Source organism: Sarcophilus harrisii, chromosome 4 (assembly GCF_902635505.1).
Source record: "Sarcophilus harrisii chromosome 4, mSarHar1.11, whole genome shotgun sequence".
Classification (NCBI taxonomy): Eukaryota; Metazoa; Chordata; class Mammalia; order Dasyuromorphia; family Dasyuridae; genus Sarcophilus; species Sarcophilus harrisii.
Genome location: NC_045429.1, coordinates 55396333 through 55518228, shown reverse-complemented (window position 1 = coordinate 55518228; position 121896 = coordinate 55396333). Strand labels below are relative to the sequence as shown.

Below are 121896 nucleotides of genomic sequence, written 5' to 3'. Positions count from 1 at the left end.
CCCCCTCCCCATCACTTAATATTTATTTTGTAATTATATCATTAAACAGTTCTATATGTACATATTTCCTTTCTATATAGAATGTAAGCTACTTGAAGGATAGACTTAACTAAGTGCTGGTTGAATGCCTGATTTGTTTATTTATCGCAGGATAAATTTGTTTGGGGAAGAGAGGACTGATATTGGATAACAACAACATTGTAAAAAACAAAACAAAACAAAACAAAACAAAAAAAGTTTTAATAAAGTTTTTTTTTTTTTTTTTTTGAAAGAAATAAATGCTATCCTGCAGATTTAGATTTCAATAAGGGATAAAGTTTCAGACTGGCAAAGGACAGAACAGAACATCCAAATGAGTCATAACCAAAAGACTGTAAGTGGACATAAAACGTTATTAAGAGGCCATAGCTCTCCCTCTTTTTCATGGAGGAGAAAATAACTTTCATTTGAATACTGCTGTTTTTATAGCTTATAAAAGAGAAGGAAGGGTTTTCATCGGCAGTTAACAGTGATTCTGAGCGACAGAACTGGAACACGACCACCACCAGAGGGCTCCAAAGGTAGAATACAAATCACCAGACTTCTTTATAATGGTAAGAATCACTTGGGTGTGCTGGCTCGTTGGTCTAGGGGTATGATTCTCGCTTAGGGTGCGAGAGGTCCCGGGTTCAAATCCCGGACGAGCCCTCTTTTCTTTACTCTCTGTAATCTACAAGATTAGAGCAATTTGGAGTATTCTTCCTAAGGAAAATAATTTTTAAAGGCAGATTTCACACTCACTGAGATTTGTAGCATGGACAGGATATATTTTGCAGGACCTACTCCAACCTAATGTGATTTCCCTTCCTTCTAGGCTTCCCTTTCTTCCCCCAGCAAACCCTAATCCACTCTTTGTTCTAGGAGGAAAGGCCTTTTATTTCTGTAGGTCTCTCTGAGGAGGGGACGGCGCATCCATCTCACGTCCTCCCTTAGTCCCGGACCCTTCTCCCCACATCCAGTCCCGTATCCTGAGGGGTTACCATTAAAGACAATGAAAGCAAACTAGCCTTGAGCACCCGAACTTGCAGAGATCGGCGAGTGTGTAAGGGTGCACACGAGCAGTGTGGCCGAGCAGTCACACCTGTCTCGAGAGAAACATTTGTAGAATGCACAATCGATGTCCCCGATCCCCACGGGTTACCTCCTCACAACTCGTTGCCCCAAGCCCTGCTCCGGCGCACATGTCCAAGAGTCCTCTTTGGCGAGAGAAAAGGGACGATTTTCCGAGTTACCCGAGGGCGTTCGGAGCGTTCGGATCTTTAAACCTTGCAGTTTGTGGGATAATATGAAAAATGGAAGAGGGGGCCGAAAAAACATGGGCTCGTCCGGGATTTGAACCCGGGACCTCTCGCACCCGAAGCGAGAATCATACCCCTAGACCAACGAGCCACTCCTAACTAAAACTGCCCCAGCTGCTCCCTTCAGCTCCGCCCCACCCCGCTGCTCACTTCCGCCCGAGAGCCGGGCTGCGAAGAACCCCTCCCCCTCACAGGTCCTCCGCCGAAGGAGCCGGCCAGGCCACTGCAGGCACGCGGGGAGGCCGGCGTGACTTCCGAAGGCGGCGCCGGCCCCCCCCCCCCTCCGCAGGATCGGCGCCCGCAAGGCGGGAAGGGAGCCCCATTGAACCAACTCCGGCGAGTGTGCGGGTCCGAAAGCGGACCAATCACGGATCTCGCGGCGGCCGCCCCGAGCCTAGCTCCCGGCCCTGCCAGCCCAGTGGACGTATCCGCCCGGTGCCAACTGTAGCCTCGGAGGGCCCTGACAGAGAGCCCTGCTCTAGGGCTCCCTTCCTTTCTCCTCCTCCTCCTCCTCCTGTGTCCTTTCCCCCCCCCCCCCCTCGTTTCTACTCTTCTCTCCCCCTTCCTCCCCTCCCTCCTGATTTCTTCCCCTCCCCTCTCCTCCTCCTTTTCCTCTTCTCTTCCTCCTCTCCTCCCCTCCCTTCTCCTCCGCCTTTTCCTCGATTCATCCTCTTTCCTACTTCTTTTTCTCTATTCCTTCTCTTTCCCCTCCTTTTCTTTCCTTTCTCTCCTACTCGCCCTCCACTCTTTCTCTATTCCTCCTCTCTCCTCCCTCTCCTCCCGACTTCCTCCTCTCTCCCCCCTCCTCCTCTCTTTCTCCTCCTCTTCTTTCTCTCTTCCCTTTCTTTCTTCTGGCATCTCTACTTCCCTTGTGCAGCCCCCCTTTGTCCTTCTCCCTCCTCCTCTTTCTCTCTTCCTCTGCTCTTCTCTCTCCCCTCCCCCTCTCTTTTCTTTATTACTCTTCCCCTTCTCCTTTTTTCCTCCGTCCTTCCCCTCCTTTTTTTTCCTATTCCTCCTCCTTCTTTTCTTTCTCTCCCTTTCCTTTCTTCTAGCTTCTATACCTCCCTTGTTCAGCCCCTCTTTCCTGTCTCCCTCCTCCTTTCCTTTCTGCCCTTCTCTCTCCTTTCCTCTGCTTTCCTCTCTTCCCCGATTTTTTCCCTTCCCCTCTCCTCCTCTTCCTTTTCTTCTCCTTCCCTTGCTTCTTCTCCCCTTCTCTCCTCCCCCATCTTTTGTCTATTCCTCCTCCCCATCCCTCCAGTCTCTTCCTCCTCCCTCTCTTCTTTCTCTCTCTCCTTCCTTTTAGTTTTGACACCTCTCTTGCACAGCCCCCCTTTTCCCGCCTCCCTCCTCCAACTCTGGGAATGGGAAGAGAGGAGTGGGGAAGTGACTGGGACTGAGAAAAAGGAGGATTGAAGAGGAGGGAGAATGAGGATCAGACCCAGGGGAGGGTGAAAACTATACCCAATGGAATTAAGAGAGGTCACAGATCTCAGAGCTGAAATTGGAGGTTGTGTGGCCTTGACCGACTCAATCCAAAATTTATTTAGCGTCTTCTACAAGTCATCTTGCTAGGTTCTGAAGCTACGGACAGGGAACGCAGCTCCTGACTTCTGGGAAGCTGATTCTCTTGAGGGGCACATCATGTAAACAAATGAGCATATGCTGGGTGGTAAAACCAAGGAGAGTAGGAACAACTAAGAGATTGTAGATGAGATAGCAGATTATAACAGAGCCTTAAAAGAAGCCAGAGGGGGGAAAAAAGCAGAGGTGACAAAGGAGATTGCCTTCTGGACTGGAGGACAGCCTGTGGAAAGTCCCTAAGACCGAAAGCACCAGGGAGGACATTTTTGGCTACTTGGAAAAGAAACTGAAGCCAAATAGCTTTAAACACTGAGCTAAATTTATATTTTGTCCTGGAGACAACAGGGAGCCACTGAAGCCTCTTGAAGAGGCAAGTGACATGGCCAAAACTTAAATGCTTTTAGAAGATTTGCAGCTTTGTGGAGGATGGATTGGAGGAGAGAACAGACTGGAAGCTGTAAATCTAGTTAGGAGAATGTTGCAATAGTCTATTTGAGTGGAGGGAAGGGGAAGATCAAAGATACTTTATGGAAGAATCTATTGGATATGTACCATGAGAGAAAGGAAAAGGGCAGGAATGACTGAGCTTGCATCCCTAGGTGACCTGAAGAATGACAGTACCCTCAACACAAAATAGAAAGAGCAACAGGCTTAGGGAGAAAATGATTCCATTTTGCCCGTGGTTAGTTGGAGATGCCAATGGGACATTCCAGTTAGAGATGTTTGGTAAGCAGTTAGTGATGTGGGACTAGGGCTCAGGATTAGAAACTAGAATTGGTTGTATATACATGGAAGAGTTATCTAAAAAGAGGTAACTGAACTAGAAGTATCTCAAGACCACAGACAGGAAGGGGGGAGAGAGAGAGGAAGAGAGGAGAAGAGGAAGGGGAAGGGAAAGGGGAAGGGAAAGGCCCAGGACAGAGGGAAACTCATAGATGATGATCTAGCAAAGGAGAATTAGGAGAGAACATTGTTACAAAAATTCAAAGAGGACACAGTATCCAAGAGACCAAGAGAGGATGGTCACCATTGTCAAACATTTCACAGAAGGGGAGAAGGAGGAGGACTAAGATGAAGTCATTGATTTAATAGATCACTGGTAACTTTGAGGTTTTTCTCCCCAGAAGGCATAGATAGCTCCAATGCTATGATTTAGAAGAGTGATGGGATTGAAAAAGGAAGGTGGGAAACTTTTTTGGTTTTATTGATAGTGCATTTCTTGCATAACTAATCCTATGGGAAGAAGAAACTTGCACTGTCCACAACCTTTTTTTCCTCTCCTTTGTTGTGGAAAAAGTGAAGGATATAAGCAATGAGTTCAACACTAGAGGGATAAAGATTTACTTGGATTGAAAAGTATAGTGCCTCCTCAAAACTCCAATTCATGTAAATCCATGTTTTCAATAGCAGGCCAGAATATGAGAAATTATAAATTAAGGTTTTTGTATTTTTCTTCTCTTTTTCTTTCCTCCTGGTTTTTCCTCCATGGCCTTTTGAAAACAAAAGCCTCTGGATGCTGTAATGGACAGAGCATATACACTGAAGTCAGTAAATTTAAGACTGAATTCTTGTCAACCTCTTTGAATCTTAGGTTTCTCATCCATAAAATGAGGATGATAATGTTTACACAATGTGTTGGGAGGAAAGCTCTTTAACACAAATATGAGTTATTATTCTGGTGCAACACTACTAAGTTATCAAACTTCAGCCAGGTTTCACCATCTCTGAAAGCCTGTGTGTTTTCTCTGTCTGTGTCTGTTTGTCTGTCTGTTTTTCTCTCTGGAGAAAATCAAGGTGAAGTGACTTGATCAGAATCACAAAACAAGTAAGTATCTTCTTAAACTCAGTTCCTTCTGGCTCTAGGGTTGGTGTTTTATCCACCATAAACCTAACTTCTCTTGAGAGTTTAATGTATTACCCTAGACAATCACTTTACAATGTAATCATAGATTGTTAGGATATTAAGGCCCTTAGAAATCATCTACCCTTTCATCTTACAATTGTTAGAAAGTGGAGGCACAGGGAGGTTGAGAAGTTAGTAAGAAAACATTAAACACTGTGATAATTGGACTAACACAAAACTAAAAAAATCAGACCTATACCCTTAAGAATTTTACAGGGTGACAGAAGAAAGAAAGAACACAAATAATAAATACAGAAATTTTACTTGTACAGAGAAACCCAGTTATTCTCAAGAGTTGCTAGAGTCAAGTGGAGCTAGTCATAAAAGGAATATGGAGGGACTTTCAAAAAGAGAGTAATGGTATGATGAAAAAAGACTTTCCATGAAGAAGCAATTGCTTGTAAGAATGTTTCAGAGCAGAATCAGACTCTGTGTATATGTGTCTAACTGCAGTCCAGTAAGAGTAACAAGTGCAGTGCTCATTCCTAATATGAGATTGAGAGCTGTTAGGCAGAGAGGAGGGGGGGACCTTACACAACATTTAGTCCAACCCCCATTTTATAGCTAAGTAAAAGATTTTTTTCTGTCTGGAGCAAAAGGGAAAGTTATTGGTTGGGATTTTGGAAAATCTATGATCAAGAACTTTAATTTGAAAAGGCAATTCTGAGAATAACAACAATAACCATTTATCTAGCACTTGAAATTTTGCAAAGCCCTTTTCATACTTAGTATCATTTGATTCTCACCATAGCCCTGGGAAGTCGGTACTGCAGAATATTATCATTTTACTGGTGAGATAACTGAGGCACAGGGATTTACTTGCCTAAGGTCATATAACTATTAAGTGTCAGACGCAAGATTTGAACCAGAACTTTTTCATTCATGTCACATCCTGCACCTTAGAATAATCAAAATCACACTTTAATTTGATTTCATTACCCCCTAGCCAATCCTTTACCTCTTGATTGAAGGTATTTGTCTTTCCCTTTTAGAAAATGCAAGCTCCTTTGAGGGGCAGGGATTGTCTTTTCTTGTTCATATTCCCATCACTTGAGCCAGGCACATAGTAAGCGCTTACTAAAAGCTTCTGGACTTGAAATGCGGATTCCCAAAGCCTCTTTCTCCCACCCCCCACTCCCAGGTTAATTTTCTTCCCATTCATCCTTTAGCACACCGCTAGGTAAAACTTTATAACGACCTGACTCTAGTCATTCTACTGCTCAGAACTCTTAGGATAAAATCCTACCTCGATAGGTTAGCATCCAAGGCGCTCTTCTATCCGGACACTGCTCTGTCTTAATCTAGAACCACACCTTTCTGACCTCTAGGTCTTTGCTTCTGGCTCGGCTCTGTTGCTCTCCGATCTCCGGCAATTAGAATCCTACTCATCTTTTACGATCCAGTCCAGATCCCATCTCCTCCATTCCAGTCAAAATCTCTGCCTACAAAGTATGGGCTGACAAGGGTCCTGCCATTCCTGAAGGGCTCCGAAAACGACCCCAGACTCAGTCTAAGGGGGACGTCCCTAGCCGCTCTATGGTGCAAGAACCCAGAAAACAATCAGTGCAACGACTACAACTTAATTTGAAAGAGGGGGCGCACTCAAAGTTGCCAAATGACAAAAGCGAGGCCCCAAAGAGGTACGAGAGGGCACCCTGCCCCCCCCCCCCCGACGACCCCGGCGGGAGGACACCGTTGTGGACACCGGAAAATACGCGGACCATAAGCCATTCTGGCGTCCGATTGTAGTCGGACTTTAAGGACACCCTATATTTTCGGGCTTGAATGGGGGGGGGGATCTTTCCCTCCCCCCTCTTAAGAAAACCATTCCTCCTATGAAATGTTCTTTGTTGTAGGGGGCTGCTCTCGGGCAGGGGAAGAGGAGGGATACTGGGGAAAGTTTTGATCAGGTCCGATATCGGACGTCACCGATTCCTTGAAAACCGATTCTCTGGGAGGGCTGTGAGGTCCTCTCCCCAGTCAGGAGAAACCCAGTTATTCTAAAGAGTTGCTAGAGTCAGGTGGGGCTAGTCATAAAGGAATATGGAGGGACTTCCAAAAAGAGAGTAATGGAAGGATGGAAAAGACCCCGGACTCCTCCTACGGAGTTTGAGCGGTGTGAGCTGTGTGGGGAGGGTGGCGGGAGAAGGCTCTTGGGCAGGTGGGGAGGAGGGACACTGGAGGAAGTCTTGGTCAGGCCAAACACCAAAGCCTTCAAACCGATTCTAGGGGGCAGTGTCGAGAAGGGTAGTGGCGGGGGGTCGGGCACAAACACCCGGGGAAGGGGATGTCCTTCACAAAGGCCCCTCGGGGCTGGGGAGGGGGGTCGGACACAAAGGCCCCTCGGGGCTGGGGAGAGGGTCGGACACAAAGGCCCCCCGGCACCCGGAGGAGGGGCAGTCAGGCACATAGGTCCCTCGGGGCCTGGGGACGGGGGTCGGACACAAATGCCCCCGGCACCCGGAGGAGGGGCAGTCAGGCAGAGCCCCAGGTGCTGCGGTGCATCATGGGCCCCCGCTCCTCGGCGCACCCCTGCGGGCGCGCCGGGGAGGACAGAGCGCAGCGGTCAGCCGTCTGCCGCAGGTGGGGGGCGCTCGACGAGGCCCCCGGGCCCGCCTGACGGGAAAGCGGGTGTGGGGAGCCAGGGGGCGCCGCCGCGAGGGAGAAGGGCCGGAGTCGGGACCCCCGGGGTAAGAGGCGCGGTGGGGCAGGAGGGGAAACTGAGGGAGGGGGCGGCCGACCGAAGATAGGCTGACAGGAGACGGCGTCAAACCTGACAGGCGCCGCCCAACCTGCTCTCCCCTTCGAGGCCGGTCCGCGGAAGGCAAGGGAGGCCCCTCTCTGCCCGCCGCTGATTGGCTAGAGGTCGGCGGGTCCGCCCTCCGGCGCCGCCTGCAGCCTGAAGAGGGTAGCTGCAGCCCTCGCCCGGGCCGCCCTCGACTGCCCTCTTTTGGCTGGAGTGGGACGAGCAGGGAGAAGGGAGAGGCCCGGAGCTAGAGCACGCGGCCTCGGGACCCCTGCGCGCCCGCCAGAGTGGCGTCCGAGGAGCCGCTGGTCTCCCCACGTGCCGAGCTTTTTCTGCGTTAGAACATTTTTCAAATGCACTGAATCCTAAATCGCCATATAATCGGAACTGTAATCAGTCCTAAGGTGCTATGTAAACGCCGGCCCCCCAAATTCGTTATTCTATGCCATGGGTAACAGAATTCACTAGAGCAGCTGGAGACAGGGGCCAGAGAACCGCGGGCTTGGGGTCTGGCGGGCCCGCTTTCAGATTCCGTCTCAGGCATTACCAGAACCACGGGCCGCCTCCCCAGGGTTCTCGTGAGAATAAAACAGGGCTTTTGTAACGCACTTTGCAAGCCGCACAAGTCTGCGGAAGGGCTACCCCTAATGACAGAGTGACGCGCGCTAACGCCTCCAGCCCAAGAATAGCAAAAGACGGCAGTCTGTCCGTGGGGAGAGCCGTGAGGCCCCACCCGCCCAGCGGGTGACCTCCGGGAATCTCCTGACTTCCCGGGAGGCTCCTATACGTGTCTGCTAGCCGCGGAAGCATCCTTCCGGGGGGGGGCGGGGGGGTGTGTGTGCGGTTAGACGGCTCAGTTGGTAGCGCTACATCCCGAGTCAGGGAGACACGAGTCCTAGTTTTGCCTTCATACTTAGTAACTATGACTGGGCAAATCCGTTTGCCTTAATCCATTGAAGGAAATTGCAAACTCCTCCAGGATCCACAGACAATATGGTCCACAGGGATACAAAGGGTTGGATATAACTGAACGGCCGTTTTGATTGTTTCCTGCCTTTGCCTTCTTCGAGTACTATGCTTGTTCTTACTTTTTGCCTTCTTGTGTGTAAACGGTATGATTATTTCTGTTCTTGCTTTCTGTTGAGTAAACGTCACTGTTCCTGGTTTTGTTTTCTAATGAGTAAATATCATTTATTCCTGTGAGAAACCAGCAGGACAAACAGGAAAAAGGCGGCGCTTGGAAAAGAACCTCCAGCTGGAGATGTAGGAGTCCTCTGCATAAAGATAGTTGTTGAAGTCATAGGAATGAATGACCTTGTAAAAGGGAGAGCCTATGTAGAGAAAGAACTGGAACTTGTAAAAGCTGAGTGATTGGTGGTTTTTGGAAAATTGTCGAGAATAGGACATTGACTAAGGGACCGCTGAAGGAGAAATGCCCACATTAAAAAGAAAAAAGTAGGATCGGATCACTGAGAACCAACATGGTTTTGTCAATAAAATATCAGACTGATCTAATTTTCCTTTTCTGACAATGTCGCTAGATCCTCAAAGGAATTCCTCAAAGATAAAGCTAAGAATTTGACAGAATACTTAGATATGGGATATACTTACATGCAAAGATAGGGAATAGATGTTAGTACAGTTAGGAGAATTTGGAATTTCTGGAACAATCAGACTGAAAGACAAACAATTACTGTACTGATGTGACTTGAATGAAGATGGAAAGCTCACCAAATGTGCAAAAGGTAGGAGAGATAGCTAGTATGTTAGGTTGACAGAATCAGGATCTAAAAAATTCTCAGTTGACTAAAGTGATAGATGAAATTTCATAGAGAATAAAATCCTACATTTGGGTTAAATCAATTTCACAAGTAAAGATTGGATGATTGAGGTGTAATTTGACAACACTTTTATCTAAAAAAAAAGAAATGTAGGCTTATAATGGGATTCAAACGCAATATGATTCAAAAGGGTAACAAACCAAATTAAAACAAAACAAAACTAATGACATCTTAGATTGACTTAAGAGAGGCAGGATTACTATCCCAAAATGGAAGAGTGATAGCCTGATAATACTCTGCTTTGCTCAGATCTGTCTAGAACCACTGTTCATTTAGTCTTGTGTACCTGTCTTTGAAAAGATGATGACTAGCAGGGAGCCCTAGAGCAGAGTGATAAGGATACATTATACTTGTCTTTGTGGAAACCCACTAACGACATTACTACCTCCTCCCCTCTTTTAGAAGTATAAAGAAATATTTCTTCAATCTGAAGTGCTTTCCAGATTTCTTTCAAAGAAGATAACCTTATTAACCAAAACTCTAGAAAAACAATCCTCTGCACTAAATTCTCCCTTCTCCCCCACTCAAATTACTCCAAGTCCTAAACCAGTTTTTAAAAAGAAACTAAAGATAAAAGGTATCGAGGTAGCTCAGTGTATAGAGCACTGACAGGAAGACCTGATTTCAAATCTGGCCTCTGAAACTAGCTGTGTGAGCTTGGTATTTGCCTTAGTTTCTGCATCTGTAAAAGGAGCCAAAGAAGGAACTGGCAAGCCACTCCAGTAGCTTTGCCAAGTAAATTCCATGGAAAATATTGGTGTATTATAGCCCACAGGGTCAAGAGGAGTCAAACAATAATTATAGATCTAGAAGGGTTTAGGTTTCCCTCTGAAGATAGAATTAAGACCAACAAAAATGAAGGAAGTATCTTGATTTATCCACTTTTCATTCTCCAATTATTAGGGTAATGATCAGAGTAGGAAGAAAGAAGTCTTTAATTCAGTTACCAAAAGTGTGTCTTGCCTTCACCATTAACTCAGTGAATGGAGAATCCATATAGGAAGTAGTTCCTACATCAAATGATGTAGGAAAATAATTCTCTGGGGTGGGTCAACTTTATAATTGTGATCTGTGTCTGATGAATCAAACTGTTGATTAAACAATACCTGTTGATAATTGGTTTCATATGTAATTAGGGAGAATAAAATGTTATAAAAATAAATTGAAAACTCACTATAACTTGTGATATTTTATCTTATTGTCAAATTTTGTCAATTTGAGGGGGAATACCAAAAAGGATAGTATTCAAAACCGCTTGGTCAAAGTTATCAATAAACATGTGGGAAAAAATTCTTCAGATGCCTAATAGTTGGAGAAATATAAATTAAAGTAAAGGTTCTACCTCACACCCATCAGATTGGTAAAGAGGGAAAATGACAATATTGGAAGGAGCACAGTAATGCACTATTGTTTGAACTGTAAATTGATCCAAGCCATTCTGGAAAGCAATGGAACTATGTCCAAAAAAGCCATTAAACTATGAAGACCTTTTGACCTAGCAAATACCTCTCAGACTGATATCCCAAAAAGATCAAATAAGGAGGAAAAGGACCCATATAGATAAAAATATTTGTAGCAGCTCCTATTTTTAATGACAAAAAACTGGAAATTAAGGGGACATCTATCAGTTGGAGGATTGTTAAGCAAATAATGATACATGAATATAATGAAATACTATTATGCTGTAACAAATGGCGAAAAGAATTTTCAGAGAAATTTGGGAAGACTGATGCAGAATGAAATGAACAGAATCAGGAGAATAAATGATATGACAGCCATTGTAAAGGTGAACAACCTTGATAGACCTAAGGATGTTGAGCAATTCAATAGACCAGCCATGATTTCTGAAGACTGATACTACTCTATATAAACTATACTACCCTACCTTTTAACATAAAGATAATGGATTTAAGATATAGAATGAGACAGATTTTTGAACATAGATAATATGAGATTATGCATGTTTATTACAAGTGTTTTTGTTTTTTTTTAAATTATGGGTGGAGTTAGAGGGAGAGAAAAATAAAATGAATTATTTTAAAAGTATCTTAGAATGACTTTCAAAAGTAAAGGGAGACTGATTTTTTTCAATCTTTTTCAAAGCAGAGATGTAATAAATTACCTCTGACAACTCAAATACCATTTTCAGAATACAGGTTTTTTTTTTTCTTCAATACTATCCCAAAGAATTTAAGTTCTCTAAGCTCAGAACTCCATAGTATAATGTCTTGCAAGTAATGGAAATTTAACCAATAGTGAATTGAATTAATACCCATGACTTCATTCAGTACAGGTTTTTCTTCCTCTGACTTGAAAGGACACTCCCTGAAAGTAGGAAGAGAATTTAATCACTTTGAATTAGTTAATTATAAGTCCCTCTCTGCAAATTTGACTAACAAGAAAGACTTGTCCAATAACAAGACAGATTTATCCACTGCCTTCTGTACTGTGCACCATTGCACTGATAGGTGACAATTGTCCTTTGGGAGTAGAATTACTTTACTCACTACCAGCCTCATCCAGCTATAAAAAGGAAATTTTTTCAATGAATGTTGTTGTTGTCATTCCCCCCACCCCCACCCCTTACACTCTAGCCCCATTCCCTACAATGGTTTCAACTATTTCTGCTTAAAAACAATGTCTGTATTATATTAAATATTAAAAATATTTGACAAGTTTTCCTTCATCAAGGGTGGTTTTTTATCATGTATACCCTGCAATTTTACAATTGCTTTGCTAGATCACTAGCAAGTTCTTTTAATGCTCGAATTTGTTTCTTTCCTTTAGTATTCAGTCTCCTTCCTTTCTTATAAACTTAGAGTATAACTCTAAGTATGTAGGGGAAGAAATTCCTAACTGGGAGTGAATCATTTCCCTGAAAATCTGTTTCATATAGAGGCTTAAGCTTTGTTCATTATATGTGTTAATAGAAGAAGAAAAAATATTTTAAGATAAATTTTTTTAAAGCTCAAAATTGTACTCTAAGTTTAAGAAAATCTAAATTCTCATCTTTAAGTCTTGATTGGATGGAAAGAGAGGCAGAATGAAAATAAACCAGGCCCTTTTGATTTTTTTATGTAATATCTATAACAATATTTTTACTGTCAAAGTGTAAACATGTAAAGATTGTAAACATATGAACTACAAACATTTAAAAAGGACATTTTTTGGCATGAAACCTTGTATTGATTGGCTCTGTGAAAGTCTTTTAGCTATTTGGATTATAGTTGAAATTCCTATGTTTGGAGGGAGTCATCTTTCTTAAAGGAATCTTTATTGATAGACTGATTGATATTGATAGCTTTCCCCTGTGTAACACAGATGTGTTAGGTATTAAACACACAATCCAGATTCATAATGTTATTTATCTAGCACTTTAAAGTTTGCAAATCATTTTAAATACAAATTTTTGCATAAATTTCACCATAAGTCCATAAGATAGGTGGTGGTATAAGTGTCCAGTCATTCAATCCTGTCCTGCTCTTTGTGCCTTCATGGACCAGATGATTCTGTAAAAATACTGGAGTGGTTTGCCTGTTCTTTCTCTGGTGAATTAAGACAAGGTAGTTACTAATCAATTAATCAACAATCTATTTAGTAATCACCTACTATTGCCACTGAAGTTGGATGATTCTAAAAGATCGAGGCTGACAATCTGGTACAACTCTGCCTCAATTCCAATTTACACACAAGTCAAATTTTGCTTTTTCCAACAGATGAAATAAGGTTTATTCCATTCATCATTTCTCCCTCTTCCCCTTTTTTTCACTTTGAGACTTTAAAAGGAAACATTCCCACAGCTTCCCAGATTCTCCCTTTCCCATTAAAGGTCTCAAAGGTTGCCCTTTGTAACTTTTCACTCTGGAAATCAGGAAGTTCTGAAGAACTTCCACTGGTCATGCTGACTTAGAGTAATGGGAAAGGAAGACATTAGCAAAAGTGTCATCCCCACACTCTCTTTTTTGCACCCTTTTCCCCCTTTCAACAATGTGTCAGCTTCACTTCACCTAGAGAAGTGGAAGATAATGGGCACATTCTATTACACACAATGCTAACATATGATGCTATCACAACTACTATATTGGTTGGGTTTGTTTAATTATTTCTTTGTTACAAGGACAAGCTCACTAAGAGAATGAGGGGAGGCTATAACTGAAAAGTTTAGTGTAAGAACAAAAGGGTAAGAATCAATTTTTTTTTTAAAAAAACCCTTTCTTCTGCAACTACTGTTTTTCATACAAATGAAATATCATTTGCATTTTTACATGATGGTAAGACTCACAACAGAGGAAAGAATTCTTAAATGTGGAATTTCAGGCATCCTTGGAACAGGAGGAGGAAAAGATTTGGCAAATTAGATTTTGGCTAAAGTTATACTCCTCAATCATGGCAGTATACAGAATTGTATTATAATTTGTCATAGAAGATAGAAAATTATTTTTTGTGAGAAGTCTTACAGAAATTCTTGTTAATTTTACAGTCACTTGTAGTTAGTACATGGCCAGGGTCATTAACTGGATCTGGCTGCAGTGGGAAACTTTGGCCTTTTAAGCTAAGGTCTTTAACAAGTCTCAGTTTGTCTGAGGCAACCATCCATTCTTTGATTAGGGCTAGGTAAGAAAAAAATGAGGCAAAGAATGGCCTTTTTTTTACCTAACCACAATTAACTAACTAAATAAAGACAGTCTGCTAGAATGCCTGAGATGGAAGATGGAATGGTTGGCTGAAAATTAGAACATATGAAGGGGGTAGAGGGATGGCCCAAGGTGAGTTGGGAAGAGCATGGAGTATGGTGTTATTGTATATAGAGTTTGAGTCATGTCATTATCCCCTGTGCAATCTTAGGCAAGTTAACACTCTTAAGAAAGTGAGAGGATTAGACTAAAACAGCTTTGTTCTAACTCAAAATCCATCATCTCGAGAAAGATGGGTTAAAACCAAGGTGTATAAGGCTTCAAATACTAGCCAAAGATGTTTGGTTTTTTAACTTAGAGACAATGGGGAATTCCTGAAGTCTTTTGAACATGGGACTTAATAGGTCATATCTGTGCTCAATTTTAGATTCCTTTGACAGTTGTGTGAAGAACAGACTGAAGAAGATTATTTCAATATTTCAGTGATCAGTTTCTGAACTAGGTAAAAGCCACAGGGATATATAAAGAAGGGGACAAAGGCAGGAGTTGTTCATATTCTGTCTTTAACATTTTCTCTGTGACTATAAGCAAGTCACTTAACCAGATTAAAATGCAAATGGTAAATATTTAGCAAACTAAATAAAAATACAGTAAAATGTAAGTGGTTTTCTGAGTCAATATGTAGTCTGCAGGAATCCTTATATACAGTTTCAGTTCAGTAATTCATGGCCCCAGGTGGATACTAGATTGGATATTAGTAAAGATACTAAAGTTCTTCTTCAGCACATTTCACAGATGAGAAAATTGAGGCAAACAGATTTAAGTGGCTTGTCTAGGGGCACACAGCTAATATCTGAAGTCAAATTTGAATTCATGAAGAGGAATTTTCCTGACTTCAGACCAGGTAATCTATGTACTATGGTACCACATAGCAGCCCCAAGCTTTTGCAACATGCTGACCTAAATGGTTTCAACTAATCTTCATAACAACCCTGTGAAATAAGTACTAAAGTTACTATGATGCCTATTTTACAGATGGGGAAACTGAAGCTCAGAGAGGTCAAGTGACTTGCTTGTATTCACAGAAAGTGTTGGAGACAGGATATGAACTCAAATGAAAGTTCAGCACTTTTCTCAACATATCATACCACTCCTCCATATGATTACAAAGATCATAGATTTAGAGCTGCAAGGGACCTCATCAGCTACTTTAGTTCAACCACACAAATACCAATTGAGAAAACTTATCCAGGGTCTGAAAGATAGTAAATATCTGAAGTAGGATTTTAATTCATATCTTTGGATTCTAGTGCTGGGATTCTTTCCACTGAAGGATACTGTCTTTATAATTTAGTAGGATCATGAAGCTGAAATATCCTGCACATAAGTCTCCATCAATAAATACTTATTGACTAAAGGAATAAAATGTATCCGTCTCATTTGTTAGCATGAATCAATGGAAGAACAGTTGGGAAGGATACAATTGGGGAAATCCAATCTTTGTATCTTTGACATTAAGTAGCTTTTTTGGCTTCAGGATCCTGTTACTTTATTATCTCCATTCCCATTCCCCATCAGAAGGAAAGCACAATTTTCTTTTTATCTTTTTATTTTTCTTCTCTTTTCCTTCCATTTCATTCTAGGGAAAAGAATAAAATAAATCCTTCCCTTTCATCACACACGCTCATACATATGCATTTGTGTCTGAACTTTTAAACACGTGTGCATTTGTAGTAATACAGTTATGCACACCCCAGAACATGTCCTAGATGATCCACTGCTTTTTGAATAAGGTTATTTTAAAAAATAATGTTAGCCCCCATTCCTCTTTCCAGGAATCAGAGAGAAGTGTGATGAAGAAAAGAAAATGTGAAAAGCAACCCCAGACCCTTCAGGCTGGAAGGTCTTTTTCCAATATCCAAAGATTTCCAGTGTGACTCCCACAGAGCCAAGATCCCACTGAATTAGCACTTTGGGAGGCCCCAAAACTCAAGTCAGATCCAGGCGCTGTCCTGCAAACTGCATCTTTCTTCTGGCCAATGTCCTTTAGCCCTGGTAGATAAGGAAGAGCATTTGAGGTAAAGAGTCAGTCTCTCCTGTTAATGTAAAGATATACCTTGTCGAAGGAGATCCCTAAATTGCTGCTCAAGAAGAAGCTCAATTTGAAATTGTGTCTTCCAATAGCTAATAGGAATGATTACTTTGACTAGTAAATGTATATTGAAGACCACAAAGCATCTACTTGGCAATATTTAATGGAAACTAACAGATCTTTTCATTAAGAATTATTCTCTGGAGCAGCAACATTTATTCTCACCTTAAGATGTCATATAGATTTTGTTTTAACTTTGTGGATGAGGAAATAAAGCAACAAAGTGTTTGACACGGCCATAGAGTAAACTGGGGGAAGGGAAGGCAGGGAAAAGGAAGAGGAGTCAAAAATGAAGTTCACACTTTCCAATTTCCCATCTGGACTGAAAACATCCTGCTTTTCCATTGGAGAGCCTTCGACCTCAGAACATGGCAGAAAGGGGGCGTACCTAGATTGCCATGGCAGTCATAAGTTAGAAAGACCATTTCCAAAAGAGAAAGCAAGCTCAGGTGCATGGACTAAGTATGGTAAAGATTGAAACAAATATTTCAACACTTAGCTCATTTAGTTTAATTCTTGAAAAACTGGTAGGCCATCTCAAAACTGGATGAGCTGAAAGTGTCTCAAAAGCTCTGATTTTTTTTAAAAGAAAGATTATATCTTATATGATTTAGAAGGATTCACATTATTCACACCAAAACATCCTTTTTTCCTGTATTCTAAACCCATCTGTCCCCAAATTTGTTTTTACTTTCATATGAAAACCATGAGAATTTCAGAGAATTACAAAGATTACAACTGAGACATGGCTGTGTCAGATGGACTACATCAAGAAATGGTTTAAGAAAAAGTGTCTGTTTAGGGCTCAGTTGCTTGGGGAGGGGGGTTGTCCCCTGAAAGTCAGACCCTGAGTTGACTCCAGGTTTGGTGATGAGAAGTTTTGAATAGGTTTCTTCTATAAAATGTGTCAATGAACTTCCTGCACCAAATTTCTATTGGTGAAAAGCCATTTGCACTGCAATCCTCTCTTCCCACTTCCTTAAACAACTTTATAGGCTAGAAGCCATGAGGCTACAGTGATCCCCTTTGATATCAGACTGATTCTAAGTCTTTGGCATGCCTGATATCCCATGAGGTCCTAATGGAGTTTCTTCATTCTCTGCAAGTACTTTTGCTGCTACTTCCAGAGAACTTCATCAAGAGTGGACAACAGAATTCTTTTTTACATTTTTATATCCTGAGGAGAGATGAGAAAAGAAATGAATTAGGAAAAAGAAACTGGGGAAGTTTTGTAAATACTTATACAGTTCTTCTAGAATATAAATTTCAAGTTCCCTTGCTTTCTATTTTGGGCTTTCTCCACAACCTGGTACCACTTTGCTTTTTACATTATTTCAATTTTTGCCCTAGGCAGACAGCTACACTCAACATTACTGGTCTTATCATTGTAAGTATTGTCTCCTGTCTTTAACCCGTGCTATCACCAAAAAAAAAAAAAAAAAGCATTACCCTGCTTACTGGAGAAGGATTTCTGCAAATTTAGTCAGACTTATCCACAAATAACTAACATAAAAGTCTGTCGTAAGGTCTAACAAGTCCTTCAATATTTCTGTGATTCTTTAAAAATTTGTGATTCTCTCATATGTCTAGACTGTTAACTATTTCTCATACATAATTTTATCTCTCCCAAATCTAGGTCTTTATACAGGCTAGGATGGATCTATGCCTAGAATGTACTTTTCCCTCACTTCTGCCTCTTAGAATCCTTGGTTTCCTTCAAGACATACCTGACTCCTTTTCAATTGTTAGTACTCTCTTGAAATTGATTTATAATAAATACTTATCACAACAATATAATGTAAGACAGGGAGTCCTTATCTTTATCTTTGAATATTTAGTGCCTAGCATTATGTATCACACATGGTACAAAGTGCTTCTGAGGAGGAAGAAAAGAATTTCTTTTAGAAACCTATTATGAAGCTGAAATGGCAACTTTGTTCTGAGGGCAGGGGAATACTTTCTGAATGACCACCTGCAAGAAGCAGGTTATAAGCATTATCCAAGAAATAAAACAAATTACTGAGCTTTACATTATAGGAACTTAAGGATTTATGTTTTCTTCTATGGCAGCATAAAAGGTTTAGTTAAATGCCAAAGAATGCTACGGATTGCCTGTTACTCTAAGAAGACCTAAAAGATCATATAAACCAAGGCTGAGACCCTGGAGTCTGAAGTTGTCCCTAGAGTCATCTTCTTTTTCATGATAATGTACTTCTTTTCCTTTCTGGCTGGCTACTCACTTTAACTGTCAACCAGTCTTTGAACCCACTGCTCAGGAAAATTCTCCCTCAACTTTCTAAGAACCCAGGAAAAGGAATTCCTCCAACATTTAATAAATGTTTGTTGGATTAGATTGAGTTGGAGCTCATGTTACTCCCCTGTATGATCATACTCTGATTATATTGGACTATTCTTTGCATCCTGATCATGTATGGCACTCTCCTAGCCCCATATCTTTAGTCATTGAAATGCCCTCTCTTCCTCTCTTTTCCTGTATATATTTTATCCAACCAAATTCAAATGGAGATAGGTACTATTATCGTTCCCATTCTGCAATGAGAAAACTGAGACAAATAGCTTTAGGTATTTGCACAGGGTCATACATCTAGTAAGTGTCTGAGGCTAGATTTGATTTCAGCCTATTGATACTCTATTCATTGTGCTCCGTGGATGCCACCATATTGTTGAGCTGTCTTGGGGGCAGGGGAGAGATCTCAGGGCAGCTAGGAGTAACTTGAGGGTTAACTGAAATGAGCAAAGACAACCTCAACCAATGTCATTATTTTGATTAAGTTTGTGCTATTTTCATTAGTGCTTCTGGATCAGAGATTTTGAGTTGGAAGGAACTGCTGAGTTTTTCCCTGAGGAATCTAGGATCTCTAATGATTTTCAAAAAGTCACACAGTTAATAAGCAGCATAACTGCAATCTGAACCCAAATTTCCTGATTCCAAATTGCTTTCTCTTTGCTTCATTCAGATGTGTAGCTATCCAGAGAATCTTGGAGGAGTCCAACAAGAATCTCAGGATTCCCTGGCTCTGCCTCTGTCCTAGACATTCAACTATGTTAGGAGACATGCAACCACAATGCAGACTGGATGTCTCTCATTTACCTCAAAGCCCATACAGTTGTTTTCATTCAACCATGGGGGTATTCACTGAAGTGTTTAGCCAATCACTGTCTGTTTCCAGAGCCTCTAGGCTGGATCTGCTTGGACACTTGAGGAAGAAGTGATAGAGGAGAAATAATAGCTCTAACCTCTGTGTGAAGAGCTCCAATAACAGGAATTTAATATCTTACCTTCTTATCCAAACTCCCCAACGCAGAGTGTTTGGAAAGCTTTAATGGTTAGGAAGTTTTCCATAATTTTTGAGCCAAAAACTGATCTATAACTTCTACCTGTAGATACCAGTTCTGCCCACTGGGATCAAGCAAAAAAAAAAAAAAAAAAAAAAAAAGTTGATATTTTTTTCTACATGTTGTTGTTCAGTTGTGCTTGATTCTTCATGACCCAAGGTGGGCATTTTTAGCAAAGATACTGAAATAGTTTGTCACTACCTTCTCCAGCTAATTTTACATATAAAGAAACTGAGGCAAACAGGGTTAAGGACTTGCATTACATAGTTCTGAAGCTGGATTTGAACTCAGGGAGATTTGAATTCCTGTGCTCTATCCACTGTGTCACGTAGCTAATGTTTTTTTTTTTTTTCTACAAGACAGATATTCAAATACCTGAAGCCAGAGGGGTGTGTTTTCTCTATGTTTTCTCATTTTCAGGCTGTTTTCTTCAACCAATATTGGGATGATATGGATTGTAGCCACTTTGTATTGGCTGCTGTCTTCTGGATACTCTCCTGCTTATTATTTGCCCATTTAAATTCATAGTGCCCAGAACTAGGCAGAGTGCTCTAAGTTATGGCCTGACAGGACCATTACATTCCCACTAAAATCTCATATAACCACCTTTACTTTGTAGCCATGTAAAGAGCAAAGGAATTGTATCAAATGACTTTTCTTCTCATTTTCTCCATGTATTGTGGCTGGACTTCAGGGAAGGTGGGATTTGAGAAGCCCTAGAAAGTTTCCCTTGCTGCCCACCCCACTTCAGCACCTTTCACCATCTCCCTAGGAAGTTTCCCTCTCTCTCCACCCCACCTTAGCTTCATCCAACATTCCCCTTGTTTGTGTCTGAAATCTCACAGAACTCCTTCTCCTGCCTATCAGCCCTAGGTTTTAGAGTTAATTATTTCTTACTTTTTCCTAATACTTCCCAAACTGCAAATTCATATGTATTTGGTGGCAGAATCTGACTAGCTGGAAGGAGGAACATGAGTCTAATGCAAATGATTTTGTGATGGCTCTGCTCCATCCTTACAATATAGACCGTGAGCAAGTATTGGGAGCCGGGAATTACTAAGGACCAGTTACTTTTCAGGCACCCAGGTGCAATCACTTTTGTGTGGGTAAAAATTCAGCACCATGGACAAGGAAACAGCCCTATGGACTACAATCTTATCTTGTCTACGTGCTCTCTGAAGAATGAAACATCTCCCACTTTAGCTAGGAACAAAGTTAGAGAGACTCGCACTTTTGTAATTACACAGTGAGGCTACTTTACAAATTTGCAAAGAAATATCAAGCCATAAAGGAAGCATGTGATAAGTAGCACTCCCAATTTACCTCCACATTGCAACTTGATTGCATAGTTGGGGCTTCATTGGTAGTGGTCTCAGAATCTGTTGCTGGCTGAGAATGATCTGTTCCAGCATGGCATTCTTGGTTGTGTATTATTTCTTGGTTATCTGTGTTCTTAGAAACACCTTCTTTTTGTTCATTCTCTTCTTTGTCTTTTTCTGCCTCAATGGTATTATCTCCTTCCTTCTCTTCTGGGCTGTTTGAGGGCTTTTCCTCATTTGTCCCTGTGGCAATACTCTGTTGCAGTTCCTCATCTTTAGCCCCTGTGTTCTTCTGTCCAGGTTTCTCCTCTTCATCTTCTGCAGTTTTCTTAGAATTTTCCTCTTTTTCTAAAGTAGGATCTTCAGTTGTCTTTTCCTTCCTATCCCCTCCAGAATCACGTGAAGCTATCTCCTTTTCATCCACCTTTGGGCTCTCATTTGTTTCCTCTTTATTATTCGTGGCTCTCTGGTATGGTTCTTCTTCATCAAGTTCTACTGCACTCTGTTGTTTCTCTTCTTTATTTTTCACAGCATTCCTACATGATGTGACTTCATCCAAGGCTCTGCTCCTTTCCTCTGGGTTCTCTATCATACTGCATGACCTCCTCAGCAGAGGTTTTTCATCAGACTCAAGCTTTCTCCTCAATTCTTTTCCCATTGCCTTGTTACCAGAGAGGGGAGATACCAAAGCTTTGTTCTTGGATGTGAAGACTTCATCATTGTTCTCTTCCTTGGCACCATTCTCCTGAGATGACTCAGCTGCCCCCAAATCTCCCAGATCTACCCCACAGTCTGACTGAGACCGTCTGAATCTCCTGGAGGGAGGTCTCCTCTTTATTGACCCCCGTGTCCGCACCTGCAAAATAAAACCAATAAGAGAAAAAGTGATTTGGCATCTGATGGTGTCCTGGCCTTGGCATTGATACTTAGTCAGAAGAGCTTAGATATGGATAACCATCCATTATTTGCCTTGACACACCTTCTCCCAGTTCACCTTTTGATGGAGCTAAAAGGGAGCCATTTCCTTCCATAAAATGAAGGACAGACCAGTATTATCAAAGTCTGAAAAACTCATAGCTCATGGGAATTCATAGCAGAGTGGACCAAAGCTACCCAACCTACTATTCCCTCTAGAAATGATGAAACTAGCTGAATAAAGGTTTCATGTGTATCTGTTAGACCTCATCAAGGCTATGTGAATATCAGTCTGTTAGACAGATATTAGATATTAGAGGTAGGTTATCATGGTGAATGCAGTGCTAGGAATGGAGCCAGAATTGGGTTCAAATCTTATTAGCTATATGGACATACCTGAGAGACTTCTCAGGACCAAAGGCAAGTCTCTAAGACTAAATTGGCAATATATGTGTTCTGGCAGAAGGATGAAATCATTACTATCACCACTACCACCTCCAGAAAAAAATCACCACTTTAAACACTTGATATGTTTCTAAGAAAATTAAATATGAACAGAATATGTCTAACTTTAACCATGTTTTCCCACCCCTGTGTGCTCAACTATCAGAAATATTAGTTGTTTTTTTTAAATTGTGAATTCATTTTTAAGACTACCTGAACTGATGCCAAGTGAAGTGAGCAAAACCAGGAGACTGTTGCATATAGTAATAGCAATATTGTACAGTGATCAACTTGAATGACCTCCAAAGAAAGAACTGATTAGTGTTTGAATCCAGAGGTGGATAGTTTGCTTTATAATTAGTCCTTTGAGATTGTCTTGAATCATTGTATTGCTGAGAATAGGTCATTCAAGTTGATCACTGTACAATATTGCTATTACTATTTTTATTTTTATATTTATTATATTATTATATTTTATAATATTTATTATTATTATTTATTTATATTTATTATTATATTATATTTATCATTATAAAATTGTAATAATAAATTGTATTAATAAATTGTTATATTTATTATTAACAAACAATATTATTTTGAATCTTGTACAAAATTGCTAACATGGAAATGTTTTACATGATTGCATATATATAATCTATATCTAATTTCTTACTGTCTCAGGGAAGGAAGAAGGAGAGGGGTAGAATTTGGAACTCAAAACATTTTTTAAGTTTTAAAGTTGTTTTAACATGTAATTGGAGGAAATAAAATATTTTGTATTAAAAATAAATGTGATTTGAAAAATTAAAGTGGATTAAAATTAAAAATCACAATAAAATGAAATAACGTTTGATATGATTTTTCTTGTGCAGCATGATATTTGTGAAAATATATATAGAAGAATCCCACATGTTTAATATATATTGGATCACTTGCCATCTAAGCAATGTGATGAGGGGAAGGAAGGGAAAAAATTAGAACACAAGGTTTTGTAAGGGTGAATGTTGAAAATTATTCATGTAAGCTATGCTCAAAAAATTATCAAACTGTGCATATTGTTTGATTCAGCAGTGTTTCTACTGGGCTTATATCGTAAAGAGATCTTAAAGGAGGGAAAGGGACCCATATGTGCAAAAATGTTTGTGGCAGCCCTTTTTGTAGTGGCAAGAAACTAGAAATTGAGTAGATGCCCATCAATTGGAGATTGGCTGAATAAATTATGGTATATGAAAGTTATGGAATAGTATTGTTCTGTAATAAACAACCAACAGGATGACTTCAGAGAGGCCTGGAGAAACTTACATTAACTGATGCTGAGTAAAATAAGATCATTATATATGACATCAACAAGATTATACAATGATCAATTCTGATGGACATGGCTCTCTTCAACAATGAGATGATTCAAACCAGTTCCAAACTGTTCAGTGATGAAGAGAGCCATCTCTACCCAAAGAGAAGACTGTGGAAACTGAGTGTCGTTCACAACATAGCATTTTCACTCTTAAAAAAATTATCATGTGTATATTTTGAAAATAAAAAGTTTTAATAAAAAACAAGAAAAAAACAAACTAAAAAAGAAGAGAAAAAATAAAAGAAATTATAATTTCATAAAATTGTGAACTAATCTAATTGGCTCCTACCCTTTAACAGTCCAATTTCTTTGCTGCCCATCATTCTTAGTACTTTATGAAACTACAATAAGTAACATTTATATTGGGCTTTGAGGTTTAAAAAGTATTTACTTTATAAGATCTCTAAGATTGTGTAGAATCTGATTTGCTTCCGGGATCCTTCTTTTAGAATCATAGATTTAGAACTGGAAGAGTATTCAGAGGAAATGGAGGCCCAGAAACCCAAGTATGATGTTAATAATATCAGAATGAAGAAATCAAACCCAGGTTTCATGAGTGAGCCCAGGATTCTCCCTACTACACCATTTATAAACAGCTCACACTTCACACTTTATACACTTTATACAGGGTTCTGTATAAAGAATAATGAACGTAGAATAAAAGAGCTGAGATTCAAATCTTATTCTATCATGTTCAATCTGTGTGATCTTATACAACCTCTCTGGTGTCAGTTTTTTCAAATGTAAAATTCAGGGGATGGACTAGATAACCTTTAAGATACTTTGTATCTTTAAAGCTATAATTCTATTTCAAGAAATTCTGCAGTAAAGTCTTTTGCAAAGAAAATGATCACTTCCCAATTTTTATCTATTTTATGTGGTAAGATATCACCAAATTGAATTTTCTTTTTTTTTATTTAATAGGTCATCTTTTAATGGATTGTTTTTTTTTTTTATTATAGTAACTTTTTATTGACAGAATCCATGCCTGGGTAATTTTTTTTACATTATCCCTTGCACTCACTTCTGTTCCGATTTTTCCCTCCCACCCTCCACCCCCTCCCCTAGATGGCAAGCAGTCCTATATATGTTGAATATGTCCTAGTATATCCTAGATACAATGTATGTGTGCAGTTCCAAACAGTTTTCTTGTTGCACAGGGAGAATTGGATTCAGAAGGTAGAAGTAACCCGGGAAGAAAAACAAAAATACAAACAGTTTACATTCATTTCCCAGTGTTTTTTTTTTTTTTCCTTTGGGTGTAGCTGCTTCTGTCCATCATTGATCAATTGAAACTGAATTAGGTCTCTTTGTCAGAGAAATCTGCTTCCATCAGATTACATCTTCATACAGTATCATTGTTGACGTATATAATGATCTCTTGGTTCTGCTCATTTCACTTAGCATCAGTTCATGTAATTCTCTCCAAGCTTCTCTGTATTCATCTTGCTGGTCATTTCAGAACAATAATATTCCATAACATTCATATACCACAATTTACCCAACCATTCTCCAATTGATGGGCAGCCACTCAGTTTCCAGCTTCTAGCCACTACAAACAGGACTGCCACAAATATTTTGGCACATACAGGTCCCTTTCCCTTCTTTAGTATCTCCTTGAGGTATAAGCCCAGTAGAAACACTGCTGGATCAAAGGGTATGCACAGTTTGATAACTTTTTGGGCATAATTCCAGATTGCTCTCCAGAATGGTTGGACAAATTGAATTTTCTTAAGGCAGAATGTAAAGCACTACTGTGGTCAAGGTCAGTAAATAGTATATGGAATTTATTTCTTTAATGAAGACCACAAAGATACATCAAACAATTCTCTCTGTATAAATGACCCTGCGGAACTGCAGTCTGGGGAGCTACCCTGCGTGCACAAATTCATCAGAACATTAGCTGTCATCTCTGGCTTTGGATGTCACTTTACCTGTATAGCTGGAAGCAGTTTTAACTCACCTTCCCTCCGTTTTTTTTTTTTTTTTTGGTGGGGGGGAGGTATAGGGGAGAGGATTCTGAAACTCTCTAGAAGTCAAAAGAATACACACACACACACACACACACACACACACACACACACAAGAGGATCTTTGAAGTAAGGTAGGAAAATGAATGAGGTAAGCAGGTAGGGATTGAATATATTTTTACTACAGTTCAAGGGTAGTCATGACACTGGTATCTCATGTACCTCCAAATGGTGTTTACTTTTTTTTTCAAGTTCAAATTCATTCAGGAAAATCTGAAATGAAAACATGAAAATTTTCTGCCCAAATCAAACCACTCATTTCTCCTTTATTAAAAAAAACCCTGTTTTTCATTAATATATTTTGTTTTTATATCACCTTCTTTTCCAAATAAATCCTTCCCCTCCTCTTTCCTACTCACTAAGGTATCCCTTGTAACAAAAAAGAAAAAAAAAAGAATTCAGCAAAACCAGCCAACACATCAGTTGTGCCTCACTATAGACAATATTCCATATGCATTGTTGTCCACATCTACAAAGAAAGCAGGGAACTTTATTTTTCTTAACTCTTCTTCAGCACCAAATTTGGTTATTATAATTACAAAGTTCCAATTTCATTTGTGCACCTTTCCATTTGAATAGTTGTAATCATCTGTAGTTATTATCTATATTGTTTTCTTGAAATGTGCTTGCTTCATTTTGCATCAGTTCATATAAATCTGTTAATCCTTTTCTAAAGTCTTCCTAATCATCATTTCTTTTAAGCACAATAATTTTCCATCATATTCATATGCCATAATTTGTTTAGTCATCCCCCAACTGATGGCCAAATGGTTACTTTTCCCCAGATTACAAATTTCTCTTTTGGATTTGAGACTTACCTTATTGTAACAAGGTAGATGGCTGCCTTCAGGGGGTTGATCAAAACTGACTGGCAACTCCTCTGATTCAGAGGACCGAGATCTAACACCTGGACTGTTGGGGGTGGAAGGTGGGCTATTAAATGGAGACACAATGGCCTTTAATCCAGGACTTTTAGGTGAAGCTCCTGGCAACAAGGCAGCAGGATCAAAGGCTAAATTGGCCTGAGGAAAGAAAATGAGATATTTCATTTTAGATTGAGGAGAGAATTTCTTTTAGTCTGCAAATCATCTGACAGAATGAGCACACACAAGTACTATGACAATTTCTCATATTACCAACAAGGAATTAAATATTCATTGATTCTCACATGCCCTATTTTATTGTGATTTATGACCCTGAAAATTGATCGTGGTTTACAAGGGTCCTGCCTTATCAGGGTATCAGAAGGTAGTATTTATTTTCCCAATAAATACTAAATTATACTATCAGTGGCTCAAATCAGGAATTTGCATCCATCTACTAGTAGGGTATAACAGCTTGAAATCACCTTTTTTTTTTCTCTCCCTATATTTAATTTAATTAATTAAGATAATTGCTTTATCTTTCCCCAATATAGAGGTAGGCAAAGAAGTAGCAGCATAGATTGGAGCATAATTTACTGAATGAGGAAGACTTGAATTCAAATCCTGCTTAGATCCTTACTAGCTGCATGAAATAGGGCAAGGTCCTTAATTTTCCTTAGCCTTAGTTTCCTCTTCTATACAATGGGGGAGAATAACCTTAAGACATTTTTCAAATGCTAGCTTATTATTATTATTATTATTATTATTATTATTGGAGTTATAAGCATGGCAGCTCTCAGAACCATTCCTGGACAGACAAACCACAAACCATCACCTTCATTGAAACCTTTTTGCAGCTGAGAACTGATTAAAATCAAGATCAAAGACAACCTTGAAGATGAAAAGAAATAATTAAAAGGAAGAAAAATATAACAAAAGAGCACCTGGAAGCCTGAAGGCTTTGTGAGAGAAGTTGAGGGGGTTCATTACTGTTCTGAAGTAAGTCCTAATGTGCCTATAGTCTTGGGGGGGATTATTTTGAATATTTCAGATCTTTTTTTTTTTTTTTAAATGGGCTCCTCTACTAATGTGGCAGAGAAGTCCCTTAGACTAACCACATTCTTCCATGTATTATAATTTTCTGAACACCCTTTAACTTTTTTTTTTTTGATCAGGATGATGATTTTACTAAAACAGAGAACTCTTCAAATTCTCTCTACTAGAGGATACAAACTCACAACTGCTCTGCAGTTAGTTTATCTTTTCAGAGATTTGTTTAGAATACTGAATACTGTTTAGAATACTGAAAGGTTAAGGGTCACATAACCCATATGGCACACAGGGAGGGCTCCAACCTAATCCTTCTGACTTTCCAATCTATTGCACCATTGTGTCCCCTTTAATATCATACCAATTAAACTGTCACAGTGTTTGTACACTTGATTTATTTTATTTAAAATACTTACAATGTTATAAAAGCCAATATCATATAGCACTTTAAGATATCCAGAAAAATTTCCTTCACTTCTCTGAGGAAACAATACAAATATTATTATCCCTATTTCAAAAGTTAGCAAGTGAGAATTAAGTTTCAGAGAAGTAGCAGGATTTGCTCATGTACACATAGGCTAATAGCATAGGATTGAGATTATAAGCAAGTCTACTCAATATTTCTTCCATCAATACTTCAATACACTGTCTATGGAATTGTGTGGTTTCATCATTCCACAGTGATTTTTGGCTTTAATTTTGCTTGCTTCCCTCAAAAAACTTAGAAGAAATAGTGCAAAATAACAACCCAACATGGATTTGGATACATGTTGGAGCAAGTCTGCTAGGTTCCTCCCTATCACTCTTTGGTCTCTCTAATCTCTTTGTCTTTATCTGTCTGACTCTCTGTGTGTCTCTGTCTTTCTCTATGTCTCTCTTTTTTCTCTCTGCCTCTCTCTATGTATTTCTCTATCTCTGTCTCTGTCTCTATCTTTCTGTCTCTCCCCTTTTCTTTCTTTGTCTCTCTCTTCTGTGCCTCCATGTCTGTTTGTCTGTCCCTCCTTAATAATAATTCACATTTCTATAGTGCTTTAAGATTTTCACAAAGTGCTTTCCTTAAGTGCAGGTTATTGTGAGTGTAATCATCAGGGGTCACTTAGAAGTGTAGTCTCCCTTAATAGAGCTCTCTCATTTACTTAATCATTATGTGTTAACCACCTTCGACATAGGTTGGAGAAACTCCAATTTGATCAACAACTAGTTAATAGTCACCAGAGCAATAACCAGGGAGATGGTTAGGGGTTGCTCCAGGGCTTAGAAATTTAGGGAGGGATACTGACAGTGTTTTCAGTCCTTTATCAGTGTAGGATAATGCACCAGATTAGCAATGATTAGTTAAAATATCAGAAGGTAAAATCGTTTATATCTCCTTACTCCCATGACATTCTGAGATTGTATCTCACAGTGAGTTTTTCATTGGCTCAATCCACCCTGCTAATGATCCTCTCTCCCCTCGGGAGAGGTCTGAATTTTGGGGCCTCCTTTTGGGGTCCACCCTACTCAATAGAAGCAAATTGTGCTGCTTGCCCTGGCACAAAATTTCTAGTTATAGCTCTGGTGGTTGTATAGTTATCTCAGGCAAAATATATTTTGACAGGGATTGAAACAAAGCAGGAATATCAGTACTCCAAGAATAAAAAGCAATTCTTTGGGTAATAATAGAGTAGGAAACGTGCACTTCACTTACCTGTAGCTTCTCAATCAAAGGGGAGTTTTTCACCTTGATTTTGGGAGGGTGACATGCATTCGGTGATGGTTTCTACAAATCAAATAGACCAAAAGGGCACTGTAAGAATGGGGACAGGGAGAATTGCTTCTGGAGGGAATCCACCAGCCAGAAATAATAAGAAAAGCGATCTTGTTTTCATTGCTTTGTTTCAGAAGACTTTAAGCCTCAAGCAGACATGAGTTCAGTCACCTTATTTTTATTTTTTAAATGTTTATTTATTTATTTAAAATAATAATAATAGTTTTTTTTTTCAAAATACATGCAAAAATAGTTTTCAACATTTCATCCTTGCAAAACCTTATGTTCCAAATCTTTCTCCCTCCCTCCCAGACAGCAAGTAATCCAATATAGGTTAAATATATTCAATTCTTCTAAAGTTATTTCTACATTTATCATCCTGCACAAAAAAAAATCATATCAAAAGAGGAAAAATGAAAAAGAAAAAAGTAATTAAACAACAATAGCAAAAAAGTGAGAACACCTATATTGTGCTTTGCCTTCAGTCCCCACAGTAAGCTCTCTGGGTGCAGATGGCTTTTTCTATCACAAATCTATTGGAATTGATCTGAATCACCTCGTTGTTGAAAAGAACCAAGTCCATCATGATTGACCATCACATAATCTTGTTGATGAGTTACCTTATTTTTAGTGAAACTAAGTGGGTCTGAAAATTAGAGAAGGATCTTCCAACAGAGAAGACAGTTTTGCCTGGAGGAGAACCAAATCTGTATCTTTGTCCTTGTTTTTATTAAAAAGTAGATTAACTAGACTAGGCTTATTAAATTGTGGGTTGTGACCCTATATGGGGTCATGTAACTGAATATGAGTCAGGAAATTATGATTTATAATCAATAAATGTTTAATTTGTATGTCTATTTTGTATACCTATATCCCTGGGGCCACACAAAAATTTCTTGGATGAAAAGGGGTCAATGAAAAAAAAAATTTAAGAATCCCTGAACTAGATTATAACTAAGAAGGGCAAGGTAGAGTCTCTACAGTTAAATTACTGAACCTCATTCTTAACATATCACATTTTGGGGAAATATATTTATAACACCTTAGTGAAGTCAGCCAATGACATTCTTTAGACAATTCCCCCATCTAAAACAGTGTATGTGAGAGTGTGTGTATCTTTGATCCCCATTTCACAAATGAGGGTACTGAGGTTCAGCTACGACACTAGTAAGTCCCAGATCTAGACTAGGATCTAAAAGTATCCAACTGGGCTATAAAACCACATCTTTTAACCCCAAATACAGAGATAAAGCTTTCTACCATGCTTTGTAGCCTGTTTGTTAAGTAATAATGGCTATCTATTCAAGTCAACAAGGACTTATTAAACACTTACAATATGCCAAGCATTTGTGCCAAGTGATGAAAATATTAAAAATGCAAAAAGAATACTTATTTTCCTTCTTTCAATATTGTGTTTTATTATCCATCTCTTTAGATCCTGGTTGGTTTTCAATACTTATTTAGGAGCCACTGAAAGCCTACTTATGGAATAAGTGGGGAGAAGTAACTGAAAATGATGCATGCCTTATTCTATTTCCCACTTTTGGTCTTTAGTACTTTAGTGGCAATGTGATAATCGCTGCTCTGTAAGGGAAGGACCAAGAAAGCATCTCATGGAGACAGCACACACACACACACACACACACACACACACACACACACACACACCTCACTATAGAATGGAACTAAATCGAAAAGGAGCTAACATTGAAAATAAGCAGGAACCATAGTGTCCAGAAGCTGGCAGTAGATGGCAGCATTTTCTTTCACAAGTTTTTCAATATAGGGTACATGCTATAAGACTTTGCCAGTGGTGAACAGAAAACTAGGGGAAAATTGCTTGACGTATTTTGTACTGTTCTTCGGGAAGGTAAAACCTGAGAAGGCTTAGGAGTGCTTGGCTGTTCAGTGTGGCTCACGAAGGAACAGATACAATCATATCAACATGACTAACTTCTTTCCTATTTTCTTCCCTTCCCTTCCTTTTTCTTTCCTTCTTTCCTCCTTCCCTTCCTTTTTCTTCTTCCTTCCTTCCTTCCTTCCTTCCTTCCTTCCTTCCTTCCTTCCTTCCTTCCTTCCTTCCTTCCTTCCTTCCTTCCTTCCTTCCTTCCTTCCTTCCTTCCTTTCTTCCTTCCTTCCTAAATACAGAGTTCACCAAGGGGAATAATATAAAATATATTCTGTTGAAAAAGATTCCCTTCCTTAACAAGTAACTTGTCTTTTTATGCAAGTTTCATCCCTGCCTCACTGAGTCTTTGAATATTCCATTAATAATCACTGGAAACTGGAACCAATATTCAAACCAGGGGCAGTTAGGGGGCATAGAGAATAGAGTGCCAAGACCTGGAGTCAGGAATATTTGAGTTAAAATCCCAGCTCAGACACTTACTAGCTATTTGATCCTGAGCAAATCATTTAACTTCTATTTATTTTGGTTTTCTCCTCTGTATAATGGTGATAACAGCATGTGAGGATCAAATGAAATAATACCTATAAAGGGCTTAGCACAATGCCTAGCACATAGTAAAAACTATATAATGTTAGTGATGATAATGATGATGATTCCCTTCATCCCTCTCTAGGTTCTATTATTTTCTCTCCAGACTATCTTCATAATGATTGTTCATCCTGAAAGCTCACTTTGCCCCTTTGGTCCCTTGATCTGATGGGTTGCGTTGTTCTCAATCTCTCCATTTTAAGGAAAATCCTCAAGGTACCCATGTCTTCAATCCTTGCCAAGTTTTACTCCTTACTGTATAGACTTTTTTTCTCTGTGATCTCTCAGAATACTTCTCCATACCTGTTCCCCTTTTGATGTTTCAATTCCTTCTATTTTCCCCCATTAGAATGTAAGGATCTTTGTTTTTGCTTATATTTATATTTCTAACATTTAGCACAGTGCCTGACACATAGCAAGTGCTTAATAAATGCTTGCTGACTTGAGCAAACCATTGAAATGATGCAATCATATCTTATTGCAAAGATACTCTTATCAGGCTTTTTTTTAATCCTATCTATGCTGTTAATTTTGCAGAATACTTTTTTTTTTTTTTTTGGAGAGGGGTGGGTCATACCTATGATATCACTGGTAAAGAGTTTCCAGTGAGGAAACTCATAGTGCCAATGAGAAAAAATTATTTCCTTAGTTTTAGTCATAGAGAGCTGCCTGGGGACATAAGAAGTCAATGACTTGCCTAAATTCTCTGGCACCTAGATTAAGCTGTTTTTGTTGTTGTTGTTGTTGTTTGTCCTTCATTTTCCAAAAGGACCATGATATCTGGAAAGTGATGTTATGACATACAAGTGAATTAACTGGATTGAACTGAGGGAGGCCTGTGCAAGACTGAAGAGGGGACTCAGGACTGAGGCGACCTCACCCAGATAACAAAGATGAAACTGTTTCTCCTTCCGGGTGGAGTCCCTCACTGAGGCAGAGTCACAAGAACCTGAGTTCAAATGTGACCTCAGACACTTACTAGCTGTGTGACTCTGGGCAAGTCATTTAACCCTGTTTGCTTCAGTTTCTCCCTATAAAATAAGCTGAAGAAGGAATTGGCAAACCACTTCAATATCTTTTTTCAAAAAAACCCAAGTGGGATTGTGAAGAGTCAGACATGATTGGAACAAGGTCACACAGTTAGTTAGAGGCAGAGACAGAATTTTCACATGGTAGTACAGTTTAAGTTGGTTGATTCCAATCAAAGTTCAGACTGAGTGATGGAGGTATGATCCTATAGAATTGAAGTCCTGTGTTGATTTTATTTGCTTGGGGCATTTCTGTCAGGTAAATGACTTAGGGCTTTGGAACATCACAGAGGAGATCCAAGTCTATGTCTCCCTGGATATGGTAGAATCTTTCCTATTAACTACAACTCAATAAATAACAACAGGTAAGTGTATTAGCAGTGAAGGCTATTATTGGATCTCTTTATGATATCAGAGCCTGTATTATGTTGGTAGCCAGTTATTTATAGACTGGGCATTATTCCAGCTATTCAAAACCATGGCCAGTCTTTTTTAAAAAGGTACAAGCAGAGCCTTTGCATTTCTATTATTATGATTATAACCTTTGACACCAATTTACTCCCTTCTGTTAATATAATGCTTTCCCTTAACTGTTCTTTTCAGTTAAGACTGAAAATTTTTCCTAGTGCTACTCAAGTTGTAAAAATGGAGATAAAACCAGCTGTCAACTTTTAAATGTAATGCATCCTGGCTAGTACCATTCAGTTTCCATATTATGTAGCCCCAGTGTTATAAAATACATTTAAATAGAATACAGGACCCTGTTCTTCACCTTCCCTACTCCCACTAGCCCATCACTTTCAAAATTCTTTGCATAGAAGGGTGGGAGGAAAAAGGAAGTGACTCAGGAGAAGTTCTGGAGGAAAAAAGATTCCTTTTTTTATGAATTATCTTTTATATTATGCATGGGTTACATTGATGTTTCTTAGCTAAAGACTTGATGCACCCTGGCCTCCTATATATTACTTTACACAGAAGTAGTTCCAGGTCCATGGGCCTGGGCAGAACAACCTTCCACTTCTGGAGTGACTTTCAAATACCATCAACTTTACTTACCTCCTCACCATTCTGGCTCATCTCTATCTTGGGGGGAAACAGGGAAAGGGAGCAAGGTGGTTTCCTTCTTGTTGGTTTATTGGCTGGTGGCTGGAGAGGGGGTGGACAGACACACAAGAGAGAAAAGGGAGAGAGAGCTAGTTAAGCAACAAAGAGTTAGAGGAAGGAAATGAAACCCATCCCAAAGGGTGTCCAAGGATATCTTCAGTTAGTGCTGGATTCCACTTGAGGAAGGATGGGAGAGAGTCAGAGGATCAGGCGTCCCAGGATTTATCTCTCTATATAAATTCCTATTTAACCATTTGCCCATTTTAAACTTTTAATCTCATCTGTCATTTTTTCCACTCATACAGTTCCCTCTTTTTCCTCCACTAGAAATTCATCTACTTTTAAAACAGCTCAATATAATACAGAAACTGACCCTCTTCTAAAGGGTGACTGGCTTGCGTCATTGTCATCTCTATCATCCTTATAACACTTCTACCAGACCTAGAAATTATTCATCTCATTTTCCACATAGAAATACAAGAGCAATGACAACTTGATATGTTTCGTGTCAACCCTCCTGTCTCTTAGGTTCCATGCCCCTGTTTTCCATCCCTTCAATGATCCCCCACATTATAGGGTTCAGTGGGTCTGCCATTCCTTTCATCTCTGCAGAGCATCGTGGCCTAGTGTAAATTAAACATAAATTGTTTCAGGGTTGGAGTATCCTGTCCCCCAAACTCAACCCTAGAAGTCCGAATCTCCTATTCAAAACCACTAGTCTCTCCCTGCATCTGTCTGAGATAATTTCCTTCTTTGAGCTTCACTGACTCCCTAACTTCCAACGAAGTAGCCTCTTATTGGCCTTTTGCTCATCACTAAATTCCCAGTGCATCAATAACTGTCTCCCTCACACTTCCTGCTCAGCCTGCATGATTACCAGCCCAAGATTTCCTAGACAGAAGGCCCTTCTGGAGAGAACAAGGGGGAGATTTTGGTTAGTACTATGTAAATATGAATTGGTATTGAGGATGAGAATAAAGATAGAGATGAGCCTGCCTTAGAAAGAATCCAATTTTCCATTCCCCCAGTAGACATATGTGATTCACAGTCTGCACAATGTTTTCTATTTTTCTTCTCCAGTGGGGTTATTAGGATCACACACCATACACAGCAGCCACAGTCTTTGGATTCAGATGAAATTCCTTCCTGGGCTCTCTTCTCATCTCAGAGACTTTCTTGTTTCCTCTTCACCTTTTCTCCTACCTAGACCACACTGGCCCTGACTTTTCCTTCTCCCATCAAAAATATCATATTTTTGAATTTCTGAATTCACTTACCTCTTTAGCTGAGACAGCCGCTGCCTGCTCTCTGAATCGGCCTGCCAGCTGCGCCACAGATGGAGATGCTGAGTTGTCAACACCGGCATTATTGTCTGCTGGCCTTTCCTACAAAATTAAAGAGAAATAAAAGCTTAATCAAGTGTGCCCCATGGGATCATGACTGGAGGAGATATGGATGATGAAGTATAAACCATGGTCTCTGCCCTCAGGATGCTTGTACTTTAGGTGGGGGTGATTAATGATAAATTTTGTTAGCATCTTGCAAAATGTTTTGGGGTGCTGACTCCCTATTAGTACCTGAAGATTTATCCTGAACTCTATTTTTATCAAAGAAGTGCACCAAAATGGATTTGAAGCTAAAATCAGTGGAGAAATAAATGTGAGTAATTAACTATTAACTATAGTATGTACATGACAATATAAACTAATAGGGCAGGTGCTCAGAAATGGTCACTAAACTTAAGTCTAACAATTCTGGAAAGAATATAGGAATTAAGCTTAAAAATGGGGAAGGGGAAACGGGAAACCAAAATGTCCATGTTTTCTTTTTTAGTGCAGAGGTCCTGCTATTAGACAAATACTCCAAAGACAGGGGGAAATGTTTTAGATATTCATCAGCAAATAATCAATAAATATTTCCTAAGTGCCTATTAAGTACCAGACACTGTACTAAGCACTGGAGATACAAAAGGAGGCAAAACAGTGTCTGCCTTCAAGGAGTTTACAAAATATTCCTAGAAGCACTTTTTGTAGTAGCAAAGAACTAGTAACAAAGATATCCATTGAATGTATGTGTGAGAATATAATGGAATATTGTTGTACTAATTTAAATGATGATTATGAAGAATTCAGAGAAGCATCTGAAAACTTTTATGAACTGATGAAAAAATTAAGCACAATCAAGAAAACAACATATAAAAAGATTATAATAGCATAACAAAAAATATAAGATAAAATTTTTAAAATAAAACAAACATAATCTTTTAAAAAGAAGAAATGGTCATCAATGATATTCCTGATTTTTAAAAGTACAGAATGAGAATGGCAAACAGAATCCATTCAGGTAATTCTCAGGTTAGTTTTTGAGAGATAGTGATTCACTAATATTATTCACTTTCCACTGAGTGGATGCCTTTATTTGGAATCAGACAGACCTGGGGTCAAATCCTACTTCAGATACTGACTAGCATTGTGACCCCAGTTAAATCATTTAATTTTTCAGAACTTCAGTTTCCTCATCTGTAAAATGGCAGTAGTAATTATATTTATTTGTGATTATAAAATAAAAATGTTACATGCTTTGCAATCCTTAAATCCCTCTGTAAGAATGTGTCATGACTATTTTTCCTAAAATCAGGATATGGTTCTTTTATGACCAATCTTGGATCTATGGGCTGTAACTCCAAAGGGCTTTTCTTCTCTGTGTATCTGACACAGAACCTTCTCTTTGTCTCTGTCTCTGTGTCTGTCTCTCTCCTCACTGTCTCTGTTTGTCTCCTCACAGTCTTTGTCTCCTCTCTTCTCTTTGTCTGTCTCTCTGTGTCTTTCTGTCTATCTCTGTCTCTCTTTGTCTCTGTCTCTGTCTTTTTCCCTCTCACCTCTTTCTGTCTCTCTCTACTCTATCTCTATTTCTGTGTCTCTCTGCTCTCTCTTGCTCTATCTTTCTATCTTTCTCTGTGTGTCTCTGTTTGCCTGTCTGTCCCCGTGTCTCTATCATTCTCTGTCTCTTTTTCTTGTTTCTCTCACCAACATGTGCATTGACTATTTATTGAGGAAATTAATTCTTACACTATATAATCAATCAATCAGTCCTATTCTTCAATCATCCAAGAAGCCATTTTCAGACCCTAGAACTGATGTGGCTGATGTAGACCCAAATGATGTGGGCACTGAAAGTTGGCAGTTGGTCATGTGAAGAATTCACAATAGTCATTCTCTTTGGCAAAAGGTAGATTTATTTAGGGAAGAAGTTAAAGACAAAATGAAAGAATGCAATAGACTTCAGGAATAGTAAATATGAAATAGAGTAAGAAAACATAGAAAGGGATTTTAATAATTAATGATGGAAAGGACAAGTTCTTTAGTTAAACTTGCCATTCACCAAGAGAAGGGAAGCACCCAGTGCAGTTGGGGATTGTCTTTAGCTGGCAGGTTAACTCCTGAAAGGGGCTTACTATCTAAAGGAGTTAATTGGCTATAAGGAGGGGAAATAGGATCTGGGAGGAGAGACACCACAAGGCATGGGGGAGAGGTAAGAGAAAGATACCATAGGGCAGAGTAGAATGACAGACTGGCCCAAAGAAAAGTAGTGGCCATGAGGTGGGCCATGAATAAATTTATGGGGAGAAGTTAACCTCAGGGACATGACTGGAATTTCTGAGGTGAGGCTGTCCAAACCTCTTATAGAGGGTGGGCCTCAGGGGTTTGACATAACTTGGATTTCTGACTGGATGACCTCCCCAGAGAGTGGGACCATGGAGCTAAACTGATCTCTATCAGTAAGCCTTCTCCCTACTTGCCTCAGGGCTCAATGGTTCAGTTTCTCTCTGCCCAACACACCATTCAGAATCTCCCCAGATCATTGCCATTATACCATTAAATCCTTTTGTAGTCATCAGCAAATTGCTTAACCTTTCTAAGTCTCAGGTTTCCGTCTGTAAAATGAAGAGGCTGGAGTCCAAGACCTGTAAAGGATGATCAATACAAGCCAGTATGGATGGGTTCATTAAGAACAGGTTATATTGAATTGATCTTTGGGGTCATTTAATGGTCCCAAGGGATGCAGTAGATTTTGAATCAGGAAGACCTGAATTCAAATCTAGCCTCAGACACTTCCTCGCTATGTGACCCTGAGCACTTAACCTCTATTGCTTTAGCTTCTTCATCTATAAGATGGGTGATAATAATAGCATCTGCCATCCAGAGTTGCTGTGAGAATAAATTGAGTTAGTATTTTTGAAGTGTTTTACAGACTTTCAAGTGACATGAATGCTAAGATCCTGGAATTATTATTATTTCAGATGTGTAGAAGAGCCAGAATTTGAACTCAGATTTTCTGATTCCAGGACTTATTCCACTTTATCAAGCTGTCTCCCATGTCTCTTAAATGACCACTCCTGAAATAAGGGCTATGATGAAGATGGGTATGAGCTTTGCATATCAGAGACTTTACATTCATAATTTCCTTATAAACAAGATGGAAAGGGTTGAACTCAATGATAATACAGTTAAGTGAGTTTGAAACTGGAGGAATAACTGGGCCAAAATAGAGAATTAATTAATGACTAACCCTTCTAATCTGCAATGATAAGGTTCATGTATCTAGTTATCCTGTAGGATTTGGTTGACATTTTAAATAATGCATTTGTAAACATTTCTTGTAATCAGTAGAGTTAATCATTCCCCATCTTTTAGAACATTCTTCTTGACAGAGAAAGAGATGCCCTAGTAAGATCCATTGATAGTTTTTTTTTCCCTTCTAGTCACAAATTCCCCCCAAATTCAACTTAATTAATTTTTTATTTATTTAACTTCACTTGCATAATTTACATTCTGAAATGCTGACAAGAGATAGAGACTAGAGAAAGCCATAATCTAACCTTCCAGGAATTTAAGATTTCATTGAGATAAGATATCTATCTTAAAACTGTTAGAGAAGTGTACAGAGCAATACATGATTATTGTATTGCTTTGCTGTCCAAACTCTTCTGACCTCATTTAGGGTTTTCTTGGCAGAGATACTAAAGTAGTTTACTATTTCCTTCTCCAGCCCATGTTACAGATGAGGAACTGAGGCAAACAGGGTGAAGTGCCTTGCCCAAGTAAGTTTTTAAAGCCAGATTTGAATTTAGGGAAATGAGTTTTCCTAACTTAAGGTCCAATATCCTATTCAATCCCTACCTACATTCCTTAACATGATGAAGGACCAAAATGTATAATTCAAACAACAGATATGCTAGTATGACAAAGGAGGGAAATAAGTTCCTTAACTCTTCTCTCTGTCACTTCATAGCTAGGAGGATCCATCAATTTCCCCTATTCCTCTCCCTCATCCACCTTTAAATATTGGTCCACTAATAAACTTTTTATCTGGCCTACGCCTACAAGCTGCCTCACTTATGTCTTCTCTCCCTAAAGAAGGCATTAAGTTCTCTCTTCTTGGATGTTTCAATCAAAGGCCAAATGGCCACTTGCCAAACATGCTGAAATAGGAATTCTTTTGTCAGGTTCAAGTTAGACTGAATGGCCATGGAAATTCCCTTTTCATTCTAAAATTCTGGGATTCTGGTATTTGAATCAAAACTCAAAAACCGAAAACTGTCCTTCACAATAGAACTATAAACTAGCAGCTCTCATATATCATAATAATCCAGTGAAATAGGTAGTCCAGATGGTACTAGTCTTGTTTTATAAATATGATTATGGAGATTCAGGAAGATGAAATGACTTCTAAGTAGACATGACTAGTAGACATAAGAGCAGGAATTTCAACCAAATTCTCCAAGTTCAGTATCCTTCCCATTATAAGACAAAGTAGGAATATATTTAATATTCATAGAGCTGGCAAAGATCTTTTTAGAGATCTTGTTCAGGTTGTCAAGCCAAGGATATTTCCAACCCCTATTAGTGCAGCTGCCTCTCAGGCTGAACACAACACCTGTTTAAATATCCTTGTAATACCAAATTAGGAAATCCAGAGATTAATATCTTGTCCTCTCAGAACAACAAGGAGAATTGATGGAGAGGGTATGCTTAGTTGAGCTTCCCCGTGGCTAGGACACTGGACAGATCAGTCTGTTCATCTCTCTCTGACTCCTTGCTTGTCTACCAGATCTGCTAGCCTATTATTATTATTACTTACATAGTGCTGGCAATGCATTTACTTCTGTCTCAAAGGCACCCATCATTAACTACTTGGAGAGACTCATTCAGCTAAAAATATATTCTGTAAGAAAATCCAAAGCTCCTCCCCAGCTTCCCTTTCTTTGAAGCTGACGTTGGCAGGTGGCTAGCTGGGAAGGAGAGAGAGAACCATGGGACCTGGAGGAGTGACTTTAGCTACAAAGATAGGACATTGAGGATGGCAGACTAGAGGAAGAGAGCTCCAGGTAGCAGAGAATCAGAGGCCTTAAGAGTTCAAAAGAATGTCAGTGAGCACCCAGTTCAACTCCTCATTTCACAGAAATGCTAAGAGTTTCAGAGAAGTTAAATGAGCTAAATAACTTACATGATAAATTATTAAGTGGCAGAGAAATGAATCACAGACTCCCAGAATTTCAGAGCTGGAAGAGACCTCTTTGCTGTTTAGTCAATTAGTCATGCCCTATTCTTTGTGATCCTATTTGGGATTCCCTTGGCAAAGACACTGGAATGATTTGCCATACCTATTGAGGCAACTCATTCTACTTTTGCACAGCTCTTATCATTGAGAAGTTGTTGAGTTTCCTTTTTTTTCCTGACAATAAGCCTAAATTTGCCTCTTTGCTTGTTGCACTTATTACTTTACAAGGAAGACCACTATCTCTCTTGTTTCAGTCAAGTTTAACATCAAAAGTAGAATTTTGAGGGAATGACTTATAGAACAACATACTAGAACTAGAAGGGGCTTTAGAAATAATCTGGCTCATCCTGGAACTTGACTCAGGGCCTGGATTGCAGGCCCTGCCTCCTGCAGGATATGCCTCCTTATCCTGGCATATTCCATGGCCTTCCCCACCTGGAACATCCCTCTGTAAGACTTGCCCATTGGTAATTTTCTCCTGGAACTTCCATTTTATGCAAGGGCCTAGGCTAGCCTTCTTTCCCCTCCTGGCCTTGGGACTTCAAAATCATATTCTTGCACCAAGGACTTCCCCTCCACCCCCTATTTTTTTTTTTACTTCTCTTTATATGCCTTCTTCCACCAAAATGTAGGTTCCTTGAGGACAAAGATGGTATTTCTTTTTTTACTTGTTTTGGTATTCCTTGCACTTTGTACAATTCCTAGCATGTAATGAATGCTTAATAAATACTTCTATTCTCTCTCCCTCCTTCCCTTCCTTCCTCCCTCCCTTCCTTCCTTCCTTCCTTCTTTCCTTTTTTCCTTATTATCTTCTTGCTCCAACCTTGACCTGGGTATCTCATCCCTATAGTCTATATTTCTTGATCATAATATGACACCAACATGGTGCAATGGAAAAACATTAACTTTATAGTCCAAACCCCAGGCTTGCCACAATGTTACCTATGTGATATTGGGTAAGCCATATAACCTCTGGGCCTCAGTTTCCTTGTTTGGAAAGGAAATAAGGGATTGGACTAGTTGACCCCTAAAGTCTCTTTCAATTATAGGGCTATGATTCTATGGATGGTTCTTAGTGCCTAAGTATCTCATACTTGATCCCATTATTCCAGTACCTGGGTCTCATGGGTGTTGCTAGCTTATTGCTTATTTGCTCCCCATTTAAACTTTTGACAGTTGCCTGATTGGATCATGACCAATCACTTTCCTCATTTCTATCTGTATTAATATCTCAGATCTTGCACCCTATCTTGATTTTGATTCATGGGTCATGGTATTCAAGGGATGTTTACATCCTGCCCATCCTTTTTCCTTGGACAGGTCTCCTGGTCTCAGATTTGTTTGAAGAGTCGTGTTTCTTTGTTCTTTCCTAGCCATGTTCCTATTTTTATGTCTTTGTATGTTTACAGGTTTCAAAGCTTTGACTTTCCTTGTCCAGTTCATCCTATTGCTAATCCCATCATCTCAGTCATGACAACTAGCTTGAAACCTCCCCTTGCCTCCTTCTTGTCTCAGCCTGCATTTGTAGAAAACTAAAGAAAATGGCACCCAAAATGTACTTTTTTGTTTTCCTAATGCTTTCTTCTGAAAACCTTGGAGTCCTTGTGTCTGGACTGAGCAGAACCTGCCAGAAACCCGTGCCATAGAGCTTCAGTAAGTGTTAGATGGCGTGGTCTTTCTAAATACTAGCATCTTTGTCCTTGAGCTGGAGTCTGATTCTTACCACACGGCCCTGGCTCCAGCTCTTTTCTCCCCACCCTTTGTCTTGGCTCTAGGCCTGGGCTTCTGGTACAATCTCGAGGCCAGAGTAGTGCATGAGAAGGTCTCTCAGGCTGCAGCTGAGAGTGGAGTCTTGGAGAAGGAAGATTAAAAAAATAGTACTCAGACTAAGAAATGATGGATAAGTGTTCTAGGACAGGAAAAAAAAGTCCCATTCCATCCCATATAACCACTCATTGAGACCAGATCTTGAGAATACAAGGGTTTGCTCTCTTTTGCTTCCCAATCAATAACTTACAGTAATAGGCCTGGGAGAAAACTTCAGTGGCCATCACCTTTTAGATGCCACTTTTTTTAGATGGCTTTTAGAAAGACCACCATTTAAATCAGCATTCCAGGTCATCTGTGTCTAAAGCCTCATGGCTCTAAAAATTCTATTACCACTGGTGGGGAAATTCTTGCACATAGTTAATCTAAATTAATAGTCATAGGGTTGTAGATTTAGAACTAGAAGGTACCTTAGATATCATCTAGATGATGAATCTGAAAAAATTCCTCTTGTAATGAATTGTGTTTTTCCTCTTATTCTTCTATAGGAGATTACTTGTATTCACAAGATTTAACTTTCACAAGATTCTCCTCCAAACTTTAGTTCAGAGATCATATTCAATCTAACACCCCTTTCTATTAATGGGAACAAATACCTTGTCCTTCAGCATTGCTGGGCAGTTGGAGTGGAGAAAGGGAGAAGGAAGGAAGAAGGAAAGAATTACAAGAGAAACACAGGAAACAAGTGGAACTCATGAGAACACTGAAAACTAGTTCGTAAAGAATCAGAAAAGCTCCCAAATCTCCATGCAAACTCTCATTGGCCACCTTTAAGGGGTCTGAAAATGACTAATTCTTGCCCTTTTATGTCTTCTTTGCTTTGTCTTAAGAAAAATTCAATAAAGACCCAGTTCACACTAAAGAGACCTCTAGAAAACATTACCTTCTGCAGACTTCTTTCTTTACAACTTGTCCAGTTTGCCAGGCAGTATTATTTTTTTCTCTTTGTGGCCCTTCAGGATGCAACTGTCCAAGCAGAGAGATACTTATCTTGTTCGGTGAGTGATCTTAAAATATGGTTCATGATGCCTAGTCAGAGTTCAAAGCTCTTTCAAAGTGGCCCACAGGCTAGTCCAAAATATTAGGGGAGTAAATTCTAGTGTCAATGGGAGGTTCCTAAACAGCCTCAGTTCCCATAAGGTGTTCAAATCACCAAGCCCAGCCAAATTTCATCCCATGGCACTAAAAATGACTTGTGAATATGATTGCTGAGCCATTGGAGATCATGGAGAAATTGTGAGAACAGAAGGGGCATAGTTGCCATAGAGAGGTGAGATGTCCCTAAAGGGCAGAAATGGAAAAACAGGAGAAAATAATGTGAAGAATTTTATTTTTTGATAGTATTTTATCTTTCCAAATACATGTAAAGATAGTTTTTAACATTCACCTTTGCAAAATCTTGTGTTCCAATTTTTTCTACCTCTCTCCTCTCTCCCCTCCCTTAGATAATCGGATATAGATTAAATATGTAATTCTTCTAAATGTATTTCCATATTCATCAAGAAATCAGATCAAAGGGGAAAAAACACAGGAAAGAAAAAAAGACCCAAGCATACAAACAACAACCAGAACAAAAAGATAAAAATTCTATGCTTTGATCCACATTCAGGCTTCGTAATTCATAATTTCTCTCTCTGGGTGTGGATGGCTCTTTCCATAACAAGTCTATTGGAATTTCCTTAAATCACCTCATTGTTGAAAAGAGCCAAGTCCATGTGAAGAATTTTAAAAGCCAAACCAAAGGATTATTATTTTAGTCTAGAAATTATAGGGAGCCGTTGGAGTTGATTGTGTAAAGGGCTGGGGGTGGGGGTGGGGGGCAGGATGTAACATGGAGTTTGGGATAAAGGAAAATCACTTTGGCAGCTCTGTGGAGGATGGAGTAGATGAGGAAGCACATGACTCATGGAGACCATTTGGGAGATCATGGTCATAGTCCTTGTGAGAATAACGAAGATTTGAACTTACAGGTGACTTGGTAAGTGGAGAAGAAGGAGTGTAGGTGTGAGAGCTATTGTGGAAGTAGAAACAGTAAGATGTGACAACTGATTGGATAAAAGGGATAAAGGAGAGGAGGGAATCCAGGTGGTGATACTGAGACTGGAAAAATAGTTCCCATTACAGAAATAGAAATATAAGGAAAAGCTTCATAGCATTATCAATTTGAGAGTTGGAAAGGACATTAGTGATCATTTCATCCAGCCACCTCATTTTATAGATAAGGAAACTGTGATCCAGAGAGATTATGACTGGCCCAAAGTAAAATGGAAAGTCTAATATTTGAACCCAGTTCCTTTGACTCCAAATACAATACTTTCCCCATTGGCCTACTTCCTAACATTTAGTTTTATTCCTTTTTAAAAACTATTTTCTTTCTTCCTTCCTTCTTTCCTTCCTCCCTCCCTTCTCTCTTCTCTCTCTCTCTCTCTCTCTCTCTCTCTCTCTCTCTCTCTCTCTCTCTCTCTCTCTCTCTCTCTTTCTCACATCTAAATTTAAGTACACAGCAGTCACTGGTCTCACAGTCTTTCTCACCTCTAACTAGAATCTAAACCCTTTCCCTACTCTCACCCATCTTGTTTCTTTACTCTTCCATTAGAGGGGAGGGGGGAAAGAATCAGGTAATCAGGAATCAGCAAGATCAATAGGGGCTGCTCCAAAGTATTTTTCCTCTTACTGGAAATTCAGAGTAAGTAACAACAGCATAAGGGCAGCTAGGTGATGCCATAGTGCATAGAATGTTAGCCCTGGAATTATAAAAACTCTTCTTCCTGAGCTCAATTCTGGCCTTGGACACTTATTTGCTCAGTGAGCTACTTTCAAATAAACAATAGATTTAGTAAAGTATGTCCTTTGTCTCTGTGGTTATGACCTGGATCTTTTTTTTTTTTTTTTTTTTTTCCATTTCCTTCTATAACTGTACCCAAGAGCTACCTGGCAACACCCTTGTAAAATGCATTTTAAGAGCAAAAGAGGAAGTGGGGCCTACAGACCTGCAGAAGCTTGAATCTATACTCAAATCTTTAAGATGTATTTGAAAGAAAGTAGGTGGCCCAGTGGTCAGAAAGACTGAGCTAAAACCCAGTCTTGAGCACTTACTAGTTATGTGACTCTAGGCAATCATTTAACCTTTGCTACAGGGGTGTTTTGAGAATCAAAAAAGCTAATTTGTACAGTACTTAGAACAGTATCTGGCACATAGTAGGTGCCATATAAATACTCCCTATTATTATTATTACAGATATATCTTAGACAAAGAGGCAAAGCCAACAGGGAATCACTGAGGAATCAATCATCCATTTTATGGACTTATCAGCTTTTTTGCTTTCTTCCTGTCTTTTTTCTTTCCTCTGTCCCATTTTTTGATCATTTCCATAGCTGATTAATAACTCCATCAGAGGGTATGCAGGGGAAGAGAGATGATCAAATTCAAATTTTTTTTTCTCACTTAATAGTATTTTATTTTTTTCCATTTATATGTAAAGATAATTTTCAATATTCATTAAGATTTTGAGTTGAAAATTTTTTTCTTCCTCCCACACAATATGATAAAGATTATACATATATAAACATCAAATTCAAGTTTTGAGACTTATAAGTTGCTCAAGTTTGAAAAAAAGTAAAAAGGTTTTTGAGGGGGAAGCTGGGAAGGTGACAGCCTAATAGAATGAGAAGAAATGCTGTATTTAGAGTGAAAAGATCTGGGTTTGAATGGTGAAGTAGATAAAACACTGGGCTTGTGTTGGAATACACAGGAGCCACCTGACAGTGGATGCTGGAGATCCAACCCAGACCTGCAGAATGGATCTCTTCCTGTGAGAGGATGATACAAGGAGACTGAGAGGCAGTTGCTCCTCTTCCCTCTACCTCCAATTTATCTCATTCCCAGTCTGCAACACCTGTGTCAGCAAAGGCCGCCCTGCAACTCCTTCAAATATTATAATACACAGCTGTGGAGGCTCTCGGAGAATTGACCTGTCCCTTAACAGGCCTGAAGCCTGGAAGCCCTGTTCAAACGTGGTCTCGGGCCATTAGTAGTTATGTGATTCTGGGCAAGTCATTTAACCCTTTTTGCCTCAGTTTCCTCATCTGTAAAATGAGCTGAAGAAAAAAATGCAAACCACTAGTGTTTCTGCCAAGTAAACACCAAATCACAACTAAAACAACTGAATAAGAAGTTTTCCAATAAAATCTCTTCACTATAGAAACCCAGTGATTCTGTCAGGTTTAAATATTTAGGAGCTGTGTTATCATGGGCAAATCACTTAATCTATTTGACTTTATTTTCCTCATCTGAAAAGGAGGATAATAACATTTGTACTACCTACTTTATAAAAGTATTGTAAAGAAACCACTGAAAGTACCATACAATGTGAATTATTGTTACTGATGATGGAAATATAAGTTAAATGTAAGGGTTTGGATTATTTATATTTCACCTGAACCAATGAAATAAATCAATGACCCTCAAGGTAAATTCAAAAACTTTATTCTCCTTTCTCTGTTCTTCTTAGCTGTTTCCTCCCTCTCATTCTTCCCCTATTGATTGAATAATAAACATCCTTCTGTACACTTGGGTAGCATGAATTTAAAGATACTAATCCCTAGTTGTCATACACTTTACCCTTAGGGGACCTTATGGTAACAAGCAATGTCATGAAACATTCTTAGGTGACCTTGGACAAGAAAAATTACTTCTCTGGGCTTCCTTTTCCTCTTCTGTAAAATGAGGAAATTGAACTAGATGATATTTAATTTCCTTTCTAATTCTTAATCTATGACCTTAAGATTTGCCTCTGTAATATGACTGCTCCTGATTTAATAAATGAAAACACTCTTGGTATCTATGCATTTGATTATGAGACGGTATGTGTGTTTGTGTGTGTGTTTGTATGTGTGAGGCTAAATTGGTGACATTTGTCCTTCAGGCCACAGGAAGCCAGGATCACAGCATTCTAAGATTAGAACAAGAAGGCCAGGGGCTGAGGCCATCTCCACTGCCAGCTGCAGTTGCTCAGGTTACATGCAATGGGAGAATACATTTTTTGGGTTACCCTCCTCCCTTTCAGTAATGACAGTACAATCCTTGGCAAGCCTCTGATTCTGATATGAGGGCTCCAAACAAGGCACCCCGAGAATCTTCCATACTCATTAATTTGTACTTCATCTGACCAATATTTATCAACCACTCCCAAAATACAAAGCGCATACTTGGCACTGGGGGCAATACGAGGAAACATAAGACTCTGGACAGAAAGACTCCCCTAGCATGAATCCTGTGTTTGTGCCAGTAAAAAATCTGTCAGCTGTCTTATTTCCAGTATGTGTATGTCCCCTCCTCTAGTAAATGAAAGTTGCAGCCCCTGAAACTTTGAACCAATTTATGTATTTGAGCTTCTAAAGGACTTGAGGAGAACTTTTCATTTTCATCTTGAGAGACTTATATTAGTAACTTATATTAGTAAAGGTACTCTAGAGCATTGATATCAAACATGAGGAGAGCATGTGGCCTGTAACACTTTTGTGCTGGACAAAATCCAGATTAAAAGGTGATGGAAAATATTCTATAAATTATATAAAAATACAGTATGTTATAGATAATGTTAATTTGTAGTTTTTTATGCTAATAAGGCCCCAGGGATATGTTGTTTTTCTTTGACAATTCTGATTTAGATGATGAAACCACTTTCAATTACTCAATGTTTCAGCAATTCTAGGGAGACCAGATCTGCAGAGAAGTTATAGCTACATATAAACTACTTTTTCAAGAGTTTTTCTTTATCAGAATTGAACTTGATCAGAATAGAACAGATTAAAACAATCATAACAATTGAAAACCAATACTATAAGTTTGAACTAGACAAAGCTCATAATGAACATAATTAAAGAAACTATCCCCCCACACACACTTTATTTCATAGGTAAAAGATTGATTCTGTAGAAATTAGGAGATTCAATGCTTCCCTCCCACCCCCATTCCACTAATTCCCCCAAAGTGAAATTGAAGAGTTAAATTAATCACAATGCTAATTTGGCACTTTATAATTTTTAAAAATTAAAATTATCACATATTTATTTCCTTTCTCTCCCATCTCCATATCTTACTGAAAAAAAAAAAAGCAAAGAAAAACAAAAACCCTGTAACAAACATGTATAGTCAAACAAAAAATTCCCATATTGTCCATGTCAAAGAATGTGTCGCATTCTGCAAATTTAGTCCATTAGCCCTCTGTCAAGATGGAGCACCTTATAAATTGAAATGTAGCCTTGCTAGTAAAGCTGTGAATGTATAGCATTGGTCATTAATCCTCAAAACTATATCAATGTCCAGCTTATTACTTGGATTGCCTCAGGTTCAGGCAAGTTATAATGTCTTGTTATGCGTCAATAAAACAGAAATATGCACCTTTAAAAAATTTCTCTTTTTCCAAAAGGAACTTACAACCTAACTGGAGCCTCAAGACATATGATGTGTGACTAAGAAGTGAGGAGAACATTCTGTAAACAATCCATTACTTTATTGCCTCAAGTTGTACTAACAACTGACATTTATATAGTGGAAGGGACTGTAGTCAGGACATTATGAAAGACAAGACAAGAAGTGGCTAGAATTACAAAGCACTTCTCTCATCACAATCCAAGGAGGAGGACCCACAATTTACAAATGAAGAAAATGAGGTTCAAAAATATTAGGTGAATTATACTATCTAAGGCAGAATTCCAACTCAGGTTTTCTAACCTCAAATCCCTTTGTCCTTCCACTTTTCTATACACGCCCATTAGATTGTGAAATCCTCAAAGAGGGGCTGTCTTTTGCCTTTCTTTATTTATATCCCTAGCACTTAAGACAGTGCCTAGCACACAGTAGGTACTTAATAAATGCTTATTGGTAGATTGGTTGACTAAATGCCAAGATAAGGCAAAGTGTAGCTATGATGTATTACATTGTAAACTTTATGAAGTCAGAGACTGTCATTTCTCTTTGTGCTAAAGGTACAAGGCATTAAGTAGGCACTTAATATTTGTTGAATTGAATATAAGATTAAGGATCAAAGAAGAGTAGGAAACTATTATGACCTAAAGTGATAAAGTGGTCTTGTTACCTGTCTTGAGCTAGGCTTTCAAGGACAGGAAAAATTTGGATAGCCAGAAGGGACATAGAATTTCAGATTGGGGACAGAGCAAAAGCAAAGATTTCCATGTAGAAATGAGCAAGCCAGTTTGGAGGGCAATAAGGTTGCTGGTTCAGCAGATTTGTACTTGAGAATAGAGAAAAATAAATGGTTGCCTTCCCCAGACTCTCTTAATTTTCTTGCCTTTCCTTTGTCCATTATTTCCTATTTATCCTGTTTAGCTTACTTTGTATATATTTGTCTGTCTTTTGCCTTTTTTGTATCACTAGAATTTAGCATAGTGCCTTGCATATCATAGGCACTTAATAAATGCTTCTATACTGATTGGTTGATGATGGTGATCGAGATTATGGGGAGCCTTGAATGTCAGATTGTATTAGCTAGTCAGTCAAAAAAAACATGTATTAAGCATCTATTATGAGCCAAGCACTTTGCTAAGTGCTGTTATCCTATAGGAAGTACTTAGCCACAGAATATTAAAGTATATTTACACTTTATGACCACCACACTTTAGGAAATTTTTTGACATTCTGATATTTTGGTATATTGCCATAATTCAAAATAATCACATACATCTTAACAAATGAATAAAGTGAAGCATTTCAGAGGTTGTAGAAGTTGTCTGGAACCAAGGATATAACTGGCTTCTCCATGACTAGAATTCTCTGAGAGTCCAAATTCTCAGACCCATCCCCTTCCCCAATTAAACTTTGTTCCCTTGGCTGTTATGCCCTGAATTGTTATGTCCCGAATAAAATTTTTATAGCCTCCCTCCCCCTCCCCCACGCCCCCAACACACACGCACACACACTTTTTTCCTTGCCAATAGACTGGGAGAATTGAGTCAGAAAAGAAGCCTTGAAATACCATTGAGTTATAAAACTCCAGGTGCCTTATATCAATCCTTGCAGGGATAATTCGCCCTCTGAGTATTGCCTCTCCCCTCCCTGTCTCCTGCCCTCAACCTTCTTATCTTGACTTTTATCTTATCAGAATTAAGTTAGGATCCTTTCCTGGAATTATGGCTTGTACACTCACCCAGTGTCCTCTTCCTCCCTTATTTGCCTTTGTTTCCCCTAAATGCAGGTTATTCTGTTTGCAAACCATAATTAGCTATAAAAGTTCCCTGCTTCAGTCACTCAGGGTCGAATGATTTTTGAACATGAGTTCTATTGGACCGGCTAGCCTAAATTTTCCACAAGTAAAAGATTAAAACCAATCTCTGTCTTGCCTCAGTTTCTCTGGCATTACATGGCCTCTTAAAAACAGCAGGGATTTGGGACTTCTGGTATGCAAGGGATTCAGCTGAGCAGTGATCCTGGTGAGAAAAATAGAATTCTAGATAAGGATTAAACGAGAGCTATTTATTTTTCCCTGGGGAAAGGGTGTTAAACATTGCTCAGTCTTTAGTCTGTTTTATAAAGAGTAATTTGACTATTAATATTCTTAAATGCAAGCTCTTAATTCAGAGACAAATGAATTGATATATTTTTAGAAATGATTGACATTGATATTGGCATTCTAGTCATAAATGAAACCAGAAAAACGAAGGAAAGTTTGTTTACACATTCTCTTGGAGAAGCAAAGGAATTAGTGAAATTAGTTTCATCAGGTACCTAAAAGTTTTCAATTTCTTGGGATGGGAGAGCTCATAAAAAGAAATAAAAAGATCGTCATCAAGTTATTAGTTATAGAGTAAGAAGGAGGGGAAAATCCCTGAAGAATTAAGTAAAACCTTGTAAATCAAATCTTTGATAATCAGTGATAATGTAAAAATGGTCATGGGGGAGATGATAAAAAGGATATTGGAAGTTAAAATTCAGGTTTTAAAAAATCAGAGTCCCAAAATTTATAGATATCTCAGAAACCCCAGTTTTTTCAAAAGTGAGTTGGAAGGTGTTAATGGACATGAAAAATGAAGAAAAAAATCATATGCACATTGAATTGGTTATTTCTACATGGCTTGGACATGTAAAAAGCTGTATATTCTGATTTAAGGCCCCCAAAATACTCAGGGCTCAAACTTACATAAAGTTTTAAAGACAAAGAGATGATGGGACATTTATAGAAGATTGCCCCATCACCTATAAAGTAAGGTCAGTGGGACATTCTGGATGACTGAAATCAGACTATTTCCTGAGTTGCCTAATTAGGAATGAGGAATGAGGGGCAAGGACCTGGGATACTTAAGTTGAACTGTGTCACAGAAAATAAGAAAATAAGAAAGATGGAATGCCCAATTTCTGGGTCAGTTGGGTCTTAGCATACATGTACTCTGGGATATGAGCCCATACCAGTCAAATAAATTTTCACTAACTCATTCAGAAGAATGGAAAAAATTATATTATATTATGAGTCTCCTTCCATCCCCATTAAAAAGATAAGGAAAATATCAAATAATAGGTTTTAAGCTGGAAGGTACGTCTCCTGTTCTCCTTCTATTTCTCTAACCATTCCTTAGTCCCCTTTGCTAGGTTTTTATACAGGTCATACCAGCTGACTGTGAGTTCTATACTTTCTTCACTTCTCTTTCTCCTCAATCTTGCTCCTTAAGCATAAGCATCATGTACCCGACTAAATGTAGCTTTGTACTCTCTGTGGTTGTATAAGTTTATACCCACTTAACCTCATAGATTGTGTATATTGGTGGCAAGGGGTGTTTTAGATTTATGGGCAGAATGCTATGCTCTAAGTGTTTAAATTTTGCTTTTTATTTAGTAAATATTCTTTTTTTTTTGCTGAGGAAATTGGAGTTAAGTGACTTGCCCAGGATCACACCGCTAGGAAGTATTAAGTGTCTGAGAACAGATTTGAACTCAGATCCTCCTGACTTCAGAGCTGGTGCTCTATCTACTGCACCACCTAGATACCCCTTTTACTTAGTAAATATTCTTAAGAATTATTGGTGTCATTGGCTGCTTTATTAAATGGAAAATACAGTATAGGGGCTCAGAAGCTAAAGTGTGCTGTATTTCCCTTCCCTCCCACCAAGATTATTCCCATAGATCTTGAAAGTGAGTTGGAGCAGTGTGGCTGATCCTTTGCAAATTCCCAGCCTATTAGCTATGGCTGGGCCTTGGGTGAAAAAACCAACCCAGAAAGAGAATAGGACTGGGCATTGTGCCTGCCAAGCTAGCCCCGGAAGACAGCCCCCAACTTTCTCTACGCCAAGAACTTTTCTAGTCCAGAATAAACATTCCCAGATCCATCAACTGATCCTTCAATGGCACAAGCTCCAATCTATTAATCATAGTATTTATCTTCTTGGATGTACTTGAGTTTGTCAACATGAGTTCTTCCTAAAAGAACCGAACACCGTATTCCAGATGTGATCTCTCATTTTCCTTTCTACCCCTTCCTGTTCCACCAGCTGGACCGAACTTCTTCCCTGAAAGTGTATATAGGTTTTATAAAGATGGAAGTTGATTATTGGATGGGGATAGGAGAGAGTAAAGAGGAGGGAGGGAAGTAGAGGGACAGTAAGAAGCATAGGATAGGTACGCTTGAATTTCATACTACAGGGACCAGATCTCAAGAAGAATGCTGTATTTCCTCTAGCTAACTTCTTCCACTTAGAAGACTGGGACTGCCCTCAGCTCCTGGCTTTCTCACCAGGAGCCACTCAAGCAATTAATAGAATAATCCTTCCTCATATTTGCCCCAAAGGATTTGGGGTTACTTTTTTCAGAAGATCCACTGCAATGTTAAGGTGCCAACCTTCATAGGCATTAGGAGTCAAGAATTTTAGAGGTTGGAAATCAGCATTTTCTGGCATTAGCTTGTTGCAGCAGGCAGCAAGGGAGATAGCTTTGGGATGCTCTTTCCAAGCTACAAGCTAGTCAGCCAGGTTTTCTCCTTCATTGTTGCTTTTTGGGACTCTTTTTTTTTGGTTGCCAATTTGAACATAAACTACAGAAAGGGGAGAGGAGTATGGAAAATATGTGGGATCTTTTTTCTGCTGGCAAGTTAATATTCTTTTTGCCTTACTGACCCAGCCAGCAGACAGAAGAAAGACGTTAACCTCATATCTTAATATTGTGTGAATCTGTGCATTTGAGTCCTATGAATCACCCAAAAGGTGACTGGTCAGTCAATCTAATTTAGGTCAGTACAGTTTTGGACTAAAGCCATGGTGATCGCTACTCAAGGCAGGTCATTTTTGTACTGAGGTCATTCTGGGAAGTTGTGGAAAGCAGACTACAATAAGGATGCCTTTTTGGAGAGGATGCTTATTAGCTTAAGTTGACAGAAGAGAAAACATTTTTTTTAAATGCAGAGGAGGGAATTCCTCTCCAGCCAAATCATATAAACTGAGTGTAAGCCCTTTAAATACATTGGCCTTTTTGAGGAAATGGTCTTCAATTGGTTCTAATAATGTCTTGTGTGATTTTTGGAGCCACTCCAGAATCCTCAGGGAGCAGTTTGATCAAATATGGGGATTCTAAGCAGAGTAATTCTCTTGATTGAATTGGGATGAACAGTGCCCAGTTCATTATTATTCTGGGGGAATGGGAAGGATTTCCCTATATCTTTTGTTCTATTCTGCCAAGTCGGAAAGGGAGGAATCAGGAAGTGAGTGGTTCTGGGAAAACAGAGCTGGGAACTTTGGGTTCTAATCAACTAAAACAAACACTTATTAAGTGTCTGCTTTGTACAACATTCTGTGTTAAGTGTTGGGGGCACAAAGATAAAACAAGACAGACTGCCTTCCAAGAATTTATAAACTGAAATCTCAATCTGTATGTGCCTCAGAGAACTCAAATTCAGCTGGCCCAAAAGTGAACTCATGATCTTTTGACCAAAATCTTTCCTACTTCTTAACTTCCTTATTATCGTCAAGGACAACACCACCCTCCTAATCACTCAGGATCACAATCTTGTCATCCTCAACTCTTGGCTTCTACTTAGCTCGCATATCCAATCTGTTAAGGTCTTTTTCTTTCTACTTGACATCTCTCATATAGCTTCTTTTCTTTCTATTCTTCTCTATTCAAATGGCAGTCAACTAGGTACAGTTCCTCACCATCACCCATGCAATTATTACTGGTTGGTTTCTCTGCTTCAACTCTCTCCTCACTCCAAGTTCTTTTCCTTAAGCCAATTTCTGACTATGGCATGTGACCATTTATTCCCATTTCTTTCTCCCCTCCTCCCAATAAACTCCATTGATCTCTGTTGCCTCTGGCATCAAATCTAAAATTCTCTGGCTTCTAAATTCTTCACAAACTGACTCCTTTCTTCCTTTCCAATCTTCGACTTTCCTCCCTTCCACATTCTTGACTACTCAACCACACTGCCCTTCCTCACATTGGACCCCCCCATATCATGATCTGATGTCTTTTCACTTGCTGGAATGTTCTCCCTCCTTACCCCTGCCCTCTGGCTTCTCTGGTTTCCTTCAAGATTTTGATTAAATTCTGCCTTCCCTCTGAGATTTCAGTTTACATTGTATATATTCACTGTAGATTCTATTTCTACCATTTTTTGAGGTAATGATATGTTTTTGCCTTTCTCTGTGTCCCTAGAGTTTAGCATAATTCCTGACATTGTGCTAAAAAATGCTTCCAAACTAAATGGATAGTGATAGATAACATAATACACAAATGACTAAATCTCAAATTATAATAGATAAATAACATATTTAAAGCAGGTTTGCATAATGAATAGAGTGTTTGAGATAGTGTTAGAAAGAACTGGGTTCAAATTCCACATCAGACAGGTACTAACTCTGTGACCCAGTTTCTATTTTTTTATCTGTAAAATGGGATGCATAATATATGTGGCATTTCCTTGCTGTGAAGCTTGAATGGGATTAGTATGTAAGTCAATTAAAAAATTTTACAGATCTATAAAGATGTTAGTTATTCATTCCTTTATTCCTTTATCTATCATCTATCTCTATCCTAGATCTCTCCCTCTCCTCCCTTTCTCTCCCCCTTTCCCTCTCTCCTTCTTCCTCTCTTCTCTCTTTTTCTTTCTTTCTTTCTCTCTTTCTTCCTTCTTTCCTTCCTTCTATCCATCTTTCCTCCCTCCCTCCCTGTCCTCCATCTTTTTCTTTCTTTCTTTCTTTCTTTCTTTCTTTCTTTCTTTCTTTCTTTCTTTCTTTCTTTCTTTCTTTCTTTCTTTCTTTCTTTCTTCTTTCCTTCCTTCCTTCCTTCCTTCCTTCCTTCCTTCCTTCCTTCCTTCCCTCTCTGAAACAAATCTGTGATTTCATTGGTATAAGGAATTCCTGCTGAGGAAACTCTTACAGTAATAGCTGCTCTTCATTTTATCTCAGCATTGTTGTCTAACTCAAATAGAAAAGAGGGCCACTGAAAAGTACATAAAAATTCCAGGAGGCTGCATATTGACTTAGTTTTAAAATATAATCTTATTTGCATTTTAATATATATTTTTAAATTTTGTCAAATATTTTCCAATTACATTTATATCTGATGAATGGCACACATTGTAGGTGCATGCTTCATGGATTTGACACCTCTGATTTTAGAAAGTTAATTGGGAAATTGAGAAGGTCACATAGTTAGTGTGTGTTAAAAGCTGGACCTGAAAGCAGGTCTTCTTGACTTCCAGGACATTTCTCTATCCATTATGCCAAACTACTCCTCAGTAAATGATACCAATATTATTATTAGAGAAATCTAAATAAGAGTGCCAAAAGAAATCTGAATAGGGAGAGATCCTTTTTTGTGGGGGAATCAAGTAAGGATCCATAGAGATCTGGGCCCTAAATGAAAGGAAAATTTTCAAAAGTAAAGATGGAGAAAGGTGAACTGTGCATACCCTTTGATCCACAATACACCTATGAGATTTGTATCCCAAAGAGATTTTTATAAAGGAGAAAGGATCTACTTGTATACAAATATTTATAGCAGCTTTTTTGTGGTAGTAAAGAATTAGGAATTGAAGGGATACCCAGTTGTGATATATGATTGTGATAGAATATTATTGCACTATAAGTAATGATGAGGAGAGTGTTCAGAAAAATCTGGAAAGACTTATTTGAACTGATGCAAAGTGAAGTGACCAGTCCAGGAGAATGTTGTACATAATAATAGCAATACTGTACAGTGAAGAATTATAAACAACTTAGCTATTCTCAGCAATACAATGATCAAAGATAATCTCAAAGGATTCATGACGAAGCATGCTGTCTACATCCAGAGAAAGAACTGATATTATCTGACTACATCACATGACTAGTTTTCACTTTTTCCTCCCTCTCTTTCACTCTCCCTTCCTTCCTATATAGCCTATAGTAGATTGCTTGCAATCTCAGGGGCAGAGCAGAAGGAGAAAAGAAGGGGATAGAATTTGGAATTTAAAAAAATAACCAACAAATGTTAAAATTGTTTTAACATGCAATTGGGGAAAAAAGAAAATATTGTTTGTTTAAAAAAGGATATAGACTCGTAGAAGACCAGCCAAAGCAATGGAGTGGGGAGGGGAAAGAAATGTGGAATATAGAGACACAGAGTCAGAAAAAAGACTACCTGCGAATAGCAAATAGTCTGATTTGGATGGAATATAGATTATATGAAGGGGAAGAATATATGATAAGGTTGGTAGTCTGAGCTTTGCCACTAAGCAAGTTGCTTATCCTTCTTGTAAAACGAAGAAAAAGAGACACTAAGATTCCTCCTAACCTGAACATTTTATGACTCTAGGGCTCGATAATTTCAAAGGCCCCCTCCAGTTCTGACATCCTATGGTTTTGTTATTTTCATGAAGAAAGTTAAGGGCAGGTGGAATTATTTTACAGACAAAAAACTGAAATAAAATAACCTAACCAAGATCAAGCCAAGATCAGCAGCAAGCCCTAAGAGGAAAATTCAAGTCTGAGAATTATTCTCCATTAGCCACCTGGGACCCAGAGTGGACATCAGTTAAGTTTTGAGCCTTAATTCTCCTTTCTTGCCTTCCCTCAAAGGAAATTCCAAAAGCAGATATTTTTCTGCCATGCTATAACCCCCTTTTCATTCTGAGCCTGAAATGTACAATCCTTTCATCACAAATTAGCCATCAGGAGGTGCCAGTGAAGCAAGAGGAGAGCTGAGTGGGGGGAAAAGAATGATATGGCTCATGCAGCAGAGCCAAAAAGCAATTGGAGAGAGAGGTTGAGAAAAGAACGATCGATGAACACTGTGAACAAGATGAATGGAGGACAGCAGGCTGAATCACAGTGTAATTTTTAAAAGGGGCTTGAGGAAAAGGAAAGGGAGAGGGAGAGGGAGGGGAAGGAAAGGCTGTTGCTGCTGCTGCTGTTTCTGACCAACATGGTATAATTTTCCCCATTCTCCCCAAAGTGATGCAGAGGAGAGTTCTGTTTCTGAGTACTTCTATTTTCCCCTTCCATAAATTCATTTGACATTTTCCTCCTTGGCTTCTTCATTCTGTGGGTTAGCAGGCTGTCCTGATCCCACAAACTGACTTTTTAGGTGATTCCCGAATCTTTGCTTCTAGCCATTGTCCTGTGATCTTGGACATATTATTAATCTCACTAGATTTTGGTTTCTTCAGCTGTATAATGAGGGAACTTGATCAAACGATCTCTAAGGTTCTCTCTAGGGCTAACATTCTATGTCCCCTCCCTTCATCCTGGCATCCATTAAGGCCAAAGCAGACCCTAGGAACTAGATCTCTTTCTCTCTAGAGAAATGTAGATCTTTAGCATTGGCCCAAATCCAGAAGATTAAGTCTTGAAGGGGTAGGTACTCTTTGGTCCCAACCAAGCCCACTTTGGTGGTTACTAATACCTTTGAAGTCAGACTAGGGTTATTGCGACAGTCTAGTACTTTCAGTAGCAAATTTTCTTTAGAATGTCTTCATAAAGTCTGAATCCCTCAGACAGGGAAAGAACACTGACTTCCCCTCCTAAGAATATCAGCAAACACAGAGCAGAGGTGATCCCAGGAATAGGGCTCAGTCTGGTCTGTCCATTATATCCCTAGAAGGAAATCCAAGAGTGGTCATTCCAAGAGATGTTGGGCCCTCAGCCCAAGAAACAACACAGACAAGATTTAAGATGGGAATAAACAAAATTCCCCTTGCTACAGTAACCTTCTGTCAAAGCATCCGTACCTCCACAGTCCAATAAATCTCTATGTTGGGATATAGGCCAGTCATTTATTTAAGTAGCAGTTTGGGTGGATTATCCAGTCTTTTGGTTTCTTATCAACAATGGGGACTTGGAGAGCCTCAGTAGTAACACAACACCCTCCTGATGCTCTCCCCTCCTCACGGCATTCCCCCAGTCCATCTCTGTGCCCTACTCTCCATCCCTGCCCCTCCAGCATACTCAAGCTATCCCACTTCACTATAAACTTCACTCAAATACCAGACTTAGTTTGTCTTAGATTGAAGACAATCTTCTTAGATTGAAGTTGCTGTCAGTTTGGTCATACTGCCAGTCCAGGGAGAAGACCAGTTCCACCCCCTTTCTGGACCATTCTCTATAGTGTTCCAGCTATCTGTATAGAGAAATGAAGTCTGAGAGAGACTAGAATCCTTGGAAATTCCCATCAGGAAACAGCAACTCAAGTGGCTAAATCAAGGATGGATTATTATTTTCACCTCTCATCCACATTGGGGCCCAGGAATTGGTATCAGTGATCATGTTGTCATTGCAGGGAGGCTGCTGCAATATAGGGGAACAAGTTGGTTCAATTTTTTTTTTTTTTTTTTTTTTTTTTTTTTTGTCTAATGGCACTAGAGAGGTTTATTAATTTATTATTTATTTATCTACTAAGATGATGACTTTTGTCATCTGTAAAGTGAGCTGGAGAAGGAAATGGCAAACCATTCCAATATCTCTGCCAAGAAAACCCCAAATGGGGTCATGGAGAGTTGGACAGGACTGAAATGACTGAACAACAACTACTAGCATACTGGTCCTAATCACCACCCATCTGTAGTGTTTCAAGAAGTCATTCCTCTTCCAAACTTCTCTTCTTAACTCTTAAGGGTACTACCAGCCTATCAGCCATCCAGGTTTACAACCATAGCATTACCTTCAACTCTGTACTCTGTCCTCATTCTAGATATCCAATCAATTGCCAAATGGTAGTACTTAATCCCCATAGCTTCTTTCTAATCTTAGCCTTTTTTTCCACCTTTATTTTCTGTCTTTCAGAGAATCACTAGAATGATTTTTTTTATGCAAAGAACTAGATAGGTCACTTCATACTCAAACATCTTCCTTCTACTTCTGTCTAGCATTCAAGGCTGCTCACCGACTGGCCCTTGTCTACCTTTCTAGTTTTATCTCATATTACACCCCTACAGGCATTCTTTACTCCAGCCAAGCTAATCTGCTGGCTGTTCCACTCATGCTGTTTCCTGGTTAAGCTTGGGATGCCTTCTCTTATGTTTTTATCTATTAAATTCTCACCCATCCCTTAAAACCCACATGGATATCACTGGCTCCATTAAATTTTTCCTCGGTTCCCTGTTTCAAAATGAACTTTTTTTTTTAATAGCACATAGTAACTTAGGATGAGATGTAACTTTCTAATACACTTATTATGTAACATTTTGTTATATTTATATGTTTTTGTGTCTTACCTTATATCATATTGTTAGCTCTATAAAGGCTGAGAGTCATATCTAAACTTTGTATTTTCCTCAGTGTCTAGTACCATGCAGGCACTTAATAAATATTTATTCAATGTGTGAGCAAAAAAACAAACAAATAAATACTCTGTATCTATACCTGCGCTTGGACCTGTACTGTGATTTAGAACTTAAGCAGAGAATTCCATAAGGTTTGTAGTTGTGGGTTGTTGATTTTTTAAAAAAGTTAAATAGAATTTCAGACCATCTGTTACCCTTCTTGGTTTTTTAGGGGCCATAATTTTTTTTGGCAGTTAAATAGCATGGTATAATGATTAGGATGATGGAATTAAAGACAAGAGATTGGGTTCAAACACCACAGACTCTTACTTGCATTGTGACCACAAGCAAGTTGTTGTGTCTCTCATTTGAATTATATTCAATTTTATGTCTTAGTTTCCTCATCTATAACATGAGGCCAAGAATCACACTATTTCCTTCATGAGGTTGTCATCAAGAAATGCTGTACAGATATAAGCTGTTTTTATTATCAATATGGAGAAACTCCTAGGAAAATCAATCAATTTTTCTTGAACATTTGCAAAGTATTGCAGGGGATATGAGAAAATAGAAGATATGGTCCCCTTCTCTTCCTGTCTTTTAGCTGCCATTGTCTCTCCTCTCATTTACTTCTCAGTGTCTTGCAGTAGGACTCCTGACTTCATCATTCAATTGAAATTTTTCTCTCCAAAGTGAACACTGATCTCTTAATTGAGAAATCTAATGGTCTTTTCTCATTCCTCATCCTTTTTTTGTAATTGCTTTGCAATATTTGGTTGTGTCGTTTACCATCTTCTCCCAACTACTTGCTCATTTTTAATGACTCCTTTTTCTCCTGCTGATTGATCCTTCTTAGTTTCCTATGCTGGATCTTCTTCAACTTGTGATCTCCAACTCAAAATGTCCAAACAGAAGTCATTATCTCTCTCCCTCAAATCCACCTCTCTTTTGAACTTAACGATCACTCTCAAGGATACTGACAGTCTTCTAAGTAACCAGAATTACAACATGGTGGATAGATGCTCACTCCATCTATCTGAGCAGTGGCCACCTCTTATTGTTTTCATCTCCACAGTATCTGTCCTATTTCTCTTCTCTGCTCACATGACCATTACCCAAGTTCAGGTTCATCACCTCTCAGTTGGAATATTGCAATTGTCCCCCTCACTGGTCTCCTTGCCTGAAGCCTTTAGTCTCTCTCCCACTGCCAGTGATTTTCTAAAACACAAGTCTCACCATGTTAACTTCCTATTCAATAAATTTCAATGGCTCCCTATTATCTCAAGGATCAAATATTAATTCTTTCAGCACTTTAAACCACTTCCAATCTTTTCCTCTTCACAATCTTATTATACATCACTCTCTTCCATGCATTCTCGGTATGGTCTATTTATACTGGTCTACTTGCATGACACTTCATTTCCATTCTTGAGGCTTTTGTACTGGCTGTTCCCTATCCCCAGAATGTCATCCTTCCTCAACTAGAATCTCAGAATCTCAGTCTTAAAATCTCTGGCTTTTTTCAGTATAAACCAAAATGCTACCCCCTTCTGCAGCCAATCATTCCTCAGCTGCTACTGCTTTGCTTCTAAAGGATCTATAGACATAGATACACATGCTGCCTTCTCACTATTAGAATATAACCTCCTTGAGGACAGGGGCTGGTTTTCTTATCTTTTTAAAATCCCCAGCATTAAATAAAGTGCCTGGCACATTTTGAACACTTAATAAATTTCTGTTCACTGGTTGATTTTCCCCAGAATCTTTCCTTTTTCCTAACTTTATTGTTTCTGTTGAAATGAGTTCATTTTCCTTCCAACAAGTGTTTTCATGACCTCAGTCATTCTTGACTTCTTTCTCTCACTCATTCTCCTGCTCTCATCTTGTTTTTGTTATTTGTTCTTTGTTTTTGAAAAGGATCAATGGCATCACAGGTAATGTCTTGACTCTCAAGTGAATTTGATTTAAGTGAAAGCAGAGTTGTACATTTATAGATGAGGAAAGACTCTCTCTTCCAGAGCCATCCAACCCTGGCAAGACAAAAATCGGGACAACTGGAGATGACCTAGGATCAAGTAATGCTTTTATTTTTGCAGATGAAGAAATTAAATGACTTGCTTAAAGCTACCCATGTAAGAAAGTATCAAAGCCATGATTAGAACTCCCAAGCCCAGAGTCTTTCCACCGTACTATGAATTTTCCATTAAAGACCCAGTTTCCATTTGTGCTCCATAACAATTTATTTCTTTGGCTCACATTTTGGTAACATTTTAAGGTTTACAAGCACCTTCATAACACTGAGGTGGGCAAACTGCAATGGATGCCGAGAGAGAATACGCTGAACTATCCTTGGGTAACTCAGTCATTCTTGGAGGCAGGATCTTAAAACATCAGAGAACTACTAGTGTAGGGGGAAAAGTGAGAGAATAGAAGAAGTGAGCAGATTAGGGGCACTGAGAGTTCAGGGACATTCCACATCCACCCTACCAGAAAGGAATGATAAAATATAAAAGAGGACTGAGAAAAAGAAAGGGGGACTTCCATTTAAGGAGCAAATGGTGGAGGAGGATGGAAAGGGAAACGAAGAAAAGACCAAAGGAGCCAGAGGAGAGAGAGAAAGAGAGACTCAGAAAAATTCCAGGCCAATATCAGCTATACAATCTGGCCAGTAAGTGGTCACATGGCCCAGTGAGAGATGTGATAAGGTTTCCTGGGATGCTCTTCTGAATTCCTGTACTTGGCCCTGCAATGCATGGCATTTTAAAGGCACAGTGAGGGTGCTTAGTTGAATCAGAGATATGAGCCCAGGGTAAAAGAACAGTATAGAAACGTTTTTCATATGCTTTAGGATGATTATTTTTGAATATGATTGGTCATTCAATTTACTTGGGACCTATGGGATTTAGAGTTGGGAGGGTCTTTACAATTATCTAGGGCAAAGCTTTTTAAACAGTGAGTCCTGACCCTATATGGGATCATGGAACTGAATGTGGGGGCTGTGAAAATTTTGGCAACAGTAAAAGGTTTCTAAACATAACAACTAAGAATAAATTCAAAATCAAACGCATAATGAATCTGAAGTGTTTCTGGCAGCCCTTGCCAATGTTGCATTGTGTGACTACACTGCAGCCTTAGTTCTGAACATATAACATATGCACTTTATGCTGAACATGCCCTAACACTGCCTCAGCTTAGATTCAAGACAAGTTTGTGTGAAATTTTCTCGGGCAAAAAGGGGCCACAAGTGGAAGAAGTTTAAGAAGCTCTAATCTAGTGTAACCCCTTTATTTTATAGATGAGGAAAAACTCAGAGAATTTAAGTCAGTTGCCTAAGGTCACATTGGTACTAAAGCTGAAAAGACAGATTTTGAGTCCAGGCTTGACTTGAAATCTAGGACTATTTTAGAGACCATTATAGGCAATACTGAATCACAATGTTTGCTGACTGTATCCTTGAGACAGAAGAAATGATGAGATCAGTAATAATTCCTTAAGAAATACCCAATGTAGGGACAGCTAGTGGCGCAGTGGATAAAGCACCAGTCCTGAAGTCAGTAGGACCTGAGTTCAATCTGGTCTTAGACACTTAACACTTCCTGGGTGTGTGACCCTGGGCAAATCATTTAACCCCAATTGCCAGGGGGAAAAAAAAAGAAAAAAGAAAAGAAATACCCAATGTAAACATTTGTTGGAACTGGTTCCAGAAGAATTTTCAACCCAATAAAATTTAGGTGAGTTTACCAACTTTGTGTTAGTTTCATATATGGTTTTCAGTGTCATTCTCAATCTTGAACCCATTTCCCTTGCCTTCTACTGAATCTTGCATCTTGGTCAGAGAGTAGCCAAAAGGAAATCTCTGCAGGCTCTGCTTCCTGAGGGAAGTGAAACGACAACCACAACCACCACCACAACAACAATAGGATGAGGCAGCCACTATCAGATTTCTTTTCATCTCCTAGCCTGATAGCCTGGCTTCCTTTTGTCCTGATTCATCTATCCCTTTACATTATTCAGTTTCAGGTAGATATTATCTTCTTAGTTTGTCTTTTTCTTTCTCAAAGGATGAGGAAAAAGAGAGACACGTGTCTCCGGCACAGAAAGCATCAAGATGCAGAAAAATATACATCCATCATCCTAAACACACACATACTCTAAGGATGGGTGTGGGATGTGCACAATCTTATATTTTTAGCTCAGGTAAAAAATTAGCTGGTTATGGTATTAGTATTTCTTCATACACTTGGATTTTTTAAATACCACTTATAAGATAAAAGTCTGATTTGGGAAGGATAGCTAGATGACATGATAGATAAGAGTGTCAGAATCGATGTCAGGAAGACTCCTCTTCTTGAATTCAAATCTTTCTAGTTATGTGACCCTGGGCAAGTCACTTAACCCAGTTTGCCTCAGTTTCCTCATCTGTGAAATGAGCTGGAGAATGAAATGGCAAACTATTCCATATCTTTGCCAAGAAAATGCTCAAAGGGATTATGAAGAGCTGAACATGACTGAAAATGACTGAACTTGTTTGGGTGAGTGGTGTTGACATCTGGTCCATGTGGCTTTGGAGGATACTTCTCGGTCTCAATCTATTTCTATCTTTGCCCTTTAATGCACCTTTCCCCAGAGACATTAGGAGTTCAAGGAAAGTGGTTCCTCTCTCTATAACGTGGATTGAACTTCCAGAAAAAGGCAAGTTCCCATTAAATAAATAGGGATCCTGCTTCAACAAATCTAATCCTGGTTTATCTTTGTGACCTCTTCTTATGAGACTATTTTGTGGGAAATCATAACTGACATTTATATGTCTTCTTCAGGTTTATTGAGTATTTTATAGACATGACTTCTTTTAAATTTTCTAACAATCCTATGAGAGACATTACTCCCATTTTATATTTAAGGAAACTGAGTCTTAGTGAGATTAAGTGACTTATTTACATTCACATAGCTAGTAATTGCCAGGATTCTTAACTCAAATGCAACACACACTGCTCCAAGCTGCCTTTTCGAATCATTCACTTTCATGTAATGCTTTACAAAATGCTTTTCCCGCCACAACCCAAGGAAACCATAAGAACTTAGATTTCAAAGATCTAGAAGGAGTCTATAAAGTCAAAGTCAACAGATCCAATTTCCTCATTTTGTAAAAGGGGAAGTTGAGATAGAGCAAGCAACTTGCTCAGAGTGACGGAGCTGTTACCTAGGTCATGGACAGCTTGATAAGTGAGGAAGATGATCCTTCAGGGCAGGATTCAAACTCAAGGGTTCTTGACTCCAGAGCCAAAAATCAATCTACTGTAACCTCCATAAGAAGGGCAAGTGTTATCACTATTTTACATAAGAGGAAATAGGGCCAGAGGGATGAAGTAGTCACTCGCCCAGGGACACACAGCTAGTATCCAGGTTTTCTGAATCAAATTCCACAATTGTCCTATGAGGCCCAGAGAGGGTAGTTAAGGGACTTGCCCAATGTTGTACAAGTAGTAAGTGGTAGAGCCATTGCCAGATTCTCTGCCTCAAAATCTAGTATTTTTGCTAAAATTAATTTAATTAAATATTTATAAAACCTTGAACAGAAAAGGAAAAACAAAAGATTGTATCTACAACTATGTCAGGAAAAGCCACTGGGATGGATTAGATTTGCAAGGTGTTTACTTTAGGCATTTTATTAATATTTAATTTTAAATTATTTATATTTTTATAATTATATATACATTATATTTATATATACATTTATAGTTTATGATTATTATAATATTTATATTATAGTTATATAATTAATAAAAATAGGCAATTTATTAAATAGAGACAGGAGAAGTAAGAGCCATTGAGGGAATGATACTGTGGTAACAAAAAGAGGAGCAATAAAACAATAAATGAAATTAAACTTAAAAATTTTTTAAAAATGAAACAAACAAACAAAAAGAACGCAGCACTGCTTAGTGGCTATGGTGAGAATAGGCTTCCAGCCCATGAAGTACTTACTACTAAGACCAAGGACTTCCTCAGTCATCTCTCTCCATTTAACTTTTTATCTTTAGAACATAAGTTCCTTGAGAGAAGAAATTTTTTCTTGCTGCTGATTCTCAATGACTGTTGATACTTAGTAGCTCTCAGACTTTGGGTGCATTTTAAACCATCTGACCCTCAGTTTTCTCAGTCATGAAATGGGTATAATAATACACGTAGCTACTTCCCTTGAATGAGTCCTAAGAGAGACTAGATGGCACTGGATAACTAGACTATTGTTGTTCAGTCATGTCTGACCCATCTGGCATTTTCTTGGCAAAGTTACAGGGGTGGTTTATCATTTCCTTCTCTGGCTCATTTTATAAATGAGGAAACTGAGTCAAACAGAGGTAAGTGACTTGCCCTTGGTCACACAGCTAATAAGAGTCTGAGGCTGGATTTGAACGCAGGAAAATGAGTCTGACACTCTATCCATTGTACCACCTAGCTGCCCTAACTAAGCTACACTTATAAGTTAAATAAAGGAATGTTTGTTGAGTTTGAATAAACCCATCCTAAAATAAGGAAGCTTTCCTTCTTCCTTCCTTTGTCCCTTTGTGGACAATGAGCAACTGGCTATAATCATCCAGGAGGTCTTTCTCACTGCTGGAGAGCGGGAGGAATACAAGCTGGAGAGGGAAGAGCAGCATTGGTCTGGCTCCCTCATCAGCACTGGCTCTGGTCCTATTCTTCCGAACAGCAGAGCCATAGGAAACACCTGCAGATGCCAGGAAACCAGAGGAATCAAAAATATCTGCCAGCTCTCCTTTCAAAAAGAGCAAGAAGAAAGAAAGAAGAAAAAGACAGTCACTTTCTTAGTCAGGAAAACACATGATGTCATTTCTTCTTTGGGCATCCCTTCTCCCCTGCATCCATGTCTCTCCTTAGGAACCACACCCCTCTCCGGACAGAGCTGTACCTCCTCCAGCCTGTGGCCACAGCAGCCCAGGGCAACTGCCCAGGGGTGGAGTCTGTATGTCAATGTTGCTTTCAAAAGATGTCAGGGAGCAAAGTTTCCAGTGGGAAACTTCTTTCCGTGGAAAGAGTGTTTTGGGGAGGCCGAGCTCATTTCCTTAGGGAGAGGTGGTTCCCAGACTCCAACACACCTATAAATGGTCTTTATGACCCTTTAAAATTTTTTTTAAATTTATTTTATTTTTAATTTTTGGGATAAAACAAGCATTTCTGTAACATAGTACAATTTTTAAAAAGATCGAATGAGAAACTATATATCTATTATGCATAACTTGCTATTTCTTTTAGATGTATAAAAAAGTTACCATGTAACATTTTTTTTCTTCCCTTCCCCTACCCCAAGATGGTTACCATTAGGCACAAATAAGTATACATACATACATATATATATAAAACATATATATGTGTGTATGTATGTATATATGTATCTATACACATATGTGTATATGTGAAATTATTCTATACATGATTATAATATAAATAAAAATATACATGATTATAATGTAAATTCATCAACTCTTTCTCTGATAGCATCTTCCTATATTTTGTGTTTTTTTTCCTTAAATCCAGTTAGTCATTCAGTTTCTGAGACCCCCTGAAGGTCATTTAGGGCCACTAGGGCCCCAAATGAAAGCTATAGGAAAATCTCCTATAGAGGATGATGAATTCAGGATACAGAATATTTTTGGAGGGTGGCAGTAATTATTTTGTGTAAGAATCTGGAAACAGCTTTTGGTGTGGGAAAATCAGCCATAGTCCACTCTATAAAGGAGTATTTAGGGAACAGAGACTTTGATTATGTCAGTAACTTATTTCTGGATCCTTAAATAATCTCAGTTTCTTATATATAAAAATGAAGAGATTAGAGTAAATTATCTTTAAGGTGCCTAAATGATCTCTAACAATTTATGAATCTATGTGATCCTATTTCTCAGTGTACCTCCTTCATGCAAAGTCTGAGTGAGTGAAGCGCCCTATCCAGTTCTGCCTTTCCAGTTCCTTAGGATAGGATGTCAAGGGGAAAGAAGATTCTTCTTCCTTTGAGGCTTTTTTCTCTGTTTTAGAAGGTATCTAGGGTCTGGGTGTGGGAATAACAATGTTTATAATCCCAGGTAATCACTTTAGCTAAGGCATTCTGAGCTCCAGTGGGCTATAAGACATCTGGTGTCCTTTCTAAATTCTTCACCATTCATGGGAGAAGTCCCTAGGATAGAAGGGTAACCAGATTGTAAGAGGTGGAAACAAAGAAAGTCAAAACTTCTATGCTGATCAGTCGAGGAATGAAGCTCCACTTCCAACCTGGTCAAGTTAGGGAGACTTAGTCTTAAACAAAAAGGAGGGAATATTTTGTTGCTTCTCAATTCTTCATGACTCCATTTGGGGTTTTCTTGGCACAGCTACTGGAACATTTTGCCATTTCCTTCTCCAGCTCATTTTACAAATGAGGAAACTGAGGCAAGCAGGGTTGCAACATAGGGAGTCTGAGGTTGGATTTGAACTCAGGAAGATGAATCTCCTTGACTTCAAGCATAGGATTCCTGTGCACTATGGAGCCACCTAGCTGCTCTGAACATGTGATAAACATGTATTTCCCCCAATAGAATGTCAACTCTAGGATTGTCTCATTCTTTGTATAGATATATCTAGTGTCTAAACAAAGTAGAATTTGTTCACTGATTGATAGGAGGGTAGGGAACAAGCTTATTTGCTAATCACCTATATTGTGTCCTCTTATCTCATTTTATGCACACAATGACCTTGGAGGTAGGTCCTATTATTTTGCATTTCGAGGAAACTAAGGCAGGAAGCAATTAAATTATTTTTCTTTGGGCAGCTAAGTGGCACAGTGAATAGAGCACTAGCCTTGGAGTCAGAAGGACCTGAGTTCAAATTTGGTCTCAGACATTTAGTAGCTGTGTTACTTGACCCCAATTGTCCCCCCTTCCCTTCAAAAACAAAAAAAAAGGAAAAAAATTTCCCAGGGTCATACAGCTAGGAAAAGTTTGGCTCCAAATATGAGTTTAGGCCAGCTTTGTTCAGTTGTATCATGGCCAGTCACCCACAGGGACCTCAAGAGGCAGGTGGTGGCAGAATGGATAGAATACTAGCTATGTGACCCAAGAAAAATCATCTAACTTCTGCCTGCTGCCTCATTTTTCTCATCTGTAAAATGAGAATAATAATAGCACCTAACTCCCAAGGTTCTTGTGAGGATAAAAGGAGATAAAGCACTTTGCTAACTTTACAACAACATATAAACACTAGCTATCATCATCATTTTTATTACTATTAGGGAAGTCCAATGGGAGAAAAATATCCAGAATCTGAGTAGTGTCTGCAAGGGCTTTGTGTTCACTAGGACCAACTGGTTCATCAGAGCTAGAGTATCACTTGTCCTAAGAACAGATGAGTTCTCATTTTACTTTTACTTTTCATTGCTTTTCACTTTTTAGAATTCCTTACTAAATGCTTGTTGTGTTCCAGGGTATTGGGGTTTACAAATATAAAAATGAGATGCTATCTTAGGCCCTATTCTACAAGATAACACACACACACACACACACACACACACACACACACACAGAGCTTGGAGCAGAGTTGGAGGTTCTAGCAGAGGGGGATGAATGAGGATGCTCCCAGAAACTAAGTAGCTTACTTTGAAATTGGCCAGGAAATAGATTACCTTGATAATGTTCCAATTCCTTTTTCAAACTCATTTAATTTTAAGCCATCTACTATGTGCCAGGCTCTATATTGTGTCCTCAAATTGCTACTAGTCTCTTAGAAGAAATAATGAGAGGCAGTGTGGCCTGGGAATCAAGAAACCCAGGATTCAAGTAACAATCCTGATACACACTGACTGTGTGACTCTGAGTAGCTCATTTAAGCTCACAATGCTCTGAGACGCTAAATTGCAGAAATCAAGGGAGATTTTCTCACCAAGGAAATCACAGGTTTATTGCTTTGACAAGGCCGCAGGTAGGATATGATGGAGTAAAGGAAGGAAGGAGAAAATGATATTTATATAGCACCTACTATGTGCCAAGCACAGCGATAAGGAGCAAAATCCACAAAGTATTCGAGGAAAATCTGAAGAGGAAGGAATCATTTACAGGATCCAGAAGGCTTCACAAAGGTGACTCTGGAGCTAAACCTCTGTCAGAAGAGAAGGATCTTTATAGGTAGAGATGAGAAGGGAGGGCATATGCTCAGGTCTATGGGATGTCCTGTGGGATGCAGAAAATAGAGCAAGTAGCCCAGTTTGGCTGAAATGTAAAGTATTCCAGAAGGCAGAATTGAATTTTTAAAAGTCTGGAAAGGTAGGGGGAAGTCAGATTTTAGAGGCTCTTATCGAGCCTTAGCTCGAGTTTGTGGTTTATCCTAAAGGCTCTGGGGAGCCCCTCATGGATCATGGTATGATCTGGATTGTGTGGTCATACTTTGAAGGGTGGATCAGAGAGAGGAAGAAAGAGGGAAGGGTAAAAACAGTGAGATTAGCTTGGAAGCATTTGTCAAAAAGTGATAAGGACTTGAGCAGGGGTGGTCCAGTGTGATAGGGAAGGCATGGGAGAATGGACAAGACTTGGCAACTAATAAGAATCAAAACTAATCTCCAGATTTAGAAAGATGACTGAGAAGACAATGACAGAAAGAATGAAGATGATCCTTTGAAGGAGACTGATAGGGAATAAGGAAGGGGTAAAAGGAGAACCAGGAATGAGCAGGATCTTAAAATTTAAGAGTAAAGATGCCATAAAAAAGAAGGAATGGTCAATATAATGTCAAATGCTATAGAAATATCAAGGAAGATAAAGACTAAGAAAAAGACATCATGTTTAGCAATTAAGAAAACATTGATGACTTAGGGGGGATGAATTTGTTGGAAGCAGCCAGAGCAATGGGGCAGATAGTTATTAATAATAAAAACTCACATTTAATGGGGCTAGCCTAGTGTAGTAGATACAGAACCAACCTCAAGATCAGGAATATCTGGAATTAAGTCTTCCCTCTGACACATACTGATTGTTTGAATCAGATAAGTGACTTAGCCTCCAAGACCCCTAGCAACCCTTAAAGACTAAATCACAAATCTGCATCGAGAGAGAAGTTGTTTCTGTTTAACCTCTATTGGATTGCTTGCTGTCTTGGGGAGGTGAGAGAGGGAAGGAGAAGGAGAAAAAATTGGAACACAAGGTTTTACAAAGGTGAATGTTGAAAACTATCTTTGCATGTGTTTGGAAAAATAAACTATTTTTTTAAATTGAAAAAGAGAGAGGTTTTTTTTTTTTTTTTTCCCCACCAAATGAACAGGTTTGTTCTAGAAACAAATGAAAACCCCTATTCTATTTAGTTACATAACTAAGATTTGTAAAATAATTTTCCCACAACAAGTCTATTAGTGAAAATGTTATTATCCTTATTTCAATGATGAGGAAATTGAGGCACAAAGAAATTAAATGATTTATCCATGGTCACAAGATTAGAGCTGAAGCCAATTCCAACTGTGTTCTTTCTACTTAATTAAAAAATTGTCCCTCCAGTGCCTTATTAGTTCTTTAATGCAATTGATAGGAAAAGAATGGGACCAACTGGATCAGCAGTGTCTTACTCAGCTTTCCCAGCTGAGAAGACCAAAGCAGACTCTTCTTTTTCTTTAAAAGATAAAGGACAATTATCTGAATAAGAGGAAACATCTGGAATCCATCCCTTAGATAAGGAGCAAGGAGAGGGGAACAAACCTGGAACAGATTGTTCGTAACAAAGGTCAGGGAGAAATCCCCCCCTTTCTCCATCAGGCATACAGCACGATAAAGAGCTGTACTATTTTTGCTAGGAGAATCTCAGAGATCCTCTAGCTGGATAGTTCCCAATCTATGGGCTACAATTACTTTAAGGAGCCCCTGAATCCATAGACATCAAACATTATCAGTTTGTCCATTTTTATTTCTCAATCAACAGATAGTATAATAACTATCATGTGGGAGCTCCATGAGATTTTCAAATATTAAAATAATGATAGCACAGGTACATATATTTTAGTGTTGTTTAGCTGTTTTTAATTCTTTGAGGTTCCAGGGGAAGTTTTCTTGGCAAAGATTATGGAGGGTTTGCCATGTCCTTCTCCTGCTCATTTTACAAATGAGGAAATTGAGGAAAACAGGTGACACCCAGAGTCACACAGCAACTAAGTGTTTGAGGCTGATTTTGAACTATAAAAGATGAGTCTTCCCTGACTCCAAACCCAGTACTCTATCCACTACATCACTTAGCTAATAATCTATCATCCATCCATCCACCACCTATCTTGTCTATATAATTAATAGACAAATATAGATTAATATATATTATACATATATATATATATATAATATATACTTAAGTATCTGACATAATAAATATCACACAGCTAATAATGGGGAAACTGAATCAGATGGCAGTTAAGTAACTGCTAATAAGTATCTGATATAACAAGTATCATACAGCTAATAAAGTATCAGAGAACAGATTTGAGCTGATGTCCTTCAGACTATTCCATTGCTCCATCTCTTATTTCCAAAGCTTGGGAAGCACTTATCTAGTCCAGCCTCTCATTTTTACAAGAAAATACCTGAGGACAAGAGAAGAAAAGTCAGTTCCCCAACATGACAAAGCTGAACTGTGAGGAACAGGAATTTCTTTGGGCTTTTTTGTCTTGTACCTCTCTCAAAACCAGTCCCTGAAGCACACTGGATTTATGATGGGCTTATATAGATGCTACCCTGCCTTGGGTGACCTCCAGCTATACCCCTTTCCCATTCTGATGGGATGCCTGTGTGGATCTGACAAGTACAGAATCAGAGATCTTTGTTAAAAACAAACATTGATCCTGTCCCATCTCTAGTGGACAAAATCACCAAATCATAATGAGCACATTAATATATACAAAGCACTTTTCAAACCTTAAATTAATTGCTCCAGAAATATCAGGAAAATAGGAGTGACTCCTTTACTTATTATACTTGACTTATTTACCGGTACCATCAATCAGTTAATTCATGAATTGTTGTACTTGGATCTTGAAGAGGGCCAAAATGACAACATCATGTTGGAGTCATGTTACAGTACATCCCAACCGTGGCTCATCAAACCAATACACACTTAGAAGACTCTACCATAGGTGGAACACAAGTAGTCCACATAAATATTTGGAGTGAAGATATCTCTAAATTTGCATTTCATAAAATTTCAGTCAATGAAGAAACATTTATTAAATGTCTACTCTGTGCCTGGTACTGTACTGAGTACCAGGGAGACAAAAAGAAGTAATAATTTCTGTACATATTTAACTAGACAGTTAAAGACAGTTTCTGTACTCCTTGGAGCTTATGATCTAATTTAATTCACATTCATTAAACAATCATTTATTAAACATTTGCTAGCAAAGACATACATCCCCTACTTTCTCTTTGCACAACCTCTTCAAGGCAGGTTTCTGACTTGTAGAAGGGTAAAAGGACTCACACAGTATCTGGGGAATATGAGGTTTTTTTTTCCCCAATCACCTAGGGGATAGTGGTCTGGTCAACAGTCTTGTTTTTGGCCCACCTGTGTCTTATATCATGCCTCTTGAATATAAGGTTTGGAGAAAGACAAAGTGATCAGGATTGGCCTTGGGGCACATTGGACCCTATGGGAAATGTGTTTTCATTATCCTTAGAATTCCAATTCTGATCCAACTGCCATGATTGTTTGTTGGAGAAGTATATCTGGGGCACAGCATAGAATCTCAGAGGGATGGGATTTCAGTGACCATCCCATACCCAATCCACTAAATAATCCTTCCTCCACATGGCCATCCATGGCCAAACACTAGGACAGTTCTAATGTTGGAAGTTTTTCCTGACATCAAACCCAAATCTACCTCTTGAAAGCTTCCACCCATTGCTACATCAAGAAGTCTCACCCAACCTCACTCCCTTTTCAGTCATGTCCCTGAGACTGGGAGTAAGGCTCTTAGATGGAAGAGATCCCAAAACATCAAGCTTAAACCTCTCAATTTTCAGATGATGAAACATGAGCAGAAAAGGGATTTGCCCCAAATCACACAGCAAGTTAGTGCCAGTTCTAGAGCCAGAGCCTGGGTTTACTTTATCCTAGCCCACCGATCTTGAGCAAGAAGATCATTGATAGGGATGTCTCCATTAGAGTGGAGCCAACTCAGCTTTTTTATTTGTATTTGTACATGGCAAGTGCTTAATAAATATTTCATTTGGGGCAGCCAGGTGGCACAGTGGGTAGAGCACCAGTCCTGAAGTCAGGAAGACCTGAGTTCAAATCTGGTCTCAGACAATACTTCCTAGCTGTGTGACCCTGGGCAATTTACTTAACTCCAAATGCCTCAGCAAAACAAATGATTGAATGACTGAACAAATAAATAAAATAAATACATCATTTATCATTCACCATACTAGATGGATTTGTGTGTGACTGAGCTCTGGCCTCAGAATCAGAAGACCTCAGTTCAAATCCTCCTCTGACACTATATGACTTAATCTCTCCCTGCCTCATTTTTCCCTTCTGTAAAGTTAAAGACTTAGATCCCTTCCAGCTCTTATTCTTTTTTTTTTAAATAGCTTTTTCATTTATAAGATATATGCATGGGTAATTTTTCAGCATTGACAATTGCAAAACCTTTTGTTCCAATTTTTCCCCTCTTTCCCCTTACTCCCTCCTCCAGATGGCAGGTAGTCCAATACACGTTAAATATGTTAAACTATATGTTAAATACAATAAATGTATACATGTCCATACAGTTATTTTCCAGTTCTTTTTCTTTATTCAGTTAGGTGGTATTGTAAATAAGTGGATAGAGTACTGGACTTGGAATCAGGAAGAATGGAGTTCACATCCTACCTCAGGAACTTACTAGTTGTGGACAAGCTTGTGGACTTGGGCAAGCACTTATATAATACTTTACAAATATGATCTTATTTTATTTTTACTACTTGACATTTATGAAAAAGTTGCATAACTTCACAAGTGGTTTCTCAATTGTGAGTAGAGATGAGAAGAGAACTTAGAACTCAAAAATTTTAGAAACAAATGTAAAATTTTTTTTGTTGTTTTGAATGTAACTGGGCAAAATGTTAAATAAATAAAACAAATATGATCTTATTTGACACAACAATCCTGAGAGATATGTGCTATTATTGTTCACATTTTACAGATGAGAAAATTGAGGTAGACAAAAGCCAAATGACTTCACACAGCTTAGTAAGCTCTTGAAGGGATATTTTAATTCAGGTCTTCCTAACTCTGGTCCATCACTCTATTCATTATGCCACCTAAATTGTCTTAACTTCTGTCAGACTCATTTATAAAATGGGGATAATAACAGTACCCATAACATTTTAAGAATCAAATAATATATGTAAACTTTTTTTTAACACAGTGCTGTATAGATGTTTGGTTGCTTTTTTTTTTTTTTTTTTTTTTAACAGAGAAATAGTATATAGAGCACTATAACTTGTATTCAGGAAGATTTGAATTCAAATCCTACCCAGTCAAATCTCTTAACTTTTCTAAGTCAGTTTTCTCATTTGAAAAATGAGGGGGTTGAATTCAGCGGCCTTATAGGCCTCTTCTAGCTCTAAACCTGCATTTTTTATGTTTCTATGAAGAATTTTCTCTCTTGTAATATCTTTATGGAGGTTCATGCAACTTCTCTCCTATCATTTCTATATCTCTCCACCCTAGAGGCGTAGAACAGTACATGAGCTAGAACATATGAACTAATGCAGGATAATGGATTTCTTCTTCTCCTCCCAGATTACACTGTATATTGTTTAATCAATAAACAAGCATATATTAAGTATTTACTAAGTGCTTAGCACATAGTAGGAACTTCAGATGTATTGACTGACTGATAACTGTAAAAGTGAAATAATTCCAAATCAAGAAAATTACATTCTATCATGGGGGAAAAGACAAATCTCTCACATAAAAGCATATATAAACTACATTCAAAATAAATTCAAGGTAATTAATTTAGGTAAGTGGGGGGAAACACTGGCAATTGTGGCGAATCTCTTTTGAAGGAGGTGAGCCTTAAAGTGAATGAAGGATTTCCTGAGGTGGAAGTGAGGAAGGAAAGTACTTGAAGAAAGGACAGTCATTTATTTTTTCCAAAAGTGTAGTAGGGGAGTCCAAAGGAAAAGAACCTAAAGAAAATCTAGTCCAACTCCCTCATTTTACAGATGAGTAAACTGAGTCCCATAAAGTTGAAATCATTTGCCCAAGATCTTACAAACGATTAGTGGAAGAGTAAGATCCAACTTCTGTATCTCCTGACGGCCTATCCGTTCTCCTTTCCCTTGGACTATGGTGTCCATTTTCATTTTTATTACCCTTATTTCTTGCTTTTGTTTCTAAATTCGGTGTTTCATCCATTCAATTCTTACAAATTCTTGGACCAAGGCCTTTCTTCTGACTTGGAGACAGAGTATAAGACACTGATGAATCTGGTGTGTCTAGTAAGCTCTATGATGTTCCCTAATTATTCCACTGTTCCCCATTCCCCAATCCCTTCACACACAACACACTCACCTCACCACTTCCTCCCTATGCCCACTGCAAAGTTTGCCTGGGCCAAAAGCTCAGTCCTGAACCAGCGGAAAGTCAGGAAGTACAACCCTCTCCTCCTCTTACCCCTCCCTACCAAGTTTCCTCTTTGTGGTTTCCAACTAGCCCATCAACATGAGAGATCTGAACCTAGGGGCCCACCTGGCTCCCAGTCTAGAACAGCTGCTACCAGTTTGAAAGGGAAGCTGGCCATCAGAGGAGAAAAAAAAGACCTACACCCTCTTACTCCCTCACCATACCTCCACTCCCAGGCTGAGCTGGGAGAAGTTAGCCCACTGCTCACAAGAGAAGGGTTGCCTTTCTCTCAGACTCGATAACAATAACTTACATCGATACAGCACTTTCTGCTTTTTCAAGGCACTCACCCTGTTGACTAATTAGATTTCACCAGCAATCCTATAAGAGAGGTATTTTTCACCCCCATTTAACAGATGAGAAAAACCATTAAAGTACTTGCCCCCAATTAGTGATGTGTATTTCTTGTGTATTTCCTTATTGTGTATCTGTATTTCCTTGTGTTTTCATTGGTAAGGAGGAAGAGAGGGACAGTTGGTTCAATAATTAAGATTGTGGATATTGTTATTCAGTCATTTTCAGTCATATTCAACTCTGTGAATCCATTTGGAGGAGAGATTTTCTTGGCACAAATACTGAAGTGGTTCGCCGTTTTACAACTGAAGAAATTGAAGTAAATAGAGTTAAGTGACTTGTGCAGTCACACAGCTAGTAAGTTTCTAATAGCATATTTGAACTCATGAAGAAGTCTTCTTGATTCCAAGCTCAGCACTCTAGCCATTGTATCATTTAGCTGGCCCTTTGGCTTTCTTACTGGTATATAATTGTTGAATGTCCGAATTGTTGAATTGAATTGTTGAAATTGTATAATTTTCTCTTATAAATAAACTTTCAAGCACTCTTATGTAAAAAGCCTTGTGAGTAGGGCTAGAAAGCAAAGTAGGGACACTTGCCAGAGTTCTACATCTAGTGACAATGACAACAGGAAAGGTAAATGAGGTATCAGTTGTAGCAGAATTCTGAACCCTGGAAAGTATTATCTGCATCAATAGCTAGTATTTATAGAGTGCTTTATAGTTTGCAAAGCACTTTACAAATATCTCATTTGATCCTCACTACAACTCCAAATAGTGGAGGCTATTATCCTCTCCATTTTATAGATAGGGAAATTGAGGCTGGAAGAGGTTAAATGATTTATCAAGAGTTATATAACTAGGAAAGTCAAGTATTTGACATGGAGTTTGGAATTCGGGGAGAATTTAGAACATTGTGTAAGACAAAAGCCCTGATTAGCCAATGCCTCAGCCTCGTACCATGTTTGTTTTCTGGTTGCCACTAAATACCCCTGCTTTTCTTGAGCTGATAGGCCACTGAAATTCATATGTCTTTTTCATATGAACTCCTGTTCAACCACAATTCCCTCCATCCTGTGCTTGTATAGTTGATTTCTTTTTAAAATTTTTTCATTGATATCTTTTGTCTATCCTTTCATTTCAAAATAAATCTCTTCTTTGACCCTTATCTGAGAGCCATCTTCTGTGACAAAGAATAAAAAAAAAAAGTGTATGTGTGTGTGTTTGTGTGTGTGTGTGTGTGTGTGTGTGTGTGTGTGTGTGTGCAGGTAAGCAGTTGAGCAAAATTAAATATCTCACTGAGTCTGACAGTATATGTAATTTTCTATACCCATAGTCCACCACCTCACCAATAAAGGGAAGACAATTCATTTTCTCAACTTTTTCAGGGCCAAGTTTAGTTATTCTAATTAGACAAGGTGGGCACAAGTTTATTTTTTGTTGTTGTTCAGCTGATATTTTAGACTCAAAGGCAGTGACAGGGAATGAGCAGGATTTCCTACAAAATTTAACTATTATATTTGGAGGCTAAGACTATAGGAAATCAAGGGGACTCCAACAGATGATGACATTTTTAAATGGTGGAATTGTTCCCTTTTCCCCCACAAGTTTGTAGGTATTGCCATTGCTGTGCTAGAGCTCATCTTTCTCTTTCCTGTTGTTTGTTCTGTAGTTTGTGGAGTCTAATGGTACCGTTAGAAATCTCTCTGGGTTGTGTCACTTCCCAGGGTGTCCACACCCTACCTTCCCCAGCTCCCTTCCCCTTCTCTCCTTTCCTTCCCCTTCCTGTAGAACATAAATAGTAGATTATGTTACATTAGATGTCACAGGCCAGGAGCTCACCAGAAGACAAGGACCAGACATCTTCTGAGCAAGTCTAGAAATACACATGGGGAGGGAGAGAAGAAGGTAGATCAGGCTTGAATTCCTCGTGTAGATAGCACGTAGCATGAGAGAGTAGAAAGAGCCATCATGAGTTTAGAAGCAGTAAGTCTGAGCTCAAATTATTAATGACTTGGGTGAGCATATCCCTCTGGGCTTCAGCTTCTTAACCTGCAAAGGATGATCTCAGAGCTCATTCTTTTACTAAATCTCAAGATCTTAAGGTTACAGAGATGTGCTAAAACAAAAATATGCCCTCTTCTAAGCAGGAGAGCTCCTGATTCCCCTCCAGAAAGGCTGAGAAATGAAGTTCTCTCAGACTCAGTTTCCTCAACCATAAAATGGTGATCATTAATAACATCTACCTTGAAGGGGTAGTTTTGAGGGATCAAATTAGAAAAAATTTGTAAAGCTCTTAGCAGTGTCTGGTACACAGTATGTGCTAAATAAATGTTAACTATTATTATTAAAACACTTAACAAAGTACTTGAAACATAATGTTTAATAAATGCATGTTCCCAATTCCTTCCCTAGGATATGTCCATGATGAGTTGAATCTAGAATCAATTTAGAGGAAGACAGCAAACTGGGATTCTGTCATTTTCTGTAAAATTGACCCTTCTGAACATTAAACCCTCAATAAATGTGTCCAACATGGCCTCTTTATTTTCTTCAAATCATCCACTAAAATGCTTAATAAGACAGTATCTACAACAAAGACATACCTCTAAGATAGTGATGTCAAGCTCAAATAGAAATAGAGCCCATTAAAATGCATATACAGGTAGCAAGGTGGCTGAGTGAGTAGAGTGCCAGGCTTAGAGTCGAGAAGACTTGTCTTCATGAGTTCAAATCTGGCTTCAGACAGTAACTAGATGACTGAATAAATCATTTGACCCTGCTTGCCTCAGTTCCCTCTCCTGTCAAATGAGTTAGAAAAGGAAATGGCAAACCACTCCAGTATCTTTGCCAAGAAAACCCCAAAAGGGGTCATGAAGAATAGGAGATGACTAAAAATGATCAGCAACAACAATAACAAACTGTATATAAGGATGCTTGATGGCCACATATTGATGTAGAAAGTCACCTATTAATGTTATCTAGCTATCTTATATTTTAAATATTTTGAAAAATATTAACAATTACTTTTTAATCTGGTTTCAATAGAGACTGTTTCAGGCCCAGTCTTCTACTGGATATAGTATCCAATGATAGATCCAATTGATCTCCTGGCTGCTCCATAATTAAGACATTCTCCCTCTCAGCTCCAGGCAATCTCTCTGGCTGCTCCCCATGTCTGGAATGCTCTCTTTCCTCTTCGAAGCCTTCCCCAACTCCTCTTAATTTCAGTGCCTTCTCTCTGTTAATTATCTCCTACTTATCCTGTATCTTATTTATCCGATATAGCTTACTTTGTTTATATTCGTTTATATTTTGTTTCTCTTCCCTCCCCAGATGATTGTAAGCTTTTTGAGAGCACAATCTTTTTCCTCTTTTTATATCCCTAACAGCACAGTGCCTAGTATATAGTAGGTGCTTAATAAATGATTATTGTTGATAGAAACTCTGCTGGCATCTTCTCTGAAGATCAGTTTCCTATAAGAGGTTACAATAAATATTTACCAAGAGTAGTTTATGTACTGAATAACATGAGTAATCTTTTTAACAGCGAAGAAGCCTAGGATCTTGGGGCTGGAAGAAAACATTAGAAGTTACTTTGTTCATCCTTCTGCTCTCTGCCAGGACTGCACTTAATCTTGGATTATTCCATTTAAAACTGTCTCCCAAATACATTTGTCTCTTTTATATAAACCTAACATTCACCCACTATTTAATTAAAAAGCATTTTCTTAGTTTCTACAACAAAAGTTCTTAACCTTGTATGTGTCTATGTGTGTGTGTGTGTGTGTGTGTGTGTGTGTGTGTGATGGACACCTTTAGCAATTTAGAATAATGTTCACACATCTAAAATAATAATACCTAGGATTAAAAAGAAATCAATTATATTGAAATGTAGTTTTCAGAGTATGAAAAAAAAAATCCGAGTTCATAGACTCCAGTTTAAAAATGCCTCTGTGAGCAAATAACCATACTAGGATTTTAGAGGTTTTCGTTATTTAGTCATTTTAATTATGTCTGACTCCCTGTGACCTCATTTAGGTTTTCTTGGCAAAGAGACTGGAGTGGTTTGCCATTTTCTTCTCCAGCTCATTTTACAGATGAGGAAACTGAGGCAAACACGATTATGAGATTCACCCAGGGTCATACAGCTAGTAAGTGTTTGGAGCCAGACTTGAATTCAGGTCTCCAGGGTACACATGACAGAAGTTTTAAAAACACTAGACTGGATTCAAGGCTTATTTATCCCCATCACTAGTGACATTGGACAAGTCTTAATCTCCCTATATCTGTGCTTCTTCATCTATAAAATGAAGGGTCTGGATTTGATGATCCCTAATGTTCTTTCTAGCTCTAAAATATAACTAGTAATGAAACATAATAGAAAAGATTCTGCTTGGCAGAAACTCTAGTGTGATTGAGGGAAAAGGTGAATCTATGTGAAAATGACTAGATATATAGACAATGCTATAGAAATGTAAGGTATTTGATTACTACTATTATTACCCAGAGAGATGAAGTCTCTTGCTCAGAACCACAGATGTGATGTGGCAAAAAAGAGAAATAAAATTCTGCAGTTGCTCATGGTATATTTCCTTTTTGGCACTTTCTGATTTCTAACAGACTTTAAGTATACACATAAGGTTTGTTTCTGTGGTTTAGGTATAGGAATTACCATGATAAGTATTATATAAATACAGATAAGGATATAGATTTCCTGTTCACCTTTTGATCTGACCTTGTATGACTTTCAAGAAAAAAGGTATGTAGATAATCCAGGATGGCTGATCCTATTAGACCAACAGGCTCATTGCCATTGAAAGGAGAGTAATAGATTTTAAATCTCAAAGGTTACCTTGTCTGTAACAGTACTCCCTGGGAGCTGGGTCATAGTCCTCTCAATATGATGGCATACACCAATCTGGCAAGTGTTATGTAGGCAAAGTGTAAAATGGAATTGCCTTCATGTTCCCTCTTGTTTTTCTCCTAGATTTCCTTGCTTCTGAAGGGAAAGCCTTCATCCTTTCTTCCAGTCCTACTCACCTTTCCCACTCTTCCCCCAAAGGAATGAGAAACAAAGGCTTAAGATATATTCGAAGAAAGCATTCTTTGTGCTGAGGAAGAGGCTCAAATTTCAATAGATTACACATAAGAACTCTCTGCTGACCCAGAGAGTTGTATGAAACAAGAGTGAGTCTTTGGAACAGAGGGACGGAGCCATACAGATCTCTTTCCCTGGGGGCCTTTGAGAACAAGGAGATAATGTATGGGAGGAGCTGGAAAAATATAAAGCAAGAATTATTAACCTTCCAGATAAATATAAGGGAGTGGATAGGGGACTGGCCTTGCAGTCAGAGAGGCCTAAGGTCAGAGTCTTTGTCTTTGACACATTAGCCAGTGTAACTAGAGGCAAGTCATTAACCTTTCAGTACCTCGTTAAGACTGTACAGCTATGGGATGAGTTCCTTACAATCATGGAGTCCTATTTGCAGACACCTGCTCTCCCGAAAAACAAAATCAAATCAAATCCATTAGATTTGTTATTATCTTTTTTTATTGGATTTTATGGATCCATTGGATTTTAATGGATTTTGTAAATCCATTAGGATATAATCCTGCTAGTACTTATAGTAAGCAGAAGTTTGGACAAAATGAACAGTAGAAATCTCCTACTAATTCCAGGAGCCTTTGTTTGCCTCCCAGTGATGAGCCAATAGAAGGTAAACTCCTTGAGAGAAGGGCAAGACTGTCTTACTTTTGTATTTGAACGCCCAGTGCTTAGTACAGTGCCAGGTCTGTGTTATATGGTTAACAAATGCTTTTTAATTGTTTGCTTGAGTAGATAAGGACAATTTCTGGCTAGATCGATCTTGGGAAATGCCCTCTGCTCCCAATGGGAGGAATCCTCCCAATCTACCCATATCTTCCTCTGAACAGAAAGAGCCATGGTTATGAAGAGGGTGTGTTTGGAGATGGATGTGGCAAGTAGGTGGTTTGGCCACCAAAGAAACGCTGATAATGGTTTCAGGACACTTCCTTTTCTGCTTTGTGCTCTACATAACTCTCATACTCAGAAGGTTGACAGAGGTATTAATTGAGGAAACAAATACCTTCCAACATGCAGCATCAGTAAGAACAAACCAGCTTCTGGGATGCAAATACCAGCAAAGCTCATTGAATGTCAATGACTAGAACTCTAGAACCCTGGACATTTGGGTCCTGGAGCAGAATCTGCTACTCGACCAAGGTGGCACTAGTAACAAATGGCAGATCCCACTTTTTCCTGCATTGTACAGTTTTGACTATCACTATTAATATAGAAATATATAACAAAACAGCCTTGTCTTTGTTTGGCAGAGTAGCATTAAAGTTGCCAAGGTACTTCTAATGGAGGAGCTCCATCTCCCCCACATAAGGACAACTTTCATTGTTTCTTGCTCCTTTAATGGCACCAGTTGAACCATGTAAGTTTTGGAATAAACTTATTCACACATTTTAAAATTCAATCTACTGAATATTTATTAAGAGTTTAGCAATGTCTACAATCTATGTTATGTGTTAGGGAGAAACAAGATTTAGATAAAATTCTCTCTGCATTCATGGAACCAATAAACTTGGTACTTGGCCTATGGCCTATGTTTGTGTTCATACTCACCACACCCTTGCTATGATTCTGATATTGTTGTTCAGTTTGTTTTTTTGACTCTTCCTGACCCCAGGGACCATACTGGACTTTTCTTAAATAGTGGAGGAATTCATCATTTCCTTCTTGAGTGGATTAAGTTAATGGAGGTTAAGGGTCTAGGGTCACAGAATTAAGTTTCTGAGGCCAGATTTATACTTCAAGTCTTCCTGATCTCTAAGCACAGAGCCCTAATTTCCTCCTATGATTCTGATTTAACCAAAGGTTAATCAATTAATTAATCAACAAACATTAATTAAATACCTATGACTAAGGGAGAGAAGTGGATATAGAACCAGCCCTGGAGTCAGGCAGCTCTGACTTCAAATCCAGTCTGAGACATTTAGTAGCTGTTAGATCTTAGACAAGTCACTTAAAATTGTTTGTCTCAGTTTCCTCACCTGTAAAATGAGTTGAAGAAGGAAAAGAAGCCATTCTGATATTTTTTCCAAGAAAACACCATGGATTTTGTCACACAGAGTTGAACAAATGAACAACAACCTATGTCAGGCCATCCTTCACTCCTTTCCCTCCAGACTTCATTGCCAGATTTTTCCCTCATCCCCTTCCCCCTCTCTTCTTCTGCCTTTTATATAATGTCTTCCCATATTAAAACAAGTTCCCTGAGGTCAGGGAATATCTTTTCTTTTGCCTGTATTTATCTTCCCAGCATGCACAGTGCCACACAGAGAAATATTTCATGAAACTGTTCCCTAAATGCTTGTTGATTTGAACTCTTAAAGACAGAGCTCTTGCAATAGGGGCAAAGAGTTCAGGTTCCTGTACCTCTGGCTGCATGGTCAGCCAGTAACTGCACTGTTTCCTGTTTGCTATCCTCCAGTTTACAATCCTCCTGCTCTCAGTTAAATCCCTACATCAGTGATGTGAATACCCATGGGAACACAGCTGAATTTTCAGAACTTAGTGGAGATGGGCAGCCATAATGGAAGAGATGATAGTAGGTCAAGAAAAGAGTAGGATTGAGAATAGAGGAGCCTGGCAAGATTTTTTTTAATGGCACTTTTTCTATGAAAGGAACCAAAGGGGACAAGGCATAAGGCTTTCTGACCTCCTTTTAAAAGATTTATTTTCCAGGCTGTAGACCTGACCCTGAGGTAGGTTTCAAATTTATTTTCTATCCTTTGGGTACTGGCGCCAAGCAAGACTGCAAGGTTTGTTGGCTACATACTAAAGCAATAAGCCTGAGATATTCTCTCTCTCTCTCTCTCTCTCTCTCTCTCTCTCTCTCTCTCTGTGTGTGTGTGTGTGTGAGAGAGAGAGAAAGAAAGAGAAAGAGAAACACAGACAGAATAACAGACAGAGACAGGGAGAACAGACATGAAACAAAAAGAGAAAGACAGAGAGTCAGATAAAGAAAGAGAGAGGAAAGAATGGAAGGAAGGAAGGTTAAAAAGAGAGGGGAAGGAAGGGAAGGAAGGGAAGGAAGGAGAAGGAGGGAGAAAGAGAGACAGAGACAAAAGCGGAGAATAAGGGAGAGAGAGAGGGAATGAAGGAAGGTAAGAGACGGAGAGGGAGAGGGACAGATACGGACACAGAGAAGGAAGAGATGGAAAGAAAAAGAGGAGGAAGAGGAGAAAGAAAAGGAGAAGGAGGAAGAGGAGGAAGAAGAAGAAGAAGAAGAAGAAGAAGAAGAAGAAGAAGAAGAAGAAGAAGAAGAAGAAGAAGAAGAAGAAGAAGAAGAAGAAGAAGAAGAAGAAGAAGAAGAAGAAGAAGAAGAAAGAAAGAAAGAAAGAAGAGGAGAGGGACAGAGAGAGAAGATGAACTTCAGGAAGTACTAAGTTTAAAGAGGTGAATCTTTAGATGCAAATAAGGGGATCCACACAACAATAAAAAATGGTGATTTTTAAAGAGCCCTGTGAATACTTCGGTGGTTCTAAAACTCTTACCCTAGAGACAGAAGACCTGAATTCAAATCCCACATCTGGTAATTACTACCCTTTTCACCTAAAGCTCAGTTTCCTCAACTGTAAAATGAGGGAATTGGATTAGATTACGAAACCTTTTTTTAAAGACTATGTTTTCCTATCTTGTCCAAGATGGAAGTGTATTGGCCATTCGTGGGCAAGGCCCTCCCTCTCCCCCTCTCCCCCTCTCCCCATCGATTAGGATCGCTTTGACTTTACTCTGTTTCCTGCCTGGTTGGGTTCCATCTCCTTAGCCAACCTGTTGACCGCTCCACTCTTGGGGGTATGGTGGTGACCATCATGTTACCTGATTTGGTATAGGCACTTAGCGTAACACAGATATTTAAGTTAGTATGGTCCCACAATGATTTTAGTTGCATTGAAGCTCAGAACTCTTAAGCTCCAAAGATCTGTCAGCCTCAGCCTCCTCAGTAGCAGGGATTATGGAGGGTGCTTATTTTAGATCAGGGGTTCTTATCTTTTTTTGTGTCATGGACATCTTTGACAATTTGGTGAAGTTATGGACCCCATTCTCAGAATAATGTTTTCAAATGCATAGGATTAGAAAGAAAATCAATTATATGGATATAATTGTCAAAATTTTTTTTTAAATGAGTTCATGAACTTCAGGTAAAGAATCTTTCCAGATCTAAATCTCTGAATCTACACAATTAGATCATAAACTTCTTGAGTTTACTCAAGATACTGCTTTTTCTTTTATATTTATAGAAAATATATTTATAGGTTTAGAGCAACTAGTTGATACAGTAGGCAGAGCACCGGTCTTGGAAAGAGAAAGGCCTAAATTCACATCTAACCTCAGATACTTATTAAGAAGTCAAGAGATGAAGCCAGGGAGTCCTGTTGTAATGTCTAAATGCCTGAATCTTTATACCACAAACAGTTATGGTCCATGATCTCTAGACCCTCCCAATTCAATTCATCAAACTTTAAAAGGCACCTACTATGTGCCAGATATGGTGTTGCATGCCAGGAAGGCAAGAACCAAAAAAATGAACATTGGTTCCCATTTTCAAAGAGTTACACTTAAAGATTAAAAAAAAAAAAAAAAAAGATAATTTGGGAAAAGGGGAGAATACTGACCAGGACGGGGAATTAGAAAAGGCTTCACAGAAGAGAGGACATCAGAGTTGAGAGAAAGTTCAGAATTCTAAAAGGCAGAGGTGAGGGAGGAGTGCATACCAAGTGTTAGGGACAGCCTGTTCAAAGGTAGAGAGGTGGAAAACGGGAACTCCAATTCAGAGAAAAGCAAATAGACCCCATTGTATGGAATATATGAAGTATAGAATGTATGAGCATATATATAGTAGATATATAGAATATATAGAATAAATCTGAAAAGAGGGGCTAGAGAAAGACCAAGGAGGGCTTTTAATACCAATCAGTCAAAAACCATTTATTAAGCACTATAATTTAATTTTAATTTATGTGTCAAGCACTGTGCTAAATAATAAATAAAAAAAGGCAAAAGACAGTCCTTGTCCTTAAGGACCTTACAATCTAATGGGGGAGACAACAGGCAAACAAATATACAAGATAAATAGGAAATAATCAACAGAAGGAGAACACTAGAATTAAGAGGGGATGGAAAAGGCTCTCTGTACAATGTGGGATTTTAGTTGGAATATGAAGGAAGGTAGGGTAGCTTGAAAGCAGAGATAGGAAAGAACTTTCCAGATGAGGGACAGCTAGAGAAAATGCCTTCCCTATTTTAAGGAGTTTAGAGTTTATCCTAAAGGTAATAACATGGTCATTGCAGTGCTTTAGGAGTATTCATTTGGAGCTATGGAAGATGGATAACGTGAGGAAAGACAGGGAACAAAGGAGTAATAGCAGGCGTTACTGGGTTGAAGGGTTGTTAAGGGCAGGGACCTTGCCCTAAAGCCAGGGGACCCGGATTCAAATCCCAAATTTGATAATTACTATCATCTAAAGCTCAGTTTGCATTGTAAAATGAGGGGATTGGATTAGATCACAGAAGTTGTTTTTGTTTTTTTTGTTTGTTTTGTTTTTTTTTAATGAAGATTAAATGGAGATGAAACAAAAGATAAAACTAGCATCAAGAAGCCTGATCTTTATATATATATATATATATATATATATATATATATATATATATATATATATATATAAATATATAAATATATATATATATATATATATATATAACCTGATGGTTATGAGTGGTGAAAGAATGGGAGAGGTCCAGGTGAGTTCTGAGGCTAATTCCCAAGAAATTGGAATAGTGGGATAAGGCCAGGCTTCTTGCCCAAGTCCCACCATAGAAAGGGAATTTATGTAAGGATACATGGCTTACTGTGTACAGAATACCTGTTGAGGTGGTAGGTATTACAAGGGTGAGTAAGGAAAGAGCTCCTAATAATCACATAAAGGACAAGGATGTTTTTGTTATTTCAAGGCTAGACCAAGAGAAAACAGGCCATTAACTTATACAATATTAACAATATTGTCTTATTATATTATTAACTATATATGACAACACATTAACAATATATAATTTATACATGGATCTTTCCAATCCATTTCTCTGGCTAGACCAAGAGAAGATAGGCCATTAACTTATACAATATTAACAATACTGTATTATTAACAATATATGACAACACATTAACAATATACAACTTATACATGGATCTTTCCAATCCATTTCTCTGGGGCCTGAGGGGGGATCTAGTAAGCTGGAGAAGACATTTATTTCAATGTCTTAGTCTCCTCTGTATTCCTAGAACAAGTTGATGTCCCAGACGCTGAAGAGACTGACTTCAAAGTTGAAATACAGTATTTAAAGTGGGAAGAGACTTTAGAGGTCACTCACTCAATTTAAAGAAAAAAAGTCTTTTTTTTTTTTTTTATTTTTAACACTATCTTTATTTCTGAATGTATCTTAGCCCTCTCCCCTACCACTGAACCTTTCCTCATAAAAAGAATTTTAAAAGTGAGGGGGAAAAAGTAGGCTAGCAAAATCAAGCAATATATCAACTCTATCTGAAGGTATATACAATATTCAATACCCACTTTCCCACCTTTGCTAAGAAAGTGCTTAAATTTTTTTTTTTTATAGGTGGGAAAATAAGAGCTCCACAGGCGGTAACTAATTTGGCCAAAGATCACAGAGGTTGTAAGAAGCAGAACTGGGACACAACTTCAAGTCCTCTGACCCCAAAGCCAACCACTTTTATGAATACACAGAAAATAATATGAATGTATAAACACATATTTAAGTTGGAACACTAAAATGAGCCATGTGGGCAGTTTTTTTTTTTTAAGCTAAACAGAAGCTTTGTATCTTTCTTTTTCTTCTCATCCCTTAGGTTTTTCTCTCTTGCCTATTAAATGACATTTTTCCTGGAGAAGTACTTAGAGTCATTAATGAGTGTTCCAATAATTAGAATAATTAAATAGTGTTTCTGGATGTATTTCTACATCTCTGTTTTCTACTCTGTAAAATGGGGAAACATCCTCAAAAAATAAGCCTTCCTGTGGAGGACAATGTCAGGACAGAACTTTGAGATATAAGAATTCTGAGAGAGGAGAGTGGGGGGAGGAGGGGAGAGGGAGAGGGTGACTAGCATGGAGCTATCTATGTCTTGCTCAGAGAGAGTTGTTATTGGAGAAATCCAGTTTGCCACCTCTGGATTCCTCTGGAACCAGCATTCTCTTTTGCCGCCCTGATAAGATTACCCTGTCTGCTCAGCCACCACAGCTTTCAGATTTCCCACGGACTGATCACTCTCTTACTGTTTGGCTTGCTATGGTATGAGAAGCCATGTTGGGGATAAGGGCCCTGAAATTTGACTCCAGGCCAGGAATGTTAAATCACAGCCTCTGTGATAGGTCTCCCTGCCTGCCCGGGCTCAAGTTTGTGTCATTACAGCATTACAGTCTGACTACCTTAGCCACCCCACCCTCTTCTCCCCCCTGATTCAGTCTGGCCAAATGAAAGGTGCCTGGTAAATGGGAGCTATTGTAATTGGGAGTGTTGGCAGATAGAATGAGACAGCCCAACACAAATCTGGCTCAGTCAAACTGCTCAATTTGAGGCCCATCACTCCCTATTCCAGGACCAACCTCTCTCCCTTGTAGGCAGGAATTCCAAGAAAGGAACTAAACATGTGGTTAGGAGGAGACATAAGATAAGAATGGAGTTCTGTTTTTAGTTCTGTGAATGGGTAAATTCTATGATTATTTTCAATTTAAAATCATTTCAATTCAACAAGCATCAAATACCTGCCATAAATAAGAAATTATGCTAAGGATGTGTTGTGGGGATAGGAGAAGGAACCAAAAAATGCCTGAGGTAGATCTGATCGGATTGGGAGGAGAAGACATGGCCATAAATGTGATACATGAGAAAATGTGATAAGTACAAAGTAAAGGGTCAGGGAAGGCTTCTTGCTTAAGTTAGACCTTCAAAGGCATGAAAATGAAACATATAGACCATGGTCCTCAAAGTGTAGTCCAAAGAATTGTTGGGGTCTCTGAAACTCTTTCAGAGAGTCTACAAATTCAAAATTATAAATATAACCCATGTGAACAAAACTCTTTGAACAGATCCTCGATAGTTTTTTAACAACATGAAGATACTGAGAACAAAAATTTGAGAACCACTGATATAGACAGAGGGAAAGTCCATTCTAAGCATGAGAGAGGATGAGAACAAAGATAAGAGGAGATAAAAAAGGAACGGATGAAAATGGGGAATCAAAAGCAGTCTAGTTTGAATGGAACAGACTATGAAGGAGAGTTGTATGAGATGAGCTATAGATCAGCTGGGGCCAGATTTTGGGAGTCCTTGAATGAAAGAAGGAATTTGCATTTTATTTAGGAATCAATGGGCAACCTACGGAAGATTTTCAAGTAAATTATTGCATTAAGAGACTGATGCATTAAGAGAATTTTCTTGTGGAAAGATTGGAGAAGGGATAGAGTGGAGTAAAGAAAATGAGGTAGGAAGCTATTACAACTCTAAGGGAATAGAGATAAGGACCTGACTTGGATAGTTGAAATGGGAGCAGAAAAGAAGGGGTGGATGTTAGAGTTACTATTGACAGAAGCAGTAGTATTTGGCAAATATATTGGATGTAGGTAGTGAGGGAGAAGGAAAAGTCAAAGATGTTTTTGAAATTACTGAACTAGATATCTAGGGGGCTGGTGGTATAATTGGTAGATGTGGATTAGTTAGGTGGAGAGATTGCTTTGGGGAGAAGTTGAGGGTTTTATTTTGGGACCTGTTATATTCGAGATGTTGATGGGACATGCAAGTGTGGATATTAGAAGATGTGACATTAGAGGTGTAAGGAGAGGCTGGAGATAGAGATAAGAGATTGTGAAGATATCTGTGTGTGAAAGTGAAAGTTAAAGCCATGGAAATGGTTGAGAGTGACAAAGAAGAGTAAAGAAAGAGAGCAAAAATAAGAAAATTCCCAAGATGGAAACCCGAAGGAAATATTCAGTTTTAAGGAATGGGAGAATAATAAATCAGCAAATGAAACAGAAGAGTAGCTATAGAGATCGAAGAACCAATAGGTCAGTCAATAAACATTTATTAAGTGCCTACTGTGTGCTAAGTACTGTGCTAAGCAATGGGGATACAAAGAAAAGCTAAAGGCAGTCCCTGCCCTCAAGAAACTTACAATATAAAGGGGGAAATCACAGAGTTTCAGTATAGCAGAATCCAAAGAAGAAAGAATCAAGATAGGTAATGCTATAAAATGATGTTCAGCAGTTGCCAACAAGTCAAGAAGAGTGATAACATTTAAAAAAAAAAAAAAAAAGGTCATCTGATTAAACAAGTAGGCAGTCATTAGTGGCCTTGGAAAAAAATATTTCAGGAGAATATCATGGACACAGAAGTCAGTTTGCCAAAAGTCAGGAGCCATAGAAACTTGTCAGAGCAGTATAGTGAATTTTATAAGATGACTTTTAGTAGAGATCAATGTAAAGTTCCATATATGGTTTCAGAAATTCAGTTTTACAAATGCAGAATCAGGGAGTTGTCTTGCTAATTCATGTGAAAATAATCTGGGATTTGAGTAGACTTCAAGTTCAGGATGAGTTGACGGTATCATGACAGCCAAAAGGATGTCCATAAACACAATCTACCTTTAGGATGAAGGAGAGTATCTCTGTGCTGCCCTAATCAGAACACATAGTACCAAATGTTCAGTTTTAGGTACCACATTCTAGGAATGACTTTAGGAAATTGGAACTCTTCCAAAGAAAGGGGGGATATGATAATGAAGGATCTAGAGGCTAACCACTATACCAAAGGGGGACTGGCTGGAGGAATTATGTATGTTTAGCTGAAAAAATGGGATAATTGTCTTCAAGTATTTAAGGTGTCATTTCATAGAAGAGACATTCAACTTGTTTTGCTTGGTTGCAGACAGAGCAGAAGCTACAGAGGCAAATTTCAGGTGGAAGTAAAGAAAAACTTCCTAATAATGGTTGCTGACGTGACCAGAGTCATACAGGAAATCTACAGAAAGACCTGGATTCAAAGCCACATTCTCTGACTTTTGCTGCCAGGTTCTTTCCACAACACCAAGCTGGCTCTACTAATAATGGTTGCTTATCAGGGAAGTTGTAGAGGAAATTCCTATTCAGGAATGAGATGCCTGGAGGACTCAGGTACTTTTTAGCCCTAAGATTTTATGATTCTTTGGTGCAGGTGCAATTGGATGGGAAGGAAATGGAGGCAGTGAATGTAAACAATTCTTTCCATAAATTTGATAGTGAAAGGAGAGACAGAGAGATGGAGAAAGAGAGAAAGACAGAGAGAGAGAGAAAAGAAGAGACAGACAGAAACAGACAGATAGACAGAGACAGAGAGACAAGAGAGAGATACAGAGACAGAAAGATGGACAGAGACACAAAGAGAAAGATACAAAGAAAGAAGATGATAATTTAAGAAGCTATGAGTATCAAGGAAAGGTTGACATTTTTTGTTTTTGTTTTTAAGATTGAAGAGGGTATATTCACAGATCAGGAGCCAGCAGAAAGAAGGGAAAGACTGAAGATGTGTGATAATGGTAGTACAAATAATGGAACAGGGTCATGGAAGAGACAGGAGGAGGTGGGGTCCAGGGTACAACAGAATGGCTTAACAAGGCTAAGTTCACACCTTCCTCTGAAATTAGAAATAAGGAAGAAGACTGAGGAGGATTTTAAAGTGTTTAGAAGAGATGAGGAACTTCCTTAGCAAAATAAGAGATAAGGTTATCTCCTGAAACTGAATAGAAATGGTGTAGTATCAAGAGAGAAGGTAAATTGGCCATGTATACTTATTGTGTATCTAATTTGTATTTTAATATATTTAACATCTATTGGTCATCCTGTCATCTGGGGGAGGGAGGAAGGGGAAGGAGGGGAAAAATTGAAATAAGAGGTTTGGCAATTGTCAATGCCGTAAAGTTACCCATACATATAACCTGTAAATAAAAGGCTATTAAAATTAAAAGAGAGAGAGAGAGAGAGAGAGAGAGAGAGAGAGAGAGAGAGAGAGAGAGAGAGAGAAGCTAAGGGTTAGAACAGTTCTTGGAAGAATGTAATGGGAAATGGATGAGGGATGGATAAAAAGAATTGATAGGGAGTACTGAAGACCCAGCCAGGATTAGAGAGACTCCAAATCCTGTATCCTTTCCATTTTAACATTGTTGAGTCATTTCAATTGTGTCCAACTCTTCATGACCCCATTTGGCGTTTTCTTGATAAGATATTGCAGTGGTTTGCCATTTCCTTCTTCAGCTTATTTTACAGATAAAGAAACTGAGGCAAACAAGTTTAAGTGACTTCCCCAGGATCACAAAGTTATCAAGTCTCTGAGGGAAGATTTGAACTCACAAAAATAAGTGTTTCTGATTCCAAGTCTATCACCCTATCCACTGTACCCCCTAGTTGTCTGCTGTGGTGTATAGCCTCTTAATGCTTAGTGCAACATATAAATAATTTTGGGGGCAGGAGGAATGTTTGAAATTCAAGACCACTTCTGATCTCCCCAGCTGCCCTCTTTGCAAAACCATATTGTAATTATTTTGTATATTCCAATAGCGCTGAATTTAAATGTATTTCATTAGACACTTGCTATGCTCTAAACACCATTGTATGTTTATATATATATATATATATATATATAGTGTTTCCTATATACTGTGGGCCCTTTGAGGGTAGGGGAACTTCACTTCTGCTTTTATAAGTCCCAGAAGCAGTACCTAGAACATAATAAATACTTGTTGTCCTCAGCAATGAGATCAACCAAATCATTTCCAATGGAGCAGTATTGAACTGAACCAGCTACGCCCAGCGAAAGAACTCTGGGAGATGACTAAAAACCATTACATTGAATTCCCAATCCCTATATTTTTGCCCACCTGCATTTTTGATTTCCTTCACAGGCTAATTGTACAATATTTCAGAGTCTGATTCTTTTTGTACAGCAAAATAACGGTTTGGTCATGTATCCTTATTGTGTATCTAATTTATATTTTAATATATTTAACATCTACTGGTCGTCCTGCCATCTGGGGGAGGGGTTGGGAGAAAGGAGGGGAAAAATTGGAACAAGAGGTTTGGCAATTGTCAATGCTGTAAAGTTACCCATACATATAACCTGTAAATAAAAGGCTATTAAACAAAAAGAAAAAATAAATAAATAAATACTTGTTGATTGATTGATAACGTATTAGAAAATTATTAACTGAATAGAAGAGGTCAAGGAAGAAAGGCATTAAGGGGGGTCAGAGAGGAGGTACGCCTGGCTTGTTGCAAGTCATGCTGGACATCTTGCTTCAAAAGATGTTCTTTTGGGGCAGCTAGGTGGTACAGTGGATAGAGTACCAGCCCTGAATTCAGGAGGACTTGAGTTCAAATCTGGCCTCAGACACTTTACACCTAGCTGTGTGACCCTGAGCAAGTCACTTAACCCCAAGTGCCGCAGGGGGGAAATTGTCTTCTTTCTCATCCTGTCCTTTTTCCAGTTTTGAGTCTATGAAGAGGAAGATGAGGAAGGTTCAAATTGCTACATTCATCTCTACCCTTCAATATGGATATAGAGGAAAGGATACTAGACTCAGTAGCAAGGATTTTTTTCAAGCACCAACTCTATTTTTTACTATCCATTTTGGGCAAATCACTTATTTTAACTGGACTCAATTTACCTCATAAAATCAGCTTAATACAGTTGATAAAATGCTGGTCCCGAAGTAAGGAAAAGTTGGATTAAATCCTATCTCTGACATTTACTAGATTTGTGGCTTTCGGTAAGTCATTTAACCTCGAGGTGTCTCATGTCCCTCATCCTAAAAGAAGGAAAGAAATAAGCATTTATTAAGTGCCTAATTATGTGCTTAACATATAAATATGATTTCACTTAAGCCTTGCAACAATCCTGGAAAGTAGATGCAATAATGATCCCTAGTTTACAGTTAAGGAAATGGGCTGAGAGAATAAGTGACTTGTTATTAAGTGTCTAAAGATGGCTCTGAACTCGGGTCTTCTTGACTCCAGACCTAGCTCTCTAGAGGTCCCTTGTGCCACCTGACCACTACTATAAAATAAAAGGTTTGGACTAGATGACCTTTTGGGGCATCATGATCTCCCTCTGTTAATATCCTTTCAATTCTTCAGGTCCCAAGTCAGGTGCACCTCCTCTCTGATGAACTAATCCTGTTCCCTGACAACTTTAGCCAGGCACCAGTTGGAATTAATGGATGAATGGATCTTGGTGTTCTATTTGGAGTTACTCTATGTCCTTGAAAATGACAAAACTCTATTTCATTAAAAAATAAATTATATAATTCACGCTGTCCATTTTGGTTCTCCCTCTAGTTAGGTTATCAGGACACAAGATAACTGCAATTCTCAGATTCACAGATTTAGAGTGGGAAGGAACTTTGGAGTTTATATATCCAACTACCTCATTTCACAGAGAAGAAAACTGAGAGTTAGAGAAGTTAAATGACTCACCTAAATAACAAAGAAAAAATGGCAGAGCTGGGATTTGAAACCAGCCCTCTCTATTTTGTACCAGGCTGCTAACATTTGCATTCTAGAGTCTCAACCAACTTTTTGAAAAGGCAATTTGCCCTTAGCTTTGGGGGAAGGGGGGAAAACAGCTTCTTTTTTACAGAGGTACTTGCTCAGACAGTAGCTACTTAGCCAGGGACCATTCAAAATTTAACCCTGTCAAATGAGTCCTAGGGGAGCTCTGTTCTGACCTGCCTTTGGCCCTCAGACAACAACCTGCTTTCGAACTCAGAATTGGCCTCCTCTTATCTTAGCCATTTTTGCCTCAAGCAGATTAGACAGGTCTTTAAGTGGGAGTAGTAATAAATTACAGTGAGCCACCACAGGCTCCCCACAAGGGAGATTCCTTCTTCGAGGGAAAACCAATCCTCAAGAACTGAGATCTTTCCTTTTGCTGTGGTTCCTTTCACCCAGCCCATAAGAAGTATGGCCCAACTTTGTTTTCCCCAGGAAACATCTTAGAGACTGGGGCCTATTTGATCTGTTCTTGCCCTGGAATGCCTTGCTGAACCATATTTGGGCTTCTGAACTATCTGGGGAGGAAAAGAGGGCTACTCAGACTTGAATCTGCACCAGCAAAAGTTCCCCCAGTCTTAAAAATGAGCACACTGATTCATTTTGGGGTTCATGAGCCTTCTCTCCTGCTGCCTCCCGTACTGTCTGGGTTTGGGCATTCAGAGTCAGTCTGCAGGGGCAGCCTACTAGAGATCCTTAAATAACCAGTTCCTTCCTGCTTTAATTTAGGGATCACCCCATTGTGTGCAGCCAACAGCAGTGGGACCAACCGCAGCACCGAGTTTCAAAATGAGTTTGTGGAAACATTGAAGTATTGCATATTAAACCTCCAAGGTAACTCAGTGAGCCTTAACTGGCTTTGGGGTTGGGGATGGGAGGGGTGGAAGACCTAGAACTGCTCCTGGGATGCTTTTCGTTTTATCCCTGGAGGAGACATCATTATAGGAGTGTGTCAAAATGGAAAGAATCTGAATTTTGTTTTAAGAGATGGGGTGATGATCCTGGCTATCTATAGCCCTCTGTAGGAATGGTAAGTCACAATGAGAAAATCACTTCAACTCTGTGAGCTTCCATTTATTTCCTCATCTGAAAAATGGAGACAATAATACTTCTGTGGGGTTGTGGGTAGAATCAAGTTAAGTCAAGCAGGATTTATTGATTCCCTACTCCGTGCCAAGTAACAAATGTTTTAAGTACCGAAGATATAAAGAAAAGTAAAAGACAGTCCCTATTCTGGAGAAGCTGACATTTTAATGAGAAAGACAACATGCAAACTATATACAATCAATATATATTAGCTCTTTAGCCATTGTGCTACCCAATCACTACTATAAAAAGAAGATGGTCTTTAGGGGCCCTATGAACTCTAAATGTCATGATCTCTCTCTGTTGACATGGTTCCTTTTCTTCAGGTCCCAAATTAGGTGCACTTTTTCTCTGACCCCATCTCCCACCCCTGTAGTGCTCTTCTTCCTGGACTTCTAGTCAATTAATCATTTTCTAATACATTATCAATCAACCAACAAACATTTATTAAGAACATGCTGTATACAACCAATAAATACAAGATAAATGGGAGATAATCTCAAAGGAAAGGGAAGAGGAGGGAAGAATTGGAAAGGAGACAGTAAAGGAGGGAGGGAGAGGGGAGAGAAAGGCAGGCAGAGAGACAGACAGAGCAAGAGTGAGGAGAAAGACAGAGCCTAACAAAGACAAAGGGACAGACTGGTAAAGGCTTCTTGCAGAATGTATCACTAGTAAAACTTAAAAGAAGTTAGGAAAATCAAGAAAGAGAGATGAGCAGGGAGATGATTCCAGATACAGAGGACAGATAGACATTACCAGTTCCTGGAGTTGGCAAGAGTGTTGTATTCAAAGGGATAATAAAGAGATTTGTGTCATTGTATCCTAGAGCATATGGAGGGGAATAATAATGTGGAAGAAATTGGTTTGAAATCCCCCTCAGTCCCTCAATAGCTGCACAACTTTAGGTAACTGAACTGTCAAAGTCTCAGTTCACTCATTTGCACAATAGGTATGAGAATATGTGCATTGTCTTCCTCATAGAGCAGTTGTGAGAGGAAGTATTTTGCAAACTTTGAAGCACTCTATGATTGCAAGTTATTATTATTAATATGCACCTACCCAAGATGTTGTAAAATTAGGGAGTTATCTGCTAGGGTACTTTGTGCTTCTTGGAGATCGTACAGTTTGTTAGAAAGAATTGTAATTCTTCTGCTAAATGTGTACATGTAGAACTCAGGCTGGAATAGGCAGAATGTTCAAAGGGCAGTTCCCGAGGCCAACGGGACTATGGGGGCTACGAGGAACATGGATTAATTTTCCGTCTCAACACGCTCTTCTCTTATCTGCTGAGGTTAGATTTGTCTTTCTTGGCTGACTCCTCCAGGGATGCTCATTCTACTACTGTTTTTCCCTTATGATATCCAAATCCCTACTTAACATAACTTTAGGTCAAGAATCATGGTAGTACTGTGTAGTTTACAGTAGACATTAACAGAAGCCACAAAATCAGTGAGGGGAGGGGATCGAGTAAAGGCAACCATCATATTACTGGATATGGGACGTTTGATAGCTGTAGTTGGGGAATTACCAATGGCATAAATCACTCACATTTAGGAAAGGCTTTACAAATTACAAAGTACTTTCATAACTGGAGCATGGGATTAAGAATTAAGAGGGAATTTAAAGACCACCTAGTTATACCAGGTTCCTGTCTCCATGTTTTTGAACAAGCTGTCCTCAGTACCCAGAATGCACACGATTCTCACACCTATATCTCCAGCTTCCTTCAAAGCTTAGTTTACATTCCACCTGGGAGAGCTTTTCTGATTCTACCCGATGACTACTGTCTCTTCCTACTAGTCAACAAGAAAATATACCTTATATCTACTCTATATACTTATATGTTTACATGTTTCACCAAATAGGATGCAAACTTTTTGAAGAAGGATAGCGTTTCATTTTTGTCTTTGTACTACTCCCAGTGCCTAGCATAGTGCCTGACATTAAATAGATGCTTAATAAATGCTTAGTGATTGGCACTCCAGCTCTCCTTTTGCAGATGAGAAACCTGAAACCAAAAGTTAAGTTTAAGTGACTTCTCTTAAGTGATACAGGGAGGAAGCATTAGAACCAGAATTCCAATCTAGGTTTTCTGATTGTAAATTAAATGTTTTTTTTTTGTTGTTGTTTTTTTCTATTACACTCCTCTGTAGGGATACTGTTTATTTTGGTCTGTTGAACTAATCAGTCTTTAGTCCTTCCTGTGTTGAAACTCCCCTTACCGATGTAGTAGGCAACTCAATAGTAATCTGCAATCTTAGACAGTTGACTGGGAAGTTGAGAAGTTAAGTGACTTCCCTATGATTATTGTCATAACAAAAGCAGAATTCGAACCTATGTTTTGACCTAAGTAAATCTCTATCTAATCCTCTGAACTGCCTCTCCACCGCAAGTTTTCTTCATTTTACAAATGAGGAAACCGAGGCTAACAGTCACAGTGCTAGCAAATGACGGAATTCAAACCCAGTTCTCTCTCGATTCCAAATCTGTTAAATTTCAGAAATAGGGGAGATTTCTGAATTCATCTGGGAAGGGATGGGGGAAGGCAGAGAAGTACCAAGCCTTTACTTTGTATGGACCACACACTGAAAAAGATTATAGAGCAGTCCTAGGCTGTATGAGGAACAGAGAGAGTGCTCTGACTGCTTAGCTAAGGGGGATTTTTCAGGAAGTGATGGGGGAGATGAGATGGAGGAAAGGCAAGACTTCAGAAACTATTTAGTGACCGGGTCCCTATTCTACAAAAAGAAGTTGTGTTCCTACCAGGCTTGCATCAAAAGGAAGCTTTTGCCATTTGTTTCTGTTTTAGGACCATCCCTGCACACTCTGAGGCTTCCGCTTTTTTCAGTCTCTCTCATGTGCTTGCTGATTTCTGCTTTCAAAAATTCCACAGCCATTGAGATCACTGATCAAAAGGTTCAAAGCCCTTAGAAGCTTCACCCTTCAACTTCTCGACCCTCCCTCCTTTCCCACTGACCCTCTGCACCATCCCCTGGGAGGAAATGAGAGGCTGTTTTGCCCAGGTTTGGGGTGGAGGTGCGGGGGCAAGATAGGGTTGGGTATGGTGGGGAAGCCCTAAGGGTCTATGTAGGATATGTCCAGAGTTGCCCTTCTCCTACGGCCCCTCAGAATGACCCTCATATGACCTTCTGTTCCCCTCCTCCCCCGCCCCCTCATTCTCCCTTCCCGAAAAAGTACCATGTGAAGTGGAGGTAACATTCAGTCAATCTGTGAGTCAGTCACTTACTCTGACGGGCACTGATCGTGAGAAACCCTGACTACTGCACGCGCACACGATTTTAGGCAACGAACTTCTTTTACCTCCATGTCTTCCAGGTGTCGAGTGAGTGTCTGCGGCAGAATCCCTGGTGTGGAGGCTGTGCCTGAGCCTGGCGCTGCCCGCTGCACTTTCCCTTCTCCCAGCCGGTTCGGGCAAAGTTTCTTTCCAGCGCCGGGCAATGCGCGCGGGCAGCCGCGGAGCCCAGCTCAGCTTAGGAACTGACAGAGACCAGTGGCTGCGCCCCAGAGAACAAGGAAGGAGGGAGGGAGGGAGGGAGGGAGGGAGGAAAAGAGGGTGGGGAGAGGAGGAGAAGAGGCAAGGCAATCAGGGTTTAAATTTAGACACAAATCTAAACAGATACTGTCCCTCCCAGAGTGCGGAACTCAAGAGAAGGAGCAGCAAACTCCATTCAGCTGCCCAAACATGGGGATGAGATGCTTGCATTTCCCCCATTTCCCGCTTTATTTTTACGCCCACTTTACTTTCATCTGTCTGTACTTAGTCTCTTTTCATACTTTTCCACTGTTTGCATTATGCTATCTTTTGGTCCTCTAAAATGGCGCGCTTTCTGTCTTTCTGTGTGTCTGTCTCTGCCTCTGTCTCTCCCTTGGTCTGTCTGTCGTTTGTCTGTCTGTCTGCTGTCTCTCGCCCCTCCCTCCCTCCTTTACCGCCCCCTTTCCTTTCCTTCCCTCCCTTTCCACTCTCCCTTCTTCAGTTCCCCTTCCTCCCTCCCTCCCTCCCTCCCTCCCTCCCTCCCTCCCTCCCTCCCTTCCTTCCTTCCTTCCTTCCTTCCTTCCTTCCTTCCTTCCTTCCTTCCTTCCTTCCTTCCTTCCTTTGTTTCATCACGCCCTCTTTCTTCTCCCCTTCCCTCCATTTCCCCTTTCTCTCTCTTCCCTTCTCTTTTTTTCTTCCTCATTTTATTCTTTTTTTCCTTTTTATTCTTCACACACCTGGTTTATGTTTTGGAAGAAAAATAAGAGAATGTGTCACCAATTAGATATATGTTTCTCTGTAGGTACTCTTACTGCTATGGAAAAAGGTGAAGTGGTGAGTACCTATTAGACAGACTTCAGAGCTACGTAGAGAATAGAAATAACATTTTCCATTTCCATCCCTTTTTCCATACACCTCCCAGACACAGCTTTTCAGGAAGCTACTTTCTCCTTATTTATTTATTTATTTTTAAAAAGAAGAGCAAAGAATCCAAGAAAAGTTGTTTTTTTTTTTTTTCAAATTCACTGTAATAAATCTTTCTTCCCCTTACTCCTGATTTATGGTGTTATAGGCAGTGCATTTTGCTGGGAATTTCAACTTCACAAGCTGTTAGCACTCAGCAAATTTTTTTTTCTCTCTTCCCATCCAAATCAGTAAAAAGCAAAATACACCAAATTCCCATCAGTCCCATTATAGTAATTGTTCCACAATTCCTCCCTAGATAGTCTATCCCCTCCCCCACTGGGAGACCATGGAAGCATTGAAGGTGGGGGTGGGGTGGGAGGGATGAAGGGAGAGGAATTTAGACAGGGATCCTTCTCTGCTGCCAGTTCTTATGTCCTGAGTCACAACCAGGAAGAGCCCAAGCCCCAAGGGCTGCTGCCGCTGCTTCTGTAGCTCTGCTTTAGGACAGAGATGAGGAGGGGAGAAAAAATTTAAAAAAACCGAACACACACACACACACACACATATATATGTATATACACATATGCATCCATATATACACACATATACATCCATATATACACATATACATACATATATACACATTATTTATAAGTATATGTTTATGTATATACAAATATACACATTCAGATATTAGTATACAAAGTGGGGAATTTATTTTACTGAAACATATTATTCAGTATCTCTTTCTTGATGCCCCAGAATGGGGAGTCAACAAAATGCAACAGGTATTTAAGAACCTACTACACTTAAGTCTCTGTGCTAGGTTATGAGGACATAGAGACTCCAAAAGGGAAGAGGAGGGAAGAAGGAAAAGAAAGGAATAAAAGAAGAGAAAAAGAAAGTATTAATGGATACTTACATTCTACTGCTAAATAAAACATGTAGACAAAAAATATATAAAATAGAGCAGTAATATGTCAATCAATCATTATCTCTTAAGTGCCTACTATGTACTCAGGAAAGATAGTAACTGAATTGAGCCATTAAGTAAGCTTAGGACTGAGTCAAGTCAACTAGTCTGTAAATATCTACCATGTGCCCAGCACTAAGTGACAACAACTAAGATACTCAGGAAAGGTTCCCATTGGAGGTGACATCTGAACTATGCCATGAAACAAATTCAAGACTGAGCCAAGTTAAGTAAACTAGTACTTAAGTACCTACTGTGTGTCAAGTACTGTGTTAAGTGCTGTAGATACCTGAGCTCCAAAAAGAGGAGGAAATGGCCCCTATTTGCTAATAGCTTACAATCTAATAAGGAAGGTACCTTGTTAATAACTAGGAACAAACAATAGATGATAGATAAATAGATGGATAGAGGTGGATAGATAGATAAAATACATTGTAATCTCAGAAGGAAGACGCTAAAATTAATGTGGACTAGGAAAGGCTTCTTGAGAAAAGTGGTTCTTCAGCTGGGACTCAAAAGAAAATCAAGGAATGTAGGAGTTGGCCATGAGAAGGGGGATACCAATGAAAATGTTTAGTCTGGAGATAAATATTTCGGGAGAGAAACAGCCAGGAGACCAGCATCACTGGATCCTAAATTACCTGGAAGGAAGGAAGGAGTACAGGTCTAGGTTAAGAAGGGCTTTAAAAACCTAAGGATTTTATGTTTGATCCTGGAAGTTAACAGGGAAATGTTGTAGTTTATTGAATATGATCAGACCTCAGTTTGACAGCTGAGTCAAGGATGGATTGGAATAATATCAACTAATAATTATATAGTACCTTTGTACCAAGCATCACGCTAAGCACTTTACAATCATTATCTCATTTGATCTTTCACAATAATCTTGAAAAGTAGGTTCTGTTGTTTCCATTTCACAGTTGAGGAAAGCTAGGCAGCCAGCAGCTAAATTACTTAACAGCTAGTCAGTATATAAGGCTGCATTTGCACTCACTTTCCTGGCTCTGGGCTGTATGCTCCATCCACTGTACCATGCAGCTGACCAACCAACCAGGCTTACAATCCAGGCGTGAGATGTTGAGGATCCGGTTGTAGTGTCCGAAGAGAGACACTCTTATAATGTAAGAGATAGCATAAGATTCAGAAGAAAGGGCTGGATAGAACCCTGGATTTAGAGTCAGAAAAACTGAATATAAATTCTGGTTCTGCCACAGTTTACCTCAGCAAGTCACTTTGTTTCTCTGTTCCTTTGTTTCTTCATTTGTAAAATGAGAAAGTTGGTCCAGGTGATCTCTAAGCATGTACCAAGGTATGGAGGTGATAGATGGGAAACTAAATTCAGAGAACAATAAGTAGGCTGGATTGCCTAGCATAAAGAGTGTATGGTATGAAAGATCAGCATTAAAGGAGTCTGGAAAGGCAAACTAAAGTCAGATTGTGAAGGGATTGAGAAAGAAAAAGAAGGGAGGGAGGGAGGGGAAGAAGGAGAGAGAGGGGGGGAGAAGAACAAGAAGAAAAAAAAAGAACAGAAGAAAAAGAAGAAAGAAGAGGAGGAAAGAAATAAAGGAATTGAGCTTAAATATGTCTCATATTACCCAAAACTTTTCTTACTCCCTATTTGGGCATAGGGAGGGAACAAACAAACAAACACACCGAGGTCCTTCAGCTCCCCCCTCTCATGTGCATTACCCAAAACTTTTTCTCTCAATCAGGTTTAGAGCTGGAAGGAACATTAGAGATCACCTACTGCAATTTTCTAATTTTGCAGATGAATAAATTGAGGAGTAATAACTTGTCCAAAGTCATACATTGTGAACAGTAGATCTGAGCCTTGAATTTAGATCTTCTAATCAGTTATAAGACTTCTTTCCACTACAGTTTGCAGTCTTGCAAATCTTGACTCCTGACTAGAGTTAATACTAAATGAAACCCAATTTTCCTATTAAAGAAAAATAAAACACCTTGTGAGGGTGAAAATCCTTTTCTGCACAGTGCCCAGCACATCAGTTGACAAACCACATGGGGGATTGACTGTGAATCAATAATTCTGGCCATTCAAATGATGTTAGTTCATGTAGTCATGGAGTCCCAGCACCTCTCGATATCAGGTGTTAGAAACCTAGTCCCTACTAAGCACTGGCCTGCAATAGAAGGAAACACATCCACCCACCAGTAGAGAGTCACAAGGCACATATAGACAGTTAGATGTACCAGCTAGATGGGAAATGGCCCTTACACAATTTATCACCATAGATTTCCCCAATCTTCAAACGAGTCCTATGTATAGCTCTGAAACACAGTGGCTCACCAAGAATTACATCTCTCCCATCTCAGGCACCAAGCTAGTAACAAAGCCAGACCACTGCCTCAAGGAGAAGATCATGAAGGAAAAGAGAAATGGTACTTAGATTCCCTCGATATATATGACTAAAAGTTCCATTTGGACGTTAGCCATTTGGGGATGGGATAGGGTAGAGTTCCATATTTGCTTTACGAAGTTTATTAAATATCGGGACTTTCTTCTAAACATATTTACTTTAGGGACTTCCCTTGTGCTGGTCCTTTTTCTCAGGCTCTCCTCCATTCTCTGTTGTGAGAGGGGCTGCCCCAACGTATGTTTCTTACTTAACAAACATTAAGGCGGAAGTTGCCTACCCAAAGGAAACCGTTAGCCAGAGATAGTATCGATCTTCCCCTGCTCTGACAGCAGCCAAGGTGACTTGCAGCTGCTGGCCTCCGCCTCGCCCAGGTCAAGCCATTTCCGCCTGCTGGGCTGTGTCAGAGAGATCTCTGACCATAATGGAACACTCCTCCCTGGTCCACCACCCCCACCCCACTCCTATAGAAGAGGCACAGAAATCAAGAGGAGTGGAATTAAAGCTCACTTCAGGATTCCTAGAGAGCCGAATGAAAGGTTTCACTGGAAGAAATTGAAGTGTCAAAGGGGAAAAAGGGAGAGAAGACTAGGGAAGAGGAAAGGAACAGCATTGACTCCAGCACAGCCCCTGAAAAGTTGAGGAGCAAATTTTAGTCAATAAATGATCAGGATGATACCTTTCCTTTTCTTTTTTTCTTTCCCTCGGGCCCTAATAGAGTAAAGCAAAACGGAAAAGTTTCTCCAGAAACAGGAGACTATAGCTTGCTGAAGCAAGTCCAGAATTGGACTCCCTCTGAGCTAGCTGTCTGGCTTGTGTTTCCTGGGGTTGTGACCTGTCAAGAAAAGAATCACTCTTGGGGAAGGAAAAGTGTCCGGCCTCAGAGGCTGGTCTTCCTTCCTTCTTTTGGGGACAGCAGCCCCAGAAGGATCTCTTCTTCCCACTCCCATCCTACCCCCAGCCCCAGACACCACCAGGATCAGGATGCATGCAGCAGTGAAGTAGGGGAGGGCAACAGAAGGAGGAGAGTAAGCATAGAGCTGTAAGGTCATAATGACCAAAGGGGTGCCCCAAAGAACAGAGAAAAGAAGGTACTTTAGGGTGGAGGCAGAGTAGTGAGGGAGGAACTCTGCATGTAATGTCAGACTGTGTTACTAAGTTGGTTAGTTCAATAGTTTCTCTTTCTGTCTCTGCCTCTGTCTCTCTGTATCTCTCCCTCCCTCCCTCCCTCTCATTCCCCATCCCTCCTTCTCCCCCTCTCTCTCTTTCTTCTTTTCCTCTCTCTGCTTCCTCTTCCTCTCTCTCCCTCTCTCCCTTTCTCTTCCCCCTCTCTCTGCTTCTCTCCCTCCCTCTATCTGTCTGTCTCCTTCCCCCCTTCCCCCTTTCCCTCCCCCTTATTATTCTTTCCCTCTCTCTCCCTCCCCTTCCTCCCTCTCCCCCTCTTTTTCTCCCTTCCTCCCTCCCTCTCTGCCTCTGTCTCTGTCTCTCTCTAACACTCCCTCCCTCCCTCCATTCATCCCATCTTCTTTCTCTTTGTCCCTCCCTCTCTTCCCCCCTCCCTCCCTCCTTACTTCTTTCTTTCTCTCCCTCCCTCTCTCCCTCACATACACACACAGTCATACACACAAACATTTTTTTTTATTTGCAGCAGCTAAGTGAGTCAGTGAAGAGGTGTTAGACTTGAATTCAGGCAGACTTAAGTTCAAATGTAGCCTCAGAAGCTTAATGGCTGTGTGACTGTGGGCAAATCAATCAATAAGCATTTATTAAATGCCTACTAAACACCCATATATACCAGATCCTGTGCTAAGTAAAAAAGAGGCAAAGGACAGTCCCTGTTCTCAAGGACCTCACAATGAAAGAGACAACAAGCAAATTATACAAACAAGCTTTCCATAGGATAAATGGGAAATAGTTAATAGAGGGAAAGTGTTGGAATTAAAAGAGGCTGGGAAAGGTTTCCTTAGAAGCTGAGATTTTAGTTGGGACCTCAAGGAAGCCAATTCCTTAACTGCTGTCTGCCTGAAAATCTGAAAATTGAGATAATAACACCTACCTCCCAGGATTGTTATGAAGATAAAATGAAATACTACTTGTAAAGTGTTTTGCAAACTTTAAAATGGTATATAAATGCTAGTTATTATTACTATTTGCTATAAGGGATAACTCTCAGGAAAGGGGAAAGAGAGGATACATTGGAAAATGTAGGTAACATAAAAACAAAAGATCAATAAAAAGAACGTTTATGCATGGAGACTATATCAGGTCCATAATGAGGTAGGGCAGAGGATACATAGGAGCTAGGGAATACATGGGATACCATTGCTATAGAATAAGGACTTTAGTAAAATGGATTGTTGTCTTTTCTTCCTTTTCCTTTAAATCACAACTGGAGGGCAAGTTTTTTTTTTTTTTTTTTTCCATGTAGGACTACAGGAAAAAATCAATGAAGGGACCATATCAGTAAAAGGTTTTTTAGACAGAAATATAACATGTTACATACTTTTAATGATTCCAACCTCTTCCCTAGAACAAAAGCCCATCTTTTTTAGCAACAATATTTTTCTGGGGATGCTATATATGACTGTGAGTCATAGAATACCACAGTCTCCAAAGAATTAAGATTGGAGGTCACCCGAAGGGCAATGGGGAGGCTCTTGGTGGGCAACAGCAAGCTGGGACACATTACAAATGAAGAATTGTGTAGGAGAAGCAACATAAAGGATGTCATTGGAAGGATGTCGAGACAGAAAAAAAAAAAAAATAAAGCAAGCCCAATGGTGAAATTGAGAGATATCAGCTATATGTGCTTTTTTAGTATCCATGTTAATGTTAAGAGATTTAGAGACAGGCCCCTGTCAAGTTGACTGGATCTCTGGGGAGAATATAAGGGTAGATGTGCAAAAGAGTAGATTAGAAGGGAATGAATGAGTTGTATTCCATTTTTTCTATTTAAGTAATTTATTTTTTAAATCAAATTTATTATCACCTATTTTTAATACCATTAAAATTTTTGGGGGAGTTACAAATTATTTCCCTTCCTCTTACCCCTTTTTCATCCATTGAGAAGGGAAGAAAGTTGATATCAATTATAAATGTAAAATCATGCAAAACATATTTCCATATTAACCATGTTGCAAAAAAGTGAACAAAAATAAAATGAGAAAATCAAGCTTCAATCTGCTTTCAGATTCTATCAGTTCTCTCTCTGGAGGTAAATACTATTTTTCATCATCAGTTCTTTGGAATTATCTTGGATCATTGTATTGATGAGAATAGCTAGGTCACTTACAGTCAATCATTGTATTTTATATTTTATGATGCTTTCTGTACCTTCTTTGAACCTAAAGTCTTCCCTTATCCATAAATCTGATAGATAAACTACTCCATGCTCTCTTAATTTGTGTATGATATAAATCATGTATCCATTTTTATCTTATCTTGATATATGGTATGAGATATTGGTCTATTTCTGTCGTATTCTTTCCATACTGTTTTTGGCAGTTTTTGCCAAATGATGAGTTTTTGTTCCAAAAGCTTGGATTTATTCTATACTAGATTACTATGATTATTTGTATAATCATAGTGTAATCTATATCTAATCTGTTCCCCTGATCCACTATTCTATTTCTCATTTAGTTCCAAATTGTTTTGATAATTACTATTTTGTAATGTAGCTTGAGATCTAGTATGGCTAGATCTCCTTCTTTTACATTTTTTTCATTAATTCCCTTGATATTCTTGAACTTTTATTCTTCCAGATGAATTTTTTTATTATTTTCTTTAGCTCTATCAAACAATACTTGATAGTTTGTCATGGGACTGAATAAATAGGTTAATTAGGTAGAATGGTCATTTTTATTATACTGGGTCAGCCTACCCATGAACAATTCATATTTTTAATTTTCCTTTCTCTAACTATTAATGATTTAAAACACTTTTTCATATAATTATTGATAGTTTGGACTTCTTCCTCTGAAAATTGTCTTTATATCCTTTGATTATCTATCAACTAGGGAATGCTCTTATTCTTATAAATTTTACTTAGTTATTTATATAGCTTAGAGATGAGAACTTTATTATAGAAACTTGTTGCAACGATGTTTCCATTTTCCTACTTCTCTTCTAATATTAACTGCATTGTGTTTTTTGTGCAAAAACTTTTTAATTGTATATAATTAGAATTGTCGGTTTTATTTCCTGTGAATATGACAGGTAACTTTGTCCATGCTCTGCTAGTTACCCTTTATACCTAAATCATATAAAAATTTTTTTTCAAAATAAATTATTTTGAATTTATCTTGGTGGTGGTTGATCACTCCCTAGATCTTCTTCTCCTATTAGTCCCATTGGTGAATTTCTCCCAGCGCCTCTTATTGGAGGAATGGCCTGAGACCAGCCATTTTTCACTCTCTAGACATTACCCCCTTTCTCATCTCCCCCAGGCACCTTCCTCATCTTTTCCAACAATTTTTATATGTTGTCTTTCTCCATTAAAATGTAAGCTTCTTGGGGAAGTAGTTTTGTCTTTACATTCCTAAGATTTAGTGTGGTGCTTGGTATAGAGTAAGCTCTTCATATATAATTGTTGATTGACAGGAAAATGCTATTGTCCTGGTGAAGGGGGTAACTATAATTACCATTTGTAATGTTCTGGTTAGCTTTCTGGAAGTCTTTGCACCAGCCTTCATTTCAGCTGAGTAATCACCACGAGAATAGTCAGAATAAAGTCTAAAATTCGTTATTGTCTCCTTTACAGTCTGTCTCCTTTCCTGGGGCAAATTGTTGATTTGGAGCAAAGAGGAACAGGCCTTTAGCTGGCCCCTCATATTTAAAATAAATGAGGTGTAAAGGAAACATAATGAAGGGAAATAGGGAGAGAGAAGCCCAATTTTTGCTATTGGGGATGGTGGCTCAGTTCAGAGAAACTGAGTCAGGGACTAAATGCCTTCAACTAGGAAACCTTCTGGGTCTGGAAAGGCACAGGATAAACTGACAATTCAAATGACTGTCATAACAGCGACTTTTAACCTCCTTGACCGAGTGAAGGATTGGTGTTCAGGTTAAAATATTACACTATTTCAGTAGAAGCATAAAAAACTAGAAGAGAGGACTCATTAGGTCTTGAGATTAGCAAGAAAAAAAAAATGATAACCAAAGATAAGGCCCTAGAAAAGGGATCTTTGGATTAAAAAGGATGTTAACTCATGAAATATAAGGAAGAAAGTTTTTAGGTTTGGGGAATATTATTGTTTCAGGATTCTCCTCCTATTTATCTATTCCTTCTCAATCTTTTCTAGATTTTCATCCAAATTACCATCACTAGCCAAGGTTGGTCTCCAAGGCTTTTTTTCTGCCCTCTTTTCTTTTTTTGCTCATAGATAGATTGATAGATAATAGGTAGATAGAAAGATAGATAGAACTATAAGTAGATAGATAGAAAGAAAGAGAAAGGCATAAAAATGTACAGATACATAATTAGGATAGTAATATCAGCTCCTCTAGACTCATTTATCATATCTGTGCAGATATACTTAGCCAGCCTTAATTACTATTCTGATTTTTTGTCTCACATCTTTAGCTACTTATGAAACTCCTCAATTAGAACTTATTGAAACTCATCTTTCCCCACTCAAATCTTTCCTTTTCCTAACTTCCCAATTATTGTCAAGAGAATTGCTGTCCTTCTAGTCACTCAGTCACACAAACTAGATCTCATCCTTCCCTTCCCACTTTTTATCAACACCTCCCCCACACCACCTCATCTCCACCATTTGCCTTGTCTGTTGGTTATACCTTCCTAACATCTCTTGTATATGCTTCTTTCTCTCTTCTGTCCCATCACCATCCTGATCCAGGCCCTCATCACCTCACAGCTGGGCTATTTCAATAGCTTTTGTCTTCCTCCCCATTCCAGTACATTTTTCACTTGATTGTCAAATTGATCTTTCTAAAGGATGCGTCCAATTGTGCCACATATACAACTCCCCTCTCTTCCATTCAATGAAGTCCAGTGGCTCCTTGCTGCCTTCAGGATCAAATATCAAATCCTCTGTTTGGCTTTTAAAGTCTTCCATAGCCTTCCCTCCTTCCTACCTTTGCAGTTATGGGGTAATTTCAGTTGTGTCTTACTCTTTGTGACCTCAAGTGGTGTTTTCTCAGCAAAGATTTGCCATTTCCTTCTTCAGCTCATTTTACAGATGAGGAAACTGAGGCAAACAGGGTTAAGTGACTTGCCCAGGATCACACAGATAGTAAGTGTCTGAAGCCAGATTTGAACTCAGGTGTTCCTGACTTCAGGACTGAAACTCTACCACCTTACTCATCTCCATCTACTTCATGACCTAGAGACATCATTCTTCTTGTAGCCCCAGTACTTAACACAATGTCTGGCACATAGTAGGTTTTTAACAAATGTTTGATTGACTGATTCTTCTCACAATATATTCCATCTCCCAATTCCTTCTATATTCTTTAACTATTCCCATTGCTTAGAACTCTCTTCTTACCTCCTGGCTTCTTTGATTTCCTTCAAGTCTCAACTAAAAATCCTACCTTTTACAAGAAGACATTCCCGATCCCTTTTATTGTCTTCCCTCTGAGATTATGTCCAATCTATTCTGTATATAATTTGTTTGCATAGTTGTTTGTTTACATGTTGTTTCCAAGGAGTGGGATCTTGTCTTTGCCTTTCTATTTTTCCCCAGTGCTTACCACAGTATTTGGCACACAGCCAGTGCTTAATAATATTTGTCACCTTGACCTTATGTTGGGTATTTAAGATAGAAAGACTAAAACAAATCAGTCCCTGCCCTTAAAATGTCTAAACTGAATGGGAGACAAGGAGCAGGTACACAGATTTTAGAGGAAGACCAAATCACAGAGTTTTAGGGAACTTCATCTATTAATTTATAAACTTGTCTGGGGAAATGAGAAGTCACAAAATGTTAAATAATGATTTTCAAAAATGAAACAAGAGTATTCAAATTGTTCTCATTGAAAAGTATAAATTTTAGTGACAGCAATAAAGTTTTATGTCATTAATAAAGCAAAAACGTTAATTTCATCCTTAAAAATATTTGTTGCCTTGAGGTGTTTTGTTTTGCTTTATTTTTGTTTTTTAAGATTTAAGCCTGTATCACACTGAGTAATATGAAACTGTACTCGTAAATTACATCAAATCCTCTGTCCCTCAGTAATAAAGATGAGCCGTGAACTTGAATTGCCTATGCGTGTCCATAACAGCTTAGGGACCAGGTACTGTTGCTGATGAAAAGAAATAGGATAAGAAGATAAAGTAGTAATGGTGGGGGAACAAAATATTAAATCAACTTTAAACAAAGAACAGGGATAAAAAGTGTGAGGGTCTGTGGATTAGAATTTAAGAGCATTAAAGAATCTGAGTTGGCTGAGTCATTGAACCCTTCTCCAACCTGGAATAAGAATTGTCTCTCAATATCCACTGCAAGGGTTGACACCAGTCTCTGCTTGAAGATCTTTGGTAACAGGGAACTTGCCACTTCATGGGAACACCCACTCCTTTGTCAGTTAATTTTTATTTCTAGGAAATTCTCCCTTGTGTTTACTTACAATAAGCTTCTCTTCTTAATCCCTCTGACTCTTGGACTTCCTAACTCCCTCAGCCCAAACCTCTCCTTCAAGTGGTTTTTTTTTGGTTTCTCTAGCTGTTAACTATCTTTGCCCTTCCTTTTGCATCCCAATCCCAATATAACTTTATTTTTATTTATATTGAGTTTATTTTCCTATGTATCTGTTGTATCCCGCCAATAGAATGTCAGCTTTGAGATTCCAGGGACTAACTCACTTTAGTATTTGTGAAGCTGATCTTTTTTCAGTGGCCAGGGACCTCATTGAGGAAGCCCTGAAGAACTAGGGAATTCACTAAAATCAGAATTGTGACATCCACAGTCAGGAGCATCTGGAAGAGCTCACCACCTATAGGAAATCCTTTTTCCCTTTGATGCTGATGCAGGAAATCCTTCATGACAGTGGCAAATACCATCAGCAATCAAATTTTCCCTGTTTTATGCCTCACTTCACACTAATAAATCAGGAGTGTTGAATAGTTATTCCTTTGGTTGCATTTATCAGGAATCCATGTAGTTTCAATTTAGGTACAAAAAACCCCTGTGGGACAAGGGCCTTTATTGTTATATATTTTCCTACCTAATTCCCTTTTGGCTATTGTTTTAAATCAGGAGTCAACAAACTATGATCTAATATTGCTGGCTGCTTGTTTTTAGGCTGCCCCAAGCTAACAATGGTTTTCATATTTTTAAATACAATAAAATTTAATTTAAAAATGTAAAAAAAAACATTCTTAGCTCCCAGGAAGGCCATACAAAAATAGTCAGCAGGGCCAATTTGGCTCATAGGCCACAGCTGGCAACCCTGTTTTAAATAATAAACAAATATGAGAGAATAGCACAATGGCTAGAGAATCAGCTACAGTGTCTAGAAGACTTGGGTTCAAATGTCACTTCTGATATATAGTTACTGTCAGTTATGTGGGTTTTCTTGGCAAAGACATTGAGTGGTTTGCCATTTCCTTCTCCAGTGGATTAAGGCAATCAGAGGTTAAATGACTTGCCTAATGTCATACTACTAAATAAATATCCGAGGCTAAATTTGAACCCAGGTCAAAGAGACCTGAGTTTCAAGCCCAGCACTCAATCCACTGAGAACCACTTAGCTGCTTCCTGAGCAAACTGAGGCTAAGTGACTTGCCTAGGATCACACAACTAGTAAATGTCTGAGGCCAGATTTGAATTCAGGTCTTTCAATTCCAAGTCCAGTGCTCTATCCACTAAGCTATTAGCTGCCTCTGAAAAGACTAAGAAGTGAATGACACATAGTGGGTGCTTGATAAATGCTTGTTAACTGACCTTGTATGACCTTGGACAAGCTAAAAGCTTTCAGTACCCTAGGCATGTCCCCAATAAATTAAGAAACATTTATTACTAAGTTCTAACCTTGAATGTTAATAATAATAATAATAATAATATTTACCTAGAATCTATGTTCAGGTACTGTGCTAAGTGCTTAACAAATATAGTTCCATTTGATCCTTATAACAATTCTAGGAGGTAAGTGTTATTGTTATCTTATTTTACAGTTGAGAAACCTGAGGCAAACATTAAATGACTTATCTAAGTTCATGTGGACAGTGTCTAACACTGTATTTGAATGAAGGTTTTTCCTGACTCCAAGTCTAGTACTCTATAAATATACACACAGAGAGAGCAATTTCTTTACTAGGAGTTTTCTACATTTATGAAATTCTAGATCTAGTTATTTTTAAATTTTATTATTTTTAGGTGATACATGTACATTTTTTTTCATATTTCCAAGAGTCACTTTTAGAGAGAAAGTTCAGAAAGAGAAAAACTACAAGAAAAAAAACAGGAAAAAGGTGAAAATAGTATTGTTAGCATGATAAGTGTAGAAATATGTTTAGAAGAATTGAACATGTTTAACCTATATTGAATTACTTGCTGTCTAGGGGATGGGAGAGTTAGGAAGGTAAGGGGGAAGGGAGAAAAATTTGGAACATAAGGTTTTGCAAGATTGAATGTTGAAAACTATCTTTGCATATATTTAGAAAAATAAAAAGCTAATCATATTTTTAAAAGAAGATGAAAATATAATGCATTGATACTCATTCAGTCTCCAGAGTTCTCTCTAGGGATCCAGATGGCATTTTCCAGCCAAAGTTTATTGAATTTCCCTTGGATCACTGAATTGCTGAGAAGAACCAAGTCATAGCTGTAGATTTAGTTTTTTTTTTTTTAAAGGCCTTGTGAAATTTCATATCCTCTTTACTTTTCAATCAACTAAGTGAGAATGAAGATGTGCTCCAGTAGGAAATAACTTCTCAAAGCCTACTCAGTCTCTTCTCATAAATGATTCTACAAAGATAAATTTCTATACACATGAATCTCTTCTCATAGATGTCTTCTTGATTCACTCTTTTTTTTTCCTTTAGTAAGTTAGTTCACATTATTTATTTATTTATTTGGGAGAAGGTATCTTTTCTGAAATATCTCGTAAAAATACTTCAATGCTTCAGTGTTATACCTCCAGCAGAGATTTCCTCTGTATGTACTTGACCTTGTCAAATTATTCTTCTTAATTTTTATTTCTTAAATGGCTTTGCTTGTTATTCAGTTGTTTTAAAAATTGTATCTATTTTTCATGACTCCATTAGGGGTTTCCTTGGCAAAGATACTGGGGTGGTTTACCATTTACTTCTCCAACTCATTTTATCGATGAGGAAACTGAGGCAAATAGGGTTAAGTGATTTGCCCAGGGTCACACAGCTAGGAAGTATCTGAGACAAGTCTTGAACTCAGGAAGATGAGCTTTACTGACTTCAGACCCCATACTCTATTCATTGTGCCACCTAGTTGTAATTAATAAGGATTTATTTTCTCTCCCCCCATTTCTCCAGAGAAAATACCAAATTCTTGTAATAAATATGCATAGTGAAGAAAAACAAATTTTTACTGTAGTTGTATCCCAAAATGCATGTCTCATTCTGTATATTATATCACCTTTGTTAAAAGGTAAGTAACATTGATCCTCTTTGATCCAATGGAGTTGTGGTTGGTCACTGAATTGATCAGAGCTCTTAAGGCTTTTAAAGTTGCTGGTCTTGATAATTTAGATGTTACTGCATAAATCATTTACCTGGTTCTGTTCACTCTGTATCAATTCATACAAGTCTTCTCAGTTTCTCAAAAATAGCCACTTCTGTTACTTCTTATGGCACAATAATATTCCATTAAATTCATATGCTACAAGTTGTCAGTCATCCCCCAGTTGGAAGGTATTTCTGACAATAGACTCATTCTGAGTCTCTGATTCCATCATTCTTGATGATGAAAATAAAGTATGGAAATGCAGATAAATCTATTGCATTTTCTTTCTACTCATTATCTTTCCAGGTTCATCTGACTTAGGCTTCATTAGTAAATGAGTTCCCAGAGCCTGAGAAGCAAGCAATAATCCCATTACTTTGCCATGGTCAGACAGCAAAGGAAATATTTTCTTTAGTTCATAGTGCTACATTTTTGGAGGGACATGGACAAAGTGGAACCTTCTCAAAAGTTGCTGAAGGAACAACACAGGATGGGAACAGATCTGTGATTCCATAGGCCAATTTTGGAAATATAGCATGTCCTATTAATGCCTACCATAAGTTGACTATTGGATTATCTGCAAATTTAATTCTTGAGAAATAATGTTATTCTAGGATTTAAAATAATAAAACATTATTGGACAAATACTATGTATTAAGTAATTTAGCTTACCTGAAAAGTTAATTCTTCAAAATAGGACTGTTCTAGGACTGGAGAAATACAGGTGATTAAAAAATGGGTTTTCATATCATGGGAAAAACTTGGGATAACAAAAAGCATACATAGTTTCCTAAATGTCATCCAGTCTATTTTTTTTCCCTTTTGTTGGGTTCTCAATTCAGATGACAGTACTAAGTGACTCATTCAATGGATTGTTTGTTTGGCTTCAGGTCACAATCAGAACAATAGATATTTTTCATCCACTTGATTTTTCCTGATGGAAAGAGACAGGGAAACAGAGAAAGGACAAGAAAAAAGACACATACAAATACATACAAAAATACAAATATAAAGAGAGATGAAGAGAAATAGAGTTATAAATATACTGGAGAGGTAAAAATTCCAGAAACTCAGAACTGGGAGTGATGTCAAATATTGAACAAGAATCCTTCCTATAACATCCTCAACAAGTAGGCACCCTGCCATTGACTAAAGATATTTAATAAGGAGGATCCTTCCTAAGGCAATCTATTCCACTCTTGGACAGCTCTAATTATCGGGAAGTTTTTCCTTGCATTCAATCTAAATCTGTCTCTTTGCCACTTTTATTCATTACCTCTTGTTTTAACCTCTGGAGCCAAGCAGAATAAATGTATCTTCTTTCCCACATGGTATTTCTTCAAATACTTGATAGATGTATTTCTCTACTGTTCAACTGATTTATGGAATGGTTTTAAGGTCTTTCTGTTCACTCAACTTAGGATACTTTCTTACTTTTCATTGTTGGCTAGGAATAGGCATGGCAACAACTCATGAGTAACTTTTTCCTGGGGTTAAAATCTGCCTTAGGAGTTACTATGAGAATGACATTTTCATCCCAATTGAGATGAAAACTTCACTACCCTTCAGGATGATTGGTGACTTTAACTGCTCAGGTCAATGGGGACTAGGGCACTCTAGAGGGGAGATTTTGATAGGCTAGGTAATGATTTAAGTAAAACAAAATTGTCAACAGCTGATAAGGAACGTCCCCTTTCCCTACTGTGGATAGATTGTTCTTTCTTTCTTTCTTTCTTTCTTTCTTTCTTTCTTTCTTTCTTTCTTTCTTTCTTTCTTTCTTTCTTTCTTTCTTTCTTTCTCTCTCTCTCTCTCTCTCTCTCTCTCTCTCTCTCTCTCTCTCTCTCTCTCTCCCTCCCTTCTTTCCTTCCTTCCTTCCTTCCTTCCTTCCTTCCTTCCTTCCTTCCTTCCTTCCTTCCTTCCTTCCTCCCTCCCTCCCTCTCTCCTCCCCCCTCTCTTCCATCCTTCTTTTCTCCCTCCTTCCAGAAGATTAGATCACTACAAGAGTCAGTAAATTAAATAGAATAATAAGGTTAATATCATGGAAATTCCCTCCAATATATAAGGAGATGCTCTCCCACAAATTCCCACATTCATCACTTAGGAAAAGAATATAAATAAGGGATACATGTAGCCAAGGCTTAATTCCCCCTCTTCCAGTGATGCTATTTGCTACTTTCTCTACTGTGCTTTGTTTGACTATATTATAGTTGATTCTCCCTTATGCTGCTCTCTATTTTCATCCACTGATTTGCTGCTCTATAACCCCTTCACCTTAAAGGAAAGGTGATAACCATTTTATCTCCTAGCTTCAGGGACTTTTTTTTTTTTTTTTAGCTCTTTTATGAATCATACCCATAGCAATAACTGGGCAACCAACCAGCAAAAACCCTAGGCTTAGGGCTTTTAAACTATCTTTTGAACATCTGTGTTTCTGTCTCAGCTACCACCTCCTGAATTCAGTCTGCTGTTTCAATTGGAGTATTACAGGGTCCTCAAACTATGGCGCAGGCCAGATGCAGCAGCTGAGGACGTTTATCCCCTTCACCCAGGGCTATGAAGTTTCTTTATTTAAAAGCCCACAAAACAAAATTTTTGTTTTTACTATAGTCCAGCCCTCCAACAGTCTGAGGGACAGTGAACTGGCCTCCTATTTTAAAAGTTTGAGGAACCCTGGAGTAATTTATTAAGTGCCTACTATGTTCCAGATACTGTTCTAAGCTTTCTGGATATTTTATTTTTAGATTAGATATATTATTTTATATTTGCTAGTTATATATAAAGAGTCTGTGAGATTTGAATTTAAGAAAATAGTAAACTTAAGTATGATAAAATTTAGCTTATATTTTTATTTCAAAGGTTGTGGGTTGTGAAGTAATACTAAGGGATAGACATTCATGCAGTATGTATGTAAGATGAGTGAAGAAGGGAGAGAAAAAAATGTTATTCATAGGGTCATAGGACCATAGATTTGGAAGTGTAAGGCTCTAGTTTTCTAGATTAGACTCAGACTGGTTAAGTGTCCAAGGCACATAGGTAATCAACAGCTGTAGTAAGAATAGCATTTGCTTTTCTGGTCAGGTTCCCCATTAAAGGTACAGGGGCTAGCTTGAGGATTGGTTTGATCCGGAGTCTTCCTTAAGCAGAGCCAAAGGAGAATTGATATTACTGAGCTTCGGGAGAATTCACACTACCCTGCAGGATGTCTTTCTAAGCCAGGGTTGCTACCTTGGTGAACATGGAGCAGCATGTGTTTTTGTTTTTGTTTTTTTTTTAAGTAAATTACATCATTTTAATTCTATTGTGAATAAATCTGTTTTTATTGTAGTCCATGAGGATTTCATTGGATTCTAATCCTGAGTTTTAATTACTGGATTTGCCTGAGTTTAGTCAAGCACAGACTAACAGCAGGGCATGAATTTGCCTTTGGGTCCTCCAAGTGCAAATGCAGCACTGCTCTTTCCTAGGCTGCAATTCTGCACTCTCAATTCCTGGCTGATCCACCCTCTATTCTGGTTTGTTGCCTATGTCTGGTTTACTTCAAATTGGTTGTCAATTGTGCTCAAAGAGGTTTCTCACCACAGATTGAAGTACTCTAAAAGGTAGTGCCTCCCTCCCCTTATGTCATTCTTGAGCATATTCAGATGTCACTCATGGCCAATTTAAAGTCCTGTCAGATCTAGCCAGTGGCAGTGTCACAGGCTTACACACATCCTCTCTGTGTCCATTATTCTGATGTGGAATGTAGGCAGACAAACTCTACTTGAACCTAAAAAAATAAAAAAACCAGCTAGGAGATAAGAGGAAAAGGTATGTGGATTCTAGATAGCAGAGACTCACTGCAAAGACACGCTGCACACACACACACGTACACATATACTTTCTCTGTCTTCCTCTAGGTCTTTCTTTTTCTCTCTCTATCCTTTTCCCTTCACCTCCTTCCCTTCTCCCCCTTATCCTTCTCTCTGTATTCCTCCTTTTCTTTTTTTCCCTCTTTTGTTTCCTTCCTTCCTTCCTTTTTGTATATCTCGCTCTCTTTTTTGTCTCTGTTTCTGTCTCTCCCTCCCTCCCTTCCTTCCCTCCTTCCCTTCCTTCCTTTCTTTCTTTCTTCCTTCCTTCCTTCTTCCCTCCCTCCCTTCCTTCCTCCTTTCTGTCTTTCTTTCTCTGTTTTGCTCTGTCTCTTCTTCTTCTTTTTCTTTTCTTCTTCTTCTTCTTCTTCTTCTTCTTCTTCTTCTTTTTCTTCTTCTTTTTCTTCTTCTTCTTTTCTTCTTCTTTTTCTTCTTCTTCTTCTTCTTCTTCTTCTTCTTCTTCTTCTTCTTCTTCTTCTTCTTCTTCTTCTCTCTCTCTCTCTCTCTCTTTCTCTCTCTCTCCTCTGTCTCTCTGTCTCTCCCTCCTTCTCTGTCTCTGTCTCTCTGTCTTTCTCTTCTCTCTTGCATGAGCCTATTTATCGAAATCAGTAGCAAAACAAAAATCAGAGAAAATATACAGTTTTCCCTTCCACATTGTCAATTTCCCCATTGGGATTTTAATATATTGGAGGTCAGTATAAGAAATTAAATGGGATTTGGGGAGGAGTTTTACAGATGCCACACATACCACATAAAGACCAGCAGATGACACAGAAAAAGTTTAGAAACTCAGAAATGCATAAACTATATATATATATATATAGTGTATAATATAAGTCCAAATTTTATAATAAGATACTATAAACACCCAATAAAAGAAAAAGAAAAAATTCAAATGTCTTCTCTGGTACAAAGGGGGGAGGGCCAAATAAATTTTTTACAGGGTGCTATGGAAAATTTTATTATATATTAAGTAACTTCTTTTTTAAAAAAGCTTTTTATTTTCAAAACATATGCACAGATAATTTTTCAACATTGATTCTTGCATAGCCCTTGTGTTTCAGATTTTCCCCTTCTTTCTCCCAACCCCTCTCCTAGATTGCAAGCAATCCAATATCTGTTATACATGTTAAAATCTATGTTAAATCCAATATGTATAAACATATTTATACAATTCTCTTGTTGCATAAGAAAACTCAGATCAAAAAGGAAAGAAAATAAGTAAGAAAACAAAATGCAAGTGCACAACATCAAAAAGAGTGAGAATGTTATGTTGTGTTCCACACAGTTCCCACAGTCCTTTCTCTGGATACACAGTTCTCTTCATCACAAGATCTTTGGAACTGACATCAATCATCTCATTCTTGGGCCAAATAATTTTACACATATTTTCTAGCTCTCAGGGCCACTGTGCCTATAACCCCTACAGCATGGAAGAGATAACTACACATAGGAGAATACCAAACAACATATAGTGATGGAATTCTCCTACTGGGATCAAGATAACATGGATCTGAACGTACTTTCAAAATGAACGTGGGTTGTAAATAGTTAGGTATATTGTCACTCTTGTATCTTCCCAAATGAAGCTCTGTCTAGTATGAGCATGTACTATTAGTGTGCAGTTGTTTTGAGTTGCAGTTGTAACAAAGGCTGGTTATCAGGGAGGCAAGAAAACCACCCTTGTTTTACAGCACTGATTTATGTGTTTAGACTGTACAGTTCTATGCCTCTCTTTTCTACTTCTGTGTTAATTGACCTCCTTTTGTCTTCCATAATTTGTCTGTGGTAGAATTAAGAACAGTTCTCCAGCAAAGGGTTTGCCACAGCTAGATCTTTCACTGCTATCATCCTCGGAGCTTAGGGATCCTGACCCTTACTTGCTATTCAAGCAAGCTGCTTATCCACTGTTTCTAGTTCCTTACATGATAATAATCTCCATAAGATCTGCAAGGGGGTGGTCAGGAATCACTAATCAAAATAATTCACATCATTGGTTGTTCAGACAATTCCAATTCTTCATGACCCTATTTGGGATTTTCTTAACGGAGATAATTTGCCATTTCTCACTAGTTCATTTTACAGATGAGGAAACTGAGGATTAAATGCCTCACCCAGTATCACACTGTTAGAAAATATCTGAGGCTGGATTTGAACTCAGTTTTTCCTAACTCCAGATTTATATCCACTGAGCTTCGGAGCCAAAGCTGAAAAAAAAAACAATAATCACTCCCAATTGTCTGAATCATCCTCCTACTGAAGAACAGAACCCAGACCAAGTCTGGCAGTACTTGTGCAGAAAGAAATTTTAGCCCCTTCTAAAAGAAAGGGAAAGAAAGACACATGGGGCTACAATAAGAAGGAGGGGGAAGAAGGAATTTGCATTACTTGACTTAATCGGCTCAAAAAGTTAACATCCTGTTTTTGTGTAGGTTGGGCACATCAGTGTCTGGAAGCTTCTGCTACAATGACCAGCTTACAGGAAGTCAGTGTCAACACTTGCATATGAGAACCTTGCTTTTCTGAACTCAAGTGCATGTTGACCAAGTCTGAAAAATAGATCCCACCCCTACCCTAAACCCTCTGCTCTAGTCTCCCACCACTCCTCAATCTCCAGCCCCTAACCTAATATTCCAGGCTCCAGGCCTTACCACCCCCTCCTCTCCAGAGAGTTTATCAACAGGAAGCGAAGTCAGCTGGAACACTTTGTTCTCTTGACATTTTTGTTTTAATTCTGCAGCTGTACTGAACCCTTGGTGGACTATCTTGCTGGCTCTGGGAGCTTGTCTGCCTGTCTGTCTCCTCTTGGACACGCATGGTTATCACAAAGTTGGTGGGTTAACAAGAGTGATTATGGATTAGTAGA

At 38.7% G+C, this 121896-nt stretch overlaps 1 protein-coding gene and 2 non-coding genes across 5 annotated transcripts; 1 reads left to right on the top strand and 2 right to left on the bottom strand.

Moving 5' to 3' along the window:
- The first annotated feature begins 615 nt into the window (after positions 1-615).
- Positions 616-687, top strand: TRNAP-AGG. Its single transcript has one exon. It is a non-coding gene; the product is annotated as a tRNA-Pro (tRNA).
- Positions 688-1356: 669 nt separating this feature from the next.
- On the bottom strand, positions 1357-1428 carry TRNAP-CGG. Its single transcript has one exon. It is a non-coding gene; the product is annotated as a tRNA-Pro (tRNA).
- Positions 1429-12477: 11049 nt separating this feature from the next.
- RCSD1 (RCSD domain containing 1) lies at positions 12478-100673 on the bottom strand. 3 transcript variants are annotated; one of them, XM_003767385.4, is made up of 7 exons: positions 100099-100670; positions 35180-35287; positions 33855-33944; positions 29214-29285; positions 26432-26635; positions 20875-21726; positions 12478-17371 (listed from the first exon to the last, which is right to left on the bottom strand). In XM_003767385.4, exons 1-7 carry the CDS (start codon positions 100102-100104, stop codon positions 17357-17359), a joined length of 1347 nt encoding a protein of 448 aa, XP_003767433.1. In that variant the 5' UTR covers positions 100105-100670; the 3' UTR covers positions 12478-17356. The 3 variants fall into 3 exon arrangements, with proteins under 3 accessions (XP_003767433.1, XP_023357521.1, XP_031792693.1); XM_023501753.2 differs by lacking the exon at positions 12478-17371 and adding an exon at positions 18810-19615 and having other exon boundaries at positions 100099-100263; XM_031936833.1 differs by lacking the exons at positions 12478-17371; positions 33855-33944 and adding an exon at positions 18810-19615 and having other exon boundaries at positions 100099-100673.
- Positions 100674-121896: the final 21223 nt, after the last annotated feature.

What these genes read in the sequence shown, in the direction of transcription:
- RCSD1 (XM_023501753.2), bottom strand. An exon ending in TGAGCCAGAATGGTGAGGAG is followed by an intron (nt 29,286 to 33,854) that starts GTAAGTAAAGTT and finishes TTTGATTTGTAG; the next exon opens with AAACCATCACCGAATGCATG. An exon ending in ATCTACCTTGTTACAATAAG is followed by an intron (nt 21,727 to 26,431) that starts GTAAGTCTCAAA and finishes TTTATTTTGCAG; the next exon opens with GTGCGGACACGGGGGTCAAT.